Raw genomic sequence first — 102,415 nt, 5'->3', positions numbered from 1 at the left:
AAAATGAACTGTCAGGAGATAGACCATGTGGTGCAGGTTTTCTGTAAATGAGTTTTAATGAATCAGGATCAGAGAAGCGAAATAAAAAGAATTCGGTGCTCAGTGAATTTGATCGCGTTTTATAGACAAATATATTATGATGTAATATTTGGATGGAGGTTAAATACATGCATGAATACAGGTTTTCTCACAAAGATGAACAAACAGGTCTTTATTTCTGTATGTAAAGTGTGTGTGTGGTTTTGTAGCTCTGTTTATCTCTTTGCTCTTTGACACACTGCAGCTCTGAGTGTTTCATCTCTGATGGTGTTTCTGAGAAAAGCGACTCAGGCGGTCAGAGCGGCCTGCAGGTTCTCGCCTCTCAAACTTTCCACAGGATGTGCGGTTATTTTTTTCTCTCTCAGGCCACGCTGTTGTTTTTCAGACACGATACAGAATTAGAATCATCTTCATAGCCTTTCTATAAATGTGTGAAATTGTAACTCCTCTTTTCTAAGGCACCAGATTTCACTTTAATCTGCTCTAAACACACAGCAGCATGGTCACGGAGTTTATAAGCCACACCACTCTCAGCTTTAACTTTCCACACCAGACCTGTGTGTGCATTCTGTGTGTGCTGAGGGACAGTGAAGGGGAACGAGCTTCTTATGAGACCCACAGCTGTGAAAGGTCACATGTCCGACTTGTTTATTGAGCCAAGTTCAAAAGTTTGCATCCCCCTAGGTTTTTGGATGTGAAATATAATAATCTGTTTTACCATTTCAGTGCAAAAATATATCTAAAGAGTTAAAAAATAAATAAATAAATAAAAGATAAGAAAGAGGTTATTAAGGCAAAATATGATGGGTATATCAGTTATTAGAGAATATTTACATATATTACATACTGAAAAGGAAAGGGTTTTTGTCATTTATTGGTTTGTTTGTTTGTTTGTTTATTTGTTTTAACCCTCAGTTTGGTCACCTCTCAGTCTCCACCCACCAGCCAGCAGCCGTAATCCATTATAATGCTGTTACTTTAAGGTGTTAATATTAAACACACTGCTGATGCCCAACATGTCTGTTCATGTGTGAGTGAAAAACAGACACTAAAAGTTCTCACCCCTTCATGTGTCAGGCCGAGATTCAGCAGCAGCTCAACACCCCGCCCTGAACTTCCTGATTCGAGGTTAGTGGGCGGAGCTTCTTATAATCCACCAGATCATAAACCTCAGGCCAGAAAGCTCCTTCTTCACTTGTCCTGATCTCATCAAACATCTGCAGGTGCCATTTCTCAGGAACACTCGTAGCTGTGACCTCTGTCTCTTCTTTATTCATGTTTTGTAAAGACTATAAATAGGAGAACTGGGCTGATGTTCTCACTGGAAATTTGCTGTGGTGTAAGAGGAATAAAACACTTTGGGCTGTGCTGTCATAGGAAAATAATCAACTTCAGGCTGGTAACAGTGAATCCTCTGCATGTCTGTGTACCGTATTGAGCTGGATTTCTTCTTGTCTTAAACCTGTCACTGTGTTTTCACAGTGTTATTGATACTGTATGGACAGAACACATGGACTGTCTTGTGGTGGAGTCCTAAAGGCAGGACAAGTCCATCCATCCATCCATCCATCCATCCATTATCTGTAGCCGCTTATCATGTCCTACAGGGTCACAGGCAAGCTGTCATCTTACTGAAATAGTGAAAATAGTGAAAATACAGTTTCTTATGGCAATAAAGATGAATTTGTCTTGACATCATAACTTTTTATTTACTGCAGTCCTGTGAGGAATGAGGGATCATTTTTGTTTAAGATTTTATAAGTGCATTCTTCTTCTTCTTCAGTCCTCTTCTGTGACTCTAACTCATCAGTTCTCACGCTCCTTAACCCTTTCCATGTCAGAGTTTTCCTCTATGAGCCCTGTCACACTGCACTGCCTCCATCTAGTGACACAGTATTTCTTTTCTGTTCCTTCTTCATTGTTACTTTTTGCAGCCAGGGACCACTTTCAGTTCAAAAATAAAACCATTCACTCCCCTCCCCCCATACCACTATAAATCTTAATTTTACAATTTAAATCACTGTTATTGTCACACACCAAAGACAAAGATACAGAACAGCAAGTAAATCTGGAACCCTGGAGTTTTGTGGAACTTATTTACCATCACTGAATAGAAATTGTTGAACAGTAGCGATCAGCTCTGAGTAAACTGGCACACTTGGGACTTAAACATCAACCAGTCTGTACTATAAGAACCATTTGATCTATTAAATGAAACATGACACTTGGGTTCACTTTGATGTCCAGTATATTATTGCGTCCTGGTCTTTGTGTCCTTTTGAGCCGCTCTGTCAGAGAAAGTCTGTTCCAGTATTGAAGAAAGAATCTTGGGAAAACTCTTTTAACCCCCTGAGCAGGTGCAGTCAGACCCAGTCAAACAACGCCATCAGGACAAACTGTACAGATATTCGACAACACATGAGAGTGTTGACATTTTGCAAGCTTGTTCATGACCCCAAATGAGGCAAAGTTATGTGATTTTATTCATAAAAAGAGACTCGAAGCATTATTTCAGACAAATCAAAAACATAAATGAGTCAAAACAACCCCCAACATAAGAGGAGGATTAAACTGCTGATTTTGTGTTGTCAGGTGCCTTGTAATGTTCTAGAATCTCAGCAGTGACTGTATCTATAGGTGGACACTGTGACAGGTCTTCAAAAGTAAATCCGTGTCTCTAAGGCCCTCTAGTGGCTGGCTGCAGTACAGTTTAAACCCCACCCAACCCCATGTTGTGTATTTGTAGCTGACTGAGGTTCTGTGATTTATGATGATCTGGCAACCAGTGCATTGTGTCACAAGAGTTTCAACACCACGGACAGCGACACACTTTCACTCCTCACTGCTCTTCTCTCTGATCTCAAACTCACACATTTCTGCTCTCTCTCTCTCTCTCTCTCTCTCTCTCTCTCTCTCTCTCTCTCTCATACTGTCACCACACACTTTTTACACTTTTCCCTTCACTTCACTCTAAACACCAGCTACTGGTGAGTATCAGCGTGGAGCAAAACATTATAATATTTTAATATTTTAGGATCAAGAACTAATACACAAAACACAAAGGCTCAGATGTACGGTGGGTGGGGGGGGGGTCATCGGATCATTTTAAACAAAGGTCAAGAAATGAAGTGATTAAATTAACTGAAAAAACCTCCACTGACAACACAGTGTGTACGTTGGGTGGATATTTCCGTTAATTATGTGAATGGCATTGAGCACAGGCTCTTATCCACAGTGACATACAACATACCCAGAGCAGCCTGGGGGGCAGTTGGGGGTTAGATGCCTTGCTCAAGGGCAATTCAACCGTTCCTGCTGGTCCAGGGAATCGAACCAGTGACCTTTTGGTCTCAAAGCTGCTTCACAGGATGAAGGAAATCTGAAGATGGTTATATCAAATGGTATCCTTCAGCAAAGCAAAGCTAAGGCAGGCTGTTATTTATTTATTTTCTATATTTGCAGCCTCCTTCATCCTCATTTTGTTGATCTTTATTTTCATACAATAAAGAAAGTGCAGCATTCTAGTCTTTAATACACAAAATGACTCAGTTTCACACAAAGTTCTTTATTTACTAAGAAATATTTTTTTAATGGACAACCATATCACTGATCATGATTTTCTGTTATACCCCCATAGCACACTGGCTAACATGCTAACTAACAGACATTAGTTATTAGTCACTCAAATTCAGTGATGAAGGTTTTATGCTTTGTCCTGATCCTCTGTACTGTAACTGCAACAGACACATAAAGTGTCTAACAGTCTTTTCTTCTCTTCACACTTCTGTTACCCTGCAGAGACCTCGACCTCAATTACATTTAGTTTTTAATCATCACCTTGGAATGTTCCATCATGTTAATATCGATTTCCAATCAGGCTAAAGGTTAAAAGTATGAGAGGAATGAACATTAGACACGGTCCGATATTTATGACCTAAGAAAGAGGAGAGTAAATCACGTCAGTGTACACATTATCATGAGCTCGTTCTCTCTTCCCTCGTGTTTTACTGAAGTGTGAGGCAGCAAAGTTCAGCTCTACAGCATCACGACTCTGTGGGAATGAAATATGAAATGATTACTTGATGGAAATATGAGCACATTGTAACATTTAGCCTGTTTGAGCGGGATTAGATTTCCAAAAAATGTAATGTGGACAAGATGAAGTCAAGACACAGCTTTCATCTGAATCTGTTACAAGGTTTAGATAAGTTCATAATAATAATAATAATAATAATAATAATAATAATAATAAGCGTAAACTCAGCATTAGTGACCTGATTTGGTGTTTTCTTGACCACAGAGTCTTGAGATCTCCCTATAAAAAAAATATATATGTTTATGTTGAGATCCAGATTTAATATACAGTATATTGCTGTTTAATGAGGACTCACAATACTACTACTACTACTACTACGAATAATAATAATAATAATAATAATAATAATAATAATAATAATATAGTTCAACTTATATCATGCCTTTCTCACAGCCAAGGTTGCTTTACAGTTACAAAAAAAAAAAAAAAAAACTGTCCACCAAAGAGGCTCAGGATGTAATTCCAGTGGTGTAGCTACCCACAGTCCCACCAAAAGGTGTATGAGGGTATGTCCCACACCGCCGGCACGGCCGCCACGACACCGCCGGGCAATATCACTCTGAACACCATGCCATGGATCTACAAAGTGATCACAAAAGCACTGCCACACAGAGCGCTGGTGTGTCCCAAACAACCTGCACAGCCACTGCGATGCCACCGAACAACATCACTCAGAACACCGCGCCAAACACAGAAGCACCGCTACACAGAGCGCTGGATAACCCTGATGTAAAACGAGCAATGAGCTCACTGCAGTCCATAGTGAGCAGCACAGGCATCACCCACAGTGCACCAAGGCCTGAAGGAAACCGACACCCAAAACTGGGTCTGGAGCGACACCACAACCGGCGGGCAAAACATTCAAACAAAGAACAAACATCAAACTGTAGAAACACAAAAAGAGAAACAAAGGGGGGGAAAATAAAAATAAAAAGCTCCGGTGAGAAGCGGCAGCCAAAATGCGCACAGCGTCGTCTCAACTGGAAACAGAAACGGAGTAAATGTGCAGCAGTTTGGGGAAAAAAAAACAAACCACTGGATGTGACTGAGGCTGAATTCTGGAGAAAAAATGATGTAAAATCAGGTTTTGAGAATTGGGTTTGGGTTTGTTTTTTCTCCCTGTACATACGTTAACACCTCATTTTACCTAAAATTATGTAGAAATGTTTAAAAAATTAACTTTCTGTCTTTGTGCAAAGATCATGTTGGATAGAACAAGATCCATTTTAATAAACACGATGAATAAAGATACATCATTCTCATGTTCATGCTTATTACTTTGATATTTTATTTGTAAAATTAAATGGAAATTAAATCAATACATCCAGAAGCTGTGGCTTTTAGACAATGTTTGTGTGTTTCAGTGGAACTGGACTGAAATTGTAAAATGTAAATTCTTCTTTTTTTGGCTTTTTTTTTGGCAGAAAACAGATTTTTAGCAATTTATTGTTGCAAAGCAAATAAATAGCAATAACAATTGTTTATATTGCAGAATATTTCAATCCACAACCTTACTGAAGACTCACCACAGCAATATTCACAGTTTCTCCCTTTACAGCTGAAAACAAGAACAAAGATCAGAGACACACACACTCCCAAAGCTACAGCGAGAAAGATCACTGCAGCAGGATCCCAGGATTTTTCTGTAAACAAACAAACAAACAAACAAACAAACAAACAAAAAACATAATAAAACACTATTTGACATTTTATGTCGATATAAAATAGAGATTTTGTCCTGTGATTATAACAATCGTTATTGTACTGATTGATGGTAATCAAAATATCGACATTAAACACAAATTAAAGAAAACGTTACGATGGAAATATTATTATATGCATTCTCTGAGAAAGTAAATGTGATCTTACACTTCTTACCCAACTGTACTCGAGTCCCGTTCCCAAAAATGATCTTCCCACACACGGCCACAGTGCAGTAGTAAGTTCCAGTATCATTGATGCTGAGGATGTTCTTGGAGAAGTCGTACACACAGGTGTGTGTAGAAGAGCCGCTCTCACACTGACGGCTGCTGTTGTGATGAGTGTAAATGATTTGAGGATGGGATTGTGGTGAAGCAGCTCTGAACCAGAGCACTTGGTGTTCTGCTGCTCTGCTCTCAGAGAGAACTGAGCACTGCAGAGTCACTGACGCTCCTGCAGGAACCGAGTCCAACACGCCGCTCTGGATCACTGACACTTTTACATCTCCATCACCTGTTCAGAGTGATAGAGACGGGGTGAGATCTCAGGTATTTTCATCTACATTTACCTGTAAACTGCTTTTCAAACATGTTCTCAAACTGATATTTCAAAAAGAGAAGAAGAATCATGACACCAGAATCGCTCGACTAACAAACAGTGTCGATGTGATAAAGTCAGTCGTAAGGAAGGAAAGTTTGCTTGTATTGCGCTTTTAACAGAGAAATGTCACAAAGTGCTTAACAAGAGCCATTTCACAGCATAAAAATGGAAAAAGAGAAACAGAGATGATGAAGTTACCACCAGAGCCATGTATTTAAAAGACTTACAAAACTAAAAATACACAATTAATCCATAAAACACATCAGAATCAGAACCAGAAGCACTTTATTGCCAGGTATGTTACACACACGAGGAATCTGACTCCGGTTCGACTTAGCTTTCATAGTACAGACAGAAAAAGTATAGAAAGAAAAACACACACACACACACACACACACACACACACACACACACACACACACACACACACACACAGAGTCTCACTGCAGTGAACTCCATGGAGAGAATTGCGTTTCTACAGCGATGGCCTTGAGGCAGTGCTGGCTAGGGAGCCAAGATAAGACTGGAATTTGTTTAGACTTAAGATGGGTAGACGTGTCCTTTTTCGCTTAACCCACTTGTCCATTCTGGCCACCAAAACAATCCATTTCTCTTTGCAAAGCCATCAACTTCTCCATGATGTTATCCATGTTGCGATTCAAGTTCTGAATAGCTACGGTACAGTCTGAGTGCTAACGGCTTTGCCCACCGCTTCGATCATATCGGGCAGCTTTGTGGGGCTTTGAACAGGGCTTTTTTTCAGCTGGACAGATAATTGATCTGCTGACTGATGAACGGATTTCTCGAAGCAAAATTACTGTATTTGGTGAAAGTACAAAAAGAAAAGAAAAAAACAAACAAGCTGATAATATTTTTATATTTGTTCACAATACATACATAATAATACATATTAAATACATTTGCCCATAATCATGATATTTTTATTCACTGTCGCTAAACGTTCTTTATCCCCTTCAGACCTGATTTTTTTCTACTGAGCAAGAAAATGTTTCCACAGCTGATTTTTACTTTTCTTCAATGTGGAAATGAAGTCAGAATATTTATTTTTTGCCAACTAATATTTTTATTCGGCGGCACGGTGGTGTAGTGGATAGCGCTGTCGCCTCACAGCAAGAAGGTCCTGGGTTTGAGCCCCGTGGCCGGCGAGGGCCTTTCTGTGCGGAGTTTGCATGTTCTCCCCGTGTCCGCGTGGGTTTCCTCCGGGTGCTCCAGTTTCCCCCACAGTCCAAAGACATGCAGGTTAGGTTAACTGGTGACTCTAAATTGAGCGTAGGTGTGAATGTGAGTGTGAATGGTTGTCTGTGTCTATGTGTCAGCCCTGTGATGACCTGGCGACTTGTCCAGGGTGTACCCCGCCTTTCGCCCGTAGTCAGCTGGGATAGGCTCCAGCTTGCCTGCGACCCTGTAGAAGGATAAAGCGGCTAGAGATGATGAGATGAGATATTTTTATTCTTTTTTTTCTTGTCCATTCCAATGGACACCAGGACTAAATGAACATAAAATATCAAGAAACCTTCAGAACAAATTGGCGTATTATTTAATTAACATTTTATATTATTTTCATTTATAATTATAGATAATTATTTAAATAATATTTTACAGTATTTATTATATTATATTAGGGTGGCATGGTGGTGTAGTGGTTAGTGCTGTCGCCTCACAGCAAGAAGGTCCGGGTTCGAGCCCCGTGGCCGGCGAGGGCCTTTCTGTGTGGAGTTTGCATGTTCTCCCCGTGTCCGCGTGGGCTTCCTCCGGGTGCTCCGGTTTCCCCCACAGTCCAAAGACATGCAGGTTAGGTTAACTGGTGACTCTAAATTGACCGTGAATGTGAGTGTGAATGGTTGTCTGTGTCTATGTGTCAGCCCTGTGATGACCTGGCGACTTGTCCAGGGTGTACCCCGCCTTTCGCCCGTAGTCAGCTGGGATAGGCTCCAGCTTGCCTGCGACCCTGTAGAACAGGATAAAGCGGCTAGAGATAATGAGATGAGATTATATTATATTATATTATATTATATTATATTATATTATATTATATTATATTATATTATATTATATTATATTATATTATTGAAACAATATCGGTTTTGTACAAAGCACAGCTGAATGTTGCATTCATCACCAAAGACTTATTTTTTGCTTATATATATATATATATATATATATATATATATATATATATATATATATATATATATATATATATATATACTGTAGAGCCTCTTGCATCTGGTAGCTTCTTTCTTGTCATCATAATTCGGCATGTGGTCCACCATGTCGAACTGTACTTCAGGTCGGAGCCTTATATCCTGATCATGTTTGGGTTGATGGATGTGAACTGGCTCAGGAGACGTGCTGGACCTTCCACGTTTCACCCCCACTGGTTTTTCCACTCTCACAAGACATTCATTTAGAAATGAAGGAGATCCAGGATGGTAGTGAAAGGCCTACAATGCTATTTAATCTCTTCCTTCCTGGTAACTGTTAGATCCTCATGCTCCTCTGTCCCTACACTGTCTTCTACCTCAACCGCAGCTGCTACCTCAAATTCTTCTGGCATTCAATGACAGTGAAACCTCTCCATTGTCATTGTCCCTCTCTGAAACCACACTGAAAAAAGTGAAACAAAGCTGTTCATTTAATGTATTTGTTTTCATTCCAGTGAATAAAAAAAATAGTTTGCTCCCATATTCAAAAGTTGTTTAAATGAATTTAAAATATTCAGGTTTAACAAAGATTATTTATAAATTTGATTTGTTAAGACCCTGAGTTCATTTATAATCTGCGAGTGTCTGGTCTGTCACAGCTGCGTTACACCCGGGCACTGTAGCATTGCTGCCCACTGCACTGGGTGTGTGTGTGTGCTCACTTGTGTGTGCATGTGTGTGTGTTCACTGCTTCAGATGGGTTAAATGCAGAGGAGGAATTTCACTGTGTTTAAGTCTGTACTTGAGTGGATGTGTAATAAATCAAGGCTTCTACTTGTCTTCTAATAATAATAAAATTTTACCCAACTCACAAACTGAAATGATGGATAAATATGAGATCGATAGAATGATATTTTTTGATCTGAGTTCATATTTTTACACTGAATGTCCAAAGAGTTTGTTACCTCGTCCATGACGAGTAGGCGGGGCGAAGTATTGTAATCAGTGTGGTTTGTTTGTTAACAATCTAGCGTTGAGACTGTTGCACCGATTGACTTCAAATTTTCAGGGTAGGTGGGCAATGGGGCGTAGATTACCTCATTAAATTTTGGGGTAATCGAGTCAAAGTCACGGGAAAGGTCAACCTTTTGGTCAAAATAACATTTTCCATTATAACTCAAAAATGGTTGCTGATTGACAGATGTTTACTATTATGAGCAGAGAGGAACTCCCATATGGCCTTTCATTTGGCACCATGATCATTGACCTTGAGTGACCCTGAAAAGTCAAACTAAAGGTCATGGTTTTTCAAAGGGCGATAACTTGAAAATGGTTCATGATAGCGAGATGTTTACCATTATCAACATATAAGAAGTTCCATATGGGCTTCCAGTTGCCATCATGATCTTTGACCTTGAGTGACCTTGAAAGTTCAAACTCAAGGTTTACAAAGGGCTATAACTTTAACCTGGTTCATGATAGCCAGATGTGTACTGAAAAGCGCCCTCCTGCCACTGCCTTACTGGTGATGGACCCAGAGCTGGAACCCAGGCAGGTGCTACCACTCCTCTGGATCAGAGCCGACCTGGGAGCAATGGTGATTCAGGAATAACTCCATTTTCCCCAATAGTCAAGTCCTCCTGGACCTGAGACTCACCACTGGTTGCAGTTTAAAGTCATACCCAGGACTATTAGGAACAGTTACACTGACAGTGACCCCTGTGCCCTTTTGGAGGACAGAGAACATAAATTATGAGGGGGAAAGTTGGGTTCTGTATTCATATTTTCATCTAAGCCATTGTTAAAGAATAACTGTCTAATCAATCAAAAACACATTACCAGTGTTCAAGACCCATCCCTCTAACATGAGCTTTTATTGTTTTTTAAATTTGTTGTGTCTCTTATTTATGAAATCGACTATTTTACAATAATAAATGCCCCCCGGAAATGCTGAAATTCAAATGCCAGACACCCTTCTTTGGCCCAGATAACCGTTACTATTGAGGGAAGCTTTTATTCAGATTAAAATAGCAGTTATAGTGAGATGTGAGTGTAGGCTCACGTGAGAATTCATGTGAACCACATTTTCCATTCTATTCTTTTTGATATCTCTGCTGACCACCAAAACACCAAGAGAGAAAAATGTGGGGGGGAAGTAGGTAGACAAGAATATCATATGCTTGCTTAATATTTCACTTTTTTTCTTTCTAGGGCCAATGTCGTCACATTCTGGGATGTGCTCAGTACGGCCCGCCTATAGTATAAATATAAATTCAAACTGCGCTTGAAGCACATTCGCACTCTGTCCTTAAACGAGATACAAACTCCGTGTAATTTTTAAGAACTGAAAAATGACTGGTTTCTGGATTTTAGTTTTGATCACCGGCATCATGTGTAAGTAATACGAACAATTTTCATCATGTAAACATATTCATATACTGTACTGTAGTTATTCATCTGTTTGACTGCGAACTTGGATCAACCAAAACTCAATAAAGTAAAAACAAATTGGTCGATAATAATAATAATAATAATAATAATAATAATAATAATAATTTGGACCCAGTGTTTTGAGGAATATTTAAAGGAATTATTCTAAGAAGTTAAATTACGAGCCTTATGTTAAATTGTTGGATTTGGTTTTGAAAAATAAATCTCTTTGGGGTCTGTGTAATTTATTATAAAGTTAAACAGATCCCTGTTTGAAAAAAAAAAATAAAAACTTTGAGAAGCTCAGCATTAAGGCGATTTTTAATGTATTATAAAATCTGAATTACATTCTTTACCAAATTAATTTTTGTTTTTCTAGATCCAGTCCAGTCTGGTAGACGCTGGGTTACTGCACAATCCTCAGTGCCACCAGTTTATCAGTCTGATAAAGAGCTCAGTGTGGATATCGGAGCCTCAGCGAGTCTGCAGTGTTGTATTTTTGGAATAAAAGATGGAGAAATGATCTTTTTTAAGCAACAAAACAGAAAACAGCCTCGGATAATCGTCAGATTCTTTAAAGCTTCTAGAGAAAAGTTTTACAATGAATTCCAAAATCCTCGTTTCCAGATTAAACAACATGGAAACTGCTTCAATCTGACCATTTCAAACACCACGCTGTCTGATGAAGCCGTGTACTACTGTGCACTGACGAGACCCGACCCTGTGTTTGGAAAAGGAACTTCTTTAAAATTTAAAGGTAGGATTTCTACTGAAATGAATAATTTGCTGGTTAAATGTAGAAACGTTTCATTCTTCATTACTGTTAGTGTGTGAAGGAGTGAAATGTTCACTGTGTTTGGTAACTTTAACAACACGGCATTCAGGGTTTATTTTTAGTCCGTGATTCATGATAAATGTTTACAGGTCAGAGTTTTACCACTGAATCAGAAACATCGAAACCAGCTCTGTGTGATCACAACACGAACATGAACACACAAGAGAAAACAGGTCAGATGTTGTATAATTATGTTTTAATGCATTAATCTGAAAATCATAATGAATGATTTGTCTAAATTATGATTTTTTAGATGTTATTTTTTGGACTAATGTAATTTTCATTGTGTTTGATGCCCATTCAGAAGTGACCAGATCTCTCCACTCCTCAGTGCTCGGTTTGGGAACGGCTTTGGGTTTGTGTGCACTTCTGATTTTCTGTCTCATTTATTTCATACTGAGGAGAAGAAAATGGGATAAAAGTAAGTGATTCTGAGATCAGATAATGATGACTTCAGTTCACTTCTGTCACTAATCGGCTTTTGTTCCATATTAATAGTGAAGGCTTCAACAGAAGGTTCAGCAGGAACGAGGGAGGTGAGTCTGTAGATTACAGGTGATATAGTATTTATATACTCTTTTGTAATTCTGGTTAAATGTCGATGTGTCCTTTAGTTCTGGAGAAATCTCACCTCCAATCACATTTCCTGACTCATTCATCCTCTTTATATGCTGCTACATTCATTCAGTGCTAATTATAATGGTTTAGACTTAAGATTCACTCACATTATACAAACCACTGACACGCTGTATCCCATCTGTAACTCTGGACTATTAATTAATTAATTTATTTATTTATCTTTCCCAGGACTCTCATGTCGACTCCTGGACTTACGCAGCTTTACAGTTTCCCAAGACGGGAAGTGGAGTTTGTTTCTCAGACAAGTTGGTGTACTCTGAAGTGATGTATATGAAACTGTAATATATTATACAACTGCCTCTTCTTCTTCTTCTTCTTCTTCTCTTCTTCTTCTTCTTCTTCCCTCAAAGTGATTATTAACAATCAGTTACATAAAAACCACAAATCTGTACATGACTTTAATCACTTCACAGATGTAATAAATGTGATACACTCATGTTGTGTTTTGTACAGATTTTTTTGTTGCCTGGTTTTTACTTCTGTATTTTGCAGAAGGCACACTAGTCTGGAAATAAATAAATAAGTAAATAAATGCACGGTGGTGTAGTGTTTAGCACTGTCACCTCACAGCAAGAAGGTTCTGGGTTCGAGCCCAGTGGCCGATGGGGTCCTTTCTGTGTGGAGTTTGCATGTTCTCCCCATGTCTGTGTGGGTTTCCTCCGAGTGCTCCGGTTTCCCCCACAGCCCAAAGACATGTGGTGAGGTTAACATGGGGCAGCCAGGGCCTGAGGTTGGGCTGAAGTGCCCTTGAGCAAAGCAACGAACCCCCAACTGTTCCCCGGGCGCTGTAGCATCGCTGCTCACTGCTCTGAGTGTGTGTGCTCACTGCTCACTTGTGTGTGTGTGTGTGTGTGTGTGTTCACTGCTTCAGATGGGTTAAATGTAGAGGAGGAATTTCACTGTGCTTAAGTCTATGCTTGAGTGTACGTGCGATAAATAAAGGCTTCTTCTTGTCTTCTAATAATAATAAAATTTCACACAACTCACAAACTGAAATGATGGATAAATATTAGATAGATAGAAGTATATTTTTTGATATAGGTTCATATCTTTTACAGTGAATGTCCAAAGAGTTTTTTTTTTGTTCGTTTGTTTGTTGTGTCGAGTACTTTTGCCCTCACTTGTTGAAGTTCAGTGACATTATTACGGCCCTGGAACACCTTTTACAGTCAACTGAAAATTGCATGCATTACACATTTATTACTGACCGAAGTCTTTACCTCAGAAGGGAATAAAATTATCTCCATCCATCCATTATCTGTAGCCGCTTATCCTATACAGGACTGTGGGCGAGCTGGAGCCTATCCCAGCTGACGACGGGCGAAAGGCGGGGTACACCCTGGATAAGTCGCCAGGTCATCACAGGGCTGACACATAGACACAGACAACCATTCACACTCACATTCACACCTACGGTCAATTTAGAGTCACCAGTTAACCGAACCTGCATGTCTTTGGACTGTGGGGGAAACCGGAGCACCCGGAGGAAACCCATGCGGACACGGGGAGAACATGCAAACTCCGCACAGAAAGGCCTCCGGTGGCAAATGGGCTCGAGCCCAGAAACTTCTTGCTGTGAGGCGACAGTGCTAACCACTACACCACCGTGCCACCCCCAACACAACACAATACAATGTCAGTATTTTGTGCACCTGAACAGATTGAATAAATAAATAAATAAACAAGCAGGTGGTCAGTGTTGTTGATCAGACCTTGAGGTTACATTTGTGCTTCATATCTCAGTAGAACACAACACTGACACGCCCATGTTCCAGGATGGTCACTATAGTGTGTATCGGGTCAAATCTGTCACGAGTTCATTCACTTTTACAGCATTTACATTTACTGATTTGGAATTTTGTTCATACAAGTTAAATTAAGAAGGCGATTAAAATAAACAATAAGGCATTAGTGTAGGCGCACGAGAGTGTACGAGTAAACCACATTTTCCATTCTGTCAGAACATCTTTATGAAGACCTCACTGTGCAACACCAAAACACAAATATGGAACAATGTGGGGTCGATGTAGGCAGATCAGAATATCATGTGCTCTCTGATCATGTCTTTTTTTTATGACACCCAATCACGTCATATTCTGGGGCGTGTTCAGCACAGAGCGCCTGGAGTATAAATATAAATCCAAACCCTGCTTCAAGTGCATTCATATTCTGTTCATAAATGAGATACAAACACTGTAGATGTACGAAGAAATGAAAAATGACTTGTTTGTGGATTTTAATTTTGATCTTCAGCACCATGTGTAAGTAATATGAGTCAATTATTCACATCTAGTTTCATAGATTTAAAAAAAATAAAGTCGATTGAGCTGATTACTCTCAAACACTTTGTGAAGCTGTTTATGTTGAAAGATCTCCTGATGTGATTTTTAATAACAGTTTATATAGATTGGTTTAAGAAATGTATTCATTACTTAATTAATGTGTTTTTTTTTCTAGATCCAGTCCAACCTGGTAGACGCTGGGTTGCTGCACAATCCCTCACAGAGTCAGGAGTTTATCAGCCTGATAAAGAGCTCAGTGTGGATATCGGAGACTCTGCGACTCTGCAGTGTTGTATTTCTGAAAATGTATATGGGATAATCGCCTGGTTTAAGCAACCGAACAGACAAAAACCTCAGATTATAGTCACGGTGTATAAAAGTGGGGGAGAAACATTTTACAATGAATCCCAAAAGTCACGTTTCCAAATAGAAAGATCTTCAAACTGCTTAAATATTACATTTTTAAACACCTTTCAGTCTGATGAAGCCATGTACTACTGTGCACTGACGAGACCCAACCTTGTGTTTGGAGATGGAACTCATTTAAAAATTAAAGGTAGGATTTCCACTAAACTTTCTTAAACTCCTGGTTTAATGTCATGATATTTTTCCTTATTATCATTAACATGTTCAGCCTGGAAGACAAATAATACTGAAGTAGTGAAATGTTCACTTTGTTTTCTTCTTCAACTACACTGAGTTACAGACTTTTAGTCAGTGAATGATGATAAATGTTTCCATGTGAACATGTTACTATTGAATCAGAAACATCTAAACCAGCTCTGGGTGATAATTCAGTGGGCTGTGAACCAACACTGCATGGAAACAGCACTAACACGAACACACAAGAGAAAACAGGTCAGATGCCTGATAATTCACTATTAATTAATCATCCTTAATTCATAATATAGTGAAATAACATTCTCAGAAGTGACCAGATCTCTCCACTCCTCAGTGCTCGGTTTGGGAACGGCTTTGGGTTTGTGTGCACTTCTGATTTTCTGTCTCATTTATTTCATACTGAGGAGAAGAAAATGGGATAAAAGTAAGTGATTCTGTGATCAGATAAAAATTCCAGTGACTTTTATTCCTATCAAAGACACTAATGTGTGTTTCTGTATTAATAGTAAATGCTTCTGTCGAAAATTTTCCAGGAATGAATCAGGTACGTGTGCAATAAAAATAGCACTGGTTTTTATTCTATTATATACTCTATATTTTAATCATGTTTTTTAATGTAGATATCACTATGTCTCCTTTATTTACTCATTAGTCTACATGTGAAATGTTGCTCCATTCAGATATTTTTCCTGATAATGTTCTCGATGTCATTTATACAGTCAGGTTGATCAGATTTCACAACAATCCCCAGCTTTTATGTTTAATGTTGATGAACATTAACTGTGTAGTGAGTGTGTATCGTGCAGTTCCACAGATTGTCTGGTTTTTACTGTGAGCTGAAATTCTTATTTTGTTTTTGCTTTATTCTTAATATTTTTAAAGGAATCTGAAGCTGAAACACTGAATTATGCAGCTGTGCATTTCTCTAAGAGGAAACCCAAAGCTGAAACAAAGAAATCTGGTTCATCAGATGAGTGTGTGTACGCTGATGTGAATAAAGCTGCACGCTGTAACATAAATGATTCATAATAAACGGAGAAACACACGGCAGAAGCAGTGAAAATGTTTTAGCAGGTTAAATATCTCGACTGTGTGTAAATTTATTCCATATTTTTCATTACAAGCTTTTAATCACTCAAAGATTATTAAACTATTGTTAAATATTTTTGCTCGTTTCAGCTGGGCAGATAATTGATCTGCAGAATGATGAATGGATTTCTAGAAGCAAAATGACTGTATTTGGTGAAAGTACAAAAAGAAAAGAAAAAACAACATCAGCAACAACAAAAGCTGATAATATTTAAATTTGTTCACAATAATTGCATAATAATACATATTAAATAAATTTGCCCGTAATCATGATATTTTTATTCACTGTTGCTAAACGTTCTTTTATCCCCTTCAGACTTTATTTTTTTCTACTGAGCAAGAAAATGTTTCCACAGCTGATTTTACTTTTCTTCAATGTAGAAATGAAGTCCGAATATTTATTTTTTGCCAACTCATATTTTTATTCTTTTTTTTCTTGTCCATTACAATGGACACCAGGACTAAATGAACATAAAATATCAAGAAACCTTCAGAACAAATTGGCGTATTATTTAAGGAACATTTAATATTATTTTCATTTATAATTATTTATAATTATTTAAATAATCTCATCTCATTATCTCTAGCCGCTTTATCCTTCTACAGGGTCGCAGGCAAGCTGGAGCCTATCCCAGCTGACTACGGGCGAAAGGCGGGGTACACCCTGGACAAGTCGCCAGGTCATCACAGGGCTGACACATAGACACAGACAACCATTCACACTCACATTCACACCTACGGTCAATTTAGAGTCACCAGTTAACCTAACCTGCATGTCTTTGGACTGTGGGGGAAACCGGAGCACCCGGAGGAAACCCACGCGGACACGGGGAGAACATGCAAACTCCACACAGAAAGGCCCTCGCCGGACCCGGGGTTCGAACCCAGGACCTTCTTGCTGTGAGGCGACAGCGCTAACCACTACACCACCGTGCCGCCTATTTAAATAATAGTTTACATTATTATATTATATTATATTATATTATGCATTGAAACAATTTTGGTTTTGTACAAAGCACAGCTGAATGTTGCATTCGTCACCAATCTCTTCCTTCCTGGTAACTGTTAGATCCTCATGCTCCTCTGTCCCTACACTGTCTTCTACCTCAACCTCAGCTGCTACCTCAAATTCTTCTGGCATTCAATGACAGTGAAACCTCTCCATTGTCATTGTCCCTCTCTGAAACCAATAAAACATCATCTTTTACTCACTTTACTCCCTTACTCCTGGCCTCATCTGCCTCATTTCCTGAATCCAAGCAGTCAAGATCGGACAGTTCTCCATTTATCAGAAGTTCAAGAAAGTCTGTGATTTTATACTCTAAAAGTGCATCACTATAAAAAAAAAATACTTTGATGATGATTAATATATTGTCAAACTACATTTTAGCTCTGAAAAGCTTCCAGAAATTCACAGCCTGGTATACGAACACTAAATCATCAAGCTCCTGCTGTTGTCTTTCAGCACCTGAAGTCCATTGTGATGGACATTAAACTTAAATCCTGTGCTTTAGAGCTTTGAAATATATTCAATTTAACTTTAAATACAATCACTTGATAAGATTAAGATTATATTTAGGGCAAATATATTACACTACCATAGACATAAATTAATATTGAAAGGTGAGAAAGGTGCTTGGCTCCTCCTCCTGTCCACATGGTGAGCCATGCTTGTCTTGTGTGATGGCTGAAACTTTCTGAGAGCAAGTTACAGGTCATAACTTCATTGTGATTGGATAATCAGGAACCAATGAGTGACCAAGCATTGTTACCCCGCCCACGACGGAGTAGGCGGAGTGAGGTATTGTAATCAGTGCGGTTTGTTTGTGTGTTTGTCTGTTAGCTATCTAGTGTTCAGACGGTTGCATCGACTGACTTCAAATTTTCAGAGTAGGTGGGCTATGATCCATAGATTACCTGATTAAATTTTGGGGTTGATCAGGTCAAGGTGAAGGTCAAGGTCACTGGAAAGGTCAACCTTTCGGTCAAAATAACATTTTCCATTTTTACTCCACAACAGTTGCCGATAGACAGATGTTTACTATTATGAGCATATAGGAACTCCCATATGGCTTTTCATTTGGTACCATGATCTTTGACCCTGAGTGACCCTGAATGGTCAAACTCAAGCTCATGGATTTTCAGAGGGCTCCTACTGCTCCTTCTTATTTTTATTATTGTTTTTATTCCTTCAAAATGTTTATTAACAAATCACTTAGATAAAAAATGCAAATCTGTATATGACTTTCATCACTTCACACATTTAATAAATGTGATACACTCCTGTTGTGATTTGTACAGAAGTTTTTGTTGTCTGTTTTCTTTTTTAATTCTGTATTTTGCAGAAGGCAGACAAGTCTGGAAATAAAAAAATAAAAAAATGCACGATGGTGTACTGGTTGGCACTGTCACATCACAGCAAGAATGTTCTGGGTTCGATCCCAGTTGCCAGCAGTGTGGATTTTATGGTGTTATCTGTCTGACTATGAGTTTTGCTCAGGACAAAATAAATGTATTCACAATTTAATTGAAAATGTAACACAAATCTTCAACATTATCGGCAAATTTCTGAGTTTAAACAAAAGTTATGTTCTATTACTGGCGCGTTTATAAAAATGATGTGTGTTTGCCTTAAATCGAAGTCAAGGACAGTGACTGAGTCCATTCCCTGGGGGCGGGGCTTGTTTATTCATGCACCTCTGTGCTGCTTATGTTTCCAGGTTCGAGTGAAATTACACTGAAAATCAGGTGCTGTGAATGTGGTGCCCAGAAATACCAACGTAGTTTTTCTTTATCACTGAGTGTTGAGTAAAACCTCTTCAAACACATTTTACATGAAGAAAAGTGAAGTGAAGCATCAAACAAGCAAGATGGATCCTTCCTGAAAGTGATTCATAATCATTTGTTGTAGAATCCATCCATCCTTCCATCCATCCATCTTCTGCAGCTTATCCGGGTCCCGGTCGCAGGGGTAGCAGCCTAAGCAGAGCAGTCCAGACTTCCCTCTCCCCAGCCACCTCCACCAGCTCTTCCGGGGGGAATACTGAGGCATTCCCAGGCCAGCTGAGAAATGTAATCTCTCCAGCGTGTCCTGGGTCTGCCCTGAGGTCTCCTCCTGATGGAGCATGCCCAGAAAATCTCCCTTGGGAGGTGTCCAGGGGACATCCTAACAAGGTGCCCGAACACCTCAACTGACTCCTTTTGATGTGGAGCAGCGATTCTACTCTGAGTCTCTCCTGAATGACCAAGCTTCTCACCCTGTCTCTAAGGGACAGCCCAGCCACCCTGTGGAGAAAACTCATTTTAACCGCTTGTATCCGCAATTTCATTCTTTTGGTCACTACCCATAGCTTGTGACCATAGGTGAGCGTGGGAACATAGATGGACCAGTAAATTGAGAGCTTTGCCTTTTGGCTCAGCTCTCTCTTTACTACCACAGACTGGTTTAGTGTCTGCATCACTGCTGACACTGCCCCAATCCATCTGTCCAACTCCCGCTCCCCCTTACCCTCACTCGTGAACAAAACCCCGAGATACTTAAACTCCTCCACCTTAGGTAGCAACTCCCCCCTTATTGTAGAGTCCAGGATATTAATTTGTTGTGTCCTTGTTGATTTCTTACAAAATGTCTAAAGGTATAAAATGAGCATTTTCAATGGTGCTGGTTTTCCAACACCTCATGTAAAGAAGCCGAGTGGTGAATCTGTTTGTGGCAGCTGGGGCGTGGCCAAGCAGCAGTCTGTGACTGGAGGGCGGGGTCAGGGAAGGTAAGTGGCTAGGTCATTACACCTGATGTCAATTTGTGTGTGTGTGTGTGTGTGTGTGTGTGTGTGTGTTTGTTGCAGGGATGGAGTATAAAGGGAGGGGGAGAGGAGAGAAGAGGAATTCGCTCCCCAACCACAACACATGTGTGCGTGAGTGAGTGAAAGAAAGAAAGAAAGCTTGAAAGCTCAATAAAGTGCATGTGTGTGAACACGAACTCTCGCCTGCCGTGCTTCTGTGCTCCACCCACATCGGGGATTACTACAGTGGTGCCGGAACCTGGGATGCACAGAAGGGAACCACCTCATGGAGTCCTCCCCATTCAAAGAGCTCATCCTTGCCCTCGCTACCGCCCAGCAGAACCAGCATCAAGAGCTGATCACCCTCCGGAAGGAGCAGCAGCAGCCCTTCGAAGCCTTGCTGCTGGCCCAGCAGGAAGATCGCCAGGCGTTCCGGCACCGGCTCACGTCAGCAGGGCTGCTGGCCACCGCTGCCGCCACCCTCACGAAGATGGGACCACAGGACGATCCGGAAGTGTTCCTCGCTCTCTTTGAGCAAGCAGCCGAGGCGTGGGGGTGGCCGCTGGAGCAGTGCGCGGCGCGCCTCCTCCTGCTCCTGACTGGTGAGGCACAGCTCGCAGCGCAGCAGCTCCCTGCTGACAGCTGGATGGTCTATGTGGACCTGAGGAAAGCCATCCTGCAGTGGCTCGGCCGCTCCCCGGAGCAACACCGTCAGCGCTTCCGGACGCTGACACTGGAGGAGGTCAGCTGGCCGTTTGCATTTGGCCAGCAACTCCGGGACGCCTGCCGGTGGTGGCTGAGGGCGGAAGACCATGACCCCAAGGAGATCATCGATCTGGTGGCACTGGAGCAGTTCATCTCTCAACTTCTGGAAGGAACGGTGGAATGGGTCCAGTGTCACCGCCTGGCATTGCTGGAATGAGCCATCGAGCTGGCGGAGGACCATTTGGAGGTGGCTCTGACGGCAGGCAGACGAGGCGTCTCCCCTCGATTCTCTTCTCTCTCTTCCCCCCCGTCTCTTGTCCCCCTCCCCACCCTGTTCCCCTGCCATGGAGGCGGCGGCTGGCTCCTCCCCAGCCGGCCCGTCGCACCTTTGGTGTCTTCCCATCTCCCTCTTCTGTCTGTGTTGTCTCCCCCTCAGGTGAGTGACACCCATAACACCAGTGCAGAGGGAAAGCCTGGGCCGGTGTGCTGGCATGGCAGGGAATCGGAGCATCTCCAGAGTCAGAGCCCCACAAGGGAGGTGGGGGTTGTCATCCGGATCCCCGACATGCCAGAAACCACCCCCGATCGGGCCGGAATGCATCGCATACCGGTGAGTATTCAAGGGGATACATATCACGCTTTGGTGGATTCCGGTTGCAATCCGACCTCAATTCACCAATGCCTGGTGCAAGGTGAGGCATTGGGGGGAGCACAAGCAGTGAAGGTGTTGTGTGTGCACGGGGATGTTCACCATTACCCTCTAGTGTCTATCCAGATTCTATTCCGGGGCCAAACTCATAAAATGAAGGCGGCGGTTAATCCTCGCCTTACCCTCTCATTGATCTTGGGTACTGATTGGCTGGGATTTAAAGAATTAATGGAGTATTTAACATGTAGTGGGTCCTGCCCTAGTAGGTCACGGGAAGATCCTGGTGTGGCATTGGCTGGAGAAGCTGTCACAGAGCCGTCTGCATCAACACCGCGTCAGAGTGAGGAGCACCCCACTCCTCCTCCCTCTCTCGGGGAGTCCCTTAGGGATTTCCCGTTAGAGCTGTCATGAGACGAGGCTCTGCGGCATGCATTTGACCAAGTGAGAGTAATCGATGGTCAAACTCTTCAGCCAAGCGTGGCACCAGCCTTCCCCTATTTTGCCATTATTAAAGATAGATTGTACCGAGTGATGCCGGACACTCAAACTAAGGAACGAGTAACCCAGTTGTTAATCCCAAAGAGCCGTAGGGAACTCGTATTCCATGAGGCTCACTTTAATCCCATGGCTGGACACTTGGGGCAAGACAAAACACTAGCCCGAATAATGGCCCAGTTCTACTGGCCAGGGATTTGCGGGGATGTCCCTCGGTGGTGCACAGCATGCCATGAATGCCAATTAGTAAATCCCGCGGCCACACCAAAAGCGCCGTTGCACCCTCTTCCTCTAATCAAGACCCTGTTTGAGTGAATTGGGATGGCTCTCATCGGGCCATTAGATCACTCAGCATGGGGATATCGCTTTATTTTAGTTCTAGTGGACTATGCAACGCGATATCCAGAGGCATTGCCTCTCCGCAATATCTCAGCACGCAGTATTGCGGAAGCACTCTTCCGAATTATCTCCCGTGTCGGGATTCCGAAAGAAATCCTGACAGACCAAGGCACCTCGTTTATGTCACGCACACTGCGCGAGCTGTATGGGTTACTGGGGATTAAGTCCATCCGCACCAGTGTATATCACCCACAAACGGATGGATTAGTAGAGCGATTCAACCAGACACTCAAAAACATAATCCGGAAATTTGTTAGTGAAGATGCGCATAATTGGGATAAGTGGCTCGAACCCCTGTTGTTCGCAGTACGAGAGGTCCCGCAAGCCTCCACAGGGTTTTCTCCCTTTGAATTATTATATGGGCGTAAGCCGTGTGGCATTCTGGATGTGCTGCAGGAAAATTGGGAGGAGGGACCTTCACAGAGTAAAAATGAAATCCAGTACGTTCTTGACCTGCGCGCAAAACTCCACACCCTCATGCAATTTACCCAGGAGAATTTATGGCAGGCACGAGAACATCAAAGCCGGCTGTATGACAGGGGCACGCGCCTTAGAGAATTCATGCCGGGAGAAAAAGTACTCGTATTATTGCCCATGTTGAGTTCTAAATTAGTCGCCAAGTGGCAAGGGCCCTTCGAGGTCACACGGCGAGTCGGGGACGTCAAATATGAGGTAAAGCGAATGGATAGGGGCGGGGCACTGCAAGTCTACCACCTCAACCTTTTAAAACGCTGGAATGAGGGGGTCCCCGTGGCATTGGCGTCGGTAGTCCCAGAGAAGGTGGAGCTGGGGCCGGAGGTAAAAAAGATAACATCTCAGGCCACTCCGGTCCCTTGTGGAGACCACCTCTCGCTGACCCAACTCATGGAGGTAGCAGAAGGAATTTTCTAACATGTTCTCGCCCCCTCCGGGTCGTACCCACCTCATAGAACACCACATCGAAACTCCCCCGGGGGTGGTAGTGTGTAGCCGCCCTTACTGCTTGCCCGAACACAAGAAAAAGGTGGTTCAGGATGAACTCAAGGCCATGCTCGAAATGGGCATAATTGAGGAGTCCCACAGTGACTGGAGCAGCCCAGTGGTGCTGGTTCCCAAGACTGATGGGTCGGTCCGGTTCTGTGTGGACTATAGAAAGGTCAACGCGGTGTCTAAATTTGACGTGTACCCAATGCCTCGCATTGATGAGTTGCTTGATTGGTTAGGCGCTGCTCGCTTTTATACAACACTGGATCTAACCAAGGGATATTGGCAGATCCCCTTGACTCCTCTATCCCAAGAGAAAATGGCCTTTTCCACACCGTTTGGTTTACACCAATTTGTCACGCTCCCCTTTGGGTTATTTGGGCCCCCGCTACGTTCCAGTGGCTTATGGACAGGGTCCTCCACCCTCATGCTGCCTACGCGGCCGCCTATCTAGATGACATAATAATCTACAGTCATGATTGGCTGCGGCACTTGGAACACCTGAGGGCTGTTCTAAAGTCGCTGAGGCGAGCGGGCCTCACAGCTAACCCGAAAAAGTGTGCAATTGGGTGGGTGGAAGTATATTATCTGGGGTTCCACTTGGGTCATGGGCAGGTGCGTCCCCAAATTAACAAGACTGCAGCGATTGTGGCCTGCCCGAGGCCCAAGACCAAAAAGAAGGTGAGGCGGTTCTTGGGGCTGGCTGGCTATTATCGTAGGTTTATACCTAACTATTTGGACGTCACCAGCCTGCTAACCGACCTCACTAAAAAGGGGGCTCCAGATCTGGTCCAGTGGATGGAGCAATGCCAACAGGCCTTCTCTGAGGTAAAAGCTGCACTGTGTGGGGAGCCACTTTTACACTCCACTGACTTCTCTCTCCCCTTTATTTTGCAGACTGATGCATCGGACAGAGGGCTGGGGGCCGTTTTGTCCCAGGAGGTGGAGGGTGAGGAGCGCCCGGTGCTGTACATCAGCTGAAAGCTGTTGGTGCGCGAAAGCAAATATTGCACAATTGAAAAGGAGTGTCTCGCCATCAAGTGGGCGATCCTCGCCCTCCGATACTACCTACTGGGATGCTCTTTCACTCTCTGTTCGGACCACGCGCCCCTCCAGTGGCTCCACCAAATGAAGGATGCCAATGCGCGGATCACCCGTTGGTATCTCACTCTCCAGCCATTTAAGTTCAAGGTGATCCACAGGCCAGGGGCACAGATGGTGGTGGCAGACTTCCTGTCCCATTGGGGGGGGGGAGAGTCAGCTTCAGGCCGGATGGCTCCCCGGCCTGAGTCGGGCGGTGGGGGTATGTGGCAGCGGGGGCATGGCCAAGCAGTAGTCTGTGAATGGAGGGTGGGGTCAGGGAAGGTAAGTGGCTAGGTCATTACACCTGATATCAATTTGTGTGTGTGTGTGTGTGTGTGTGTGTGTTGCAGGGATGGAGTATAAAGGGAGGGGGAGAGGAGAGAAGAGGAATTCGCTCCCCGACCACAACATATATGTGCGTCAGTGAGTGAGTGAGTGAGTGAAAGAAAGAAAGAAAGAAAGAAAGAAAGAAAGGTGAAAAGCTCAATAAAGTGCGTGTGTGTGAACACGAACTCTTGCCTGCCGTGCTTCTGTGCTCCACCCACATCGGGGATTACTACACTGCTTTTGAGTCCTGAGAGCTGAACATTTATGATGTTTCCATCCCGAGGAAAGAAGCTGTTCGAGAGTCTGTTGTTGTGGCTCAAATGCTGCAGTATCTCTTACCACAAGCTCGTAGGCAGAAGAGTCTGTGGTTGGGATGGGTAGAAACTCTGACTATTCTCCATCTTCTTGTTTTCCAATACTGGTGAATATTACAATTCCTGATAAAGGGGTAAACACTGATTACAGCTCTGACTTTTTCAGCTTTCTGAGACGGTACAGGTGGAGCTGGGCTTTCTTGTGTGTGTTGTGTTGGTGGATCGTTTGAGATCAGATGCATGAGCATCTTCAAATGGTTTGTTCAGAGTGTTCTGTTTCCTGTCACCTGAACTCAAGAATAAGACTAATTTCCTTGTTTTGTAAACATTTACAGTTTTTATAAGCACCAGGAATGGGCGGCACGGTGGTGTAGTGGTTAGCGCTGTTGCCTCACAGCAAGAAGGTCCGGGTTCGAGCCCCATGGCTGGCGAGGGCCTTTCTGTGCGGAGTTTGCATGTTGTCTGCATGGGTTTCCTCCGGGTGCTCCGGTTTCCTCCACAGTCCAAAGACATGCAGGTTAGGTTAACTGGTGACTCTAAATTGAGCGTAGGTGTGAATGTGAGTGTGAATGGTTGTCTGTGTCTATGTGTCAGCCCTGTGATGACCTGGCGACTTGTCCAGGGTGTACCCCGCCTTTCGCCCGTAGTCAGCTGGGATAGGCTCCAGCTTGCCTGCAACCCTGTAGAACAGGATAAAGCGGCTACAGATAATGAGATGAGATGAGATGAGATAAGCACCAGGATGCAGGAGGGAACACCTCTTTCTACCTTCTCAGGTGTTTCATCTCGATATAAGATTTATAACTGTCATGTCAAACTGAGCAAATGTAAAATAGTGTTGGTGTTGTGTTTGACAGTGCAGTCCTGGATGTACTTTGAGTACAAGAGGGATTAAATTGCAGTGTTGTGATAATGGTGGTCTAAGTTGGTGTCCACGTTTCAAATGTTGGTGAAATTGGGTCGGACAGATTTCAGACTGGTACGAGTAGAAAGTGTTGTATGGTGAAGATGAGCACTTTCAGTACACAGTTTGTAGTTCAGTGACCTAATATTGCACAATCCCTCACCAAGTCAGGAGTTTATCAGCCTGATAAAGAGCTCAGTGTGCAGATCGGCGACTCGGCGACTCTGCAGCGTTGTGTTTCTGAAAACATCGCCATCAGTCACTTGAAAATAAAAAGTCACAGCTGTTCACTCAGACCTGTTATTACTTTGACGTTCGAATTCAAGAAACTCATTTCTGGAAGTTTAACAAAAAAGAGTTAATATAGTTTGCTCAAAATCCTTTAACCTTCAGTATGTTATATATAAATGTTTAGAATATAAAACCTGACAAACTATATGTACATGAAGATAGTGTTGAGTTTTATTTTAGACACCATCAGCCAGAGCAGTTAACCACAAGAGCAGGAAATGAAATTTGTCACCAACTTGTGTTCACTTGTGATTGAAAAAAGCACTTGGATTTAATTTTATAATGATGTGCTTAATTCTTTTAAAAATGTCCCATTGTAGATATAAAGTACACGTCAAGTACAAGTGTGTCGATTTTTTTGTCACAAAACATCATTATACACAAAGTTAACTCCAAGAAGAAATTGTTTGGTGGGTCGCTGTGAAGAACTTCACACATGGTGGTGTAGTGGTTAGCACTGTTGCCTCACAGCAAGAAGGTTCTGGGTTTGAGCCTCACAGCTGATGAAGACTTTTCTGCGTGGAGTTTGCATGTTCTCCCCATGTCTGTGTGGGTTTCTTCTGAGTGCTCCGGTTTCCCCAACAGTTCAAAGACATCCAGATTAAGTCAAATACCCAGACACTGGGGTCACACAAGCCAGGGCATACTTAGTGCCAGCCCCAAACCCGCAGGGTTGTGTTAGGAAGTAGAGCCCTGCACTCCCGCGGGAGTCCCGCGGGACCGGCGCGGGACAAATTTTGAAAGCTCATTGCGGGCGCGGGCGGGACCGGAAGTGCACATATGCTCGTGCGGGCGGGAGTGCACATATGCAGCGTGGGTGGGAGCGGTGATAAGCTGCAGTCCCGCTAACTAAAAATGTGCTTGAAATAAAATTTATAAATTATTAATTTATGTCTATCATATATAATTTGTGCTGGATATTTTATTTGGCATTAATAAAAACATTTTAAGATGCGTAAATTTGCAGAGAAAGTCAGATTGAGTGAGAAATGGCTTCTTAAACTTGCCATTGATCACCCCAAGGAGAAATTCTTTGATCACTCTAATGACTCGCAGTTCACACCCAGCTAGCAAGAGAACCATGAGTGAATTGATTTACTTGTTACGTTAGTCTACAACTTTAATCAGAGAGACAGGTTACACAGTGACGGTAGGCTTGACTCAATGCTATCCCAGAAATCCTTCCTGTAATATGCAAATTTGGCTGTCCAATCAGAGGCAAATCAAATTTGCATATTACAGGAAGGATTTCTGGGATAGAATTGAGTCAAGCCTACCGTCACTGTGTAACATGTCTCTCTGATTAAAGTTGTAGACTAACTCAAGCAGTAAATTAATTCACTTCTTTTACTAGCTCTGCTTTGCAATTTAAAAAAAATGGTAGAAAGCAAGCCTATTCACTTTTTTATGCTGATCAGAGAATTACAATGATTTCTCATGTGATAAAAATGTGCGATTTGCGATTAAATATTTTAATTGTTAGACAGTACTAATTATTATTATTAGAGATACTATATACTGAATTCAGAAACAAGGTAAACAATAACAAACGTGAGCTGTAGATATTTATGCTCAAATCCCCTCAAAGTAGGGGGCGGGGCACCATCACGCTGTGTCAAGACAAGAACTTTCCTGAGAAATAACGCGAACGTCTGCATCATGCGGGATTTGCGGGCGGGAGCGGGACAAAATATGGCAGGCGCGGGCGGGAGCGGGACTGAAAATCATAATTTTTTTGTGGGCACGGGCGGGAGCGGGACTGAAAATCATAATTCTTTGCGGGCGCGGGCAGGAGTGGGACTGCACAATGCGGGCGCGAGCGGGAGCGGGACTGAAAAATCTGACCCGCGCAGACCTCTATTAGGAAGGGCATCCGGTGTAAAACTGACACCAAATCAAACATGCAGATAAAAAAAAAAATGCATGGCAACCCCTAACGGGCTCAGACAAATACATTAGGTTTTAGTCCTCAGATCGAATCTCACAATCCGAATCAGTGCACAAGAGAAAATTCACCACACATGGAATAAATTTCACTTCTGAAAAATAAATCTTAAAACAGAACTCTTTCATACATTAAATGAAATAAATTAGAAATATAATCTAGGTACCAGAAGCCACATCAGAATAAATACAATCAGGTTTTTCTCTCTTTCTTGTCACCCTTTTCGTTTTGTTCTTTTTGAAATGTAAAGACACGTAATTCAGCTCCACTGCATCACGACCCTGTGAGAACGAACAGACAAACAGAGATCTCAGTCATCACAGTGACACCGAGAAATCGAGGAGTTTGTTCCTGAGAGAATGGAGATATTATTTAAGATTATTTACCTGATTGGGTGTTTCCTCGGCCACACAATCTTGTTGAGATCTCACTGTCAAAAGAAATAAATATATACAGTACCGTGCAAAAGTCTGAGGCATCCAATTGTTTTTTTTTTCATGCAAACTCTGTTATAGATTTCTATTTTATAATTTCTACACTCATTATCTAGTCAAAACATTACAAAAACATTTTAGACTTCCAAACATTCATTTTTTTTTTCCGGCACAAAATTAAATATTACAGAAAAAAAAGTTTGTATCTGAGCAGCATATTCCATAAGAGAGCACTTTCTTTTCAGATTAAAAAAAAATGAGAACATAATGAAGGCAACTGGGTTTTGGTGCAAAACTAAGAAGCGAGTGTGACAGTCAAAGTGTCCAAGAGAACTGTGGCTGGTTCTGTAAGATGCTCAGTAAAACCTACAGCTCATTTCCACATAAAACTGCACTCACTGGATCTGAGACGATGATTTTTTTTTTAAAGCAAAGGAAATTTCAGATCACACCAAATATTGACTTTGTTTCATTTATTATGGCTTACTGATTACTGTTTATAGTAATTTTTTTAATGCTGAAACATTTAATTTCATTATTTTGAAGCCATTTTTGCTCTACAGCATTTCTTTACATCGTGTGCTAAGACTTTTTCCCAGTACTGCGCAAAAAAGGCCACTTCCCTTTTTTTGTGTTTGGTCATATTTTAGTTACTATTTTACCAGTATCGTAATAAGATAGTCACAAAGTCTTAAATGTTTATGTGGACCTTTATACAGTTAGGTCCATATATATTTGGACACTGCCACAAATTTTGTTTTTTTTACCTGCTTACTGAAACATAATCAAGTTATAGTTATATAATGGACATGGATATAAAGTCCAGACTTTCAGCTTTCATTTGAGGGTATCCAAATTAAAATTGGATGAAGGGTTTAGGAGTTTCAGCTCCTTAACATGTGCCACCCTGTTTTTAAAGGGACCAAAAGTAATTGGACAATTGACTCAAAGGCTATTTCATGGGCAGGTGTGGGCAATTCCTTCGTTATGTCATTCTCAATTAAGCAGATAAAAGGCCTGGAGTTGATTTGAGGTGTGGTGCTTGCATTTGGAAGAGTTTGCTGTGAAGAAAACATGCGGTCAAAGGAGCTCTCCATGCAGGTGAAACAAGCCATCCTTAAGCTGCGAAAACAGAAAAAACCCATCCGAGAAATTGCTACAATATTAGGAGTGGCAAACTGTACAGTTTGGTACATCCTGAGAAAGAAAGAAAGCACTGGTGAACTCATCAATGCAAAAAGACCTGGACGCCCACAGAAGACAACAGTGGTGGATGATCGCAGAATAATTTCCATGGTGAAGAGAAACCCCTTCACAACAGCCAACCAAGTGAACAACACTCTCCAGGAGGTAGGCGTATCAATATCCAAATCTACCATATAGAGAAGACTGCATGAAAGTAAATACAGAGGGTTCACTGCACAGTGCAAGCCACTCATAAGCCTCAAGAATAAAAAGACTAGATTGGACTTTGCTAATAAAGCATCTAAAAAAGCCAGTACAGTTCTGGAAGAACATTCTTTGGACAGATGAAACCAAGATCAACCTCTACCAGAATGATGGCAAGAAAAAAGTATGGCGAAGGCGTGGTACAGCTCATGATCCAATGCATACCACATCATCTGTAAAACATGGCGGAGGCAATGTGATGGCTTGGGCATGCATGGCTGCCAGTGGCACTGGGTCACTAGTGTTTATTGATGATGTGACACAGGACAGAAGCAGCCGGATGAATTCTGAGGTATTCAGAGACATACAGTACTGTGTGCTCAAATCCAGCCAAACTGATTGGTCGGCGTTTCATAATACAGATGGACAATGACCCAAAACATAAAGCCAAAGCAACCCAGGAGTTTATAAAAGCAAAGAAGTGGAATATTCTTGAATGGCCAAGTCAGTCACCTGATCGCAACCCAATTGAGCATGCATTTCACTTGTTAAAGACTAAACTTCAGACAGAAAGGCCCACAAACAAACAGCAACTGAAAACCGCTGCAGTAAAGGCCTGGCAGAGCGTTAAAAAGGAGGAAACAGCGTCTGGTGATGTCCATGAGTTCAAGACTTCAGGCAGTCATTGCCAACAAAGGGTTTTCAACCAAGTATTAGAAATGAACATTTTATTTACAATTATTTAATTTGTCCAATTACTTTTGAGCCCCTGAAATGAAGGGATTGTGTTTAAAAAATGCTTTAGTTCCGCACATTTTTATGCAATCATTTTGTTCAACCCACTGAATTAAAGCTGAAAGTCTGAACTTCAACTGCATCTGAATTGTTTTGTTCAAAATTCATTGTGGTAATGTACAGAACCAAAATGAGAAAAATGTTGTCTCTGTCCAAATATTTATGGACCTAACTGTATAATAATAATAATAATAATAATAATAATAATAAGTTACATTGATATAGTGCCTTTCTTAAACTCAGGAATGCTTTACATAGGTCAAAGAAAACAACACACACACAAAGTTGCTAAAGAGTGGTGAGTTTATGGAGTGATGGAGGAGAAGTGTTCATGAAACTGAAAGGTTTTGAGATGAGATTTGAAGAAAGGAAGATAAGAGCAGTCATGATGGGGTTGTGGGAGGGTCTTCCAAAGCTTGGAGGCCATGGTGCTGAAGGACCTGCCATGCAGGGAAGAGAGTCTAGTGTGAGGAACAGCAAGGAGGTTATAGCTAGAGGATCTGAGAGAGTGTGATGGAGTGTAAGGGGTCAGAAGATCACAGATGTAAGAAGGAGCAAGGTTATAGAGGGCTTTGAAGATGAGTAGTCAGATTTTATACTTAATTCGGGACAGAACAGGTAGCTGGAGAAGGTGAGAAAGAATCAGGGTGATACAGTATGAGCAGATGGTTTAGTATGGGTGATGAGCCTCGCTGCAGAGTTCTGAATGTATTGTAGTCTCTGAAAGGATTTAGTAGGGAGGCTAATGAGAAGGGAGTTGCAGTCATCTAAGCGGGACATAATGAAGGAGTGGACCAAAGTTTGAACATCGCTAGAAGAAAGGAAGGGGCGAAAGCGGGCAATGTTCTGGAGGTGGAAAAAAAGCAGTCTTGGTGAAGGATTTAATATGGGGATCAAAGTTGAGTGAGGGGTCAAGCAGTATATAATATATAATACAAGCCCGATTCCCCAAAAGTTGGGACAAAGTACAAATTGTAAATAAAAATGGAATGCAATAATTTACAAATCTCAAAAACTGATATTGTATTCACAATAGAACATAGACAACATATCAAATGTCGAAAGTGAGACATTAATTTCATGCCAAATATTGGCTCATTTGAAATTTCATGACAGCAACACATCTCAAACAAGTTGGGACAGGGACAATAAGAGGCTGGAAAAGTTAAAGGTACAAAAAAGGAACAGCTGGAGGACCAAATTGCAACTCATTAGGTCAATTGGCAATAGGTCATTAACATGACTGGGTATAAAAAGAGCATCTTGGAGTGGCAGCGGCTCTCAGAAGTAAAGATGGGAAGAGGATCACCAATCCCCCTAATTCTGCACCGACAAATAGTGGAGCAATATCAGAAAGGAGTTCGACAGTGTAAAATTGCAAAGAGTTTGAACATATCATCATCTACAGTGCATAATATCATCAAAAGATTCAGAGAATCTGGAAGAATCTCTGTGCATAAGGGTCAAGGGCGGAAAACCATACTGGGTGCCCGTGATCTTCGGGCCCTTAGACGGCACTGCATCACATACAGGCATGCTTCTGTATTGGAAATCACAAAATGGGCTCAGGAATATTTCCAGAGAACATTATCTGTGAACACAATTCACCATGCCATCCGCCGTTGCCAGCTAAAACTCTATAGTTCAAAGACGAAGCCGTATCTAAACATGATCCAGAAGCGCAGACGTCTTCTCTGGGCCAAGGCTCATTTAAAATGGACTGTGGCAAAGTGGAAAACTGTTCTGTGGTCAGACAAATCAAAATTTGAAGTTCTTTATGGAAATCAGGGACGCCGTGTCATTCGGACTAAAGAGGAGAAGGACGACCCAAGTTGTTATCAGCGCTCAGTTCAGAAGCCTGCATCTCTGATGGTATGGGGTTGCATTAGTGCATGTGGCATGGGCAGCTTACACATCTGGAAAGACACCATCAATGCTGAAAGGTATATCCAGGTTCTAGAGCAACATATGCTCCCATCCAGACGACGTCTCTTTCAGGGTAAACCTTGCATTTTCCAACATGACAATGCCAGACCACATACTGCATCAATTACAGCATCATGGCTGCGTAGAAGAAGGGTCCGGGTACTGAACTGGCCAGCCTGCAGTCCAGATCTTTCACCCATAGAAAACATTTGGCGCATCATAAAACGGAAGATACGACAAAAAAGACCTAAGACAGTTGAGCAACTAGAATCCTACATTAGACAAGAATGGGTTAACATTCCTATCCCTAAACTTGAGCAACTTGTCTCCTCAGTCCCCAGACATTTACAGACTGTTGTAAAGAGAAAAGGGGATGTCTCACAGTGGGAAACATGGCCTTGTCCCAACTTTTTTGAGATGTGTTGTTGTCATGAAATTTAAAATCACCTGATTTTTCTCTTTAAATGATACATTTTCTCAGTTTAAACATTTGATATGTCATCTATGTTCTATTCTGAATAAAATATGGAATTTTGAAACTTCCACATCATTGCATTCCGTTTTTATTTACAATTTGTACTTTATCCCAACTTTTTTGGAATCGGGGTTGTATAAAACAGAAAATTTCCAATGAAAATGTTTAAGGTAATTCATAAATTCCAACAGTTTTTATCCAAATCACTTTGACTTAGACTCTTCTATTGTTTCTTATGGGAGACTACATTATATTATAATACACTTATGTGCTCACCTCTGATTTGTTTGCAGCTCCTCATTTTACAGATTATAAAAGCTTGAGCAAAGATCACAACCAGACACACTGCCACCACCACTGCGAAGTAGATCACTTCAGGACCAAAAGAACCACCGATCATATTAACAATTTCATAAATAGCTTAAATAAATAGAAAAATTACAGAATTTTTCACACATTTTCTACCAACCAAATTTTGGAGAGTTCTCCAACTGTACTCTAGTCCCGTTCCCAAAAATGATCTTCCCACACACGGCCACAGCGCAGTAGTAAGTTCCAGTATCATTGATGCTGAGGATGTTCTTGGAGAAGTCGTACACACAGGTGTGTGTAGAAGAGCCGCTCTCACACTGACGGCTGCTGTTGTGATGAGTGTAAATGATTTGAGGATGGGATTGTGGTGAAGCAGCTCTGAACCAGAGCACTTGGTGTTCTGCTGCTCTGCTCTCAGAGCGAACTGAGCACTGCAGAGTCACTGACGCTCCTGCAGGAACCGAGTCCAACACGCCGCTCTGGATCACTGACACTTTTACATCTCCATCACCTGTTCAGAGTGATAGAGACAGAGTGAGATCTGAGTTTGGTTCGTTTTGGACTTATATGAGATGCAACATGCAGTCCAGAAGTGTTGATTAGTTTCCTAAAACAGCAGCACTAAAGATATTTCCATAGTGAAATCACATATAGAGTATAATATATAAATGTGCTCATTTTAATCTGAGCAAACTCCAAATCACAATCTCCTGCCAATAGAGCGATCGCTTCAGTCATACAAATAGAGAAAACCTCAACACATACAGGTACATTCTCACCTCGTACAAAATAAAATTCTTACCTTTCACTGATAAAAAGGTTCCTTTTTCAAAACTTGTTGAATGTCCACAGAAATACAAAAGTCCACAGTAATACAAGGCTTCATCTGATGGTTCCACGTTAACAATTTTCAAATGGAAGCCCGCTTTTTCTTTCTCGATGCTGAATTTTGGTGGCTTGAACTCATCTATATATTTGGGTTCATGTTGAACAGCCACCATTACCTGAGGCTCCTGTCCGACTTTTTGCTTGAACCAGATGATAGTTCCACTGTTTTCCTTCAGCAGTTTAAAGCAGCGCAGAGTCACGTTCTCACCAACACCAGCAGCGATCACTGGGTTCGGCTGATTGAGGTCATTTATCTGTGCAGAATCTAATATAAATGGTTAAAGAATGAAACATGAACAAAAAAGTAATAAAACATATTTTCTTCCAGTAATTCACAGAGATTGGTGTAATATTGTGAGTAACATGAGATCACATGAGCATTAAATATTACTGACATTATCAAGCTCAATGCAATGTGCTGAATAAACTGGATTTCCAGTTTAACCAGCGACTGGAGGTCAGAGAGGAGATGTGTAAAGTGTTTGTGTTTGTGTTGCACAGAAATGTGTATTGTTTCTGTTTTATCATCAATTTTCAAGGTGAAAAATCTTTCATTTAAGATTAAATAAAATTCTGATTTCCCTCAAAACAGCTCTTCATCCAGACACAACCCCGTAATATGAAGATCACAAACTGTTTTTGTGTCAGTAATCCTTATTACAGCGGCACACTGATGAGCAGAAACATAATGAACCATCCACACTTACCAGTTTGATTAAAAAGCATCACTGTGATCCACATCAGTGTGATCATCTTCAGTGTGAGCTCTGTGTACAGCATGTCTCCTCTCGCTGCACTGATCGACGGTCAAACTGAGCACTGCTCACTTTGGGCAAAGACTGATGGTGTGACATCACATCACATCTCTGACATCACAGACTTCCAGGGTATTTTTTTTTTTGAGACACAAATCTAGACTAGAAAGCAGAGCAGTAGATAGTAGACTGTGGCCCCTCCTCAAGGTATTTGAACACACGCTTCACAACTCTTTCAACATCCTCTTCAAGGATGAGGAAATGAGGCCTACAATCCTCTTTTTATTTCTATGTTTTCACGTCAGGATATTGAGCAAATCAATTCCTGTTTGATTGAACTTTTCTCTCTCTTTTGCAACCGTGACCAATATTCAAGCTATTTTTTTCTGGGTTTTTTTTCTGTGGGTGTTATTGTTTATTTATTTTTTAGTTTCCTGCACCATAATGCAGTGACTAATACTCTCATATTTAACTGAACTTTATAAAGGCAAGTTTAATAATTTAAAAAATAATGATTGTCATGAATGAGTCTCGTGATTAAATTGAGATCACATTTCTATCATTTTTAAAGACTTCAGTAAAAGTATTTCCGTTCCATCCGTTATTTACAGCGTTTATCCCTCAGGGTCGGGAGGGAAGCTGGAGCTGATCCCAGCTGACTCTGGGTGAGAGATGGGCTTCACCTTGGACAGGTCACTAATCTACTGTATCTCAGGGTTCACACAGAAAGACAGACGCCCAATCACACTCACATTCACACCTGGGGATCATTTAGAGAAGCCAGCTGACCACAACACATGTCTTTGGACTGTGGGAGGAAACCAGAGCACCCAGAGGGAACCTTCTCAGGTACGAGGAGAACGTACAAACTCCACACAGGAAGGGCGTGAGGTTCAAACCCAGAACCTTCTCTCTCTGAGGAGACAATGATAACCACTGCAGCCCTGTGACACCGAGTCCTGATATTCAATAAGAAGAGTGAAGGAGATAAAAATAAGACAGAGAATATAAGACAAGTGAAAAAAAAGGTGTTCTCCTTTAATGTCTCTCTGCATTTTCCCTCTCGTAAACCACTGTGTCTGGCTAAATTAAAAGTAAACTAAATATAGTGATTATAAAGGGAAGTTGTATCTTTACCTGTGTAAATAATTAACACATCCTGCACTGTGGACATTTCATCCTGTAGATTCAGCTGCAGGTAAAATTCACGAGACTTCCTGGGGAATTAAACCTCATGACCTTGAGGTCAACCTGAGGCCCATAAGCTTCTGCGCTTATTATTGAGATCCTCCTCCTGACATCCTTAAGGTATTCCACACAGTGTGTCCAAAAGTATTCAGACATCCGACCATCACACCCGTATGTGTTTCACATCCCATTCCGAACCCCGGGGCATTCAGCCACAGGAGAGTGAGTGAGGTCGGGCACTGATGTTCAGCAAAAAGACCTGGTGCTCATTCAGCATTAAATTCACTCCAGAGGTGTTAAATGGGCTCTGTGCAGGACACTAGAGTTCTTCTACGCCAACTTCAGCCTTTTTTCGGCCTTACTTTGTGCACGTGGGCATTGTCAGGCTGGAACAGGTTTGGGCCTCTTAGTTCCAGTGAAGGGAAATTGTAAATCTTACAGCAGCGTACAAAGACATTCTGTACAATTGTGTGCTTCCAGCTTTGTGGTAACAGTTTAGAGAAAACTACACATGGATGTGAGGGGAGGGTGTCCACATACTTTTGGCCAAAAAGTGTATAGAGTGTAAAAGTCCAGCTGAATATTTGTCATCCTAGTAGCAGCACTTTTATGAAGATAAAAGCTCTAAATATTCTAAAGAACCCTTGAAAAACCCTTACAAACCTCTACAAGCTCCTTCTTCCTCGACTGATTCCTGACTTTGACCAACGACCAAAGATTTCGGAAAATCTCATCTCTCTTTTTCTGAATTATGACCATGAAGAGATGTGAGACTTTTGTGTTGATATGGCTGGAGTTTTATTCAGGCCTTAATGCGGCTCCTCCTTCACCACTCTGTGACTCGAACCAATCAAATTCTCTCTCTCTCTCTCTCTCTCTCTCTCTCTCGCTCCACCCCGGATCTCACCCACTCTTTCATACTGAAGACTCAAAACTGAAATATTAAAATGAACTGTCAGGAGATAGACCATGTGGTGCAGGTTTTCTGTAAATGAGTTTTAATGAATCAGGATCAGAGAAGCGAAATAAAAAGAATTCGGTGCTCAGTGAATTTGATCGCATTTTATAGACAAATATATTATGATGTAATATTTGGATGGAGGTTAAATACATGCATGAATACAGGTTTTCTCACAAAGATGAATAAACTGGTCTTTATTTCTGTGTGTAAAGTATGTCTGTGGTTTTGTAGCTCTGTTTATCTCTTTGCTCTCTGACACACTGCAGCTCTGAGTGTTTCATCTCTGATGGTGTTTCTGAGAAAAGCGACTCAGGCGGTCAGAGCGGCCTGCAGGTTCTCACCTCTCAAACTTTCCACAGGATGTGTGGTTATTTTTTTCTCTCTCAGGCCACGCTGTTGTTTTTCAGATACAATCCAGAATTAGAATCATCTTCATAGCCTTTCTATAAATGTGTGAAATTGTAACTCCTCTCTTCTAAAGCACCAGATTTCACTTTAATCTGCTCTAAACACACAGCAGCATGGTCACGGAGTTTATAAGCCACACCACTCTCAGCTTTAACTTCCCACACCAGACCTGTGTGTGCATTCTGTGTGTGCTGAGGGACAGTGAAGGGGAACGAGCTTCTTATGAGGCCCAGAGCTGTGAAAGGTCACATGTCCGACTTGTTTATCGAGCCAAGTTCAAAAGTTTGCATCCCCCTAAGTTTTTGGATGTGATATATAATAATCTGTTTTACCATTTCAGTGCAAAAATATATCTAAAGAGTTAAAAAATAAATAAATAAATAAATAAATAAATAAAAGATAAGAAAGAGGTTATTAAGGCAAAATATGATGGGTATATCAGTTATTAGAGAATATTTACATATATTACATACTGAAAAGGAAAGGGTTTTTGTCATTTATTGGTTTGTTTGTTTGTTTTAACCCTCAGTTTGGTCACCTCTCAGTCTCCACCCACCAGCCAGCAGCCGTAATCCATTATAATGCTGTTACTTTAAGGTGTTAATATTAAACACACTGCTGATGCCCAACATGTCTGTTCATGTGTGAGTGAAAAAGAGACACTAAAAGTTTTCACCCCTTCATGTGTCAGGCTGAGATTCAGCAGCAGCTCAACACCCCGCCCTGAACTTCCTGATTCGAGGTTAGTGGGCGGAGCTTCTTATAATCCACCAGATCATAAACCTCAGGGCAGAAAGCTCCTTCTTCACTTGTCCTGATCTCATCAAACATCTGCAGGTGCCATTTCTCAGGAACACTCGTAGCTGTGACCTCCGTCTCTTCTTTATTCATGTTTTGTAAATACTATAAATAGGAGAACTGGGCTGATGTTATCATTGGAAATTTGCTGTGGTGTAAGAGGAATAAAACACTTTGGGCTGTGCTGTCATAGGAAAATAATCAACTTCAGGCTGGTAACAGTGAATCCTCTGCATGTCTGTGTACCGTATTGAGCTGGATTTCTTCTTGTCTTAAACCTGTCACTGTGTTTTCACAGTGTTATCGATACTGTATGGACAGAACACATGGACTGTCTTGTGGTTGAGTTCTGAAAGCAGGACAAGTCCATCCATCCATCCATCCATCCATCCATTATCTGTAGCCGCTTATCCTGTCCTACAGGGTCACAGGCAAGCTGTCATCTTACTGAAATAGTGAAAATAGTGAAAATACAGTTTCTTATGGCAATAAAGATGAATTTGTCTTGAGATCATAACTTTTTATTTACTGCAGTCCTGTGAGGAATGAGGGATCATTTTTGTTTAAGATTTTATAAGTGCATTCTTCTTCTTCTTCAGTCCTCTTCTGTGACTCTAACTCATCAGTTCTCACGCTCCTTAACCCTTTCCATGTCAGAGTTTTCCTCTATGAACCCTGTCACACTGCACTGCCTCCATCTAGTGACACAGTATTTCTTTTCTGTTCCTTCTTCATTGTTCCTTTTTGCAGCCGGGGACCACTTTCAGTTCAAAAATAAAACCATTCACCCCCCCTCCCCCCATACCACTATAAATCTTAATTTTACAATTTAAATCACTGTTATTGTCACACACCAAAGACAAAGATACAGAACAGAAAGTAAATCTGGAACCCTGGAGTTTTGTGGAACTTATTTACCATCACTGAATAGAAATTGTTGAACAGTAGCGATCAGCTCTGAGTAAGCTGGCACACTTGGGACTTAAACATCAACCAGTCTGTCCTATAAGAACCATTTGATCTATTAAATGAAACGTGACACTTGGGTTCACTTTGATGTCCAGTATATTATTGTGTCCTGGTCTTTGTGTCCTTTTGAGCCACTCTATCAGAGAAAGTCTGTTCCAGTATTGAAGAAAGAATCTTGGGAAAACTCTTTTAACCCCCTGAGCAGGTGCAGTCAGACCCAGTCAAAACAACACCATCAGGACAAACTGTACAGATATTCGACAACACATGAGAGTGTTGACATTTTGCAAGCTTGTTCATGACCCCAAATGAGGCAAAGTTATGCGATTTTATTCATAAAAAGAGACTCGAAGCAGTATTTCAGACAAATCAAAAACATAAATGAGTCAAAACAGCCCCCAACATAAGAGGAGGATTAAACTGCTGATTTTGTGTTGTCAGGTGCCTTGTAATGTTCTAGAATCTCAGCAGTGACTGTATCTATAGGTGGACACTGTGACAGGTCTTCAAAAGTAAATCCGTGTCTCTAAGGCCCTCTAGTGGCTGGCTGCAGTACAGTTTAAACCCCACCCAACCCCATATTGTGTATTTGTAGCTGACTGAGGTTCCGTGCTTTATGTTGATCTGGCAACCAGTGCATTGTGTCACAAGAGTTTCAACACCACGGACAGCGACACACTTTCACTCCTCACTGCTCTTCTCTCTGATCTCAAACTCACACATTTCTGCTCTCTCTCTCTCTCTCTCTCTCTCTCTCTCTCTCTCTCTCTCATACTGTCACCACACACTTTTTACACTTTTCCCTTCACTTCACTCTAAACACCAGCTACTGGTGAGTATCAGCGTGGAGCAAAACATTATAATATTTTAATATTTTAGGATCAAGAACTAATACACAAAACACAAAGGCTCAGATGTACGGTGGGTGGGGGGGTCATCGGATCATTTTAAACAAAGGTCAAGAAATGAAGTGATTAAATTAACTGAAAAAACCTCCACTGACAACACAGTGTGTATGTTGGGTGGATATTTACGTTAATTATGTGAATGGCATTGAGCACAGGCTCTTATCCACAGTGACATACAACATACCCAGAGCAGCCTGGGGGGCAGTTGGGGGTTAGATGCCTTGCTCAAGGGCAATTCAACCGTTCCTGCTGGTCCAGGGAATCGAACCAGTGACCTTTTGGTCTCAAAGCTGCTTCACAGGGTGATGGAAATCTGAAGATGGTTATATCAAATGGTATCCTTCAGCAAAGCAAAGCTAAGGCAGGCTGTTATTTATTTATTTTCTATATTTGCAGCCTCCTTCCTCCTCATTTTGTTGATCTTTATTTTCATACAATCAAGAAAAAGTGCAGCATTCTAGTCTTCAATACACAAAATGACTCAGTTTCACACAAAGTTCTTTATTTACTAAGAAATATTTATGAATGTACAACCATATCACTGATCATGATTTTCTGTTATACCCCCATAGCACACTGGCTAACATGCTAACTAACAGACATTAGTTATTCGTCACTAAAATTCAGTGATGAAGGTTTTATGCTTTGTCCTGATCCTCTGTACTGTAACTGCAACAGACACATAAAGTGTCTAACAGTCTTTTCTTCTCTTCACACTTCTGTAACCCTGCAGAGACCTCGACCTCAATTACATTTAGTTTTTAATCATCACCTTGGAATGTTCCATCATGTTAATATCGATTTCCAATCAGGCTAAAGATTAAAAGTATGAGAGGAATGAACATTAGACATGGTCCGATATTTATGACCTAAGAAAGAGGAGAGTAAATCACGTCAGTGTACACATTATCATGAGCTCGTTCTCTCTTCCCTCGTGTTTTACTGAAGTGTGAGGCAGCAAAGTTCAGCTCTACAGCATCACGACTCTGTGGGAATGAAATATGAAATGATTACTTCATGGAAATATGAGCACATTGTAACAGTTAGCCTGTTTGAGCGGGATTAGATTTCCAAAAAATGTAATGTGGACAAGATGAAGTCAAGACACAGCTTTCATCTGAATCTGTTACAAGGTTTAGGTAAGTTCATAATAATAATAATAATAATAATAATAATAATAATAATAATAATAATAATAATAATAATAAGCGTAAACTCAGCATTAGTGACCTGATTTGGTGTTTTCTTGACCACAGAGTCTTGAGATCTCCCTATAAAAAGAAAAAAAAATGTTTATGTTGAGATCCAGATTTAATATACAGTATATTGCTGTTTAATGAGGACTCACAATACTACTACTACTACTACTACTACTAATAATAATAATAATAATAATAATATAGTTCAACTTATATCATGCCTTTCTCACAGCCAAGGTTGCTTTACAGTTACAAAAAAAAAAAAAAAACTGTCCACCAAAGAGGCTCAGGATGTAATTCCAGTGGTGTAGCTACCCACAGTCCCACCAAAAGGTGTATGAGGGTATGTCCCACACCGCCTGCACGGCCGCCACGACACCGCCGGGCAATATCACTCTGAACACCACGCCATGGATCTACAAAGTGATCACAAAAGCACTGCCACACAGAGCGCTAGTGTGTCCCAAACAACCTGCACAGCCACTGCGATGCCACCGAACAACATCACTCAGAACACCGTGCCAAAGACAGAAGTACCGCCACACAGATCGCTGGATAACCCTGATGTAAAAAGAGCAACGAGCTCACTGCAGTCCATAGTGAGCAGCACAGGCATCACTCACAGTGCACCAAGGCCTGAAGGAAACCGACACCCAAAACTGGGTCTGGAGCTACACCACAACCGGCGGGCAAAACATTCAAACAAAGAACAAACATCAAACTGTAGAAACACAAAAAGAAAAACAAAGGGGGGAAAATAAAAATAAAAAGCTCCGGTGAGAAGCAGCAGCCAAAATGCGCACAGCATCGTCTCAACTGGAAACAGAAACGGAGTAAATGTGCAGCAGTTTGGGGAAAAAAAAACAAACCACTGGATGTGACTGAGGCTGAATTCTGGAGTAAAAATGATGTAAAATCAGGTTTTGAGAATTGTGTTGGGGGTTGTTTTTTCGCCCTGTACATACTTTAACACCTCATTTTACCTAAAATTATGTAGAAATGTTTAAAAAATTAACTTTCTGTCTTTGTGCAAAGATCATGTTGGATAGAACAAGATCCATTTTAATAAACACGATGAATAAAGATACATCGTTCTCATGTTCATGCTTATTACTTTGATATTTTATTTGGTAAATTAAATGGAAATTAAATCAATATATCCAGAAGCTGTGGCTTTTAGACAATGTTTGTGTGTTTCAGTGGAACTGGACTGAAATTGTAAAATGTAAATTCTTCCTTTTTTGCTTTTTTTGGCAGAAAACAGATTTTTAGCAATTAATTGTTGCAAAGCAAATAAATAGCAATAAAATTTGTTTATATTGCAGAATATTTCAATCCACAACCTTCCTGAAGACTCACCACAGCAATATTCACAGTTTCTCCCTTTACAGCTGAAAACAAGAACAAAGATCAGAGACACACACACTCCCAAAGCTACAGCGAGAAAGATCACTGCAGCAGGATCCCAGGATTTTACTGTAAACAAACAAACAAACAAACAAACAAACAAACAAACAAACAAACACATAATAAAACACTACATCACATTTCCTGTCAATATAAAATGATGATTTTTTCCTGTAATTATAACGATCATCATTCTACTGATTGATGGCAGTAAAAATATCGACATTAAACACAAATTAACGAAAACGTTATGATGGAAATATTATTATATGCATTCTCTGAGAAAGTAAATGTGATCTTACACTTCTTACCCAACTGTACTCGAGTCCCGTTCCCAAAAATGATCTTCCCACACACGGCCACAGTGCAGTAGTAAGTTCCAGTATCATTGATGCTGAGGATGTTCTTGGAGAAGTCGTACACACAGGTGTGTGTAGAAGAGCCGCTCTCACACTGACGGCTGCTGTTGTGATGAGTGTAAATGATTTGAGGATGGGATTGTGGTGAAGCAGCTCTGAACCAGAGCACTTGGTGTTCTGCTGCTCTGCTCTCAGAGAGAACCGAGCACTGCAGAGTCACTGACGCTCCTGCAGGAACCGAGTCCAACACGCCGCTCTGGATCACTGACACTTTTACATCTCCATCACCTGTTCAGTGTGATAGAGACGGGGTGAGATCTCAGGTATTTTCATCTACATTTACCTGTAAACTGTTTTTCAAACAAGTTCTTAAACTGATATTTCAAAAAGAGAAGAAGAATCATGGCACCAGAATCGCTTGATTAAAAAACAGTGTCGAAGTGATAAAGTCAGTCGTAAGGAAGGAAAGTTTGCTTGTATTGCGCTTTTCACAGAGAAACATCACAAAGTGCTTAACAAGAGCCATTTTACAGCATAAAAATGGAAAAAGAGAAACAGAGATGATGAAGTTACCACCAGAGCCATGTATTTAAAAGACTTACAAAACTAAAAATACACAATTAATACGTAAAACACATCTCCAGTGAAACAGAGATATAATTCACAAACTCACTGTTTTGGACCAAATTACTTCTGGTTCTCACACAGTCGTCAATTATAGTGAAGTTTTCAATGTTGTCCAGTGTGGGCCTCTTAAAACCTCTACAGTGAGGGACATGTCTGTTTGTAGGCATAGAACTAAATATATTCCATGCTATTTGGAGATCTGTAAAGCTGCCAATTGTTAAAAGTGTGATATAAATAAAATAATATTATTTTTTTCCATTTTTATTTATTTATTTATTTATTTAAATATGACCATAAATTGATTCAAATCACACAGCCAGGGATTTTATTTTTATTTTTTTTATTTTTTTAACAAGGTGGGGAAATTTATTTATTTATGACAGTTTAATCACCATGAAAAAAAAACAAAAAACCCTTCATCCTTTCCAGAATGTATTAATTTCAATTCACACTGCCAAAGTTTTTTCTTTTAAATTTTTTTAAACAAGGTGTTTATTTATTTATTTATTTATTTATTCGTTCATTTATTTATCCATTCCAGTTTAATCACCATTCAATAAATAAATAAAGCCTAAACCTTTCCAGAATGTATTCATTTTCAATTCACACTGTCAGGGATTTTCTTTTCATTTCTTTTTTTTTTAACAAGGTGAGTTTATTTATTTATTTATTTATTTATTTTTTGCAGTTTTCTCACCATTATTACCAGAGACTGAAACAAACACTTGACAGAATAGTAATTAAATAAAATAATAATAATAATAATTAAAAACCCTAACCCTTTCCAGAATGTATTAACTTGTTATTTATGATGGTAATTAAATATACAGTGTTCAGAAATTGAGTGTGTATTGTACAAACACTTTTAATTTAGTTAATTACCTCTTACAGCCAAGACAGTTCCTGTGATGAACGTAGCTTGGTGAAAGGAAAATTTCCCGCAGTAGTAAAATCCTCCGTCTTCTTTTTTTACATGTGAGATTGTCAGAGAAACGCCGTTCTCAGGCTACATCCACACGACAACGGCAACGAGATGTTATTTAAAAATATATCGCGTCCAAATGGGCAACGATCAGTAAAATATCAGGTCCATATGGCAACTCAACCCTTGCTGAAAACGATGCAATACACATGCCACACCTCTAGGGGCACTGTAAGACGGTCCCTTCGGAGACACCAGAACAATAGAAGAAGTAAGGACGCATGCGCATAAACTATTATGCGCGAGACTTCATATTAGCCACAAAGTCAGGAAAATCTGTTCGTAAAATTACATTATAATGACCAAATACAATGAAAAGTATTTTTCCAGTCTCGCCTGTGAAAGGTAATCCCATGTGATCTCGTTTGGACGGCAAACCTGTTGGTACAGTTAAACGCAGCTAATCTTTATTCTCTGCTTTGACCTATCCAATATGGCGGCGAGGATGACGTATGATTCTACATGGAAGGCGGCGTCTTTAATGGTCCAGAATAAATTGAATGCTACACGTTGATGGATTAATTTCTTGTTTCTCACCTGTGAAAGGTAATCCCATGTGATCTCGTTTGGACGGTAAACCTGTTGGTACAGTTAAACGCAGCACATGAATCTTTATTCTCCGCTTTGACCTATCCAATATGGCTGCGAGGATGACGTATGATTCTACACGGAAGGTTAATGGTCCGGAATAAATTGAATGCTACTACTTCTTTAATGGTCCGGAATAAACTGAATGCTACACGTTGATGGATTAATTTGCTCTTCTACGCCCTTTTTGAGGAATGTATTGTAGGACTTAAACCATCATCTGAAGAGGTGAGATCGCTCCTTTTTTTCCTTATTTTTGCTGGCGGGATTGACTCTGCCCTAAGGGCTATTCTCTCTCTCTCTCTCTCTCTCTCTCTCTCTCTCTCTCTCTCTCTCTCTCACACTTTGCACCATTACACAATAAATATTCACAGTGAAAATATTTTGTAAGCACGTTTCACGGACCAAGTTATAGGATTTGTTGACAACTCGCATCGAGTTCATTACACTTCTACCTGGCGTGAAGCACTCACAGTCATGTGGTTGTGACGTCATCGTAAACAAATCCGTTCTACTCATCCAGACGACTTCGCAACGGCAACGTTGCCAGATCTTTCCACTCTGGAACCCGTTCTCAAAAAGATTGCGTTTTGGGCACCCAAAACGCCGGTGCCGTGTGGACGCCAGGCCTAAATGATAAGCAATTGTATCGGAGTCACCTGAATCCGTTGCCATGTGGACAGGGCCTCAGTCTGCTCCATTTTAATTCCTGACGTCTTGAACATGGGGGAAATGTTGATATCTTCATAAGCTAATTTTCCTCCCACTTTTTGAGGCATTTCTCCAAATATTTGTTTGTACCAGAACAAACTTTCAACTGGATCAATGTCTCTAAATGAGCAGTTAAGAGTCACACGTTCTCCAGACTTCACTGAGAGAAATGATGGTTTGGGAAAATCCACAGATTGGTCTGGAGCTAGAAAATAATAAATAAATAAATAAATAAATAATTTTATTAAAAACTCTTTAAAACTTACTGATGGTGTTCAGAGATAAGAGAAGAATCCACAGTGATGTCATCTTCAGAGGTGAAGTCACACTCAGCTCGAGCTGCTGAAAAGCTGCCGTGTTTTTGTTCTTGAGACTTTCATCTGATTGGCTGCTTCAAGTCACGAGTTAAATTTCCTTTTCAGGTACGTTTCTATTTTTGAACCACACTAGTTCATCAGAAGCCTGTGGTTTTTGTGTGAAGTTTCCTCTGCGTGTCCAGTGAGATGTAACTAAACCAGGACAAAAACATCAATAAGAAGAAAACTTTTTGAAAATTAAAAGTTGAAGCATTGCTCGGTTTTTCGGTAGATCTTTGTGCACCAGAATATAATCTGTCCTGCAGTGCTCCGGAATCCAACCCTCAGATCTGACAAACCGCACTGCAAACACAGATTTCAGATCAGTGTGAGTTTAATCAGTCGTTCCTCCTGAACATCAGTCCACTCGGATTCTTGTGTTGGTCATTTTTCGTTTCATATACAGTACGGATTTTGGTCAAATGTGATCCTGACCAGTGTGAAAACATGAAGAACATTAATGAAGATGATGCTCCATGTTAACAGCAGTTGAAGGCTTTCTGTCACCACTGAATTGTTTGACCTGCTCATGTGAGAGATTTCAAATCATTTTCATGTGGTGGGAAATTTTCCCAAAACTGCTATTTGTGGGAATTTTTTGAAATCTGAGGAATAAAACCTCCAGTTTCAAACAAGACAGATGAGGCCTTGGTGAGGTTTCAGACATTTTTACGGCAAATTGACTGTTTTTGCTCCTGTGTTTTTTTTTTTTAATTGGCTCCTTACCAACATGATCTTTACAGAACTCCAAGGCAAAGTTACATATTAAACACATTACATTACAGGTATTTAGCAGACTCTGTTATCCAGAGTGTACCGGTGAGTGGCCGAGTGGTTAGCATGTCCGCCTCTCGATTGGGAGATCGTGAGTTCGACTCACAGTCGGGTCATACCAAAGACCATCATAAAAATGTTACCTTCTGGCAAGGCAAGCTGCAATACAGATGTGAGTGGGGAGTCAAACTCTCGTGGTTACCAGAGGACTAGCCCCACACTGTAACCCTAGCTATGTAATAGGCGAGAGGCCGAGGGCTAGGGAAATGGAGATCAGCGCCACCCTATGCGCCACAGGTGTGGGAAGGACTTTGGCTTGGCTTATCCAGAGTGACACAGAACATACAGAGTGGCCTGGGGAGCGGTTGGGGGTTCGGTGCCTTGTTCAAGAGAACTTCAGCCTTTCCTGCTGGTCCAGGGAATTGAACTGGTGACCTTTTTGTCCTGAAGCTGCTTTGTTGACCTTTAGGCCATGGCTTCCAGCATAAAAGCATTTCCACATCATTTTGGTAAAATATTATTGTGAAGGTATGAAGGTACATTACAGGATGACAAAAATAAGTGGTAAAACTGTTTGTTTTTGTTTTCCATCTTTTTCAGTCACGACCACATATGATGGGCTTCCCAGATCACCTCACAGTTATATGAAGTTTGGGGAGCAGTCACACCCTATATACTGTATCTGTGTATAATATGTGTGTGTGTGTGTGTGTGTGTGTGTGTGTGTGTGTGTGTGTGTGTGTGTGTGTATACAGTATATACGTATGTATATCTTAAGTCACAATCTGTCTATATTTTAACAGTTATTCCACAAAATCAAGTCGTACATGAGCTGATCGCCAATGAGGCGCGTAGCACAGAGTTGTCTATAAGCCATGTACGACAAGATTGAGTGGAATAACTGTTTTATTTGATCCACGGTCACTGGATTTTGAGAAACAGAGCATTTTTATTATTTTTTACAAATTTGATCAATAAAAACTTTATACAAAACGTCCGACAAAATCATTTCCACTTAGAAAGTAAACAAACTGGTGAAATGACAGGAGCAATTTGTAAAAAAAAAATGCTATAATTATAATTCTCAAAAACTGAAAATATAAAAAGATATGTTCATATGATCAAATACATTTATTCCTTATTTTGTTGCTTTTTTTGCATTTTTCATGGTTTTATTTTCGAGGAGAGTTTTTATTTCGTCCTCGGTTGATTCAGCAATGCTCTCTGCCATTTTGTTTTTTCTCTACTCACGGTATATGAGCTGATATCCTAGTAGTAGAGTAGCCAATCAGAGCATGTGATTGCTCATATCCAGTGAATGTGGAGAGAATAACTTATTTTATCTTTCCTCTAGACTCCAATTTCTCCTTTCTTGTGTTTTCTTCATTTTGTTTCTTTCCTGTCCTGACCGCTCCTCTCCTCTCCTCTCCTCTCCTCTCCTCTCCTCTCCTCTCCTCTCCTCTCCTCTCCTCTCCAAGGTCTAATCTGCTGATATTCATTATAAATTTATGTGAATATTGTGGTATAAGTTTTATTGTTCACGCCACATTCACACATCAACACATTCACGCCAATGGAATGTTTGGAATATTCCACAAATCATTAATTTGCACAAGCAGCGCTGGCACAAATTGCTACTCTCACTCAGGATCTTTCTACTTTTATTATTATTATTATTATTATTATTATTATTATTATTATTATTATCCTAATGTCTTGTCGGATGCTATTTCTCCCTCAGGTTTCAACCAATCATCACCAAATTTCACATAAAGAAACCTCTTGTGTGAATGAAGTTGCTATGATTTTTGGTGCTGATCTGGATCACTGAACCAGAATGATCCATGAAAAATAGGCTTTTTCCTCACTAAGCGTCATTCTCTCTCTTACTGTTCTGGATCTATAGGGTACAGTGGCCAGACGTCCCGGTTTGTAACAGCTAGCGCAAATTACTGTGACTTTAGTTACATTCTCTAGCTAGTTATTATTATTATTATTATTATTATTATTATGATTATTATTATTATTATCATAAAGCCTTTTAGAATGTATTTTCCCTTCAGGTTTCAACCAATCATTCACAAATTTCACATGAAGAAACCTCTGGGCTGAATTAAGCTGCCGTGACTTTTGGTGCTGATCTGGATCGCTGAACCAGAATGATCCATTCAGTCACTTATAACTCTGTAATTTTTCATGAATTTTACAGTCAGTTTTTTTTATTATTATTATTTTGTTCAGGGCACAACTTTTCCTCACTAAGCGTCATTCTCTATCTTTTACCGCTCCAGATCTATAGGGTACGGTGACCAGACATCCCGGTTTATAACAGCTCGTGCTTTGACTTTAGTCACAGTCTCTACTGAACTCAAACTTCCTGAAGATCATCCTGAAGAAAAGTCTTGTTTTGTTTTCCACTTTTATTTCGAGTCATATTGTAATATTGACTCACCAGATCACTGTGAAAACACAAACAGTTTGGCACAAGTTATAGATTACATATAAATTATTAATTAAATCATTAGTTAATTGTTAGAGAGTGTTTAACTGTTAAACACTCTCTAACAATTAACTAATGATTTAATTAATAATTTATCAAAAAACACGTTTAACTCCAGCATCCATGATAATGGTGTGATGATGATAAACTTTAACATCATCACACCATTATCATGGATGATGGAGTTAAATGTGTTTTTTTGGGGGGTATTTTCTAATTCCGTGTTCAACTATGTTACTTTCAGTGTTAGTGAAAGTCAGTGAGTCAAGATTGTCAGCAAAGAAAACAACAACAACAACAACAACAACAACGAGATGTTAGACATTTCTCTAACAGTCCCATATACTGCTTCAATTTTTTAGTCATGTGACCAGAAATGTCCTAGCTTTTGATGGTTAAAGTACAAGATGATGAAAGGATGCAACAGTAACAATGAAAACAAAACAAAACTGTAATTGTTTGAAATTGCTGCAGTAAATCAGAAATAAAACACTTGAGGAAATACAGTGGTGCTTGAAAGTTTGTGAAACCTTTAGAATTTTCTATATTTCTGCATAAAAATGACGTAAAACATAATCAGATTTTCACACAAGTCTTAAAAGTAGATAAAGAGAACCCAGTTAAACAAATGAGACAAAAATATTATACTTGGTCATTTATTTATTGAGGAAAATGATCCAATATTACATATCTGTGAGTGGCAAAAGTATGTGAACCTCTAGGATTAGCAGTTAATTTGAAGGTGAAATTAGAGTCAGGTGTTTTCAATCAATGGGATGACAATCAGGTGTGAGTGGGCACCCTGTTTTATTTAAAGAACAGGGATCTATCAAAGTCTGATCTTCACAACACATGTTTGTGGAAGTGTATCATGGCACGAACAAAGGAGATTTCTGAGGACCTCAGGAAAAGTGTTGTTGATGCTCATCAGGGTGGAAAAGGTTACAAAACCATCTCTAAAGAGTTTGGACTCCACCAATCCACAGTCAGACAGATTGTGTACAAATGGAGGACATTCAAGACCATTGTTACCCTCCCCAGGAGTGGTCAACCAACAAAGATCACTCCAAGAGCAAGGCGTGTAATAGTCGGCAAGGTCACAAAGGACCCCAGGGTAACTTTTAAGCAACTGTAGGCCTCTCTCATATTGGCTAATGTTAATGTTCATGAGTTCACCATCAGGAGAACACTGAACAACAATGGCAGGGTTGCAAGGAGAAAGCCACTGCTCTCCAAAAAGAACATTGCTGCTCGTCTGCAGTTTGCTAAAGATCACATGGACAAGCCAGAAGGCTATTGGAAAAAATGTTTTGTGGACGGATGAGACCAAAATAGAACTTTTGGTTTAAATGAGAAGCGTTATGTTTGGAGAAAGGAAAACACTGCATTCCAGCATAAGAACCTTATCCCATCTGTGAAACATGGTGGTGGTAGTATCATGGTTTGGGCCTGTTTTGCTGCATCTGGGCCAGGACGGCTTGCCATCATTGATGGAACAATGAATTCTGAATTATACCAGTGAATTCTAAAGGAAAATGTCAGGACATCCGTCCATGAACTGAATCTCAAGAGAAGGTGGGTCATGCAGCAAGACAACGACCCTAAGCACACAAGTCGTTCTACCAAAGAATGGTTAAAGAAGAATAAAGTTAATGTTTTGGAATGGCCAAGTCAAATTCCTGACCTTAATCCAATCGAAATGTTGTGGAAGGACCTGAAGCGAGCAGTTCATGTGAGGAAACCCACCAACATCCCAGAGTTGAAGCTGTTCTGTATGGAGGAATGTGCTCAAATTCCTCCAAGCCGGTGTGCAGGACTGATCAACAGTTACCGGAAATGTTTAGTTGCAGTTATTGCTGCACAAGGGGGTCACACCAGATACTGAAAGCAAAGGTTCACATACTTTTGTCACTCACAGATATGTAATATTGTATCATTTTCCTCAATAAGTAAATGACCAAGTATAATATTTTTGTCTCATTTGTTTAACTGGGTTCTCTTTATCTACTTTTAGGACTTGTGTGAAAATCTGATGATGTTTTAGGTCATATTTATGCAGAAATATAGAAAATTCTAAAGGGTTCACAAACTTTCAAGCACCACTGTATAATCAGCTCCAGTGAGACACACTCAGGTTGTTTGATTCCTTCCATACTGTGGCTTTTCATCATTAAACTCTAAGTCTTAGAAGGACGTTGTACATCAGAATATATAATATCCTGAGGTTGTTGTTTCTTTACTCTTCCTCTTTTGGCTCTCCTCTCACTGAAATGTAAAGCAGTGTAATTCAGCTCCACAGTGTCACAGTCCTGGAGGAACAGATACGAAATTACAAAGAACAGAGATCTCAATTATTAAACTTTTAGTACAAAAACTAATCGTTTGTCCTTTTATGAAGTAACGTACTCACACATGCTAAATATTTACCTGATTTGGGGTTTTGTCCGTCACAGAACTTTGTTTGAGTTTCACTGTTGAGAACAAAATGTGTTTTACGGACAGATCAGTGGACGTCTCTATAGTGAGACACACTTTTTATTTTTTATTTTATGGTCACACTTTTTGGTTCTTCATAAACAGATTTAAAAATGTGTGTGTAATTGTTGAGATGGTGAAATTGTACGTGAGGAGATGTTTCTAGAACATTTCTGGAAGGAGTCTCCAGTGTGAGCACTTTGTCGCAGTCAGAGGTAAAGATAAGAGGTGAGTTGTGGTAAAAGGGGAATAAAACACTTCAGGAGATGATGAGGTGGGAACAGTAGCTCCGCTTCATACCACATCAGGACATCTAATGAACAGGAACTTTGGGCATTTTGTCAATTTGATGGAAGTCGTGATCTAATTACTCATAAACCGTCCATTCGGTGTACTGTATGTAATAGGAATTATATACACAATAAAGCCAAAAGTATGTGGACACCTGATCATGTGGTTCTTCCTCAAGCTGTTGAAACAATATCAGAAGCACACAATTGTACAGAATGTCTTTGTGTCCTGGAGCATTACAGTTTCCCTTCACTGGAACTAAGAGATCCAAAACTGCTCCAGCATGACAATGCTCCTGTGCACAAAGCACGCTCCATGAAGACATGGAGTGGAAGAACTTGAATGTCCTGCACAAAGCCCTGACTGAACTCAACCCCACTGAACTGGAACACTGACTGCACCCCAGACCTCCTCACTCACACTCTTGTACCTGAATGAACACAAATCCCCACAGACACACTCCAAAATCGAGTGGAAAGCCTTCCAGAAGATTAGAGGTTATTATAAGAGTAAAAAGAGGACCAACTCTGCGTTAAAGCCCAGGGTTTTTAAATGTTAAACGATGGGTGTGATGGTTGGGTGTCCAGATACTTTTGGCTAGTTGGTGTAATGTTAAAATATTTATATTTATAAGAATATAACAACTTTAATAAAATCCATAATGCAGACTCACCTCTGTTTCTTCCTTTACAGGTTATGATAAAGATCAAAGCAAAGATCACAACCACACACACTCCCAAAGCTCCAGCGAGACAGATCACTACAGGATCCACGACAGATCTCTCTGCTACACAGGAAAAATCACAGGATTAAATATTGGTACAACATGCATACATAAATAAACTGATACACTCTGAGCGATGATGTAAGCAGATAAAGAAGATTCCAGCATTTTATCCCACACTTGAATTCTCAGTGTTAACTTATTAGAATGTGTTGATGAATTTTCTCGAACAGCAGAACTAAAGATAGATGCAAATGTGGTTAAATCACATCTACAGTGTAATACAGTATATTAAAGTGCTCATTCTAATCTGAGCAAACTCCAAATCACAATCTCCTGCCAATAGAGCGATCGCTTCAGTCATACGTACAAATAGAGAAAACCTCAAAATAAAATTCTTACCTTTCACTAATAAAAAGGTTCCTTTTCCAAAACTTGTTGAAAGTCCACAATAATACAAAAGTCCACAGTAATACAAGGCTTCATCTGATGGTTCCACATTAACAATTTTCAAATGGAAGCCCATTTTTTCTTCTTTCTCGATGCTGAATTTTGGCGGCTTGAACTCATCTATATATTTGGGTTCATGTTGATATGTCAACAATACCTGAGGCACCTGTCTGACTTTTTGCTTGAACCAGATGATGGCTCCACTGTTATCCTCTTGCATTTTAAAGCAGTGCAGAGTCACGTTCTCACCAACACCAGCAGTGATCACTGGGTTCGGCTGGTTGAGATCATTTATCAGTGCAGAATCTAATATAAATGGTTAAAGAATGAAACATGAGCAAATAAACCAAAACTATTGTTTTCATCCAGTAATTCACAGAGATTGGTGTAATATTGTGAGTAACATGGGATCACATGAGCATTAAATCTTACTGACATTATCAAGCTCAATGCAATGTACTGAATAAACTGAATTTCCAGTGTAACCAGCGACTGGAGGTCAGAGAGGAGATGTGTAAAGTGTGTTTGTGTTTGTGTTGCACAGAAATGTACAACCCCGATTCCAAAAAAGTTGGGACAAAGTACAGATTGTAAATAAAAACGGAATGCAATAATTTACAAATCTCAAAAACTGATATTGTATTCACAGTGGAACATAGACAACATATCAAATGTCGAAAGTGAGACATTTTGAAATTTCATGCCAAATATTGGCTCATTTGAAATTTCATGACAGCAACACATCTCAAAAAAGTTGGGACAGGGGCAATAAGAGGCTGGAAAAGTTACAGGTACAAAAAAGGAACAGCTGGAGGACCAAATTGCAACTCATTAGGTCAATTGGCAATAGGTCATTAACATGACTGGGTATAAAAAGAGCATCTTGGAGTGGCAGCGGCTCTCAGAAGTGAAGATGGGAAGAGGATCACCAATCCCCCTAATTCTGCGCCGACAAATAGTGGAGCAATATCAGAAAGGAGTTCGACAGTGTAAAATTGCAAAGAGTTTGAACATATCATCATCTACAGTGCATAATATCATCAAAAGATTCAGAGAATCTGGAAGAATCTCTGTGTGTAAGGGACAAGGCCGGAAAACCATACTGGGTGCCCGTGATCTTCGGGCCCTTAGATGGCACTGCATCACATACAGGCATGCTTCTGTATTGGAAATCACAAAATGGGCTCAGGAATATTTCCAGAGAACATTATCTGTGAACACAATTCACCGTGCCATCTGCCGTTGCCAGCTAAAACTCTAGAGGTCAAAGAAGAAGCCGTATCTAAACACGATCCAGAAGCACAGACGTCTTCTCTGGGCCAAGGCTCATTTAAAATGGACTGTGGCAAAGCGGAAAACTGTTCTGTGGTCAGACGAATCAAAATTTGAAGTTCTTTATGGAAATCAGGGACGCCGTGTCATTCGGACTAAAGAGGAGAAGGACGACCCAAGTTGTTATCAGCGCTCAGTTCAGAAGCCTGCATCTCTGATGGTATGGGGTTGCATTAGTGCGTGTGGCATGGGCAGCTTACACATCTGGAAAGACACCATCAATGCTGAAAGGTATATCCAGGTTCTAGAGCAACATATGCTCCCATCCAGACGATGTCTCTTTCAGGGAAGACCTTGCATTTTCCAACATGACAATGCCAAACCACATACTGCATCAATTACAGCATCATGGCTGCGTAGAAGAAGGGTCCGGGTGCTGAACTGGCCAGCCTGCAGTCCAGATCTTTCACCCATAGAAAACATTTGGCGCATCATAAAACGGAAGATACGACAAAAAAGACCTAAGACAGTTGAGCAACTAGAATCCTACATTAGACAAGAATGGGTTAACATTCCTATCCCTAAACTTGAGCAACTTGTCTCCTCAGTCCCCAGACGTTTACAGACTGTTGTAAAGAGAAAAGGGGATGTCTAAACATGGCCTTGTCCCAACTTTTTTGAGATGTGTTGTTGTCATGAAATTTAAAATGACCTAATTTTTCTCTTTAAATGATACATTTTCTCAGTTTAAACCTTTGATATGTCATCTATGTTCTATTCTGAATAAAATATGGAATTTTGAAACTTCCACATCATTGCATTCCGTTTTTATTTACAATTTGTACTTTGTCCCAACTTTTTTGGAATCGGGGTTGTATATTGCTTCTATGTTTTATCATCAGATTTCAAGGTTAAAAATCTTACACAGGAACACTTTAAGATAAAAAAATGAAATTGAGGTGCAGGTCAGAAAATTAGAGTATCATGAAAAAGTTCAATATTTTCCTTCAGTTATTTAAGAAAGTGAAAATGTAATATATTCTCGACTCAGTACATGTAAACTAAAATGTTTCAGACATTTTTTTCCTATTTTAATTTTGATAATTTTGTTCTACAATGCAAAAAACCCATTTTGAGTTTCAGTAGAAGAATATAAATACCGTGTATCTCTCGTTCTATTTCAGTACATGCAACCACAATCATGTTGAAGACTGCTGACTTTACAGTTGTTCAGAAGATGTTCATCAACCCACTCCAGACGGAGGGAAAGGCACAGAAGGTCATTGCTGAAAAGGCTGGCTGGAAAAGGTGCACAAGCAACAGGGATGATTGCAGCCTTGAGAGGAGTGTCAAGAAAAGTCGATTCAAGAATTGGGGAGAGGTTCACAAGGAGTGAACTGAGGCTGGTGTCAGTGCATCAAGATGCACCACGCACAAACGTCTTCAGGAAAGGAGTTACAGCTGTTGCATTCCTAATATCAAGCCATTCCTGAACCAGAGACAATGTCAGAAGCATCTTACCTGGGCTCGGGAGAAAAAGAACTGGATTGTTGTTGCTCAATGTTCCAAAGTCCTCTTTTCAGATGAAAGTAAATCTTGAATTTAATTTGGATATCAAGATCTGAGAGTTTGGAGGAAGAGTGGAGAAGAACAGAATCCAAAGTGTTTGAAGTCCAGTGTGAAGTTTCCGCAGTCTGTGATGATTTGAGGTGCCATGTCATCTGCTGGTGTTGGTCCACTGTGTTTCATCAAATCCAACATCAACACAGCATCCATCAGGAGATTTTAGAACACTTCATGCTTCTATCTGCTGACAAGCTTTATGGAGATATCGATTTCCTTTTCCAGCAGGACTCAGCACCTGCCCACAGTGCCAAAACTACTACCAAATGGTTTGCTCACCATGATATTACTTATGCCAGCCAACTTGCCTGACCTGAACTCCAGAGAGAATCTATGGAGTATTGTCAAGAGGAAGATGAGAACCACCTGACCCAAAAATACAGACGAGCTGAGGGCCACTATCGAAGCAACCTGGGCTTCCATAACACCTCAGCAGTGCTACAGGCTGATCGCCTCCATGCCATGCCGCATTGATGTGGTAATTCATGGTAAAGGGGTCCTAACCAAGTATTGAGAGTATAAATGAACATACAATACTTTTCAGAAGTTGGACATTTCTCAATTGTAAATTCTAGTTTGATTGATCTTTGGAAATATTCTACTGATTTGAGATACTGGATTTCTGATTTTCACAAGCTATAATAATCAAAATAATAAAAAAGGCTTGAAATATTTCACTTTACATATAATGAATAGAGAATATATGAAAGATCACCTTTTTGAATTAAACTACGACAAAATGAACTTTTTCCATGATATTCTAATTTTTTGAGATGCACCTGTATCTTAAAAAGCATTTGAGATCTTAGAGAAAATGTTCAGAGAAATTAAACTTTTTAACTCTTTTATCTGTTTGACCAGAGTTAAAAATCCTTAGTAACAGTCTCAGAATTTTCATAATGTAAATTTGAAATTATTTTGCAGTTTTGCGATTTTTTTCAGCTATAAATGAAGATTTTAGTTTTTTTCATGAGTTTCACTCACTAGAATCTCAAAAAAAAAAATCAGTTTTCCTTAAAGTGGCTCTTCAACCAGACACAACCCCGTAATATTAAGATCAGAAACTGTTTTTGTGTCAGTAATCCTTATTACAGCGACACACTGATGAGCAGAAACATAATGAACCATCCACACTTACCAGTTTGATTAAAAAGCATCACTGTGATCCACATCAGTGTGATCATCTTCAGTGTGAGCTCTGTGTACAGCATGTCTCCTCTCGCTGCACTGATCGACGGTCAAACTGAGCACTGCTCACTTTGGGCAAAGACTGAAGGTGTGACATCACATCACATCTCTGACATCACAGATTTCCAGGGTATTTATTTATTTATTTTTTTTGAGACACAAATCTAGACTAGAAAGCAGAGCAGTAGATAGTAGACTGTGGCCCCTCCTCAAGGTATTTGAACACACGCTTCACAACTCTTTCAACAGCTCATCTCATCTCATTATCTGTAGCCGCTTTATCCTGTTCTACAGGGTCGCAGGCAAGCTGGAGCCTATCCCAGCTGACTACAGGCGAAAGGCGGGGTACACCCTGGACAAGTCTCCAGGACTCTTTCAACATCCTCTTCAAAAATACAATACAAAAAATATATATATATCAATAAAAAGTTTCTAACTTTATCTTGCACTTTGTTTGCTGGCCGAAACTTTCTGTGATCTTTCCGTGTTCTCCTTTATTGGCTCTCTGCGTTCTGCCTCTAGTAAACCACTTTGTCTGGCTAAATTAAAAGTAAATTAAATATAGTGATTATAAAGGGAAGTTGTATCTTTACCTGTGTAAATAATTAACACATCCTGCACTGTGTACATTTCATCCTGTAGATTCAGCTGCAGGTAAAATTCACTCGACTTCCTGGGGAATTAAACCTCATGACCTTGAGGTCAACCTGAGGCCCATAAGCTTCTGCACTTATTATTGAGATCCTCCTCCTGACATCCTTAAGGTATTCCACACAGTGTGTCCAAAAGTATTCAGACATCCGATCATCACACCCGTATGTGTTTCACATCCCATTCCGAACCCCAGGGCATTCAGCCACAGGAGAGTGAGTGAGGTCGGGCACTGATGTTCAGCAAAAAGACCTGGCGCTCATTCAGCATTAAATTCAATCCAGAGGTGTTCAGTGGGCTCTGTGCAGGACACTAGAGTTCTTCTACACCAACTTCAGCCTTTTTTCGGCCTTACTTTTTGCACGGGGGCATTGTCAGGCTGGAACAGGTTTGGGCCTCTTAGTTCCAGTGAAGGGAAATGTTAGTGCTCCAGCAGAGAAAGGCATCCTGGACAATTCTGTGCTTCTGCCTTCCAGTAGTTTGGGGAAGAACCACATATGAAATGTGTGTGATGCTCAGCTGTCCACATACACAATAGGAGCAAAAGTATGTGGACACCCAATCATCACATTCTAGATTTATTCCTTCTTTGCTATTATAATAACCTCCACTCTTCTGGAAGGCTTTCCACTAGATTTTAGGGCGTGGCTGTGGGGATTTGTGTTCCTTCAGCCACAAGGGCATCACTGAGATCAGGCACTGGTGTTGGTGAAGAGGCCTGAGGGTCAGTCAGTGTTCCAGTTCATCCCCAAGGTGTTCAGTGGGGTTGAGTTCAGTCAGGGCTCTGTACAGGACACTCGAGGTCTTTGGGCCTCTGAGCTCCAGTGAAGGGAAATTGTAAATCCTACAGCAGCGTACAAAGACATTCTGTACAATTGTGTGCTTCCAACTTTGTGGTAACAGTTTGGAGAAAACTACACATGGATGTGATAGGAGGGTGTCCACATACTTTTGGCCATATAGTGTATAGAGTGTAAAAGTCCAGCTGAGTATTTGTCTCTCAGTAAGGGTTCCTAGTAGCAGCACTTTTATGAAGATAAAAGCTCTAAATATTCTAAAGAACCCTTGAAAAACCCTTACAAACCTCTACAAGCTCCTTCTTCCACGACTGATTCCTGACTTTGACCAACGACCAAAGATTTAGGAAAATCTCATCTCTCTTTTTCTGAATTATGATCATGAAGAGATGTGAGACTTTTGTGTTGATACGGCTGGAGTTTTATTCAGGCCTTAATGCGGCTCCTCCTTCACCACTCTGTGACTCGAGCCAATCAAATTCTCTCTCTCTCTCTCTCTCTCTCTCTCGCTCCACCCCACATCTCAGCCACACTTTGACACTGAAGAAGCAAAACTGAAATATTAAAATGAACTGTCAGGAGATAGACCATGTGGTGCAGGTTTTCTGTAAATGAGTTTTAATGAATCAGGATCAGAGAAGTGAAATAAAAAGAATTCGGTGCTCAGTGAATTTGATCGCATTTTATAGACAAATATATTATGATGTAATATTTGGATGGAGGTTAAATACATGCATGAATACAGGTTTTCTCACAAAGATGAACAAACTGGTCTTTATTTCTGTATGTAAAGTGTGTCTGTGGTTTTGTAGCTCTGTTTATCTCTTTGCTCTTTGACACACTGCAGCTCTGAGTGTTTCATCTCTGATGGTGTTTCTGAGAAAAGCGACTCAGGCGGTCAGAGCGGCCTGCAGGTTCTCACCTCTCAAACTTTCCACAGGATGTGCGGTTATTTTTTTCTCTCTCAGGCCACGCTGTTGTTTTTCAGATACAATCCAGAATTAGAATCATCTTCATAGCCTTTCTATAAATGTGTGAAATTGTAACTCCTCTCTTCTAAAGCACCAGATTTCACTTTAATCTGCTCTAAACACACAGCAGCATGGTCACGGAGTTTATAAGCCACACCACTCTCAGCTTTAACTTCCCACACCAGACCTGTGTGTGCATTCTGTGTGTGCTGAGGGACAGTGAAGGAGAACGAGCTTCTTATGAGACCCACAGCTGTGAAAGGTCACATGTCCGACTTGTTTATAGAGAAAAGTTCAAAAGTTTGCATCCCCCTAGGTTTTTGGATGTGAAATATAATAATCTGTTTTACCATTTCAGTGCAAAAATATATCTAAAGAGATAAAAAATAAATAAAGAATTGATAGGAAAGAGGTTATTAAGGCAATATATGATGAGTATATCAGTTATTAGAGAATATTTACATATATTGCATACTGAAAGGGAAAGTTTTTTTTCATTTATTGGTTTGTTTGTTTGATTGTTTGTTTGTTTGTTTGTTTGTTTGTTTGTTTGTTTTAACCCTCAGTTTGGTCACCTCTCAGTCTCCACCCACCAGCCAGCAGCCATAATCCATTATAATGCTGTTATTTTAAGGTGTTAATATTAAACACACTGCTGATGCCCAACATGTCTTTTCATGTGTGAGTGAAAAACAGACACTAAAAGTTCTCAACCCTTCATGTGTCAGGCCGAGATTCAGCAGCAGCTCAACACCCCGCCCTGAACTTCCTGATTCAAGGTTAGTGGGCGGAGCTTCTTATAATCCACCAGATCATAAACCTCAGGGCAGAAAGCTCCTTCTTCACTTGTCCTGATCTCATCAAACATCTGCAGGTGCCATTTCTCAGGAACACTCGTAGCTGTGACCGCCGTCTCTTCTTTATTCATGTTTTGTAAAAACTATAAATAGGAGAACTGGGCTGATGTTATCACTGGAAATTTGCTGTGGTGTAAGAGGAATAAAACACTTTGGGCTGTGCTGTCATAGGAAAATAATCAACTTCAGGCTGGTAACAGTGAATCCTCTGCATGTCTGTGTACCGTATTGAGCTGGATTTCTTCTTGTCTTAAACCTGTCACTGTGTTTTCACAGTGTTATCGATACTGTATGGACAGAACACATGGACTGTCTTGTGGTGGAGTCCTGAAAGCAGGACAAGTCCATCCATCCATTATCTGTAGCCGCTTATCCTGTCCTACAGGGTCACAGGCAAGCTGTCATCTTACTGAAATAGTGAAAATAGTGAAAATACAGTTTCTTATGGCAATAAAGATGAATTTGTCTTGACATCATAACTTTTTATTTACTGCAGTCCTGTGAGGAATGAGGGATCATTTTTGTTTAAGATTTTATAAGTGCATTCTTCTTCTTCTTCAGTCCTCTTCTGTGACTCTAACTCATCAGTTCTCACGCTCCTTAACCCTTTCCATATCAGAGTTTTCCTCTATGAACCCTGTCACACTGCACTGCCTCCATCTAGTGACACAGTATTTCTTTTCTGTTCCTTCTTCATTGTTACTTTTTGCAGCCAGGGACCACTATCAGTTCAAAAATAAAACCATTCACCCCCCCTCCCCCCATACCACTATAAATCTTAATTTTACAATTTAAATCACTGTTATTGTCACACACCAAAGACAAAGATACAGAACAGCAAGTAAATCTGGAACCCTGGAGTTTTGTGGAACTTATTTACCATCACTGAATAGAAATTGTTGAACAGTAGCGATCAGCTCTGAGTAAACTGGCACACTTGTGACTTAAACATCAACCAGTCTGTACTATAAGAACCATTTGATCTATTAAATGAAATGTGACACTTGGGTTCACTTTGATATCCAGTATATTATTGTGTCCTGGTCTTTGTGTCCTTTTGAGCCGCTCTGTCAGAGAAAGTCTGTTCCAGTATTGAAGAAATAATCTTGGGAAAACTCTTTTAACCCCCTGAGCAGGTGCAGTCAGACCCAGTCAAAACAACACCATCAGGACAAACTGTACAGATGTTCAACAACACATGAGAGTGTTGACATTTTGCAAGCTTGTTCATGACCCCAAATGAGGCAAAGTTATGCGATTTTATTCATAAAAAGAGACTCGAAGCATTATTTCAGACAAATCAAAAACATAAATGAGTCAAAACAACCCCCAACATATGAGGAGGATTAAACTGCTGATTTTGTGTTGTCAGGTGCCTTGTAATGTTCTAGAATCTCAGCAGTGACTGTATCTATAGGTGGACACTGTGACAGGTCTTCAAAAGTAAATCCGTGTCTCTAAGGCCCTCTAGTGGCTGGCTGCAGTACAGTTTAAACCCCCACCCAACCCCATATTGTGTATTTGTAGCTGACTGAGGTTCCGTGCTTTATGTTGATCTGGCAACCAGTGCATTGTGTCACAAGAGTTTCAACACCACGGACAGCGACACACTTTCACTCCTCACTGCTCTTCTCTCTGATCTCAAACTCACACATTTCTGCTCTCTCTCTCTCTCTCTCTCTCTCTCTCTCTCTCTCATACTGTCACCACACACTTTTTACACTTTTCCCTTCACTTCACTCTAAACACCAGCTACTGGTGAGTATCAGCGTGGAGCAAAACATTATAATATTTTAATATTTTAGGATCAAGAACTAATACACAAAACACAAAGGCTCAGATGTACGGTGGGGGGGGGGTCATCAGATCATTTTAAACAAAGGTCAAGAAATGAAGTGATTAAATTAACTGAAAAAACCTCCACTGACAACACAGTGTGTACGTTGGGTGGATATTTACGTTAATTATGTGAATGGCATTTAGCACAGGCTCTTATCCACAGTGACATACAACATACCCAGAGCAGCCTGGGGGGCAGTTGGGGGTTAGATGCCTTGCTCAAGGGCAATTCAACCATTCCTGCTGGTCCAGGGAATCGAACCAGTGACCTTTTGGTCTCAAAGCTGCTTCACAGGGTGATGGAAATCTGAAGATGGTTATATCAAATGGTATCCTTCAGCAAAGCAAAGCTAAGGCAGGCTGTTATTTATTTATTTATTTTCTATATTTGCAGCCTCCTTCCTCCTCATTTTGTTGATCTTTATTTTCATACAATCAAGAAAAAGTGCAGCATTCTAGTCTTCAATACACAAAATTACTCAGTTTCACACAAAGTTCTTTATTTACTAAGAAATATTTTTTTAATGTACAACCATATCACTGATCATGATTTTCTGTTATACCCCCATAGCACACTGGCTAACATGCTAACTAACAGACATTAGTTATTTGTCACTAAAATTCAGTGATGAAGGTTTTATGCTTTGTCCTGATCCTCTGTACTGTAACTGCAACAGACACATAAAGTGTATAACAGTCTTTTCTTCTCTTCACACTTCTGTAACCCTGCAGAGACCTCGACCTCAATTACATTTATTTTTTAATCATCACCTTGGAATGTTCCATCATGTTAATATCAATTTCCAATCAGGCTAAAGGTTAAAAGTATGAGAGGAATGAACATTAGACATGGTCCGATATTTATGACCTAAGAAAGAGGAGAGTAAATCACGTCAGTGTACACATTATCATGAGCTCGTTCTCTCTTCCCTCGTGTTTTACTGAAGTGTGAGGCAGCAAAGTTCAGCTCTACAGCATCACGACTCTGTGGGAATGAAATATGAAATGATTACTTGATGGAAATATGAGCACATTGTAACAGTTAGCCTGTTTGAGCGGGATTAGATTTCCAAAAAATGTAATGTGGACAAGATGAAGTCAAGACACAGCTTTCATCTGAATCTGTTACAAGGTTTAGGTAAGTTTATAATAATAATAATAATAATAATAATAATAATAATAATAATAAGCGTAAACTCAGCATTAGTGACCTGATTTGGTGTTTTCTTGTCCACAGAGTCTTGAGATCTCCCTATAAAAAGAGAAAAAAATATGTTTATGTTGAGATCCAGATTTAATATACAGTATATTGCTGTTTAATGAGGACTCACAATACTACTATTACTACTACTACTACTACTACTACTACGAATAATAATAATAATAATAATAATAATAATAATAATAATAATATAGTTCAACTTATATCATGCCTTTCTCACAGCCAAGGTTGCTTTACAGTTACAAAAAAAACAACAACTGTCCACCAAAGAGGCTCAGGATGTAATTCCAGTGGTGTAGCTACCCACAGTCCCACCAAAAGGTGTATGAGGGTATGTCCCACACCGTCTGCACGGCCGCCACGACACCGCCGGGCAACATCACTCTGAACACCACGCCATGGATCTACAAAGTGATCACAAAAGCACTGCCACACAGAGCGCTGGTGTGTCCCAAACAACCTGCACAGCCACCGCGACGCCACCGAACAACATCACTCAGAACACCGTGCCAAACACAGAAGCACCGCCACACAGAGCGCTGGATAACCCTGATGTAAAAAGAGCAACGAGCTCACTGCAGTCCATAGTGAGCAGCACAGGCATCACCCACAGTGCACCAAGGCCTGAAGGAAACCGACACCCAAAACTGGGTCTGGAGCTACACCACAACCGGCGGGCAAAACATTCAAACAAAGAACAAACATCAAACTGTAGAAACACAAAAAGAAAAACAAAGGGGGAAAAATAAAAATAAAAAGCTCCGGTGAGAAGCGGCAGCCAAAATGCGCACAGCGTCGTCTCAACTGGAAACAGAAACGGAGTAAATGTGCAGCAGTTTGGGAAAAAAAACAAACCACTGGATGTGACTGAGGCTGAATTCTGGAGAAAAAATGATGTAAAATCAGGTTTTGAGAATTGGGTTGGGGGTTGTTTTTTCTCCCTGTACATACTTTAACACCTCATTTTACCTAAAATTATGTAGAAATGTTTTAAAAATTAACTTTCTGTCTTTGTGCAAAGATCATGTTGGATAGAACAGGATCCATTTTAATAAACACGATGAATAAAGATACTTTGTTCTCATGTTCATGCTTATTACTGTGATATTTTATTTGTTAAATTAAATGGAAATTAAATCAATATATCCAGAAGCTGTGGCTTTTAGACAATGTTTGTGTGTTTCAGTGGAACTGGACTGAAATTGTAAAATGTAAATTCTTCCTTTTTTGCTTTTTTTTTGGCAGAAAACTGATTTTTAGCAATTAATTGTTGCAAAGCAAATAAATAGCAATAAAATTTGTTTATATTGCAGAATATTTCAATCCACAACCTTACTGTAGACTCACCACAGCAATATTCACAGTTTCTCCCTTTACAGCTGAAAACAAGAACAAAGATCAGAGACACACACACTCCCAAAGCTACAGCGAGAAAGATCACTGCAGCAGGATCCCAGGATTTTACTGTAAACAAACAAACAAACAAACAAACAAACAAACAGACAAACAAACAAACAAACACATAATAAAACACTACATCACATTTCATGTCAATATAAAATAATGATTTTGTCCTGTAATTATAACGATCATCATTCTACTGATTGATGGCAGTAAAAATATCGACATTAAACACAAATTAACGAAAAAGTTATGATGGAAATATTATTATATGCATTCTCTGAGAAAGTAAATGTGATCTTACACTTCTTACCCAACTGTACTCGAGTCCCGTTCCCAAAAATGATCTTCCCACACACGGCCACAGCGCAGTAGTAAGTTCCAGTATCATTGATGCTGAGGATGTTCTTGGAGAAGTCGTACACACAGGTGTGTGTAGAAGAGCCGCTCTCACACTGACGGCTGCTGTTGTGATGAGTGTAAATGATTTGAGGATGGGATTGTGGTGAAGCAGCTCTGAACCAGAGCACTTGGTGTTCTGCTGCTCTGCTCTCAGAGAGAACCGAGCACTGCAGAGTCGCTGACGCTCCTGCAGGAACCGAGTCCAACACGCCACTCTGGATCACTGACACTTTTACATCTCCATCACCTGTTCAGTGTGATAGAGACGGGGTGAGATCTCAGGTATTTTCATCTACATTTACCTGTAAACTGTTTTTCAAACAAGTTCTTAAACTGATATTTCAAAAAGAGAAGAAGAATCATGGCACCAGAATCGCTTGATTAAAAAACAGTGTCGAAGTGATAAAGTCAGTCGTAAGGAAGGAAAGTTTGCTTGTATTGCGCTTTTCACAGAGAAACGTCACAAAGTGCTTAACAAGAGCCATTTCACAGCATAAAAATGGAAAAAGAAAAACAGAGATGATGAAGTTACCACCAGAGCCATGTATTTAAAAGACTTACAAAACTAAAAATACACAATTAATACGTAAAACACATCTCCAGTGAAACAGAGATATAATTCACAAACTCACTGTTTTGGACCAAATTACTTCTGGTTCTCACACAGTCGTCAATTATAGTGAAGTTTTCAATGTTGTCCAGTGTGGACCTCTTAAAACCTCTACAGTGAGGGACATGTCTGTTTGTAGGCATAGAACTAAATATATTCCATGCTATTTGGAGATCTGTAAAGCTGCCAATTGTTAAAAGTGTGATATAAATAAAATAATATTATTTTTTTTCCATTTTTATTTATTTATTTATTTATTTATTTAAATATGACCATAAATTGATTCAAATCACACAGCCAGGGATTTTATTTTATTTTTTTTATTTTTTTAACAAGGTGGGGAAATTTATTTATGACAGTTTAATCACCATGAAAAAAAACAAAAAACCCTTCATCCTTTCCAGAATGTATTAATTTCAATTCACACTGCCAAAGTTTTTTCTTTTAAATTTTTTTAAACAAGGTGTTTATTTATTTATTTATTTATTTATTTATTCGTTCATTTATTTATCCATTCCAGTTTAATCACCATTCAATAAATAAATAAAGCCTAAACCTTTCCAGAATGTATTCATTTTCAATTCACACTGTCAGGGATTTTCTTTTCATTTCTTTTTTTTTTAACAAGGTGAGTTTATTTATTTATTTATTTATTTTTTGCAGTTTTCTCACCATTATTACCAGAGACTGAAACAAACACTTGACAGAATAGTAATTAAATAAAATAATAATAATTAAAAACCCTAACCCTTTCCAGAATGTATTAACTTGTTATTTATGATGGTAATTAAATATACAGTGTTCAGAAATTGAGTGTGTATTGTACAAACACTTTTAATTTAGTTAATTACCTCTTACAGCCAAGACAGTTCCTGTGATGAACGTAGCTTGGTGAAAGGAAAATTTCCCGCAGTAGTAAAATCCTCCGTCTTCTTTTTTTACATGTGAGATTGTCAGAGAAACGCCGTTCTCAGGCTACATCCACACGACAACAGCAACGAGATGTTATTTAAAAATATATCGCGTCCAAATGGGCAACGATCAGTAAAATATCAGGTCCATATGGCAACTCAACCCTTGCTGAAAACGATGCAATACACATGCCACACCTCTAGGGGCACTGTAAGACGGTCCCTTCGGAGACACCAGAACAATAGAAGAAGTAAGGACGCATGCGCATAAACTATTATGCGCGAGACTTCATATTAGCCACAAAGTCAGGAAAATCTGTTCGTAAAATTACATTATAATGACCAAATACAATGAAAAGTATTTTTCCAGTCTCACCTGTGAAAGGTAATCCCATGTGATCTCGTTTGGACGGCAAACCTGTTGGTACAGTTAAACGCAGCTAATCTTTATTCTCCGCTTTGACCTCTCCAATATGGCTGCGAGGATGACGTATGATTCTACGCGGAAGGTTAATGGTCCGGAATAAATTGAATGCTACTACTTCTTTAATGGTCCGGAATAAATTGAATGCTACACGTTGATGGATTAATTTGCTCTTCTACGCCCTTTTTGAGGAATGTATTGTAGGACTTAAACCATCATCTGAAGAGGTGAGATCGCTCCTTTTTTTCCTTATTTTTGCTGGCGGGATTGACTCTGCCCTAAGGGCTATTCTCTCTCTCTCTCTCTCTCTCTCTCTCTCTCTCTCTCTCTCTCTCTCACTTTGCACCATTACACAATAAATATTCACAGTGAAAATATTTTGTAAGCACGTTTCACGGACCAAGTTATAGGATTTGTTGACAACTCGCATCGAGTTCGTTACACTTCTACCCGGCGTGAAGCACTCACAGTCATGTGGTTGTGACGTCATCGTAAACAAATCCGTTCTACTCATCCAGACGACTTCGCAACGGCAACGTTGCCAGATCTTTCCACTCTGGAACCCGTTCTCAAAAAGATTGCGTTTTGGGCACCCAAAACGCCGGTGCCGTGTGGACGCCAGGCCTAAACGATAAGCAATTGTATCGGAGTCACCTGAATCCGTTGCCGTGTGGACAGGGCCTCAGTCTGTTCCATTTTAATTCCTGACGTCTTGAACATGGGGGAAATGTTGATATCTTCATAAGCTAATATTTGTTTGTACCAGAACAAACTTTCAACTGGATCAATGTCTCTAAATGAGCAGTTAAGAGTCACACGTTCTCCAGACTTCACTGAGAGAAATGATGGTTTGGGAAAATCCACAGATTGGTCTGGAGCTAGAAAATAATAAATAAATAAATAAATAAATAAATAAATAATAATTTTATTAAAAACTCTTTAAAACTTACTGATGATGTTCAGAGATAAGAGAAGAATCCACAGTGATGTCATCTTCAGAGGTGAAGTCACACTCAGCTCGAGCTGCTGAAAAGCTGCCGTGTTTTTGTTCTTGAGACTTTCATCTGATTGGCTGCTTCAAGTCACGAGTTAAATTTCCTTTTCAGGTACGTTTCTATTTTTGAACCACACTGTGGTTCATCAGAAGTCTGTGGTTTTTGTGTGAAGTTTCCTCTGCATGTTCAGTGAGATGTAACTAAACCAGGACAAAAACATCAATAAGAAGAAAACTTTTTGAAAATTAAAAGTTGAAGCATTGCTCGGTTTTTCGGTAGATCTTTGTGCACCAGAATATAATCTGTCCTGCAGTGCTCCGGAATCCAACCCTCAGATCTGACAAACCACACTGCAAACACAGATTTCAGATCAGTGTGAGTTTAATCAGTCGTTCCTCCTGAACATCAGTCCACTCGGATCCTTGTGTTGGTCATTTTTCGTTTCATATACAGTACGGATTTTGGTCAAATGTGATCCTGACCAGTGTGAAAACATGAAGAACATTAATGAAGATGATGCTCCATGTTAACAGCAGTTGAATGCTTTCTGTCACCACTGAATTGTTTGACCTGCTCATGTGAGAGATTTCAAATCATTTTCATGTGGTGGGAAATTTTCCCAAAACTGCTATTTGTGGGAATTTTTTTAAATCTGAGGAATAAAACCTCCAGTTTCAAACAAGACAGATGAGGCCTTGGTGAGGTTTCAGACATTTTTACGGCAAATTGACTGTTTTTGCTCCTGTGTTTTTTTTTTTTTAATTGGCTCCTTACCAACATGATCTTTACAGAACTCCAAGGCAAAGTTACACATTAAACACATTACATTACAGGTATTTAGCAGACTCTGTTATCCAGAGTGTACCAGTTAGTGGCCGAGTGGTTAGCATGTCCGCCTCTCGATTGGGAGATCGTGAGTTCGACTCACAGTCGGGTCATACCAAAGACCATCATAAAAATGTTACCTTCTGGCAAGGCAAGCTGCAATACAGATGTGAGTGGGGAGTCAAACTCTCGTGGTTACCAGAGGACTAGCCCCACACTGTAACCCTAGCTATGTAATAGGCGAGAGGCCGAGGGCTAAGGAAATGGAGATCAGCGCCACCCTATGCGCCACAGGTGTGGGAAGGACTTTGGCTTGGCTTATCCAGAGTGACACAGAACATACAGAGTGGCCTGGGGAGCGGTTGGGGGTTCGGTGCCTTGTTCAAGAGAACTTCAGCCTTTCCTGCTGGTCCAGGGAATTGAACTGGTGACCTTTTTGTCCTGAAGCTGCTTTGTTGACCTTTAGGCCATGGCTTCTAGCATAAAATCATTTCCACATCATTTTGGTAAAATATTATTGTGAAGGTATGAAGGTACATTACAGGATGACAAAAATAAGTGGTAAAACTGTTTGTTTTTGTTTTCCATCTTTTTCAGTCACGACCACATATGATGGGCTTCCCAGATCACCTCACAGTTATATGAAGTTTGGGGAGCAGTCACACCCTATATACTGTATCTGTGTATAATATGTGTGTGTGTGTGTGTGTGTGTGTGTGTGTATACAGTATATACGTATGTATATCTTAAGTCACAATCTGTCTATATTTTAACAGTTATTCCACAAAATCAAGTCGTACATGAGCTGATCGCCAATGAGGCGCGTAGCACAGAGTTGTCTATAAGCCATGTACGACAAGATTGAGTGGAATAACTGTTTTATTTGATCCACGGTCACTGGATTTTGAGAAACAGAGCATTTTTATTATTTTTTATTTTTTACAAATTTGATCAATAAAAACTTTACACAAAACGTCCGACAAAATCATTTCCACTTAGAAAGTAAACAAACTGGTGAAATGACAGGAGCAATTTGTAAAAAAAAAATGCTATAATTATAATTCTCAAAAACTGAAAATATAAAAAGATATGTTCATATGATCAAATACATTTATTCCTTATTTTGTTGCTTTTTTTGCATTTTTCATGGTTTTATTTTCGAGGAGAGTTTTTATTTCGTCCTCGGTTGATTCAGCAATGCTCTCCGCCATTTTGTTTTTTCTCTACTCACGGTATATGAGCTGATATCCTAGTAGTAGAGTAGCCAATCAGAGCATGTGATTGCTCATATCCAGTGAATGTGGAGAGAATAACTTATTTTATCTTTCCTCTAGACTCCAATTTCTCCTTTCTTGTGTTTTCTTCATTTTGTTTCTTTCCTGTCCTGACCGCTCCTCTCCTCTCCTCTCCTCTCCTCTCCTCTCCTCTCCTCTCCTCTCCTCTCCTCTCCTCTCCTCTCCAAGGTCTAATCTGCTGATATTCATTATAAATTTATGTGAATATTGTGGTATAAGTTTTATTGTTCACGCCACATTCACACATCAACACATTCACGCCAATGGAATGTTTGGAATATTCCACAAATCATTAATTTGCACAAGCAGCGCTGGCACAAATTGCTACTCTCACTCAGGATCTTTCTACTTTTATTATTATTATTATTATTATTATTATTATTATTATTATTATTATTATTCTCCTAATGTCTTGTCGGATGCTATTTCTCCCTCAGGTTTCAACCAATCATCACCAAATTTCACATAAAGAAACCTCTTGTGTGAATGAAGTTGCTATGATTTTTGGTGCTGATCTGGATCACTGAACCAGAATGATCCATGAAAAATAGGCTTTTTCCTCACTAAGCGTCATTCTCTCTCTTACTGTTCTGGATCTATAGGGTACAGTGGCCAGATGTCCCGGTTTGTAACAGCTAGCGCAAATTACTGTGACTTTAGTTACATTCTCTAGCTAGTTATTATTATTATTATTATTATGATTATTATTATTATTATCATAAAGCCTTTTAGAATGTATTTTCCCTTCAGGTTTCAACCAATCATTCACAAATTTCACATGAAGAAACCTCTGGGCTGAATTAAGCTGCCGTGACTTTTGGTGCTGATCTGGATCGCTGAACCAGAATGATCCATTCAGTCACTTATAACTCTGTAATTTTTCATGAATTTTACAGTCAGTTTTTTTTATTATTATTATTTTGTTCAGGGCACAACTTTTCCTCACTAAGCGTCATTCTCTATCTTTTACCGTTCCAGATCTATAGGGTACGGTGACCAGACATCCCGGTTTATAACAGCTCGTGCTTTGACTTTAGTCACAGTCTCTATCTAACTCAAACTTCCTGAAGATCATCCTGAAGAAAAGTCTTGTTTTGTTTTCCACTTTTATTTCGAGTCATATTGTAATATTGACTCACCAGATCACTGTGAAAACACAAACACTTTGGCACAAGTTATAGATTACATATAAATTATTAATTAAATCATTAGTTAATTGTTAGAGAGTGTTTAACTGTTAAACACTCTCTAACAATTAACTAATGATTTAATTAATAATTTATCAAAAAAACACGTTTAACTCCAGCATCCATGATAATGGTGTGATGATGATAAACTTTAACATCATCAGACCATTATCATGGATGATGGAGTTAAACGTGTTTTTTGGGGGGGTATTTTCTAATTCCGTGTTCAACTATGTTACTTTCAGTGTTAGTGAAAGTCAGTGAGTCAAGATTGTCAGCAAAGAAAACAACAACAACAACAACAACAACAACGAGATGTTAGACATTTCTCTAACAGCTCCCATATACTGCTTCAATTTTTTAGTCATGTGACCAGAAATGTCCTGGCTTTTGATGGTTAAAGTACAAGATGATGAAAGGATGCAACAGTAACAATGAAAACAAAACAAAACTGTAATCGTTTGAAATTGCTGCAGTAAATCAGAAATAAAACACTTCAGGAAATACAGTGGTGCTTGAAAGTTTGTGAAACCTTTAGAATGTTCTATATTTCTGCATAAATATGACCTAAAACATCATCAGATTTTCACACAAGTCCTAAAAGTAGATAAAGAGAACCCAGTTAAACAAATGAGACAAAAAATATTAGACTTGGTCATTTATTTATTGAGGAAAATGATACAATATTGCATATCTGTGAGTGGCAAAAGTATGTGAACCTCTAGGATTAGCAGTTAATTTGAAGGTGAAATTAGAGTCAGGTGTTTTCAATCAACGGGATGACAATCAGGTGTGAGTGGGCACCCTGTTTTATTTAAAGAACAGGGATCTATCAAAGTCTGATCTTCACAACACATGTTTGTGGAAGTGTATCATGGCACGAACAAAGGAGATTTCTGAGGACCTCAGAAAAAGCGTTGTTGATGCTCATCAGGCTGGAAAAGGTTACAAAACCATCTCTAAAGAGTTTGGACTCCACCAATCCACAGTCAGACCGATTGTGTACAAATGGAGGACATTCAAGACCATTGTTACCCTCCCCAGGAGTGGTCGACCAACAAAGATCACCCCAAGAGCAAGGCATAATAGTCGGCGATGTCACAAAGGACCCTAGGGTAACTTCTAAGCAACTGAAGGCCTCTCTCACATTGGCTAATGTTAATGTTCATGAGTCCACCATCAGGAGAACACTGAACAACAATGGTGTGCATGGCAGGGTTGCAAGGAGAAAGCCACTGCTCTCCAAAAAGAACATTGCTGCTCGTCTGCAGTTTGCTAAAGATCACATGGACAAGCCAGAAGGCTATTGGAAAAAATGTTTTGTGGACGGATGAGACCAAAATAGAACTTTTTGGTTCAAATGAGAAGCGTTATGTTTGGAGAAAGGAAAACACTGCATTCCAGCATAACAACCTTATCCCATCTGTGAAACATGGTGGTGGTGGTATCATGGTTTGGGCCTGTTTTGCTGCATCTGGGCCAGGACGGCTTGCCATCATTGATGGAACAATGAATTCTGAATTATACCAGTGAATTCTAAAGGAAAATGTCAGGACATCTGTCCATGAACTGAATCTCAAGAGAAGGTGGGTCATGCAGCAAGACAATGACCCTAAGCACACAAGTTGTTCTACCAAAGAATGGTTAAAGAAGAATAAAGTTAATGTTTTGGAATGGCCAAGCCAAAGTCCTGACCTTAATCCAATGGAAATGTTGTGGAAGGACCTGAAGCGAGCAGTTCATGTGAGGAAACCCACCAACATCCCAGAGTTGAAGCTGTTCTGTATGGAGGAATGGGCTAAAATTCCTCCAAGCCGGTGTGCAGGACTGATCAACAGTTACCGCAAATGTTTAGTTGCAGTTATTGCTGTACAAGGGGGTCACACCAGCTACTGAAAGCAAAGGTTCACATACTTTTGCCACTCACAGATATGTAATATTGTATCATTTTCCTCAATAAGTAAATGACCAAGTATAATATTTTTTGTCTCATTTGTTTAACTGGGTTCTCTTTATCTACTTTTAGGACTTGTGTGAAAATCTGATGATGTTTTAGGTCATATTTATGCAGAAATGTAGAAAATTCTAAAGGGTTCACAAACTTTCAAGCACCACTGTATAATCAGCTCCAGTGAGACACACTCAGGTTGTTTTATTCGTTCCATACTGTGGCTTTTCATCATTAAACTCTAAGTCTTAGAAGGACCTTGTACATCAGAATATATAATATCCTGAGGTTGTTGTTTCTTTACTCTTCCTCTTTTGGCTCTCCTCTCACTGAAATGTAAAGCAGTGTAATTCAGCTCCACAGTGTCACAGTCCTGGAGGAACAGATACGAAATTACAAAGAACAGAGATCTCAATTATTACACTTTTAGTACAAAAACTAATTGTTTGTCCTTTTATGAAGTAACGTACTCACACATGCTGAATATTTACCTGATTCGGGGTTTTGTCCGTCACAGAACTTAGTTTGAGTTTCACTGTTGAGAACAAAATGTGTTTTACGGACAGATCAGCGGACGTCTCTATAGTGAGACACACTTTTTATTTTTTATTTTATGGTCACACTTTTTGGTTCTTCATAAACAGATTTAAAAATGTGTGTGTAATTGTTGAGATGGTGAAATTGTACGTGAGGAGATGTTTCTAGAACATTTCTGGAAGGAGTCTCCAGTGTGAACACTTTGTCGCAGTCAGAGGTAAAGATAAGAGGTGAGTTGTGGTAAAAGGGGAATAAAACACTTCAGGAGATGATGAGGTGGGAACAGTAGCTCCGCTTCATACCACATCAGGACATCTAATGAACAGGAACTTTGGGCATTTTGTCAATTTGATGGAAGTCGTGATCTAATTACTCATAAACCGTCCATTCGGTGTACTGTATGTAATAGGAATTATATACACAATAAAGCCAAAAGTATGTGGACACCTGATCATGTGGTTCTTCCTCAACCTGTTGAAACAATATCAGAAGCACACAATTGTACAGAATGTCTTTGTGTCCTGGAGCATTACAGTTTCCCTTCACTGGAACTAAGAGATCCAAAACTGTTCCAGCATGACAATGCTCCTGTGCACAAAGCACGCTCCATGAAGACATGGAGTGGAAGAACTCGAATATCCTGCACAAAGCCCTGACTGAACTCAACCCCACTGAACTGGAACACTGACTGCACCCCAGACCTCCTCACTCACACTCTTGTACCTGAATGAACACAAATCCCCACAGACACACTCCAAAATCGAGTGGAAAGCCTTCCAGAAGATTAGAAGTTATTATAAGAGTAAAAAGAGGACCAACTCTGTGTTAAAGCCCAGGGTTTTAAAATGTTAAACGATGGGTGCTCTGATGGGTGTGATGGTCGGGTGTCCAGATACTTTTGGCTATTTGGTGTAATGTTAAAATATTTATATTTATAAGAATATAATAACTTTAATAAAATCCATAATGCAGACTCACCTCTGTTTCTTCCTTTACAGGTTATGATAAAGATCAAAGCAAAGATCACAACCACACACACTCCCAAAGCTCCAGCAAGACAGATCACTACAGGATCCACAACAGATCTCTCTGCTACACAGGAAATATCACAGGATTAAATATTAGTAAAACATGCAGACATAAATAAACTGATACACTCTGAGCGATGATGTAAGCAGATAAAGAAGATTCCAGCATTTTATCCCACACTTGAATTCTCAGTGTTAACTTATTAGAATGTGTTGATGAATTTTCTAGAACAGCAGAACTAAAGATAGATGCAAATGTGGTTAAATCACATCTACAGTGTAATATATTAAAGCGCTCATTCTAATCCGAGCAAACTCCAAATCACAATCTCCTGCCAATAGAGCGATCGCTTCAGTCATACAAATAGAGAAAACCTCAAAATAAAATTCTTACCTTTCACTGATAAAAAGGTTCCTTTTCCAAAACTTGTTGAAAGTCCATGAAAATAAAAAAGTCCACAGTAATACAAGGCTTCATCTGATGGTTCCACATTAACAATTTTCAAATGGAAGCCCGTTTTTTCGTCTTTCTCGATGCTGAATTTTGGCGGCTTGAACTCATCTATATCTTTGGTTTCATGTTGAAATGTCAACAATACCTGAGGCACCTGTCTGACTTTTTGCTTGAACCAGATGATGGTTCGAGGGTTATCCTCTTGCTTTTTAAAGCAGTGCAGAGTCACGTTCTCACCAACACCAGCAGTGATCACTGGGTTCGGCTGGTTGAGATCATTTATCAGTGCAGAATCTAATATAAATGATTAAAGAATGAAACATGAGCAAATAAACCAAAACTATTTTTTTCATCCAGTAATTCACAGAGATTGGTGTAATATTGTGAGTAACATGAGATCACATGAGCATTAAATCTTACTGACATTATCAAGCTCAATGCAATGTGCTGAATAAACTGAATTTCCAGTGTAACCAGCGACTGGAGGTCAGAGAGGAGATGTGTAAAGTGTGTTTGTGTTGCAGAGAAATGTGTATTGTTTCTATGTTTTATCAAATTTCAAGGTGAAAAATCGTTCAAAGGAACAATTTAAGATAAAACACTGAAATTGAGGAGCAGTTCAAAAAATAAGAGTATCGTGAAAAAGTTCAATATTTTCCTTCAGTTATTTAAGAAAGTGAAAATTTAATATATTCTAGACTCAGTACATGTAAACTAAAATGTTTCAGGCATTTTTTTTCCCTATTTTAATTTTGATAATTTTGTTCTACAATGAAAAAAAAACACCTCGAATATTTCATTTTGAGTTTCAGTAGAAGAATATAAATACCGTGTATCTCTCGTTCTACAGTATTTCAGTACACGCAACCACAATCATGTTGAAGACTGCTGACTTTACAGTTGTTCAGAAGATGTTCATCAACCCACTCCAGATGGAGAGAAAGGCACAGAAGGTCATTGCTGAAAAGGCTGGCTGGAAAAGTGCACAAGCAACAGGGATGATTGCAGCCTTGAGAGGAGTGTCAAGAAAAGTCGATTCAAGAATTGGGGAGAGGTTCACAAGGAGTGGACTGAGGCTGGTGTCAGTGCATCAAGATGCACCACGCACAAACGTCTTCAGGAAAGGAGTTACAGCTGTCGCATTCCTATTATCAAGCCACTCCTGAACCAGAGACAATGTCAGAAGCATCTTACCTGGGCTCTTTTCAGATAAAAGTAAATCTTGAATTTCATTTGGATATCAAGATCTGAGAGTTTGGAGGAAGAGTGGAGAAGAACAGAATCCAAAGTGTTTGAAGTCCAGTGTGAAGTTTCCGCAGTCTGTGATGATTTGAGGTGCCATGTCATCTGCTGGTGTTGGTCCACTGTGTTTCATCAAATCCAACATCAACGCAGCATCCATCAGGAGATTTTAGAGCACTTCATGCTTCTATCTGCTGACAAGCTTTATGGAGATGTCGATTTCCTTTTCCAGTAGGACTCAGCACGTGCCCACAGTGCCAAAACTACTACCAAATGGTTTGCTCACCATGATATTACTTGTGCCAGCCAACTTGCCTGACCTGAACTCCAGAGAGAATCTATGGAGTATTGTCAAGAGGAAGATGAGAAACACCCGACCCAAAAATACAGACGAGCTGAAGGCTGCTATCAAAGCAACCTGGGCTTGAATAACACCTCAGCAGTGCTACAGGCTGATCGCCTCCATGCCACGCTGCATTGATGTGGTAATTCATGGTATCGGGGTCATAACCAAGTATTGAGAGTATAAATGAACATACAGTACTTTTCAGAAGTTGGACATTTCTCAATTGTAAATTCTATTTTGATTGATCTTTGGAAATATTCTACTGATTTGAGATACTGGATTTCTGATTTTCACAAGCTATAATAATCAAAATAATAAAAAAAGGCTTGAAATATTTCACTTTACATGTAATGAATAGAGAATATATGAAAGATCATCGTTTTGAATTAAACTATGACAAAATGAACTTTTTCCATGATATTCTAATTTTTTGAGATGCACCTGTGTCTTTAAAAGCATTTGAAATCTTAGAGAAAACGTTCAGAGAAATTAAACTTTTTAACTCTTTTATCTGTTTGACCAGAGTTAAAAATCCTTAGTAACAGTCTCAGAATTTTCATAATGTAAATGAGAAATTATTTTGCAGTTTTGCGATTTTTTTCAGCTATAAATGAAGATTTTGGGGTTTTTTTCATGAGTGTCACTCACTAGAATCTCAAAAAAAAAAAAACAGATTTCCCTTAAAACAGCTCTTCAACCAGACACAACCTGATATTAAGATCAGAAACTGTTTTTGTGTCAGTAATCCTTATTACAGCAGCACACTGATGAGCAGAAACATAATGAACCATCCACACTTACCAGTTTGATTAAAAAGCATCACTGTGATCCACATCAGTGTGATCATCTTCAGTGTGAGCTCTGTGTACAGCATGTCTCCTCTCGCTGCACTGATCGACGGTCAAACTGAGCACTGCTCACTTTGGGCAAAGACTGATGGTGTGACATCACATCACATCTCTGACATCACAGACGACCAGGTTTTTTATTTTTTTTTTGAGACACAATCTAGACTAGAAAGCAGAGCAGTAGATAGTAGACTGTGGCCCCTCCTCAAGGTATTTGAACACACGCTTCACAACTCTTTCAACATCCTCTTCAAAAATACAATAAAAAATCAATAAATAGTTTCTGTCTTTTCTAACTTTATCTTGCACTTTGTTTGTTGGTGGAAACTTTCTGTGATCTTTCCGTGTTCTCCTTTAATGGCTCTCTGCATTCTGCCTCTCGTAAACCACTTTGGCTGGCTAAATTAAAAGTAAATTAAATATAGTGATTATAAAGGGAAGTTGTATCTTTACCTGTGTAAATAATTAACACATCCTGCACTGTGTACATTTCATCCTGTAGATTCAGCTGCAGGTAAAATTCACTCGACTTCCTGGGGAATTAAACCTCATGACCTTGAGGTCAACCTGAGGCCCATAAGCTTCTGCGCTTATTATTGAGATCCTCCTCCTGACATCCTTAAGCCATTCCACACAGTGTGTCCAAAAGTATTCGGACATCCGACCATCACACCCGTATGTGTTTCACATCCCATTCCGAACCCCGGGGCATTCAGCCACAGGAGAGTGAGTGAGGTTGGGCACTGATGTTCGGCAAAAAGATCTGGCGTTCATTCAGCATTAAATTCACTCCAGAGGTGTTCAATGGGCTCTGTGCAGGACACTAGAGTTATTCTACGCCAACTTCAGCCTTTTTTCAGCCTTACTTTGTGCATGGGGGCATTGTCAGGCTGGAACAGGTTTGGGCCTCTTAGTTCCAGTGAAGGGAAATGTTAGTGCTCCAGCAGAGAAAAGCATCCTGGACAATTCTGTGCTTCTGCCTTCCAGCAGTTTGGGGAAGAACCACATATGAAATGTGTGTGATACTCAGCTGTCCACATACACAATAAGAGCAAAAGTATGTGGACACCCAATCATCACATTCGAGATTTATTCCTTCTTTGCTATTATAATAACCTCCACTTTTCTGGAAGGCTTTCCACTAGATTTTAGGGTGTGGCTGTGGGGATTTGTGTTCATTCAGCTACAAGAGCATCACTGAGATCAGGCACTGGTGTTGGTGAAGAGGCCTGAGGTTCAGTTCAGTGGGGTTGAGTTCAGTCAGGGCTCTGTACAGGACACTCGAGGTCTTTGGGCCTCTGAGCTCCAGTGAAGGGAAATTGTAAATCCTACAGCAGCGTACAAAGACATTCTGTACAATTGTGTGCTTCCAACTTTGTGGTAACAGTTTGGAGAAAACTACACATGGATGTGATGGGAGGGTGTCCACATACTTTTGGCCATATAGTGTATACAGTGTAAAAGTCCAGCTGAGTATTTGTCTCTCAGTAAGGGTTCCTAGTAGCAGCACTTTTATGAAGATAAAAGCTCTTAATATTCTAAAGAACCCTTGAAAAACCCTTACAAACCTCTACAAGCTCCTTCTTCCTCGACTGATTCCTGACTTTGACCAATGACCAAAGATTTAGGAAAATCTCATCCCTCTTTTTCTGAATTATGATCATGAAGAGATGTGAGACTTTTGTGTTGATACGGCTGGAGTTTTATTCAGGCCTTAATGCGGCTCCTCCTTCACCACTCTGTGACTCGAACCAATCAAATTCTCTCTCTCTCTCTCTCTCTCGCTCCACCCTGGATCTCACCCACTCTTTCATACTGAAGACTCAAAACTGAAATATTAAAATGAACTGTCAGGAGATAGACCATGTGGTGCAGGTTTTCTGTAAATGAGTTTTAATGAATCAGGATCAGAGAAGTGAAATAAAAAGAATTCGGTGCTCAGTGAATTTGATCGCGTTTTATAGACAAATATATTATGATGTAATATTTGGATGGAGGTTAAATACATGTATGAATACAGGTTTTCTCACAAAGATGAACAAACTGGTCTTTATTTCTGTGTGTAAAGTGTGTCTGTGGTTTTGTAGCTCTGTTTATCTCTTTGCTCTTTGACACACTGCAGCTCTGAGTGTTTCATCTCTGATGGTGTTTCTGAGAAAAGCGACTCAGGCGGTCAGAGCGGCCTGCAGGTTCTCACCTCTCAAACTTTCCACAGGATGTGCGGTTATTTTTTTCTCTCTCAGGCCACGCTGTTGTTTTTCAGATACAATCCAGAATTAGAATCATCTTCAGAGCCTTTCTATAAATGTGTGAAATTGTAACTCCTCTCTTCTAAAGCACCAGATTTCACTTTAATCTGCTCTAAACACACAGCAGCATGGTCACGGAGTTTATAAGCCACACCACTCTCAGCTTTAACTTCCCACACCAGACCTGTGTGTGCATTCTGTGTGTGCTGAGGGACAGTGAAGGGGAACGAGCTTCTTATGAGGCCCAGAGCTGTGAAAGGTCACATGTCCGACTTGTTTATAGAGAAAAGTTCAAAAGTTTGCATCCCCCTAGGTTTTTGGATGTGAAATATAATAATCTGTTTTACCATTTCAATGCAAAAATATATCTAAAGAGATAAAAAATAAATAAAGAATTGATAGGAAAGAGGTTATTAAGGCAAAATATGATGGGTATATCAGTTATTAGAGAATATTTACATATATTGCATACTGAAAGGGAAAGTTTTTTTTCATTTATTGGTTTGTTTGTTTGTTTGTTTGTTTGTTTGTTTGTTTGTTTGTTTTAACCCTCAGTTTGGTCACCTCTCAGTCTCCACCCACCAGCCAGCAGCCGTAATCCATTATAATGCTATTATTTTAAGGTGTTAATATTAAACACACTGCTGATGCCCAACATGTCTGTTCATGTGTGAGTGAAAAACAGACACTAAAAGTTCTCACCCCTTCATGTGTCAGGCCGAGATTCAGCAGCAGCTCAACACCCCGCCCTGAACTTCCTGATTCGAGGTTAGTGGGCGGAGCTTCTTATAATCCACCAGATCATAAACCTCAGGCCAGAAAGCTCCTTCTTCACTTGTCCTGATCTCATCAAACATCTGCAGGTGCCATTTCTCAGGAACACTCGTAGCTGTGACCTCCGTCTCTTCTTTATTCATGTTTTGTAAAGACTATAAATAGGAGAACTGGGCTGATGTTCTCACTGGAAATTTGCTGTGGTGTAAGAGGAATAAAACACTTTGGGCTGTGCTGTCATAGGAAAATAATCAACTTCAGGCTGGTAACAGTGAATCCGCTGCATGTCTGTGTACCGTATTGAGCTGGATTTCTTCTTGTCTTAAACCTGTCACTGTGTTTTCACAGTGTTATCGATACTGTATGGACAGAACACATGGACTGTCTTGTGGTGGAGTCCTAAAGGCAGGACAAGTCCATCCATCCATCCATCCATCCATCCATTATCTGTAGCCGCTTATCATGTCCTACAGGGTCACAGGCAAGCTGTCATCTTACTGAAATAGTGAAAATAGTGAAAATACAGTTTCTTATGGCAATAAAGATGAATTTGTCTTGACATCATAACTTTTTATTTACTGCAGTCCTGTGAGGAATGAGGGATCATTTTTGTTTAAGATTTTATAAGTGCATTCTTCTTCTTCTTCAGTCCTCTTCTGTGACTCTAACTCATCAGTTCTCACGCTCCTTAACCCTTTCCATGTCAGAGTTTTCCTCTATGAACCCTGTCACACTGCACTGCCTCCATCTAGTGACACAATATTTCTTTTCTGTTCCTTCTTCATTGTTACTTTTTGCAGCCAGGGACCACTTTCAGTTCAAAAATAAAACCATTCACTCCCCCTCCCCCCATACCACTATAAATCTTAATTTTACAATTTAAATCACTGTTATTGTCACACACCAAAGACAAAGATACAGAACAGCAAGTAAATCTGGAACCCTGGAGTTTTGTGGAACTTATTTACCATCACTGAATAGAAATTGTTGAACAGTAGCGATCAGCTCTGAGTAAACTGGCACACTTGGGACTTAAACATCAACCAGTCTGTACTATAAGAACCATTTGATCTATTAAATGAAACATGACACTTGGGTTCACTTTGATATCCAGTATATTATTGTGTCCTGGTCTTTGTGTCCTTTTGAGCCGCTCTGTCAGAGAAAGTCTGTTCCAGTATTGAAGAAAGAATCTTGGGAAAACTCTTTTAACCCCCTGAGCAGGTGCAGTCAGACCCAGTCAAACAACGCCATCAGGACAAACTGTACAGATATTCGACAACACATGAGAGTGTTGACATTTTGCAAGCTTGTTCATGACCCCAAATGAGGCAAAGTTATGCAATTTTATTCATAAAAAGAGACTCGAAGCATTATTTCAGACAAATCAAAAACATAAATGAGTCAAAACAACCCCCAACATAAGAGGAGGATTAAACTGCTGATTTTGTGTTGCCAGGTGCCTTGTAATGTTCTAGAATCTCAGCAGTGACTGTATCTATAGGTGGACACTGTGACAGGTCTCAAAAGTAAATCCGTGTCTCTAAGGCCCTCTAGTGGCTGGCTGCAGGACAGTTTAAACCCCACCCAACCCCATGTTGTGTATTTGTAGCTGACTGAGTTTCTGTGCTTTATGTTGATCTGGCAACCAGTGCATTGTGTCACAAGAGTTTCAACACCACGGACAGCGACACACTTTCACTCCTCACTGCTCTTCTCTCTGATCTCAAACTCACACATTTCTGCTCTCTCTCTCTCTCTCTCTCTCTCTCTCATACTGTCATCACACACTTTTTATACTTTTCCCTTCACTTCACTCTAAACACCAGCTACTGGTGAGTATCAGCGTGGAGCAAAACATTATAATATTTAAATATTTTAGGATCAAGAACTAATACACAAAACACAAAGGCTCAGATGTACGGTGGGTGGGTGGGTGGGGGGTCATCGGATCATTTTAAACAAAGGTCAAGAAATGAAGTGATTAAATTAACTGAAAAAACCTCCACTGACAACACAGTGTGTACGTTGGGTGGATATTTACGTTAATTATGTGAATGGCATTGAGCACAGGCTCTTATCCACAGTGACATACAACATACCCAGAGCAGCCTGGGGGGCAGTTGGGGGTTAGATGCCTTGCTCAAGTGCAATTCAACCGTTCCTGCTGGTCCAGGGAATCGAACCAGTGACCTTTTGGTCTCAAAGCTGCTTCACAGGGTGATGGAAATCTGAAGATGGTTAGATCAAATGGTATCCTTCAGCAAAGCAAAGCTAAGGCAGGCTGTTATTTATTTATTTTCTATATTTGCAGCCTCCTTCCTCCTCATTTTGTTGATCTTTATTTTCATACAATCAAGAAAAAGTGCAGCATTCTAGTCTTCAATACACAAAATGACTCAGTTTCACACAAAGTTCTTTATTTACTAAGAAATATTTTTGAATGTACAACCATATCACTGATCATGATTTTCTGTTGTACCCCCATAGCACACTGGCTAACATGCTAACTAACAGACATTAGTTATTTGTCACTAAAATTCAGTGATGAAGGTTTTATGCTTTGTCCTGATCCTTTGTACTGTAACTGCAACAGACACATAAAGTGTATAACAGTCTTTTCTTCTCTTCACACTTCTGTAGCCCTGCAGAGACCTCGACCTCAATTACATTTAGTTTTTAATCATCACCTTGGAATGTTCCATCATGTTAATATCGATTTCCAATCAGGCTAAAGGTTAAAAGTATGAGAGGAATGAACATTAGACATGGTCCGATATTTATGACCTAAGAAAGAGGAGAGTAAATCACGTCAGTGTACACATTATCATGAGCTCGTTCTCTCTTCCCTCGTGTTTTACTGAAGTGTGAGGCAGCAAAGTTCAGCTCTACAGCATCACGACTCTGTGGGAATGAAATATGAAATGATTACTTGATGGAAATATGAGCACATTGTAACAGTTAGCCTGTTTGAGCGGGATTAGATTTCCAAAAAATGTAATGTGGACAAGATGAAGTCAAGACACAGCTTTCATCTGAATCTGTTACAAGGTTTAGGTAAGTTCATAATAATAATACTAATACTACTACTACTACTAATAATAATAATAATAATAATAATAATAATAATAAGCGTAAACTCAGCATTAGTGACCTGATTTGGTGTTTTCTTGACCACAGAGTCTTGAGATCTCCCTATAAAAAAAAATATATATATATGTTTATGTTGATATCCAGATTTAATATACAGTATATTGCTGTTTAATGAGGACTCACAATACTACTACTACTACGAATAATAATAATAATAATAATAATAATAATAATATAGTTCAACTTATATCATGCCTTTCTCACAGCCAAGGTTGCTTTACAGTTACAAAAAAAAAAAAAAACTGTCCACCAAAGAGGGTCAGGATGTAATTCCAGTGGTGTAGCTACCCACAGTCCCGCCAAAAGGTGTATGAGGGTATGTCCCACACCGCCTGCATGACCGCCACGACACCGCCGGGCAACATCACTCTGAACACCACGCCATGGATCCACAAAGTGATCACAAAAGCACTGCCACACAGAGCGCTGGTGTGTCCCAAACCACCTGCACAGCCACTGCGATGCCACCGAACAACATCACTCAGAACACCGTGCCAAAGACAGAAGCACCGCCACACAGAGCGCTGGATAACCCTGATGTAAAAAGAGCAACGAGCTCACTGCAGTCCATAGTGAGGAGCACAGGCATCACCCACAGTGCACCAAGGCCTGAAGGAAACCGACACCCAAAACTGGGTCTGGAGCTACACCACAACCGGCGGGCAAAACATTCAAACAAAGAACAAACATCAAACTGTAGAAACACAAAAAGAAAAACAAAGGGGGGAAAAATAAAAATAAAAAGCTCCGGTGAGAAGCGGCAGCCAAAATGCGCACAGCGTCGTCTCAACTGGAAACAGAAATGGAGTAAATGTGCAGCAGTTTGGGGAAAAAAAACAAACCACTGGATGTGACTGAGGCTGAATTCTGAAGAAAAAATGATGTAAAATCAGGTTTTGAGAATTGGGGTGGGGGTTGTTTTTTCGCCCTGTACATACTTTAACACCTCATTTTACCTAAAATTATATAAAAATGTTTAAAAAATTAACTTTCTGTCTTTGTGCGAAGATCATGTTGGATAGAACAGGATCCATTTTAATAACCACGATGAATAAAGATACATCGTTCTCATGTTCATGCTTATTACTTTGATATTTTATTTGTTAAATTAAATGGAAATTAAATCAATATATCCAGAAGCTGTGGCTTTTAGACAATGTTTTTGTGTTTCAGTGGAACTGGACTGAAATTGTAAAAGGTAAATTCTTCCTTTTTTGCTTTTTTTTTGGCAGAAAACAGATTTTTAGCAATTAATTGTTGCAAAGCAAATAAATAGCAATAACAATTGTTTATATTGCAGAATATTTCAATCCACAACCTTACTGAAGACTCACCACAGCAATATTCACAGTTTCTCCCTTTACAGCTGAAAACAAGAACAAAGATCAGAGACACACACACTCCCAAAGCTACAGCGAGAAAGATCACTGCAGGATCCCAGGATTTTTCTGTAAACAAACAAACAAACAAACAAACAAACAAACAAACAAACAAACAAACAAACAAACAAACATAATAAAACACTATTTGACATTTTATGTCGATATAAAATAGAGATTTTGTCCTGTGATTATAACGATCGTCATTGTACTGATTGATGGTAATCAAAATATCGACATTAAACACAAATTAAAGAAAATGTTACGATGGAAATATTATTATATGCATTCTCTGAGAAAGTAAATGTGATCTTACACTTCTTACCCAACTGTACTCGAGTCCCGTTCCCAAAAATGATCTTCCCACACACGGCCAAAGCGCAGTAGTAAGTTCCAGTATCATTGATGCTGAGGATGTTCTTGGAGAAGTCGTACACACAGGTGTGTGTAGAAGAGCCGCTCTCACACTGACGGCTGCTGCTGTGATGAGTGTAAATGATTTGAGGATGGGATTGTGGTGAAGCAGCTCTGAACCAGAGCACTTGGTGTTCTGCTGCTCTGCTCTCAGAGAGAACCGAGCACTGCAGAGTCACTGACGCTCCTGCAGGAACCGAGTCCAACACGCCGCTCTGGATCACTGACACTTTTACATCTCCATCACCTGTTCAGAGTGATAGAGACAGGGTGAGATCTCAGGTATTTTCATCTACATTTACCTGTAAACTGCTTTTCAAACATGTTCTCAAACTGATATTTCAAAAAGAGAAGAAGAATCATGACACCAGAATCGCTCGACTAACAAACAGTGTCGATGTGATAAAGTCAGTCGTAAGGAAGGAAAGTTTGCTTGTATTGCGCTTTTCACAGAGAAATGTCACAAAGTGCTTAACAAGAGCCATTTCACAGCATAAAAATGGAAAAAGAGAAACGGAGATGATGAAGTTACCACCAGAGCCATGTATTTAAAAGACTTACAAAACTAAAAATACACAATTAATCCATAAAACACATCAGAATCAGAACCAGAAGCACTTTATTGCCAGGTATGTTACACACACAAGGAATTTGACTCCGGTTCGACTTAGCTTTCATAGTACAGACAGAAAAAGTATAGAAAGAAAAACACACACACACACACACACACACAGAGTCTCACTGCAGTGAACTCCAGGGAGAGAATTGCGTTTCTACAGCGACGGCCTTGAGGCAGTGCTGGCTAGGGAGCCAAGATAAGATTGGAATTTGTTTAGACTTAAGATGGGTAGACGTGTCCTTTTTCGCCTAACCCGCTTGTCCATTCTGGCCACCAAAACGATCCATTTCTCTTTGCAAAGCCATCAACTTCTCCATGATGTTATCCATGTTGCGATTCAAGTTCTGAATAGCTACAGTCTGAGTGCTAACGGCTTTGCCCACCGCTTCGATCATATCGGGCAGCTTTGTGGGGCTTTGAACAGCTGCCACCATTAACTGATTTCCTCGATACACCAGGGCAATGCCAAGTCCAATCAACAAAAATCCTGTGATCATGGTTCCGAATAGGTAAATATCCTCAATGTCCTCCACGGAAAGAATCGCCAAGCGCACCACACGCCACTTCTCCCAGGCATCCATGGTGTATCCGGCTGCAAATGTTCCGGCAGGACAACAGGTTCCCCCGAACCTAGACTTCGAGTCGAGAAGATTGTGTCAATTGCGTGAAGTGACCAGTTGATCAGATCCATAATTTCGATTCGGAGAGCAGTGCAGGAAGGGTCTCTCAGACAAGATGAGTCCGCAGAAGCAAAGCAGGAGAGAGGCTGAGAAAATGAGAGATGAAAGGAAAAAACACCCACACATTTCACTCCTATCAGGACCGGACTGTGTAGGCATTAAAAAAAAAACCTCAGCACAGCATTCCGTGAAGCACGGAGAAGAATTAACACAACAATTACACAAAAACATAGAAAGTACAAGAGAGCAAAGTCCCGTGGCAGCCGTCTGCAGCGCCATCTTGGATATCATATCCCCAGTGCATTCATATTCCCCAAACACCTGTCTAAAGTGATGTCTTTAGCGATCAGCCCTGTTGTTCCACTGTCTGTCCAACCAACATTTTTAAAACTTCATTCTCCGTCATGTTCATCCTGATCCATCTAATATTAGTCAGAGTTGGGATCATTAAATCAAAGCAATAACATGCTGAAAAAACGGCTCTTTACCAAAATCCTCCATCGTGCACATACTGTATCTGTGGCCACCAATGAAACCCTTCACCTGGTGGATATGAGCTTCATGAGTTCTTTTCTCATTGCATTTTTTCATCTTTTGGACAAAATGGTTGTTATTTGGACATGAAACAGAGATATAATTCACAAACTCACTGTTTTGGATGAAATTACTTCTGGTTCTCACACAGTCATCAATTACAGTGAAGTTTTCAATGTTGTCCAGTGTGGACCTCTTAAAACCTCTACAGTGAGGGACATTTATGTTTGTAGGGATTGAACTAAATCTATAGTGATATTTGGAGATCTGTAAAGCTGCCAATTGTTAAAAGTGTGATATAAATAAAAGAATATTATATAATTGAATATTTATTTATTTATTTATTTATTTATTTAAATATGGCCATAAATTGATTCAAATCACACAGCCAGGGATTTTATTTTATTTTTTTCATAATATGGGGGTATTGATTGATTGATTGATTGATTGATTGATTGATTGATTGATTGATTGATTGATTGATTGATTGATTGATTACAGTTTAATCACCATGAAAAAAACAAAGAAACCCAAAACCCTTCATTCTTTCCAGAATGTATTAATTTCAATCCACACCACCAAAGATTTTCTTTTTTTTTAACAAGGTGGTCATTTATTTATTTATTCATTCCAGTTTAATCACCATTAAATAAATAAATACATAAATAAATAAACAAATGCTAAACTTTTCCAGAATGGATTCATTTTCAATTCACACTGTCAGGGATTTTCTTTTTTTTTTTTAAAGTGAGTTAATTAATTAATTAATTAATTTTATTTTTATTTTTTTTTACAGTTTTCTCACCATTATTACCAGAGACTGAAACAAAAAACTCGACAGAATAGTAATTAAATTAAATAATAATTAAAACCCTAACCCTTTCCAGAATGTATTAACTTGTTATTTATGATGGTAATTAAATATACAGTGTTCAGAAATTGAGTGTGTATTGTACAAACAGTTTTAATTTAGTTAATTACCTCTTACAGCCAAGACAGTTCCTGTGATGAACGTAGCTTTGTCCAAGTAAACTTTCCCGCAGTAGTAAAATCCTCCATCTTCTTTTTTTATATGTGAGATTGTCAGAGAAACGCCGTTCTCAGTCTGCTCCATTTTAATTCCTGACGTCTTGAACATGGGGGAAATGTTGATATCTTCATAAGCTAATTTTCCTCCCACTTTTTGAGGCATTTCTCCAAATATTTGTTTGTACCAGAACAAACTTTCACCCTTATTAGTGGCTCTAAATGAGCAGTTAAGAGTCACACGTTCCCCAGACTTCACTGAGAGAAATGATGGTTTGGAAAAATCCACAGATTGGGCTGGAGCTAGGAAATAATAAAAAATTAATAATAATAATAATAATAATAATAATAATAATAATAATAATAATAATAGTTTTATTAAAACCTCTTTCACACTTACTGATGATGTTCAGAGATAAGAGAAGAATCCACAGTGATGTCATCTTCAGAGGTGAAGTCACACTCAGCTTGAGCTGCTGAAAAGCTGCCGTGTTTTTGTTCTTGAGACTTTCATCTGATTGGCTGCTTCAAGTCACGAGTTTAATTTCCTTTTCAGGTACGTTTCTATTTTTGAACCACACTGTGGTTCATCAGAAGCCTGTGGTTTTTGTGTGAAGTTTCCTCTGCATGTCCAGTGAGATGGAACTAAGCCAGGACAAAAACATCAATAAGAAGAAAACTTTTTGAAAATTAAAAGTTAGAGCATTGCTCGGCTTTTTGGTAGATCTTTGTGCTCCAGAATATAATCTGTCCTGCAGTGCTCCGGAATCCAACCCTCAGATCTGACAAACCACACTGCAAACACAGATTTCAAATCAGTGTGAGTTTAATCAGTCGTTCCTCCTGAACATCAGTCCACTCGGATCCTTGTGCTGGTCATTTTCCGTTTCATATACAGTACGGATTTTGGTCAAATGTGATCCTGACCAGTGTGAAAACATGAAGATTAACAATTAACAGCAGTTGAAGGCTTTCTGTCACCACTGAATTGTTTGATCTGCTTATGTGAGAGATTTCAAATCATTTTCATGTGGTGGGAAATTTTCCCAAAACTGCTATTTGTGGAAAGTTTTTGAAATCTGAGGAATAAAACCTCCAGTTTCAAACATTTCTGAAGACAGATGAGGCCTTGGTGAGGTTTCAGACATTTTTATGGCAAATTGACTGTTTTTGCTCCTGCGTTTTTTAAAACTGGCTCCTTACCAACATGATCTTTACAGAACTCCAAAGCAAAGTTACACATTAAACACATTACATTACAGGTATTTACGTAGCAGACACTCTTATCCAGAGCGATACAGAACATACAGAGCAGCCTGGGGAGCGGTTGGGGGTTCGGTGCCTTGTTCAAGAGAACTTCAGCCTTTCCTGCTGGTCCAGGGAATTGAACTGTTGACCTTTTTGTCCTGAAGCTGTTTTGCTGACCTTTAGACCATGGCTTCCAGCATAAAATCATTTCCACATCATTTTGTTAAAATATTATTGTGAAGGTATGAAGGTACATTACAGGATGACAAAAATAAGTGGTAAAACTGTTTGTTTTTGTTTTCCATCTTTTTCAGCCAAGACCACATATGATGGCCTTCCCAGATCACCTCACAGTTATACACTGTAAAAAAAAATCCGTTGTTTTTACGGAAAAATACTGGCAGCTATGGTTGCCAGAATAATCCTGTTAATGTCATGGTTGGGCTGCACGGTGGTGTAGTGGTTAGCGCTGTTGCCTCACAGCAAGAAGGTCCTGGGTTCGAGCCCTGGGGCCGGCGAGGGCCTTTCTGTGTGGAGTTTGCATGTTCTCCCCGTGTCCACGTGGGTTTCCTCCGGGTGCTCCGGTTTCCCCCACAGTCCAAAGACATGCAGGTTAGGTTAACTGGGGACTCTAAATTGACTGTAGGTGTGAATGGTTGTCTGTGTCTATGTGTCAGCCCTGTGATGACCTGGTGACTTGTCCAGGGTGTACCCCGCCTTTCGCCCGTAGTCAGCTGGGATAGACTCCAGCTTGCCTGCGACCCTGTAGAAGGATAAAGCGGCTAGAGATAATGAGATGAGATGTCATGGTCTTACCTGTGGGCTTCTCTCTTCAGGTAACATCTCCACTCAGCATTACCGGCCACGCCCGCACTCACTTCCTCTTATTAACTTTCAGTGACTGTCATTGGCTGTTGCTGATCACCTGCTTCCCCCTGGGTGTATTTAAGCTGCAGTTCTCCCTAGCCTCAGTGTCAGATCATCTGCAACTCTCAGCCTGATAACCTGCTCTGTGTTCCTACTACTCTGACTCCTGAAATTGTTCTGTTCCATTTGACTCTGTCTGCTCTCCAGCCCCAGTAACCTGATCTGCCTTCTGTCCCCTATCTTGCTACCTGATTTGTGACTCTGTGTTCCAGTTTGCTCTCTAACTCCTGCCTGCTGAGGGACTGCTTGCTTGGAGACTGCCTGAAACCCATGTCCTGTCAGCCTACAGCCACAGCTCTCTGACTATGCCAGATCCTGTCAGATCTCAGCTGCTAAGCAGGGTTGGGCCTGGTCAATACTTGGATGGGAGACCTCAGACGTCACCACCAGCCATCCCTGCCTCTGGACTTCACCCACACATTCTCCCAACTCCCTTTTCCCCTATTATTAATAAACTGTGGTTTGAGCGCATTTGATCTCCTCTCCTGTCTGTTTCGTGATAGAACGATCTGAACAGACATGGAGTCAGCGCCCGAAACCCTCTGCCCTAGACCGGCTGCAGCGCACCAAGGGAGATGTCAGGCGGATATCTGTCGGCATTGCAGCCCTGATCCAGCTTGGTCATCAGCGACTGGACCAAGCACTCCAGCTGCTCACTGCTCTAGCACCCACTGCTCCTCCGAGTCAACCACCGCTGCCCCTTGTTGCATCAGCCCCTGTCATACCCGCCGCTGACATGCCAGCTCCGGGAGGTGCTCCTGCTGCACTCGGCACCCCGGAACCCAAGGTCGGCAGTCTGGAGCGTTTTGATGGTGACCCCCTCCCAAGTCCATGCTTTCCTGACCAGCTGCCAGCTGCTGTTCAACCTGCAGCCCAGAACCTTTGCGTCAGAGGCAGCAAAGGTGGCCTTCGTCATCACTCATCTGACTGGTCATGCCCGCCTGTGGGGGACGGCAGAGTATGAATGCCGGACACCGGCGTGTGCCTCCTTCTCCTTGTTTTCAGCGGAAATGACTAAGGTCTTTGACCTGGGCTCATCGTCAGCAGAGGCATCCGGAGGACTGTTGCGTATTTGCCAAGGCAGACAAACAGTGGCTGACTACTCGGTCGACTTCCAGACCGTGGCCCGGCGCAGCAAGTGGAACATGCAGGTGCTGGTGGACACCTTTCTGCACAGCCTGGCCGACTACATGAAGGACGAACTGGTCTCGTATGAACAACCATCGACACTTGATGAGGCCGTTGCCCTGGCCGTCCGCATAGACCGCCGGGTCCAGACCCGTCGACGAGCGAGGGCCCGCCAGGCTCAGTCAGTCACCAGCACACGGATTAACCCAGCCCCTGCTATGTCTCCTGCTGTTTCTCCACTGAGCCTTCCGGACCAGTCAGAGCCCATGGAGATCGGCCGTGCTTCCCTCAGCCCGGCAGAGTGCCAGCGTCGGATCACCTCCAATCTGTGCCTGTACTGTGGGGGTGATGGTCACCGTGCTGCCTCTTGCCCAGTAAAAGCGACGAGCTCACCGGACATAGGAGGGGCCCGGCTGGGCTCAATGACCATCCAGTCCTCCACTAGCCAGAAACCTATGCTCCAAGTCTGCCTTCGTCTGTTGGATTCCACCCACACCCTGGCCACCCTGGTGGACTCCGGGGCCGAGGCTAACATCATGGACACTGAGCTTGCGCGCCAGTTGGACCTGCGAAACCACCTCCTATCCTCTCCTGTTCCAGCCAGGGCGCTGGATGGCCATCTCCTTGGCACCGTCACCCGCCTCACTGCCCCGTTCCGATGACCCTGTCAGGCAACCACCACGAAACCATTCAATTTCACCTGCTCCGTTCCCCCGGCCAACCTCTCATCCTGGGCTATCCATGGCTCCGCCAGCACAGTCCTCACCTCGACTGGGCCACTGGAGAGATAAAAGAATGGGGCAAAGACTGCCATCGGACCTGCTTACAGGCCGCCATCCTAAACACCCGTACTCCACCTGCCAGCTCTGCCCCCGACCTCACTAATGTCCCAGCGTGTTATCACAGCCTTCGGGAGGTATTCATTAAAACCAAAGCCACTTCCTTGCCTCCTCACCAGCCCTACGACTGCGCCATTGATCTCCTCCCAGGCACTGCACCACCCAAGGGTCGTATCTACTCTCTGTCCTCCCCGGAAAGGAAGGCGATGGAGACCTACATCAGTGACTCTCTGGCTGCCGGTCTCATCCGTCCATCCTCTTTGCCTGCCGGCGCTGGGTTCTTCTTCATGGGAAAGAAGGATGGGTCCCTGCACCCCTGCATCGATTACAGGGGTCTCAACGACATCACCGTCAAGCACCGATACCCTCTCCCACTGCTTACCTCCGCCTTCGAGCTGCTCCAGGGAGCCACGGTCTTCATGAAACTCGATCTCCGGAATGCCTACCACCTGGTTCGGATAAGGGAGGGAGACGAGTGGAAGACCGTGTTCAACACCCCCACCAGTCACTATGAATACCGGGTGATGCTGTTTGGCCTTACCAACGCGCCAGCGGTATTCCAGGCTCTGGTGAATGATGTCCTGCGAGATATGTTGAACAAGTTCGTGTTCGTTTACCTTGACGACATCCTGATCTTCTCTAAAACCCTGTCCGAACACACCCAGCATGTCCAGCAAGTGCTCCGTCGTCTCCTGGAAAACTCCCTCTTCGTCAAGGCAGAGAAGTGTGAGTTTCATGCCAAGTCTGTGGGGTTCCTGGGGTACATCGTGGCAGAAGGGAGCATCCAGATGGACCCTGCCAAAATCTCTGCAGTTACTTCATGGCCAGTACCAGAGAGCAGGAAGCAGCTTCAGCAGTTCCTGGGCTTCGCAAATTTCTACAGGAAATTCATTTGTAATTACAGCACCATTGCGTCACCCCTCACTGCCTTGACCAGCACCAAACAGCCCTTCACCTGGACTCTGGCCGCCGACGAAGCCTTTGCCACCCTCAAGGCTCGGTTCACCACTGCTCCCGTCCTCCGGCTGCCTGATGAGGAGCGGCAATTCATCATTGAGGTGGACGCCTCAGATGTGGGAGTCGGGGCAGTGCTCTCACAGAGGTCTCCAGATGACAACAAGCTCCACCCCTGTGCGTTCTTCTCCCACCGGCTGTCGCCGGCCGAACGCAATTATGACGTCGGCAATCGGGAACTGCTGGCGGTCAAGCTCGCCCTGGAGGAATGGCGCCACTGGCTGGAGGGGTGTGTAGTCCCATTCCTGGTCTGGACAGACCATAAGAATCTAGAGTACATCTGCACCGCCAAATGACTCAACCCCAGACAGGCCCGCTGGGCTCTCTTTTTCACCCGATTCAATTTCACCCTTTCGTACCGGCCCGGATCTCGCAACACCAAGCCTGACGCACTCTCCTGCCAGTTCCAGAAGGGTGATGCCCCCTCCAAGGACCCGGCTCCCATCCTATCTGACCCCTGTATCATTGCTGTGCTGACCTGGGACATCGAAGAATGAGTGCGGGAAGCCCTCCATGACCAACCCAGCCCCAGTGCATGCCCCGCAAGTCGCCTCTTCGTTCCTGAAGACCTGCGATCCCAGGTTATACAATGGGGACACGACTCCTGTCTAGCCTGCCACCCTGGTTCCACTCGCACCTACCACCTGCTCGCCCAATGGTTCTGGTGGCCTACTATGAGCAGGGATGTGTGAGACTTTGTCTGAGCCTGCCCTACCTGTAACCAAAATAAGTCCTCCAGCCGACCTCCTGCCTGTTTGCTCCAGCCTCTGCCCGTGCCTATGCGACCCTGGTCCCACATCTCCCTGGATTTTGTTACAGGTCTACCCCCTTCTAACGGGATGACGGTCATACTCACCATCGTGGCCTGCTTTAGCAAGATGGCACACTTTGTTCCCCTCCCTAAACTACCATCAGCCAAGGAGACTGCCCAGATCATCTTGCAACATGTCTTCCACATCCATGGGCTGCCCAAGGACATCGTTTCGGACCGGGGGCCGCAATTCGCCTCATCTTTTTGGAAGGAGTTCTGTCACCTACTCAGGGCCACCGCCAGCCTCACCTCCGGATTCCGACCCCAGTCCAATGGCCAGTCTGAGTGGACTAACCAGGAGTTGGAGAAGGCACTTCGGTGCATGGTGTCACGCAACCCTAGGGCCTGGTGCGAGCACCTGCTGGGGGTGGAATACTCTCACAACTCCCTCACCAGCTCAGCCACCGGGCTGTCCCCATTCCACTGCATGTATGGCTACCAACCACCCCTGTTCCCCAGCCAGGAGGGAGAGGTCACCTGCCTGGCGGCCCTCAACTATGCACGCCGATGCTGCCGCACCTGGTCTCAAGCCCGTGCTGCACTCCTCAAGTCAGTCACCAGCTACTCTACTGGCGCCAACCGGTGGAGGATGCCTGCACCCACCTACCAGGTGGGCCAGAAGGTGTGGCTATCTGCCAAGGACCTGCCCCTCCAGGTGGAGTCTCGTAAGCTAGCACCTCGGTTCGTCGGACCATTCCCTATCCAGAGGATAATCAGCCAGTCTGCTGTCTGGCTCCAACTGCCCAAATCCATGAGAGTGCACCCCACCTTCCATGTCTCTAAGATCAAGCCAGTGCACGAGAGCCCGCTGGTCCCAGCTGCACCTCCTCCTCGTCTCATCGACGGTGGCCCGGTCTACTCCATCCGGCGACTGCTGAAGTCATGACGCAGGGGCAGGGGCCTCCAATACCTGGTGGATTGGGAGGGCTATGGTCCTGAGGAGAGGATGTGGGTTCCCGCTGGAAGGATTCTGGATCCGGCCCTTATCGCCGACTTCCATCGGCTACACCCTGACCAGCCTTCCATCCGACGGGGCCGACGTAGGGGTTCTCACCAGGCGGATCCACTTCCGGACCCTGCCCCAGTTCCAGCGCCTGAGCCTGACACTGAACCAAATCCTGGGCGGGGGCCCTTGGATGACGATTCTTCTGACGGTGAAGAGGGTGCGGAGGCTATGGACACTGACCGGTCAGAGGAATTCTGACCCTCCACCGGTATTCCCCCTCCTTTCGCCCGTCTTGGTGGATCTGTGGCTAGGGACTTCTGGAGCCGTCCCTTGAGGGGGGGGTTCTGTCATGGTCCTACCTGTGGGCTTCTCTCTTCAGGTAACATCTCCACTCAGCATTACTGGCCACGCCCGCACTCCCTTCCTCTTATTAACTTTCAGTGACTGTCATTGGTTGTTGCCGATCACCTGCTTCCCCTGGGTGTATTTAAGCTGCAGTTCTCCCTAGCCTCAGTGTCAGATCATCTGCAACTCTCAGCCTGATAACCTGCTCTGTGTTCCTACTACTCTGACTCCTGAAATTGTTCTGTTCCATTTGACTCTGTCTGCTCTCCAGCCCTGGTACCCTGACCTGCTGTCTGCTCTCCAGCCCCGGTAACCTGATCTGCCTTCTGTCCCCTATCTTGCTACCTGATTTGTGACTCTGTGTTCCAGTTTGCTCTCTAACTCCTGCCTACTGAGGGACTGCTCGCTGGGAGACTGCCTGAAACCCATGTCTTGTCAGCCTGCAGCCACGGCTCTCTGACTACGCCAGATCCCGTCAAATCTCAGAAGCTAAGTAGGGTTGGGCCTAGTCAGTACTTGGATAGGAGACCTCAGATGTCACCACCAGCCATCCCTGCCTCTCAGTTCTCCTGCCTCTGGACTTCACACATTCTCCCAACTCCCTTTTCCCATATTATTAATAAACTGTGGTTTGAGCGCATTTGATCTCCTCTCCTGTCTGTTTCGTGACAGTTAAAAATACAGTGAAATGTAAACAACATTACAGAATAACTTGTACATTTCACTGGGATTCCATGTACAATTAATTATAACTAAATATAAATTTTACAGGTATTCAATGTACAATAATCAATACATAACTGCTAATTTTACGGATATTCATTATACAATAAAAAAGCATCTAGGAATGAATTGCGAGTGTTCTCAATTGTTGGTTTTTGTGGCTCCAAAACGATGGTTACAAGCAATGATCTACTAGACAGATATTTCATTTGATTTAGAGTTTTACGAAATGTGCCGGAGAGCCTCTACTGACATTTTTTAATTTTTTTAACAGGGCAATGATGTAATTTTAACTCTCACATTCTGTTTTAGTATTACAGTTTGTCTGTGTTTAAACTTCAACAATTTGTAAATTCTACAAAAAAAAATATGATCAAGTCAACATATTCTTATTGTTAAATTAACAGTGGTATTTGGTTAGGAGTTTTACAGTATATTGATGTAAATTACACACTGCTTCATTGTTTTTGTATTTACAGTTTTTATGTCATGATTTTACATAAATTCACTGTTAATTCTACGGACATTTTTTACAGTGTATATGAAGTTTGGAGAGCAGTCACACCCTATATACTTTATCTGTGTATAATATGTGTGTGTGACTTCTTACTCTGATTTCTTATGTTTTACTGTAGCTTGATTGTTTTTTCTCAATTGTAAGTTGCTTTGGATAAAAGCGTCTGCTAAATGTAATGTAATGTAGTTCTCCCTATACGCTAAATGAAAAAGCATGACAACAACCGCTAGTGAGACATCTTCCTTGCACTGGCCATTCCTCAAAGTTTCTCAGTTGGTATGGAAACAAGTGAACATGTGCCGGTGAACAAACCGGTGAAATGGGGCATGTTCTCACCTCCCCTTGCTACACAATGAGCGAATGATGACACTGATGTTCCATGCGCTTAACATGTGAATAGCTGAAGGGTGTGTCGTGAAGAGGCGGCTGCTGGCTGAAATACTGAAATTCATAAGATTTGTTTTTATTCTCTTTACAAAGTGCTAAAGATGAAGTTTGATTTATATATATATATATATATATATATATATATATATATATATATATATATATACAACCCCGATTCCAAAAAAGTTGGGACAAAGTACAAATTGTAAATAAAAATGGAATGCAATAATTTACAAATCTCAAAAACTGATATTGTATTCACAATAGAACATAGACAACATATCAAATGTCGAAAGTGAGACATTTTGAAATTTCATGCCAAATATTGGCTCATTTGAAATTTCATGACAGCAACACATCTCAAAAAAGTTGGGACGGGGCAATAAGAGGCTGGAAAAGTTAAAGGTACAAAAAAGGAACAGCTGGAGGACCAAATTGCAACTCATTAGGTCAATTGGCAATAGGTCATTAACATGACTGGGTATAAAAAGAGCATCTTGGAGTGGCAGCGGCTCTCAGAAGTAAAGATGGGAAGAGGATCACCAATCCCCCTAATTCTGCACCGATAAACAGTGGAGCAATATCAGAAAGGAGTTCGACAGTTTAAAATTGCAAAGAGTTTGAACATATCATCATCTACAGTGCATAATATCATCAAAAGATTCAGAGAATCTGGAAGAATCTCTGTGCGTAAGGGTCAAGGCCGGAAAACCATACTGGGTGCCCGTGATCTTGGGGCCCTTAGACGGCACTGCATCACATACAGGCATGCTTCTGTATTGGAAATCACAAAATGGGCTCAGGAATATTTCCAGAGAACATTATCTGTGAACACAATTCACCGTGCCATCCGCCGTTGCCAGCTAAAACTCTATAGTTCAAAGAAGAAGCCGTATCTAAACATGATCCAGAAGAGCAGACGTCTTCTCTGGGCCAAGGCTCATTTAAAATGGACTGTGGCAAAGTGGAAAACTGTTCTGTGGTCAGACGAATCAAAATGTGAAGTTCTTTATGGAAATCAGGGATGCCGTGTCATTCGGACTAAAGAGGAGAAGGACGACCCAAGTTGTTATCAGTGCTCAGTTCAGAAGCCTGCATCTCTGATGGTATGGGGTTGCATTAGTGCATGTGGCATGGGCAGCTTACACATCTGGAAAGACACCATCAATGCTGAAAGGTATATCCAGGTTCTAGAGCAACATATGCTCCCATCCAGACGACGTCTCTTTCAGGGAAGACCTTGCATTTTCCAACATGACAATGCCAAACCACATACTGCATCCATTACAGCATCATGGCTGCGTAGAAGAAGGGTCCGGGTACTGAACTGGCCAGCCTGCAGTCTAGATCTTTCACCCATAGAAAACATTTGGCACATCATAAAACAGAAGATACGACAAAAAAGACCTAAGACAGTTGAGCAACTAGAATCCTACATTAGACAAGAATGGGTTAACATTCCTATCCCTAAACTTGAGCAACTTGTCTCCTCAGTCCCCAGACGTTTACAGACTGTTGTAAAGAGAAAAGGGGATGTCTCACAGTGGTAAACATGGCCTTGTCCCAACTTTTTTGAGATGTGTTGTTGTCATGAAATTTAAAATCACCTAATTTTTCTCATTAAATGATACATTTTCTCAGTTTAAACATTTGATATGTCATCTATATTCTATTCTGAATAAAATATGGAATTTTGAAACTTCCACATCATTGCATTCCGTTTTTATTTACAATTTGTACTTTGTCCCAACTTTTTTGGAATTGGGGTTGTATATATATATATATATATATATATATATATATATATATATATATATATTTGAAAACTAGAAGAATCAAGGTTTCTAGTGGTGGTACTTGAATGTTTCTAGCACAAAAACTCGCTGAGCTTTAGATGTGTGCTTACTAACAGTCCTAAAAGTCCCCTGTGGGGGTCGGCGACCTGAGAGTTTTAAACACAGGTAAAGTTTCCTTGACAAGAAAACTTTGTGCATCTTTTCGATAAATAACTTTACCTGATAAATCATCTCTGCCTGTTCCTGCCCCGTGTAATGACACTAAGTCTAAATATAATTCAAAAATCATATTTTATTTGCATTAATGTGTGAATGTGTTTTATTTCCCTCCAGTGGCACCAACAGGATTATATTTTATTTTATAGTACACATGAGAACCATCCGCACAGGATGGAGAGAGAGAGAGAGAGAGAGAGAGAGAGAGAGAGAGAGAGAGTCATTCAGGATTATTTTTGTACATTACTGATACAACACCACCATAAAACCCTGATGGCTCTCGCGCATGCATTTCAAAGAACAGGCCTGAAAAACTACAACAGCCAGCAGAATAATAATCTACAATATACTCTATTATTACATGCTACACTGAATAAAGCCCATAGAAATGTGTAATAAAAGTCAGCAAAGTAAACAACAGACTCCCTCATTTATCATCATCATCATCATCATCAGAACAGTTACAGGAACAAACTTATACAACCACAAGACTAAACCAAGCTGCTAGAATAAACAATCAAAACCCCAGATGAGACAATTCAATGAAATATTATCCCTGAAGGATCGTCTTGAGATACTGAGGGACCACAAACTGTGGATATTTACTGCTGTGACATAACATCTGAGTCTTCTGGGCTTGGACAGCAGGCACTGATGGGGAGAGCTGCAACAGGAGATCTTCATCACTTTGTAAAGCAGGAGGGTCATGGATATGGATCTGACATGGATCTGGATCTGGCTGTGAGCTTCTGTCATAACATTAATGCTAGCATGAAAGCACTGATGTTAGCAGACCCGGTGTTCATGTTGCTCTCGGCAGAATCATCACGGCTTAGAATAATTCTCTTTCTATTTTCAAAAGCCTGAGAAATGTTCAATTATTTTCTTTTGCTTATTTCTAGGTTACTACCCATATTTGCCTGCTAAGACAAGGTTCGTGATAGCCACTGACATTAACACCAATCATCAGCCTTTGAATGTATTTGTGTCATTATGTGGTGAGTGGACGCAGTGGACACAATGGATGCATTGGACACAGTGGACACAGTGGATGCAGTGGATGCACTGGACGCAGCGGATGCAGTGGACACAGTGGATGCAGTGGACACAGTGGATGCAGTAGACACAGTGGATGCAGTGGACATAGTGGATGCAGTGAATGCAGCGGATGCAGTGGACACAATGGATGCAGTGGACACAATGGATGCAGTGGATGCAGTGGACACAGTGGACGCAGTGGACACAATGGATGCAGTGGACACAGCGGACACAGTGGATGCAGCGGATGCAGTGGACACAATGAATGCAGTGGACACAATGGATGCAGTGGACGCAGTGGACACAATGGATGCAGTGGACACAATGGATGCAGTGGACGCAGTGGACACAGTGGACGCAGTGGACACAATGGAGGCAGTGGACACAATGTATGCAGTGGACACAGCGGACATAATGGATGCAGTGGACACAGTGGATGCAGTGGACACAGCGGACGCATCTCATTCTCAAGCATGTTATTCAAGAAAAACAGAATGAAAAGACACAATCGGCGGTTGTCATAATTTTATTTTCAAGATAGAATGGTTAAAAAATGAACGTGTGTGTGTGTTGCATACAGGATTACGGCTGTCGTCACCAGTGTTTCCCAAAACACACACTCAACCCCTTTACCAGAACACATTCACGCCAATGGAATGTTTGGAATATTCCAGAAATCATTAATTTGCACAAGCAGCACTGGCACAAATTGCTACTCTCACTCAGGATCTTTCTACTTTTATTATTATTATTATTATTATTATTCTCCTAATGTC

The 102,415-nt window shown here is 40.9% G+C and overlaps 4 protein-coding genes across 4 annotated transcripts; 1 reads left to right on the top strand and 3 right to left on the bottom strand.

The window, feature by feature from the left end:
* Positions 1-14,723: 14,723 nt before the first annotated feature.
* LOC132890019 (uncharacterized) lies at positions 14,724-16,497 on the top strand. The gene is made up of 6 exons (XM_060926820.1): positions 14,724-14,766; positions 14,963-15,343; positions 15,529-15,645; positions 15,743-15,832; positions 15,915-15,958; positions 16,291-16,497. The coding sequence occupies exons 1-6, from the start codon at positions 14,724-14,726 to the stop codon at positions 16,435-16,437; spliced, it is 822 nt and encodes a 273-aa protein (XP_060782803.1). The 3' UTR covers positions 16,438-16,497.
* Positions 16,498-28,512: 12,015 nt separating this feature from the next.
* On the bottom strand, positions 28,513-35,366 carry LOC132890357 (uncharacterized). Its single transcript, XM_060927168.1, has 6 exons — positions 35,281-35,366; positions 34,488-34,838; positions 33,848-34,196; positions 33,650-33,753; positions 28,741-28,784; positions 28,513-28,635 (listed from the first exon to the last, which is right to left on the bottom strand). The coding sequence occupies exons 1-6, from the start codon at positions 35,351-35,353 to the stop codon at positions 28,513-28,515; spliced, it is 1,044 nt and encodes a 347-aa protein (XP_060783151.1). The 5' UTR covers positions 35,354-35,366.
* Positions 35,367-52,240: 16,874 nt separating this feature from the next.
* LOC132890356 (uncharacterized) lies at positions 52,241-78,902 on the bottom strand. Its single transcript, XM_060927167.1, has 6 exons — positions 78,830-78,902; positions 76,381-76,734; positions 66,138-66,473; positions 53,503-53,613; positions 52,491-52,534; positions 52,241-52,372 (listed from the first exon to the last, which is right to left on the bottom strand). The coding sequence occupies exons 1-6, from the start codon at positions 78,900-78,902 to the stop codon at positions 52,241-52,243; spliced, it is 1,050 nt and encodes a 349-aa protein (XP_060783150.1).
* Positions 78,903-84,397: 5,495 nt separating this feature from the next.
* On the bottom strand, positions 84,398-90,156 carry LOC132890018 (uncharacterized). The gene is made up of 6 exons (XM_060926819.1): positions 90,105-90,156; positions 89,660-90,007; positions 86,757-87,092; positions 86,387-86,500; positions 85,054-85,094; positions 84,398-84,803 (listed from the first exon to the last, which is right to left on the bottom strand). Exons 1-6 carry the CDS (start codon positions 90,145-90,147, stop codon positions 84,687-84,689), a joined length of 999 nt encoding a protein of 332 aa, XP_060782802.1. The 5' UTR covers positions 90,148-90,156; the 3' UTR covers positions 84,398-84,686.
* Positions 90,157-102,415: the final 12,259 nt, after the last annotated feature.

The sequence above is a fragment of the Neoarius graeffei genome, chromosome 8 (assembly GCF_027579695.1).
Source record: "Neoarius graeffei isolate fNeoGra1 chromosome 8, fNeoGra1.pri, whole genome shotgun sequence".
NCBI lineage: Eukaryota > Metazoa > Chordata > Actinopteri > Siluriformes > Ariidae > Neoarius > Neoarius graeffei.
Note: the sequence above shows the minus strand (reverse complement) of the source record. Positions and strands in the feature narration are given on the sequence as shown.

What these genes read in the sequence shown, in the direction of transcription:
- LOC132890019 (XM_060926820.1), top strand. Translation starts at nt 14,724, where the DNA reads ATGACTTGTTTGTGGATTTTAATTTTGATCTTCAGCACCATGT. An exon ending in TTTGATCTTCAGCACCATGT is followed by an intron (nt 14,767 to 14,962) that starts GTAAGTAATATG and finishes TTTTTTTTCTAG; the next exon opens with ATCCAGTCCAACCTGGTAGA. An exon ending in AACTCATTTAAAAATTAAAG is followed by an intron (nt 15,344 to 15,528) that starts GTAGGATTTCCA and finishes AAATGTTTCCAT; the next exon opens with GTGAACATGTTACTATTGAA.
- LOC132890357 (XM_060927168.1), bottom strand. Translation starts at nt 35,353, where the DNA reads ATGCTGTACACAGAGCTCACACTGAAGATGATCACACTGATGTGGATC. An exon ending in AACCTTTTTATCAGTGAAAG is followed by an intron (nt 34,197 to 34,487) that starts GTAAGAATTTTA and finishes CACTCTGAACAG; the next exon opens with GTGATGGAGATGTAAAAGTG. An exon ending in CAGTTGGAGAACTCTCCAAA is followed by an intron (nt 33,754 to 33,847) that starts ATTTGGTTGGTA and finishes TGGTTCTTTTGG; the next exon opens with TCCTGAAGTGATCTACTTCG.
- LOC132890356 (XM_060927167.1), bottom strand. Translation starts at nt 78,902, where the DNA reads ATGCTGTACACAGAGCTCACACTGAAGATGATCACACTGATGTGGATC. An exon ending in CGGGACTCGAGTACAGTTGG is followed by an intron (nt 53,614 to 66,137) that starts GTAAGAAGTGTA and finishes CCTGTGTAGCAG; the next exon opens with AGAGATCTGTCGTGGATCCT. An exon ending in CGGACAAAACCCCAAATCAG is followed by an intron (nt 52,373 to 52,490) that starts GTAAATATTTAG and finishes CTGTTCCTCCAG; the next exon opens with GACTGTGACACTGTGGAGCT.
- LOC132890018 (XM_060926819.1), bottom strand. Translation starts at nt 90,147, where the DNA reads ATGACATCACTGTGGATTCTTCTCTTATCTCTGAACATCATCA. An exon ending in AAACTGTGAATATTGCTGTG is followed by an intron (nt 85,095 to 86,386) that starts GTGAGTCTTCAG and finishes TTTTTTTTATAG; the next exon opens with GGAGATCTCAAGACTCTGTG. An exon ending in TCAAGAAAACACCAAATCAG is followed by an intron (nt 84,804 to 85,053) that starts GTCACTAATGCT and finishes TCATTCCCACAG; the next exon opens with AGTCGTGATGCTGTAGAGCT.